This window comes from Coffea arabica, chromosome 7c (genome assembly GCF_036785885.1).
Source record: "Coffea arabica cultivar ET-39 chromosome 7c, Coffea Arabica ET-39 HiFi, whole genome shotgun sequence".
NCBI lineage: Eukaryota > Viridiplantae > Streptophyta > Magnoliopsida > Gentianales > Rubiaceae > Coffea > Coffea arabica.
Window position 1 is genome coordinate 15,216,430 of NC_092322.1, and position 144,179 is coordinate 15,360,608.

The window sequence follows — 144,179 nt, forward strand, 5'->3', positions numbered from 1 at the left end:
TGATCAGCAGAGAAAATTCTGAAATTTATATCAGAATATTTGAGTTTGCTATATGCTTTTTGTTAATCAAGAATCTATTCATTCTCAAAGAATCATATTAAAATCAAATAACATATGAAGTATTTGACAAACATTGGATCATTTTTTTTTTTTGGTTGTTTTGGGGGAACATTGGACTATTATTTGACGAATTTGTTGAGATAAATCAAGCGTAGAAGATGGAGTGATTTGGGACTACTAAATCATTTCAATAGAAATGAAGAGTTTTCAACTCTTTCTCAGAAACTCCCAGCCAAAGGATTTTGCTACAACCCAAGATACCAATTCTTGGTGCTCGAGTCTAGCAGCATTTTTTGTGAATAGCGGTTGACTAACCTCGGGGGGTGCAACACTCGCGTTTGCTGCAGCCGGAAAAACAGGGTGGATATGGAATTCGTTGAGGCATTGCTCTTTGAAATATTGATGCTGTATATCTATGTAGGTGAAAGGTTGAGGAACCTAGAGGCAAATATATATAGGCATGCATGCAGTAGCGGAGCCAAGATGCAGCTGTGAGGGAGCAAACATTTCAATAAAGAAGGCTAATATGGCAACTTTTAATTGTCTAAATATTTTTCAGATTTTCTTCCTCATTTGGAATTTTTTTTTAGATTTTCAATAGGATAAGTATAAAAATTTTATCTTTAACGAAGACATGAAGTAATAGATATACGCATGGATGGAAAGTGTTAAATTGTAGTCCAAGCATGGAAAGTGACGTTTGCAAATATTTAATGGTTTTAATAGTTTTGAGTGTATAGACAAGTAGGTGCATTTTTGACATGTATGCGTGCAAACAAACAGCAACATGATGCGTTCACACATACAACTGTAAACAAACCAAACTGTTAATGAATAGTTTTGGCTCTATTCGTTAAATGTTAGATTTGAATTCGATTTTGAACCAGCTTGAACTCGAATTCAAATCAATCTTAGGATTTGTTTAACATATCGAATCGAATATGGACTTGTAAACATCTGGCTCGGTAACGCTCGAATAAAATTTTTTATTTAATATATATAACTATTTTATATGTAATAATCCATTTATTATTAAAATAATAATAAATATAAAAATTAATAAAATCTCGAGCTCTCATATTTAATTCAAATCTACCGAATATTCGAATCAAACTCGAGCTTAAATTTTAAGCTTGTATAGGATTCGAGCCCAAAATTTTGAATCAAGCCTGACAATTTCAAAGTTTGATTTGATTCAATTCAATATATATGTGTGTGTGTATTTATATATGTTTATATTTATGTGTTTATCGTATATATGTATGTATATAGTGTTTTCCATTTTTTAACCTTATTTATTGAACCATTAGGGGTTGGCTCAATGGTCAAAGGAAGAGTTCTTAGAATCTTTCTTACAACCAAGTTCATAATTCAAATCTTGGACTTGAGATTTGGAAGTGTTCAACATAGCTTTGCTAGCAAAGCAGCTTTGGAGAATAATTGTACATCCAAACATGCTTGTTAGCAGAGTAGTTAGAGCAAAATATTTGAAAAGAGAACAAGATTGAGTGAGGGAAGCTCCTAAATCAGCTTCATACTTGTGGAAAAGTCTACTAAGTGCCAGATTCCTATTGGTTAATGGGATCACAAACAAGTTGGAGATGGGAGCACTATCATGGTTTGGCATAGGGGTGGGCAAAAAACCCGCCGATCTGAAAACCCAATGAACCTGATCCAATCCGATATGAGAAATAGGATATCCGATTTGATTTTTCTTAGCGGGGCGGATGAGGGTCAGGTGCTCGCAAAAAATGGATACGGATACGGATCAAAAAAATAAAACCGGCGGGTACCCAATTCGCAAGGTATATTATATAAATATCAAAAAATTAGGGTTATTTTACAATTTTATAATTTTTAATCCTAAGTGTAAGTGAAGTGGCTCATAGTCTCATATTTTAATTCCATTTGATCCGGCTCTCCTCATCTTGTCTGATGAAAGCGAATATTCTCGGTGAAGCCTAAACCAAATGAACAAAACGAAAAAAAAAATTGTGAAAACTCTATCATAAAAATTGTCCATCCCTTTTATTCTTTTTATTTTTATTCTACCTTCATCAATCTTTCCTGCAAATTTTTCATCAATTCAATCAAAGATTTGTGTTTGAGCTCCAATTTTCTGTTAGCTAGATAATTAAAATATTTGTGTCTTTCATTTATTTATTTATTTGATATATTTTATTGCAATTATATCTCTTAAATTTGTCGTTTTATTTTAGTGCAAAAATTTATTTTTTTTATCACCTTTAATGCCATAAGGTCTATTCCAAAGATGTAAGGAAGTTAGGGAAGATTTTTCAAGATTATTTTAGTTATACTTTCTCTAAAAATAATTAGCTCTGTTCAATTCTTTTTCGGATTTGATTCCACCGTCAACTCATTTGGAATGCAGTCTTGCACCATAACATCCTTAAGGAAGCTGGGAAAGTTGCCAAAAAGTTATTATTCTTATGTGTGTTGTTTTGTAGAGAGATAAAATGTGCGAGAACGGTGATGTATTCAAAATTATCAAGAAATTTCATTTTGTCTATTGGATATTATAATTCTAATATGTACAAAATTTATGAGATCTGTTTAACTGTTGGATGAAATGTGTGAGAATGGTGATGTATGGACTTTGATTACAATATTTCCATCAATATTAATTGAAAAGCAGGTTTTTTTATTGGAAAACATGTTGATATTAAGTGGAAAGCAATTTCTTTTATTGAAAAATAGTTTTTTTAGGGGCGGGTACCCTATGACCCACCCATTTTTTCGAGTACCCGCACATTACTCGGGTACTCAAAAATATTAGGAGTCGGTTAGGGTCGCAAAATTGCTGATCCGATATATTAGGGTCAGGTCAGTCAAATCATGTTAGGAGCGGGTATCTGACCCGTACCCATCCCTAGTTGGCATGATTGATGGATACCAAACTCAAGAAATGGGAAAGTGAAACCAAATAGAGCACCACAAGCTGAGGTCTAGTATGTCAAATATTTGATTAGACAAGGACAATGGAACAAAGAGCTACTAAACAGAATCTTTAGCAAAGAGGAGGCTCAGAAGATTGCAAACATTCCACTCAGCATACACCAGAAAAGGGATTGACTAGTTTGGAACAACTCCAAAACTGGAGTGTACATAGTGAAATCTGATTACGTATTAGCAAGGGAAATGGTGGCACAGGTTGCAAAAACAGTGCAGATCAAGGAGCAGATAAGTAGCCATAATAGAAAAAAGAGCTTGTAGAAAAAAGTGTGACTGTGTGGGGAACAAACGTCAAACACAAATTGAAACACTTTATACGAAAATGTTTGCAGAATTGTCTTCTAGTTAATGAAGTGGTGCACAGAAGGATAGGGAAAGGAAGCAATATATGTACAAGCTGTGGGGATGCAATTGACACTCTGGAACACCTCTTTTTTTATTGTGATTATGCCAAAAAGATTTGGAAACTCAGTCCACTCAACTAGGATGGGTTAATAGTCCTACAAGCAAATTTTTGGAGATGGCGGGAAGGACTGTTAGATGCAACGCAAAGAGTTAATGGCCAGGAGCACATATAGTTAACAATCAACATTCTTTGGCAAATCGAGAAAGCAAGGAACAAGGTTAGGTTCAACAATTCAAAAATGGAGGAAATCAACATTGTGAGAAAAGCTCAGCAAGAATGGATGGAATTCAAGGAAGCTAAGGAACAAGAAGGCAGAAAAGGCATTGCTGAAACAATTCCCAATCAGCAACTTAGAAGCTGGATACCACCAATGGAGGGTGTGTATAAGATAAACACAGATGGTGCAATTTCTTCACAAATGATTAGAACAGGAAAAGGAATTGTAGCTAGGAACTGGAAAGAAGAGACTTTAAAAGTTTGGAGGATAATGGAGGAAAAGATAGGAGACCCAAAACTAGAGGAGGCCCTGGCAATCAGAATGGCTATGCAATTGGGAAAAGAAGCAAGTTGGAGGTAGATCGAAATACAGTCTGACTGGAAAAGTGAGATAAACTGCATTACAACAGGCTCCTGCATTGACTGGAATTGTGCCATGGTACTGGAGGATATACAAGAGTTGAGGGAGTTTTTTGACCAATGCAATTTCTCCTTTATATATAGAGTAGGCACAAAGTTGTGTCATAAGCTAGTAAAATTTGCTTTGAAACTAGTTAATGATGTGTTAGGGAGAAACATCTCGAAAAAGTTCATCAAAAAACCCAATATGTAAGTTAGGAAATCAACTCTAACCCAAAAGTTTAAACTATTAGGTCTTAAGTTCTTACTGAAAAAGAAACTAAAAGAATTAGAAAATAAACAAATAGAATAGCTTAGTCCAATTCCATCATTCTTTCCTTAAACTAATCTCAGCATTGTGGTTATTTCCAATTCTATCATGAGTTTGAATTTCTATGAAAAATTCAATCGTAGTAAACACAATATCCAACCCCAACTTATGATTAGTCTTCAACTTTATTGATAGGGTGCATTTTAGTGGGGTGTTTTGGGCATTAATATATGATTATTTGACTAAATATTTTCATTAATTGGGTGAATTCTACTCATATATGATTTTGGTGCTAATTGCAGGAATGGATGCTGAAAAGTGCTTAAAATCGAAATTCAGAAGATTCGTCGTACGTGAGGCACTTCAAGCAGTGGGGACCGCTCAAGAAACTAAAGAAACTAAATTGTAATAGATATTATTTTATTTTATTTTTAGGGAGTCTTGTTTTAATTTTGAAAGATCAATTTCCGATTAGGGGAAATCCCCTCATTGAATTTCGGCTATCAAAAAACAGGAAGAGAGGAAGTAATTAGACTTCCGGGAGACAACTACCTTTTTTATTTTTTTTTTTGGGCTCTGTAAGGAATTAGAAGAAAAGGCCATTGCTGTTGACCTAGAGATTGGTTCTTCATTATTGTTGACCGAATGAAAGGAACAAGAAAAAGACATTCTCGTATGTTATCGTGAACAATTGAGAGGAAAAGCTACTGGATTGACTTTTCTTTTCTTTGGCAAAGAATTGAAGTCCAGCCGCAATTGTGGACTTGTGGAAATTTGTTTTTCCTGCGGCTGGGACCAAGTTGGTAGAAAGCATCAGGCTTCTATCGTACGTTTTGATCAGAAGCAATAGAGAGTGGCGATTCTCTTCGTTCTGTTTTCACTCTGTCGGCCGGAATCGAACGAGCAAATCTAACAATTTTTCCCAACTACCCACGCATGGCTTGCTCTCTAATCACAGGGAACTAAATTCCTAATTCTAGTCAAGGGGACAACTGATGAATTGATTCAGTAATTACTGCTAGATCTAAATCATTTTTAATTATTCTCTTCATTTATTGATATTTATATGTTCCCTGCTTTGAATTGCTACAGCCTCTTGTATGATTGGTTAGTGCGCAATAATTAATTGTTCATATAGGTTATTTTACTAAATAGGGTAATTGAATCCGTAATTATTCGTTATCTCTGTCTTAGTAGCAACTGGCGTAATTGGGTTTACGTCAGGAGAACATACGATCTAGTTTAAACAAACCCTCGTAGCGTGTTTGTTAGTTAGCATTGAGCCTTTCTAATTATTAATGCAAGTTAGAAATTAAATCCTACAATCGTACATAGGGTTGTTTTTGGGTTAGGGAAATAACTAACGGTCGTACCTTAGCTATCGGTAAATTAAGGAAGGGTTGGTTGTTTATCGCGTGCATGGCAACTATAACCAATCTATTAATAAATGTTGGAATTATTTTTGCATCAATGATCAGTGCATGAACCATTTCTGACGTGTACCCTTGGCTAGAGCTCTCCTTATTATTTCTTTTAATTAATTACTTTTCTGCAGTCAGAATTATTTAATTAGCATTTAATTCTAAAACCCCTTATTTGTTTTGACTTGAAAAGAAACAAATTTCTCGCTAGTCCCTGAGGAGACGACCCTGCTTGCCACTCTCTACTAGTTAGTGAAATCAGTTAAATAATTGATTCAGGTATATCGAATTAAGCAAATTCTTCGAGAACATGGTGAATCAAGTAATCCATTGCACACCTAGAGTCCCTGCTCCAATACTCAAATTGATTATTGATTGTTTCAAGTGGTAGTCAGATTTATTTATTATTATTGCACAGGTTCGGCACCTGTCATTTATCTTCACATGTGGCAATGGACAAAACTTGTATTTCTCGAACAATTTCTTTGCTTGGTCACTTTTGTCAAAAAAACTCAAACATGTTCATCCATTCTTAATTGTACACCCCATAATTTAATTCATCTACGTCACTTAGAAAACTTCCCAAGACTGGAAAATCATAATTTCCACCACCAAAGTTTTTAACATCACTATCTTTTTCCTTTAATTTTTTCACACAAACAACTGTGTCAACTTTAGTAGTACCACAATTTTCAATCACAATTTCAATTTCATCAGCAAATTCACTTTCTTCCTTCAACCACTCATGAAACTTCCTTTTGAGTCACAAATTCTTCATCTTCTTGTGCAGATATAATTTTTGCAATTTCTTCTTTATCTTCCTCATCAAACAATTCTTTTTCTTTTTCTTTTTTGCCATAAGTTTCTTCTTTATTGATAAAATGATCATCACAAATTGCACCAAACGATGTCTGCAACTGAAGATCATCAACCGATTCAAAATCTTCATAAATTTCTTCATCATCTACATACTTGTCTTCGTTAAAATCTACTTTTCAGGTATTATCAAAATTTGGAACATAACCATGATGAGGATCCATATCTACCATAAAGTCAAAAATATCTTGCCAAAAAATGTGAAGCAAATGAGAATGATGAATAAGCTTCTTAAAAAGCATCTCAAACATTGATTTTCTCATAATTTGAAAAAACAATATTGTCTTCTTTTTACTTTCTTCTTTTGTCATCGATTTTGCACAATATGCATAAACAATCTATCCTAAATTGCATTGCCAAAGATATGTTTTCATTGGTTGTCTCCAACGCAGATGACTAGATCAATATTTAATATAAGTAGTCATGATTCCAAAATTTTCACCATTAACAAAATCTCTATGCTATGGATAAATAGGATCAAAAATCAATTTACCCTTTGACAAGAATATTCATCAATCATCTGTCCCCTGGTTAACTTTTTGACTCGATAAACTGTAACCAATTCAAATTCATTAATGAACTTAATTTTGTCTGATTATTCTTGTCCACTCCAAGCACCAAATAAATAGCTATAGTAGAATTTCTTTCAAATATTTACCACAACTAGAACCAATTTTGTGTTTCGATTGTCAACAATAAATCTTCTAATTTTGTGCCCCAATTTCACGAACAAGTCTTAGGATCAAGGTTTAGGGTTTTGATACCACTTGTTTGCACACACAAAAAAAAGGGGCACGGCGGAAGTAGTTTTAACACATAAAAATACATAGAAAGAAGAGGAAAATAAATGCAGAAACAAATACTCAACAATTTTATTAATTCAAAACTCAATAATAACAATATCAAGTTGTAATCTTTTGCTTACAACAATTCACAATCTCAACTTAAAGGGTTTTCCTCAACTCATTCTTCAAGACTCGATTCGACTCAATTCTTCAAGTAATAATCTACCATACTACTAGTATTTATAGATTGCAAAACTTCCTAAAAAAGTACAATTGTAAACCGAAACTTATTTGGAAATTGACTTGAAATTCCTAAATTTATATGAAACTAAATAAACAGACACCAAAACAAGAAACTAAAGGCAGTAGAAAATACACAAATAGAATAGTTTAGTTTAATTCCATCATTTGTAGTTGGATTAAGAAAACATTCACACCTGTTCATACTTATTCATTGCATGCTTATTAATGGGCTACCTTAGCAAAGGGCCTCTCAATTAATTTTCTGACCAGCTTCTCATTTTATAAATCAGTAATAAATTTTTAAAGAACATACTGCAAAAGGAGTCCTCAGGTTTGCGCATTATGCTTTCTTTGTCCCTCGCATGCTAGACATATTATCCCAATATCAAATATACTTCTTTTAGTTTTTGTTCTAATTTCTCAATAAGATTTGCATGCACCCGCTTCTTTTTTTTTTTGTTGAAAAAATGAAAACCTACGTATTTTCACTTTTACTTCACAATTTTATAAAACATGATACATATGTGAACTTTTTCAAGCAAAAAGTGGATGATTTTGAAATTTTGAACCTAGTTGTTACAATTTTGAAAATGCTGGTGGATCACAAAAAATGCATTTTAAATATAGGAATATAATATATTGATTAAAAAGCATGGACTATGTTCATTATCAGTGACAGGTCGTCAGTCTGTGCAATAATAAATACCTACTTGAGAAAAATACAGATTTTATATATAGCGGTGAGTAGGGTCGAATCCACAGGGACTGGGGATAATTCGTTTCTTCTAGAGTCCAAAGTATGGGGGGTTTTTTGGATCAAATACTAACTAAATAAATTAACTGCAGAAAATAATTGATTAAGAGAAATAACTAAGAGAAACTCTAGCCAATGGTACACTTCAGAAATGGGTCAGGCACTGATCCTCGATTCACAGATAATTCCAACATTTATTAATAGATTAGTTATGGTTGTCATGCACGCGATAAACAACCAACCTTTCCTAAATTTTTCGATAGTTAAGGTACGACCGTTAACTATTTCTCTAACCCAAAAACAACCCTAGGTACGACCATATGATTTAATTTGTAGATTGCATTAATAATTAGAAAGGCCCAATCCTAACTAACAAACACGCTACGAGGGTTTGTTTAAGTTATATCGTATGTTCCCCTGACATAAACCCAATTACGCCAGTTGCTACTGAGATAGGGATAACGAACAATTACGGATTCAATTACCCCTAACTAGCAAAATAGCCTACGTGAATAATTAAATATTACGCATCTATTCAATCATACACGATAACTATAACAACAATTAAAAGCAGAAAACATACGAATACCAATAAATGGAGGAAGCAGTTAAAATAGTTTAGATCTCACAGTAATTGTTGAACCAAATCTTCAGTTTCCCTTGACCAGAAGTAGGAGGTTAGTCCTCCATTAATGGAGAACAACCATGCGAAAAAGCTATCTGAAGCTTACAAAATTGTTCCTGGCCAAGTTCTGTCCAAGGAAGAAAAGTAAAAGACGAAAATCAAAATCCAAGCAATTGTCCTCCCCAAGGTCGGCTAAAAAGGAAAAGTACAAAGACCTAAGTCCCAACCGAATTGTTCCTCCCGAATTTGTTGCTGCCTTCAACTCTCAATCACGTGGGATCCGGCCTTCTCCTTTTCCCAAAGAGTCACGGCTCTTTTTCTTGTTTTTTTGGCTGAAGCCCTAATCAAATGGGAATCTAGCTTCCCTTATTATTTTTTGTTTCCTAATTGAAGTCTACTAGCAAATAAAACTAATCTCCTAAATAGGAAAAGAAACCATAAAAGAAAATATCCCAAGTTTTCTAATCCAATATTAAAACTAATAATGAAGATTAAAATCTTCAAAATCTTCCTTCAGAAATTGCCTTGAATTCGACTCGGGTTTGGAAACCAACCACAAACGTGCCACCATCCAATGAATTGGAAAAATGCCACTTTTAATCACGTTTTGCTCCTTTTCCTACAATTGGCACTATTAATCAAATATAAGTAGAATCCGACAATTAAAATAATATTTGGCTAAAATAAAGGGGAAAAATAATTATAAATGTAGTAACAAATTATAACCTATCAATCAGCAATTAATTAAATATTCGGTAAGTATTAATAATTAAGATAAAGATGCCTAAAAAGTTTAAGTCTAGTGGTTGAAGTTAAATTCACAGGACTTAAAAGGTCTTGGCTTCCCACTTTTTCCTACCCATTTCTAATGATATTCATCCTTTTTTTTTTTCAGAAAATCAATAATTGAGTTCCCCAAAAAAATAATCTAATCATATCAAGTAAATTCAAAACTTTGCTATTGTAAATAGAGTGGTCAACGTCATCGTCTACGTCTTTTGTGCTTGCACAATTTAGCTGATGTAAAAGTGTTGTACTAGGCAGTTGATGTAAAAGTCTGAGACTCAGAGCTTCCTTTATCACATTTTGGTGGGGCCAATGTCTGTGGTAATGTTTTTTTTTTTTATGTCCACCTTTATATATGAATGATTAACTTGATACAGCACTCTCATAAGAACCTTGAAGAATTTTTTTCTGTACCTATCCAAAATGGCAAGCTCAAGAATCAACGCGGATTGGAGCAACCGATCTGCTGCCTACAGAGCAGTCTTAGAGGGAAAAAAACAGTCAGTGGAAACCTTTCGCAGTTTCTGGAGGGAAGAAGGTGTGAAACCACTTGATAAATGTGGTGATACTGTTCTCCATTTTCTGGCCATTTACGGAAATGTGGCTGCTTTCAGATTACTTCTCCAAGACGGTCTTGTGACCAGCGAAAATCTGAAGGCAAAGAATGTCAATGGCGACACTGCATTGCATGAAGCTGCAAGATTTGGCCACAAGGATGTTGCAGAGATCATGTTAAGGACAGAAAAGGATTTGGCGTCTGAGCGCAACAAACTGGGTGAAACCCCTCTTTTTGTGGCTGCTGCATGTGGGAAAAAGGAAGCTTTCTCACTTCTGGAAAAGCACATCGGTGATTGCATGATGAGGAGGAATGATGGATGCACAATCCTTCATGCTGCTGTAATTGGAGGATGTTACAGTAAGCTTCTGTATGAAGTAAAATTTTGATTGTCTCTGCAAAAACTGTCAAGTTTGTTGCTGAATTTGAACTCTATGTTTGTTCAGTTTATCAGATTATGACATCTTATCTTTTGTCGAGGTCTATGCTAGTGGAATATGATGTTGTTGCATTAAATGCTAGTCCTTGTCAAGTTTACTGCTTCCTACATGTTTCGCTCTATTGTATCAAACAGGTTTGGCAATTTGCATATTGGAGTCGTATCCTGATCTTGCTGGCAAACGTAATGAAAAAGGAAAAACTGCTTTACATCTTTTGGCTGAAAAACCAGAGTCCTTCAGGAGTGGTTCTGCCTACACGCTCAAAGATCTTGGGAGGAAGTCCCTCATTCCTCTGCATATACTCCGAACTATAATCTATTCTTGTAAGTGCTGTATCATTACCCACATGCAAGTTGTAACATAAGACTTTTCCCAGTCTTAGGAGACACTCGAATTTCTTTTAAGTACTTCAGTACCCTACCCGTAAAGTAAAGTTGATTAGGCAAATTGCCAATAATCATTAGGCTGAATGTGATGTGGTCTTGAAGTCAATGAAGATCTTATCCCTGACATTGGGAGACAAAGGTTTTTAACTAAGAGTTAGTGCAGTATGTTCTGGTGACATGATTTTGTACTTAGCCTGGAAACCTTGTTAAAAATCATCTAATTTAGTGTTTAATGGTTTTGGGATCTAATTTAGTGTTAAAAATCATCATACCATTTTGTCTGCCAGCTGGTTTTTTCGAGGAAGCAGGGTTTAAATGCCCTCAAAATTTTGAAAGAGTGATACCATCAGTTCGTTGTGTTGCTGGCAGGTATTGCGGTCTTGTACAAGGAATCGCAACCTGTCAATAGTGCAGAAGACCCAAGCAATTCAGCTTCCATTCATAAATTGAACAGATCTTCTTTTGCCAATTTTATCTTGGGTAAAGCATTCTCGTATCTACTTCAAATGCACTCAATGCTAGTGATGATAGAATAGGTTTGTTTTCCCAAATTCTTCTTTTGAGAGTTGAAGCATAGTCTTGTCTTCGCAGTTACAAGAACGTCTTATTTCCTTTGACTAAATTAATTAGTTTCTTTTTCATGCCTAAACAATGTAAGAATTTTGTTTTCAAGTGCTATATATGCAGCTTGGCCTGCAAGCTCTCTTTTAATTTCCTCTTACTTCACATATCTTTTATTCATCGGCATGTCATGTCGTAGAATGAACATAAATAAGCAATCGCAAGTCTAGAAATTCATTTCGGCCAATTGAACCTCCTCAAACTGTTTCTTTTTAAGAACCCAGAAGATTTGTGCCAAAAGAACAGTTGCTAAGAAGATCGAACAAAAAGCCTAGGACACGTAATGGATGTTGAAGTACTATTTCTGCATCTCCCTCCTTGACGAAATCCGCTACTCATTAATGGGTTATCCAATTTGATGTATTTGCCCTCTAGGTTTTCCTTGGCTTAAAGAAATTGATGATGCAAAGCAAAGCCATGCAGTTGCACTAATGCTTGCAGAAAGGTTAATCAGAGCAGAAGATTGGAGCCACTATGTGCATGCAGAGGACAAAGATCTTGAAGTCAGCCAGTTCGGGATGATATCATCAGAAAAGAAAAATAGGTTGCCAGATCCACTAATACAAGCAACGAGGCTGGGCATCATTGAGGTAGTTCAGGAAATCCTCAGTGTGCACCCTGAAGCTGCGTATACCTTCGATGGAAAAGGAAGGAATATACTGCAAATTGCAGTGGAGGAGAGAAAATGGTTCTTGTACGACTACTTGATGACTAGTGGTACTCACATGGACAGAATGCTAAGCGCTATTGATTACGAAGGAAATAGCATTATACATCTCGCAGCACGCCTGGAACCCCCTCCCAGTCCCAGCACACCCCCTGCAGTTGTTCCGCAAATGATGTGGGAAGTCCTGTGGTTTAAGGTACCAAATTAAATTAATACCAGCATTGCATTGCATTGCCTGTTGTCCTTGTATATTGTTTAATTCTCTTTTCCGGGCTATTTGCAACTTGTGATTGAGCTTTGGCTCTCCATAGCGGGTGCAATATGACGCTTTTCCATATCTTTGGCAACTACAAAATTCTGATGGGAAGACAGCAAAACAAGTATTCGAGACGAACCATGCAAGTCTGCGCGAAAATGCTGAGAGAACTGTGAGAGATTTGGCCAACACTGTGTTGATTGTGTCTGTCCTCATTGGTACCATAAACTTTGCTGCAATTTTTACTGTACCTGGAGGTTTCGATCAAACGACTGGAGAGCCCATTTTTCTGAAGAACCGGCGCTGGGAATTCGGCTTGTTGATGTTCTACTTAGCAGGAGGGCTGTTCTCCTCTCTGTTCACCATGGGGACTCTGCTTGTGATCATCTTTTTGCGATTTGAAACTGAGGATTTTTATGTTTCCCTCCCCTGCTACTATGTGATGGACATGATTGCCATCTTCTACTCCGCGGTCTTCACAATCGTAGCATGTTGCCAAGCATTAATAGTGCAGAAAGTTGTGATTACTGACTTCAGACCCTTTGTGGTGTTCTTCTTTATCTATGTTCTGGTGGCCCTTGTGCTCATGGAAACATCATATCGGATGTTCGACTATGTGTATTACCTGATTCGATATTCACTTTCTTACAGAGGGCAAGAATCTTAAGCACTGCCCTTGCTTGCTTGTTCATGTCAATTTCGTGCAGACTGAAAAAGTCATCTATTGATTTAGGTGAATTTCCTATAGGGAAAAAAACTGAGTGAAGAATGTAACAATAAACATGTTCATGAATAAAACCATAATGAATTTTGATAGTCATCTTGAAAGCCAATTAGCAATAAATTGGCTCACTAGTAACCTCCCGTGACTTTGAAGTGTTTGCACATTATTGCATGCCTCTCTAATATTTTAAAATATCCAAAGAATTTCCTGTGATTTTATTTAAAGTGGATATTTAATCATCACTATATAAAAAGCAATAGGGACTGTAAGTGTAAATATATTTCGATCTTAGTTTTTGTTACGCCTAAATTACCCTCATATCTTTTAATTAGAATTATTACATTTCAATCATGACACTAACAAGAAAAATGAAAAGTTTTAATAAATTACATCTCAAAAATGTTGGTAATTAAAATGAAAAACTACCCACTTACAACTATATTCACCAATCATTTTCTTCATCCCCAATTATTGTATGTGTTAAAATTATCTTCAATTATGATATTTTTATGCATGATAATTAAAGCTAACTATTTTATATGCATATTGGTTAAGAAGAAAATCACAATTAATCAGAAGACAAAAGGTTATAAACAATTAATGTGAAAACAAAAGGTTAAATTGGTGATTAAATTCACTATATTATGTCATATTGACTAAGAAAACTTCGAAAAAGTTATCGATAATTATAAAAAATATAACAAAAAAGGTTTACAACTACTGAAATTGATAAAAATTTGTTGTATCCAAATCATAATGTTTTAGTATGCATTTTGGTCAGGTTTGGTTGTATACACTGGTTTGATAGCACATAGAAAATTTCCTCTTCTTATTGTCACAATCCGAGTAAAATATACAACAACTTAGTTTAGATATAATAATCTTCCATCTTTAGAGTTCAATAAACTTTTAATTGTTTTGTGTAAAATAAACATTTTTTACAACTAGCAATTGCTTAATTTTGTTTATTATTTGGTTTCTTAGTCAATATTATACCAAGAACTTAGTTTAAATATGATAATCTTCCAACTTCAGAGTTTTTATAATGGTAAAATGCATAATAAACTGTTAATTGTTTTTGTATATAATAAACATTTTGTACAATTACCAATTGCTTAATTTTGTTCATTATATAGTATCTTAATTTATATTGTGCCAATAATCACAGTTTTACACAAAAATTTAATATATTAAAGGTTTTTTTTATCTTGGAAAAATATATTCACATGCATAAAGGAAAATACTACAAGTGCTTTGCACGTGAGTATGATAACCCAAATGCAATATTTTTGTAGCTACTAAAATTTGTTGTGAAGTTTTGATTATCTAACTCATAATATAATCACATAAGTGTAATAAACCAAATATAATATTTTTGTAGCTATTAAAATTTGTTGTGAAATTTTGATTATCTACCTCATAGTATAATTTATGCATGCTTTTCAATTTCTTTAACCAATTTTGGTTGCTAACATTATTCAAATTGAACTCTTTGACCTAAAGCTATTAGAACTTTTTTTGAGCTTTTACTGATTAAATTTGGATTGAACTTTATAACAATTGTTAATATTATCATGTTTTACCAAAGGTGTTGTGATTACCCTTAAATTATAAAATTGTACTTTTTTGTATAGTTGAAAATAAAGTTGTTAAGAAGAAAATATATGTGCACACATCAAGTACGCATATGAGAAGCAAATCTAATTTGCAAAAGCTACTAAAATTTTAAAAGGGGCATTAGAATGCAACATAAATTGAATTGTTAGATCTTTATCATTCCGATCATTGTACTATGCATCTACTTTCCTACCCCCCATGCTTTCGCAAGCTCATGCATCAGTTGGGGTTGAGATATGTCTTTTCCAAGTGACAATAAAATCTATGATAGATTTTCTAGTAAAATTATCAGATATAATTGAAAAACTAAGTTTTTTTTTTTTTTTTGGCTAACCCCATACACAGGGATGGTCGCCACACCATATTTTATTTAGGGAAAATCGTCCAAAACTTCCCTCACATTTTGTAAAATAACTTTTTTCGTCCCTCACATTTTATAAAATAACTTTTTTCGTCCCTCACTTTTAAAAGTGCAATTTTATATCCCTTGCATATTCACATCGGACAAATTTAGTCCCTAACTAGGTTTCCGATCATTTTTTGGCCGGAATCCATCATGTGCAAGGCACGTGATCATTTTTTAAAGATAAATTTGTCAAATTATATTTTACATAATTTGATCTATAGTCCTCCACATTTTATAAAATAAATTTTTCCGTCCTTCACATTTTATAAAATAATTTTTTTCATCCCTCATATTTCACAAAATGAATTTCTCTATCCCTCACATTTTAAAAAATGAATTTTTCATTTCATTTCAAAAATTTTTCAGGCTGGATAAAAGATCTAGCACAAAAGGATTATGAGAGCAGCTTGTCCTTTTTGTAAAGTATACTTGTATTATCAAGTTTAAATCAATACAAATGTTATCATTTGACCAAAAAAAAAACCTTGGACTTGACAGTTAAAGGTGGGAAGGATTTGGAGAGGGGTAGGAGCTCGAGAATTAATAAAGAAACTTCTTTTTGCTGTATGAAGATTATAAAAAAGCAAATTTTGGTAATTATAATTATTGTGTGCGCTATCATAACTATAGTGTTTCGCATAAAAAAAAAAAAAACATAAGAAGATTTCAGTTAAATCTGATTTTGTATGACGTCGTATCATGACGCGTTTGCGCCAGTTAACTTTGTACATGATGACTTCAACCGTTCAACGGAGGAAACAATTGCAACACAATATGATTGACAACCCGCAACGTAGATGGTTAATAAGTCCCAAAATTATATATATATATATATATATATATATATATATATATATATAAAATAAATTGATGTACGTGAGGTAAAAAAAGTAATTAAAAAATCTGTTCACAGAAAATAGAAATTTTTTTTAGGAAAAATGTTAGTGATTTGGTGGATCTTAAATTAAGCTATAAGAAGATCTTTATATATATATATATAAATTTACCCAGAGAAGTCTTTAGGCATCAAGAAATTAGAGAGTTTGAAGTCGAATCAGGAACCTCATAATTATTTGACTAACCTCATAATTATTTGGCTAAGTCATAATAAGAGTACTGAATTTGCTAACTAGAAGGAGAGCTACATGATATTAGAACTCTAGTTTAAACTACTTTAGCATCTTTTTGAGTTAGTATAAATTGGAATTGCTAAGCTTTTTTTCATCTGTCTTTTCCTACTAACTTCATGGTAAAACCTTTGTACAAAACTTTGCCACATTGTAGAAATGTATTGATGAAATTATGAAATAGGTCTTTTACCTACAGAATTTAGTCAGTGCTTATGGGAACCTAATCTGCTACCTAAGCTGTTTGTCCAAATATTGGTTTATTGATATATGTAATTATACTTTTTTGAATTAGCTATAGTAAAACTAGAATATCACATATAGTGTTTTTTTTTTTTATTTCTAGGTACTGAGTTTTAATCCCCTGCCCGCTCTTCCCTTCTTGAATTTCACCCTTCTCGTGCTAGAAAATTAAAAAAAAAAAAAACAAAGGGAAAAGAAGTTGCATCCTCTAACTATGGCAACTAGCATCATAAATCCGACTCTTTAGAACACTTAAATGCAGACCCTCCTTATACTCTAGAACCAAATCCACAAAATTTTCAACTTCTTTCAATAATTGAGAAAATAGACCGCTACTAAAAATCAACATTGACTTCATAGGAACACCTATAAATCAACAAAAAGAAAACACACAAAAAACTTCATCAAGATAACTGACGCAATGTTAATAACATCCCAAAAAAATATATGGTAGGTACATAATGTGATGCATACATGTACATACACACACATATATATATATTAGTAAATCTTATATATACTAACAGTATATACATTAATGACACACATGTAAAAAGTTGAATTTCAAATTCAAATTTTACATGAAAAGATTAATCCAACAGACAAATTAATGCAATATGTTACATTTTGGTACCAAAAACGATGACTGGTTAGAGTTTCCAATGTCAATTTTTAATGTTCAATAAAGAGACTAGCCGTTAACTTGGTCCTTAATGTGATGCAGGAATCTATGTTCTACAAAGTGTTAAATTTTGCAAATTATTTTGTTCACCGCATTCTCATTGTGTTTACCTTCGATGGACGGAACCTCCGTCCATATGATTAGAACTGCAAACAAATCGAATCGAGTCGAGCTTTGGTCTAATCGAGTCAAGTTTTAACTTAGTTTTATCGAACTCGAACTCAAGCTCGAGTTTGAGCTCAATGAGCTGACAATTTTGAAATTTGAGCTCGAGCTGACTGGAACTGGAACTCAAAAAAAAATAATTATTTTATTTTTTAAAAAATAAATAAAATAATATTTTTTTCTTAATAAATAATAAAATATTAAAGATATATATATATAATTTTACTATTAAAATAAAAAATAATATATATATATACACACACACACTTGAGCTCGCGAGCCGGCTTGCTAGCTAACGAGTTTAATATTTTGAGATCAAGTTCGAGCTCAAGTTCAACTCGACCAGGTCAAGCTCGATTCAAACTTGACTTGAGCTGCTCACGAGTGGATCGATTCGTTTGCACCTCTACATCCGATGCCCAAAATGGTAAGCTTAGAACTCCAAGCACAGTCCATGCTTGCATTGCAGCATCAAATTCATGAAAAATTGTATAGATTGAATCAGACCCTTGCATCAGTTTTACAATTTAGCAAGAATGTCATAATACTAAATATGATTTTACTCTTAAAAAATGAAGGTGATAATATATGACATAATAATGTTAATGTAAAACAACTACATGAAGAGTTTGTCACAGTCAAATCACAAATAAGGCTAGAATTGCTTGACTTTTAGCTCATTGAACACATTAAAGCTTCTAAAGACTAACAAAAGCTAGTAATGTAAAAGTAATATACAGCAGATTAAAACATGAAAAAGAAAAGCATATGAAAACTGATAATAAACCTTGAAATAAACACCTGCATTTAACACTTTCTTTTTGAAACCTTAGAAATCAATTCACCCGAATGTAGTTATTCTCAATGATATGCTATAATTACCAAATGCATGAACATATATATGGGATAATTTCAGAAACCTCCCTTGAGGTTTCTAACAATTGCACTCGACTCCCCTCAGGTTTAAGAAATTACACTTACCTTCCTTGACATAGTAAAATATCTATAATGCCCTCCACTAAGTAGACAATTTTAAATCTAAGGCAATAAATTTACAAAACTTAAAAAAAATCTATTTTTCTATCTCTTGTCTATTTTCTAGCTAATATAACCTCTTTTTATTATCTCCAGTTTTGTGGATATTAGTAAATTGAAATTAGAAAATTTACAAAAGAGGTAGATTATGTGTCAAACTAGAAGGAAATGAAAAGGCTCACAGCGATAGAGAAATAAATAATGAAATTGATGATTGAAATAAGAAGAAGAACCAAACATGTGGAATTTGACATATTTTGTTTATTATTAAGCAAAACTTTTATAAAATGTCAATAATTACATAATGATTTTTTTCATTGGATTAGAAATTTTTTATTATAATTTTATTGTGGAGGTAGAATTTATTCTCAACTTTTGAGATATTAATATTTTTAAAACCATAGGAGAATTGTAATGGTGGTTCTAGGTCAAATTAACTTATATTGAAAAGATATTTGAGCATTGATATTTAATTTGGGGGTATAAAATTGGTTGTCAATGTGGTTTTGTGTTTTTTTTATCGTGAAAAATATTGATATTGTATATACTATTTGGGATATTTTGGATGATTACTTGATTTTAGAACTTATGTTTCGATGGTTGTTAGAGATTTAGCTTGTTGATTTATATAAATGTGGAAGAAAATGATTGAGTATACTATTTTTCTTTCTTAGTTTTGTACAAAAGGGCAATTTAGGATTTTTGAGAGAAAATCTAAGTTCTTAGACCTACATTGTTACTAAACAATAAAATTAGGGGAGATATATGTAATTTTTAAAACCTGAAGGAAGCTCTTTGTAATTGTGAGAAACCTCAGGGGAGGTTTGTCAAATTATCCCCATATATATACACACTTCTTCTCCATTTTACGTTGTCACGCAACAAGATGAGATCCTCCACATTACTTTTCTCTCCATTTATCTCTTTAATTTTTTATATGAAAGTTGATCCAACAGCAAAATTTATTCAATTCAATTTCAATTTTTGTACATACTTTAAACGGGTGGAGAAATATAATGTAGATGGTTTTGATTTTCAAAATATTGTTATAATGGTGATTATTTAGGTATAATGCACAGAAAAGAAAATCCTCTCCAATTAATGGAGAGAACTTAACCTATCAACCCACTACTCATCTTTCATTCATAATTTTGTACCTCTCATTTTATTTTATTGTTTTTTATATACATTCACCTAATTATATATCTTGAATCTGCGGAATGGCTAATAGCTTTCTATAAAAGGTGGAAAGTAAAAGGTCGGAACTCTGTAACAAAAATACTGTTTATGAAGCCCAAATCCAAGGTGCTAAAGTAATTTAAGGTTAAAAAAACACCTAATTAACTCTTGAACTTTACTGATCTTGTACTCTTAGCCCTCTAATCAATGTTTTGAAAATCGGACCGGACCGGCTGATTCGACCTGTTGAACCGCGAACCAGCCATGGCACCGGTCCGGTTCAATGGTATAGTTGACTTTGCCAGAAAACCGGTCAAAAATCGGTTGAATCGTGAAAACCGTCGAATCGGATTGAACCGGTGGTGTCCGGTTTTTAACTTTCCCTCCTTTTTTTTAAAAAAAATTTTGCAAAATGCAACTATCAAGATTCGAACTCAAGACCTTTGTAATAAAAGACCAATACTGTTGTACCATCACATCTTATTAGTTTTTTTTTGATAACTTATTTATATAAAGTAAACACTCATATTTCTTTTTTTCATTTTTCTTACAAAATTTCATCCTCTCATGACTCTTTCTTTTTAATTTTCAACTCTCTCTCTCTCTCTCTCTCTATCCTCTTTTCTTTTGTCACTTCCTTTTTAATCAAACCTCTTTATTTTTAATTTATTGATGTTTTCTTCCATCTTATAATTTTGTTTTTGTCCATTAAATTGAAAAAAGTTAAAAAAGAATTATTTTTTTAACCCAAATTATTTAATGCCACAACCACTCATTTTTATCTCATTTTTTGTTTCTTATCAAGATTACATTTCTATTTTCGACTTTCTTGACTTCCTTCGAACTCCAAATTTTCTTTTTTAAATTGCAATATCTAAATCCCAAAACGTAAATTAAAATTTAAGTTCACAATATCTAAATTCTCATGGACGTGAATTTTGTATAATTTCAAAATATTGTGATATTTTTGGGTTGGATTTAGATATAATTGAAATTGAGATGAAATTTATTTGTTTTAACTTATAATTTAAAAAATTTATTTTTTAAAATCCAAGTTATTAAAAAATAGTAAACTTTTCATCATATAAAGTATTAAATTAGTCCATTACATGTCTTATTTTGTACATACATATATATATATATATATATATATATAAATTATTTTTTAAAAAATCATTGAATCGAGGTTGAACCGGTCCGACCGATTGAATCTCGACCCTTTCACTTCACCGGTTCAATTAACGGTCCGATTTTTAAAACGTTGCCTCTAATCAATAACTGTATCCTTTGAGTCGATCTCTTCAAAGTGCAGCATATTTTAATTTTCCTTTTCTTTTTCCAAGTCCAATGATCTTCACTATACTATCCTCGGGCTAATGGCCATTGACCGAGAGTTGGTCCTCATTTTGCCGTTGCTAAATTTTGGACGTAGAGAGTTTAAGACTGGTAGGTTTTGAAGAAAATAGAGCAATCATCCATTCATTGAAATCTTTAATTGCAGTTTTAACCAGAGACAGAGGGAAATCATCCCACCAATGCCGTTTTACCTTCTACTTCTAATCCAAGAGAGAGTTTTGCTAGAATATGAGTTGGTGGCCTATTTCTTGTCCTACTCAAATGGGAGATCTTACATCAATGAAAGTTATCACATTAGTATCTTCGAACCTTATCTATCAAGTTGCCCGATTCATTGCTATTTTAATTTTTGAACGATATTGGTAGAGTCACTTTCGAATTCCTACTTCTTTGACCTACTCTAAACCCTACCTTGATGACAGCAAGAATTTCAGTAAAAGCCTTCATCTTTTGGTCGTGCAACTCCATTATTTCTCAAGTCGATTAAGTTCCTTAAATTTAGATGATATTTGAGAAGCAGAGGACAAATCCAAAAAAATTCCTTAAAAATTTGCAATTGCAGAGCCTCAAACTCTGTTTTAAAAATTAAAAGGTATCGCATAGTAGGATTAGTTTGCAAATTCAAGAACAAAATTCAAGAATTTCTGTGCAACTCAAATATAGATAGATCAATAACACAGTAGTTAAACAAACAAAGGTCACAGCTTTCCTAACTTATGTCACAAATCAAAACAAAATAAAGAATAATACAAAAAGAATCCAGAAATCAGAGGAGAGCCTTCCAGCCCCTGAGAAACAGAACTGCTCTTAAAAAATTCTCAATTTGCTTTTCTGTTGAATTCCTTCACGTGTGCAAAGAGGGCAAACATTCTTCTCCATTAACCACCTTTTGATGCAGTCGGCATGGTACTCATGCCTGCATTCTAGAGTTCCAATTGTCTCCCCATTCTCGTACTCGCACTGGCAAACTACGCAAATTTCAGGTTCTTGATCAGCAAGCGTTTGATAATTTCTGATTTCCAGGTGCTCTGAGATGGTTGCTTCTGTCAAGCCACTATTTTCACTATTCACGCCTTCTGGGACCGATTGTAGTAGGAACTCAACGATTGGGTCATCAGCAGGAATCCTGACGCTGGCAAGACTTCCATCCTCATTGACGAACTCCACATCCAGTGCACGTGCGGGACTTTCATCTTCTGATGCAAAGCTCCCAAGAGGGTAGTTCTCCTCTGCGTCCAAATCAAGTATGACAGTCTCGTCTTCCGGTGAGAAGCTCAAACGGTAGAGGAAGTCCGGTGTCTGATCAGATTCTCGAAGATGGCTCTGGGGCCATTGGAGGTTCTGTTCTTGATTAAGATAGTAATTGTCGTTCTGATCATAGTACATCGCTTCAGCAGGATGACCGTAGTAGTATTGCAGAGGGCTAGGGAGAAAAAAATCTCGGGAATCATAACCTGGCTGAATGAATTGAGGATAAACTGGGAAGCCATAAGCTGATGGAACAGGGTAAAAAGGGGTCTGATCAGGCGGGGGGAAGAAAACACACTGTCCGTCGTAAATTCCCATGTTTTCCTGAATCCTTTGCGGGTAAATTCCCATGTTTTCCTGGTAGTGATGATAATGGTGATGAAGAGCAGGTGAATAGAACTGCTGCCGCTGCATCTTTCCTGGAGGGTTTTTTTTTGGAAGAATGATGCTCTAGTATGAATAATGTGAAGCTAACGTTATGACCTCTGATTCTTATATAGGAATTGTAGAATCCACATCTGGTTAGGACATGGGATTTTATCTGGAAGAGTTCGCTCAGGATTAGGAAAACAGGTTTTGGAAACTTTCCTTTCTTTTTTCTTCTGATTGCCGTCAAAGAAGAGGTAAAAACTGAACTCAAAACCTTGTGCCTCTAAATACATCATCCACCTCGAAATTTCAGCATATGCTGATTGGATAATATATTACTGACAGCAAGACTTCTAAACCTAAGGAAAAACTAGGAGCAAAGTATTGAAACAAAATTAATAAAAACTAGGAGCTTTTAATTGAAAGTAAGTACATGGTGGGCTCGCTGATGAGTTAATACAAATTGACGAATCGTTTTAAAGCAACCGATTATTTCACAAAAGCAAAACCAGTTCCGCAAATACCAAACAAATCCTCTTAAAAGTGAAAACATCAGCATGCACACGAAAGCTGAATCCAATCTTAAACAGAACACAGCAGGAGACCCACAACCGCGGTATCCCACTGCCTTCTGAAATCCTAGCACAGGCAGGTTCCACCAAGGGCTAAAGACAAGAGTAGACTCCCCCACCATAACTGACAAAGCGTCTTTAGTGCAAGTAGCGAATCTATAAGTCACCTCGGCCTTGACATGTATGGAGGAGCCATCATAAGCAGCTGATGCAGGATCAGCAGGTACGGACTCCAACAACTGTTGGAGTCTTGAGTAGTGTGGTGTTCTTTGCTGCGCTCCTGGGACCAATATAACAAACAACAGAAATGAGAACTTTACTGAAGAACATGCTACAGAACATCAGAGGCTGCAGCATGTACCTGCAGCACCCACGGACCATAAATAAGAGGTTTTTGCAACATCATCAGATGCTGCAATTGACATTGTAAAATGATGACAGAATCACCTAGGACAAAAGAAAAAAGAACAAGAGGTACAAGAAATAGGTTCTTTGTCACCTCTCTTTGACGATAATGTGGCCTACATTATCAGATGAGACCTAGAGGTACATAGTACCGTCAAGCATCATGCATCATGTAGAAACTCCAGTTTCACAAGATGCAAACTATCCACAGATGCCCAGTATCTCTAGCTGGGCTCTCTACATTGACTTGACTTCAGAACTATAAATAGATCTTGAAGCTTGTGCAACGACCAGAATTGTCATCAGAAATTATGAGATCTACCTCTTTCTTGATTTCCAGCAGCATTCCTGATATCCTCCAATGGTCTGTTAGTAGTAAAATCCAAATTGTATGCAGCATTCGTACTGTCATAGACGTTCCCCTGCAATTTCATGAATTTCAATAAGCAACACGTGAGATATTCATTAAAAACTGAAGGAAAAGCAGCAGGTTTCCAAGAAATTTTAACGTTGTCGGAGCCTTACCATTGGGAAAATACTAGTGGAGTTTCCTTGTATGTCAGATGCATCGGGCAACACTAAAAGATGATGCAAGTCTGTCGGATGTTGCGCGTAACCAGGAATATTGTCACCATTCCAGGTCTGGTTGCTAGTGTTGTATTCAGTGCATAAACTCCCAGCAAACACATGCTCAGATCCACTAGAATTGCTCGGTCTATATAAGCCACCAGTATGCATTTGTTCAGGTCCACAAGATTGAGCAGTGAAATTCAGTGGAGCATCAAGGTCATTAAGTTCTAAAAAGCCACTGTCCTCTTGTAGACGCATGTTGTTTGTAGTATAGCCAATTTGATAATTATCAAACAAATTAAGTCCACCTCCATTGAGCTCAGCCAAGTTACTGAGGTCTTCTAGACCACCAAATAGATCACCTCCATCTGAATGAGGGATAGCTTCCGCAGCTCTTCCTTGACCAAGATCACCAAGCTTCTCATAGAGAAATGTAATACCAATCAGCAATTATTAATTACCTATTATATATTATAAATTATATGCATCAAATTAATACAGCATCATCTCTATGTTAGAGCATTTTATATAAAAAATTTGCATTTTACCAATCACTATGCAATTTTGGAAAAAAATTTTACACTAGTAGGAACTTCAATGTTCCCTACAACAACATCCACAACCCAGAGAGACAGGGATGTCCTGTACACTTTAGTAAACACCAATGAAGTGCTTAAGCAGGAGATGCTCCGTAGTTTACAATGTAGCATTGAGATCATTTGAGAGTTGAATTGAAAAACAAATAAACCTAGAAGACTCTCTACCAATGTCATTACACCAACCACCTGGAATGCACAAAGGCAAGAGGCATAAAGCAAATCAGAAACATAGATGAGTGCTAATCATAGATGGCCACTAGGACTATATCAGCTATAATCTATCACTTGACATAGTCTATGACCCATTCAAAATAATGATTAGACTCGAGGATTAAGATAAAAATAGCAACAGACAATTGAAAGCAACATGGATTAAGATGGACTTTAATGTTTAGGTACAACAGTTATTCAATGGGCAGGATAAAATCTAGCTGTTGAAACCTAAACTTAGTAACTTATGTATTGGACCACCACAACCTTGAACCTCAGATTTGAGTTAAAAGCCAAATCCTAAGAAGCATGCATAGACTCCAGACCTCTACAACCCGGACGACAAAAGAAGTAATAATGAACATCAATGACCTAAAGGCAAAAAAAAAAAAAAAAAAAAAAAGTAATAATGGACAAGAAAAAAATCCTTAGAATACCAGAATCACAAACTATATCTATACGAGCAGCACAAACGGCTTTCTCAATAGTACAAGATCAGATCTCTTTACTGGATGTAGACTACAATATTACAGTTCTCACAATTATTCTACATAACATTTGTCATTTATCAGCACAAATTGTCTTGGAAAACTACACAAACCAAACTTGGAGGTGACCCTTCTTTCAGTGACACTTTCTCTGCATGATTTAAAATCTAAGCATTCAAACCATTACCGAGAACATTCAGTTACAAGAAAATAAGAATGAGAAAGATATTATGATCCAAATTTTAAACATCCAAAATACATAATTGTAGGCCTATTGTTCTACCCCGCCCCCATCATCGTACCTCATGCTTGCTAATAGTTTCTATCCTCCTGAATATTCTAATTTTCATTTATGATTACCCAACTAACATAGAGCCAAAACCTTGAAAACATGGAAAAATAGACAGTAAAAATGAAGAAACCTTTAAAATATATATGAATGGAAAAGGAAGATGTATATCCCCTACAGCTGAGAGTACATTCCCCTTGAAACATTTAAAACCACTTTGAGTTCCTTCTCAAACTTAGTAACACTAAACCATTCACCCACCTCAACAACTGATCTACTTTTATAGATGGCATCTCAATAAGACACTATAAAGCATATTCTTTCACCCAGTCCAGAATAAACAAACTCCAGAATTGATCAAACCAAAAATAAAAAAGGAGTTGTCAACATTTCAACTGTTATTTGCATTACATTTAATCAGGCGAAAGAAAGTGAGTCAAAAGTTATAACTAGCAATTCCACCTGCACCAACGCATCCGATCCGACAGAGAAAGAAATAAAGATAACAAAATAAGGAAAAACACACCTATACACAATGAATAATCATACAAATAGCCATAGCTACACATGTCACACCATATCACGCTACATAAACATCAAGAAATCAGAAGGTATTACATACCTCAATATTTCCATTAACAGTGGGGAGCAAAGGGCTATCTTCTGAGAAAGCTGCAAGCAAATGAAGAATATCATCATCTGGTGGGTCCATGTCCATGCCATTACCAGAATGGCTAGCTGAGGTTAGACCAGCTTCACTTAAAGACCATCCAGATGCACTCCCAGCGTCAACCACTCTTGTGACCATTGAACTATTCTGACCATTCGAGAGAACCGTATCTTTGGAAGGCTGAACAAAGGAAGGTCCAGGTTCATTTGGGCGCATTAGGGGTGCATTTCCAAGGTCAACCAAGCTAATGGCAGCAGAAGAGTTATCATTTTCAGGCTGCACAGGTTCTACAGTTGATGGGCCACCAGGTAACAAAGAGTCAACAGGAATCTCTTCATCATCATCCCAGTCCTCTTCTCTAAAAGGCGCTCCATACGATGCACCATTTTTAGGTCCTGGTCCACTCTTGTGGAAGAGTTTGCACAAAACATACGCATCCTGGAAGACATGGGAGTGAGACATCAACTTGAATCAGATGACAGATGTATACCCGCCAGCTAATAAGATTGATAATAAAAGACGACGAATATCTAATAACAAACATAAAAGGCAGTAAGCAAAAGAGTATATTTTTTAGTTGGGGGGATACTTTCTTAAAAGCTCCACTAGGACTCAGTCATAAACAAAATGAGGTTACATTAGTGATTCAAAATTCAGGTTCATTCAGTCAATTTGAAATATTTAAACAAACAAGAACCTTAAATTTGAACTTCATTGGCATGCAAAGATGCAAGTTGCAATGATCATTCCATCCCGTAGAAAAGGAAACAAAGAATAACAAAGAGATTAGAGTCAAAAATAATATTTAATATGGCCTCAATCAATATTAATAGAAGAATACAAGAAAGCAGGACAGCTATGTTTCTCAAATGAGCCAAAATTTAAAAATTAAGCTAACTTGAGTATAACCAGACCTGAGCATCCCCCATATCAGCCAAGTTCCTATCTTCAATCCTGTATTCATGTATCACCCAATCAGTTCTTTGCCCGCGTGGAGCACAGCCTTTGTGGAACACCAAGGTCTTAACCATTCCAACACTGTTCTTATTATAAGTAACAGGTCTATCCTTTCCTGTGGTCTTCCAGTATCCAGTTTCAGTTGAACGGTTCATTCTTGACCCGCTTGCATACTTCCTCTCTCTTGGGCAGAAGAAATACCATTCAAGATCCTTACTTTTCAAGCAAGATTTATCTGATAAAGAAATTCAAGTTACTGAGAAGTTTTTGTAGTTTATAGAAGTGACAAAGGATGGAAACAAAGAACAAATCTGAGCAGGTCCTGCTACTAACAAGACAGGTCACATGCAAGGATGATGCATATTGTGCTTCCAAAACGATAAATAAATATGATACCATCATTTCAGAAAAGTGGGAGGTGGGTGGGGAGGGAAGGGAAGCAACTAAACAAATTAAAGATTAGAGAAAAATAAGTACCAGGAAGATCCCATGGAGAGAATTTGTAAATGTTGAGCTCTGATATGGCTTCAAAAGGAATTTTCTTTCCCATTACCTTCCGTTTCAGATAGTACATAACCAGCTCAACATCAGTTGGATGAAAGCGAAATCCAGGAGGAAGGGACGTCCTCACCATCAAGAATGACCTCAGAACGTCCCCCAAGAGAATAACTTCTTAACAACAGTAACAATCTTCTCAAAGCTCTGTGTCTGACAAAAAGCAATACCAAACCGTTTCCAAGACAATATTGTACTTCGTCGGAGAAGCAAATAGTTAACCAGATGAAGAAAAAGGAAACTAAAAAGAAAAGCACTAGAAGAAGATATATGTACGCCACAAACCCCAACACAATACCCTCCTCCCTCCTAACTAAGTCAGCCAACGTCAAGTCCAATGCCGAAATAAGACCTTCCGATGGCACCACAGCCTTCCCTGGTTCATGAAACAGAAAGCGCCCCAGAAAAACAAATGATACTTCTTCAAGGAACCAAAAGACATCTGGCGTGCAGTACAAAACCTATATCATCCAAAGAATCAATTAGCTACTTACCAAAATAGTGCAACTAAAATAAAACACTCGAGATGTGTTTAACTCCATTTATTGCAAGCTAGATAACATACATCCAAAATCAAAACTCTTTAGGTGAAAATCGCCTCACATTAGAAAAAAAAATTTATTCAACATTCATCAAGATGGTGGAAGTTGAAGCCACAAAAAACTTGCACACGTTTGCTACGTATATTACCACAACACTGTAGAAATCCATAGCATTTTAGGCATTAAAAACAATAAAAAAAAGTTTCATTTTCATCCATCCAATCCATTCAAACACATAAACTGAATCCATTCTACGGAACTTTTTTCAAGCCCAAATAAAGTATAGCATGAAAGCACTCAACCCCTAACCACCAAAAACACTGGCAAGACCAGATTAGAATAAGTTACACTGTGCAGATACTAGTAAAAAAGCCACAAACAAGATAAACTCTCGCATCAAATAATAAAGCCTCCTAAAACCCATTGAATATGCCCAAAATACTGGAAGCCCAGATAAAAATAAACATCAAAAGCAATCCAGGACACTCCAAACTTCCGCCGCCAGCCACCCCCCCTCCTCCGGTTATCAAGTAATCAAAAAACAAATGAAATTACCAATAGTTTTATCCAACATGAAAAAAACATCCAACAGCAGCTCTCCTCAAATTATTCATCAAACAGATACTAAAAAGGCAGCGAAACCCTAGAAAACCCCCAATTGATGGCAAATTGAGCATTGAAAACATAAAATCTGAACGCCGACCGATGGTAAATTGAACCACGAAAACATAAACATCGATAAAATATGAGGGCTGCATTAAAAAGAAGGCTAGATTACTCACCCTAATGGGCGACGAACGGGAGAGGCGAGACGGAGAGAGAAAACGCGTGATGAGATAGTATGTGGGAAGAAGCAAATGCAAATGAAAGAGAGTGAAAGTGTTGGGAAATGAGGGGTTTATATAGAGACAGAGAAGAAGCTCAGGACTCACTCAGGGGGTTCAAGGAAAAGTGTGAAAGGAGGGAAGCTTCAGAAGTACACCTTGAGCTCTGATTGGTTTGGCTTATTTCATTAATCGGAGGGTTTTAACTTTTTTTTTAAGTAAATAAATGAGTGTTCACTGAGCAGAGGGGTTATCACTTTTATTACTCCTATTAGGAAAATGCTATCCTTGGGTATCGATCGTCTAATGATTTAAACTCTTCAGATAATTTGAAAATTAATTACCCTTATTCTATATTTAATAGTAAATTTAATTTCATCGATACGATACCTAGAGGGGATTATAGAATTCTCCAATTAATTATAAGGTAAATGAATATTCGCTAATCAAATGGTTTAAAAAATAAATAATTAATCCACGAGATTGAGAGCTATCTTAGCCATAGCTATTAAACTCAATCTGAGAGTGGGTTAACGGGTTATTGATTGCACTAAAAGGTCGACGATTGAAACTTTTAATTGATGTAATATATTTAAATATAATATTTCGCAATTCTTAACACAAGACGTATGGTAAAAAGAATAAGTAAATTTTGTTGCAATACAAAAATAAATAAAATATGCTATAACAAAATAAGAATAAGTAATATATTTTCACTTCTGTAGCTCCTTCACTTGCTTGAGGTGGTTTGGAGAAGGCAAACTTCACTTGTTCCTTCCATGATGGTCTTATGTCCTTCTAGTTCTTTCTTTCTCTTCTGCTAATGGTGATTTCTTGGAGGTTTTCTATTGGTACCATTCTTCTTGGTCTTAGGCATATTATGAGAACTTGTCTATTGGGGTCAAGAGGATGTAGACACTCCACCTTCTCATTTTGGCATAAAAATTTCATTTTTGCTGCATATGGTAGTCTTGCCTTCTTACTTGGTCTGTTCCTGGAAAGTTCTCCTAGTTGAGGCATTGTGATGGTCTTTGAGAGTGACTACATAGGAGTTCCTTTAGGCTGCTACTTGCATAATCTTCCAATCTCCTATAGCAACTAAATTACTCAATTCTATGCTAACAAGCGCTCTTAACTCAATATGAGCCATGTTCGTTTCTATGCTTTTTTGTAGTCACCATATTAATTTACTTTTACTATAAATGTTTAAATTAATTTTATATACACTGTCAATGTATATACTATCACCATTACATAATGACATATATGCAAAATTGAATTTGAAATCCAAATTATTTGAATTTTTTTAACTACAGGGTACAAAATTTGAAATCCCACCTACAGTCTAAAGAGGGGTTTTAAATCCTTTTTGGTGGCCAACTTACCTAAAACAAGATGGTTAAATTCTTAGTTTCCTTGATTACCATAACTTCAAAATAGCAACTAAGGTAACAATAATATACTATGTACATAAGAAATCAAAGATAAAGGAAAAAAATTCAACCATAATATAAATTGAAGAAATTTAGGGCACAATTTTGAATTCCTTGCATTGATAGTAAATAGAATGAAACAAAATCTAATCTTCACATTTAGCTTTATGCTTTGTCTTTATTATTAAAACATTTTATCTCTAATTATCATCCATTCATTTTCAGTATGCTTATTAATATAATATTATTTTGCAATTGTGCCTCACGTTGGTTCACCTCTGCCTCCTATTGGCGTAGTCACATTCAAGTGCGGGCAACCTTAAAGAATTTTTAAAATTGGCTTGAAAAATTATAAATTTTCAATCTTGTCCTATAATTGCACCCCCTAAAATTTCTAAAATTTCCTATGTTCCTTTACTTTGCCTCCCTAAGTTCTTGAATCTACAATTATCACTTAGTTTATAAATGATGACATATTTGAAATGAAGACAAGTACTAGTTGAAAATTTAGAAAAAAAAAAAAAAAAAGAGAATTTCAAAACTATAAGTACATAAAAATAAATGTAAAAAATTTTGTTGGTCTGCAGCACAAAGAAAAATATCATCTAGTTGTTATTGTTGAAAAACACTAAATAATTTTAACCAAATTCACACCATTATCATACTAACTATTAATCACACCATTATCATACTAACTATTAATCACACCATTATCATACTAACCAAGTTCCAAATTTGTTTGGAAAGGAAGATTTGCAAACAAAATTTCAAATTTTTTTCTACTTACATCATAAACACAATTTTCAATCACCTTTTTATCTCACATACATCCATCACAAAAAGTACCACAGTAATTATCTCAAATAAATATTTCAAATAGCCTCCTATCCAAACAAATCGAATGTTTTTAACAAAAAATTTTGTCTTAATCCTAATAATTGCCTCTCTAACCTTGAATCCTCACTCCATCACTGTTCCCTCCCAAACTTTAATCTTAGGTTCATCTTTGAACTTCATTGAGTTCGAGTTCGACATGTAAAATATGGCAGGACTTTGCCCTCAAATGGAAGTTTCAATGCTTACGTTAATATATTCTAAAGAAATAAGCTCTTAAAATAAAGAAAATACTTGAATAAAAATGGAATAAATGAAAAGAAAATGAAAATTTGTCCTTTCTTTTATGGATTAATCTTTCCTACACTGACAGTGTATACACTGTCAACATTGAATGAATGATAACTATGCAAAATTTGAATTTGAAATTCAACTTTTGCACACATATTATGTATCTAATGGTAATAGTGTATACACTGTCAGTACATATAAGATTTACTCTTCTTTTACAGAGAATCGCATATGACCTTCATGGCCTTTTAACTTGTAAGGCTGGACACTTTTTTGGAACTATTAACGCGGTTGGGCTAACTTGGTCCATTCGGCCTGAAAAAAGTTCACTAAGCCTAATTTTTAATTGAGTCGGGCAACTATTGAGCCTAAACATTAGGCTCAAACTAAATGTGAGTCGAGATTGGGCCATGTTAGGCTCAGGCCCGATTGAAACTCGGCTCATATATGAGTAATTTTTATATATAATGTGAGTGTATATACTATAACAGTTGGATGCATGACACACGAGCAAATTTTAAATTTGCACATGTGTCATATATTTAATAGTGATAGCATATACACTGACAGTACATATAAGATTAATCCTAATTATATATATAATAATATCTATCATTTATAACTACTAGTAGTTAAAGCACACCCAATGTGTGTGTTATTAACAAAAGATATTAAAAATGATTAGTATTATTTTTTGTTGGAAAATTGTAAATTAAAATAGTTAAGCTGTTGTAGTTAAAAAATATGGTAGTTTTTAATTAGGGAAGTGGTGGTTAATTCAACAAATATTGAGTGATTGTAGGGATGTGAGTAGTTAAAATAATATAATTCTCTCTAAAAGTAAGGGTATATAAGGTAATATATTGAATAGCACAACTTATTTACACTAAACCCCTCCTCCCACTTTATATATAGTAAGATATACATGATACGACGTAAAATGTTAATAATTTATATGTAAATTTGTATTAATTCATAATTATAAAATATATATAATATATAATTATGCATTTAATTATGAGCTTGGTCCAAATTCGATTTGAATCCCCAAGCTCGTATAATAATAGGGTTAATTACATTTACCTCCCCTGAGGTTTGACCATATTACCAATCAATCCTTGTAATTTGTTCAAATAACTGTCTCACCCTTTGAATGATCAAACATTTAACAAAAACCCCCATAATGTCGAAAATGCCCTTATTGAGGTCATGTTGCATTAAAAAAAGAACATATTTTTATTTATTAACCTTCAAGTAATCCAAAAAAATAGAAAAAAGTTTTTGCTTATTATTTTATAAAAATCATATCTTTGCTTCCATAAATAGTTTTAAATCAATAATTATTTTAAATCTTAAAAATGAATATTAAAAATTAGATAAATTGAAAGAAAAATAAAAAAGAAGCAATTATTTTAAATCCTCAAGTATGGTTTGAATTTGTGATTCAAGACATGTTGCGGAGAGTACAAGGCATGTTTTCCTCAATTTGAGTTTTTAACATGAACCTAAAGCCCCAAACCCCAAAATTTCACTTAATTTATGAGTCGAGATTGGACTTGTTGAAACCTGATTCAAAAAGCCCCATTGACACCCTTGGACCAAAATCTTTGGGTCAAAACTCCATCATCCCAGTCAGGGCTTTGGGCCTGTAGATATTTCTGCTCATTCTTGTCGCTCTTCTTCTCAAACCTCAGTCCTCATATCTTTGTTCTGCATCAAGAAAACGGATCATGGGACTCACAAATTCCATTTCAGTTCCAATTGAGTGTAAAATGGCCATTTTTTTAAATTTTTTTACCCTGTAATCCTAATTAATTTACATCATACCTAAATTTATTTACACCATATCTCCACTTAATTATACATTAGGGACACGTCGATCGTAAAAAATCTTCTGTCCCACTTTCTGTATCATTTCCTATCCTAACAACTATCAAACTATCATATATTCTTCAAGGATTTCCAATTTTAATTTTTTTGTCCCTTGTTCTTTTTAAGTTCTAACACTACTAAGAGGGTAGAATACAAGAAGATAATGTCATAATTTTTTTCTTCGACCAACTTGTCCCAACATCTCTCCGCAAATCGGTTTGAACTTGAACTTGTAAAACCCCCGATTCGAAGAATACAAAAGTGGAGGGAAAAAAAAAAAAGAAGAATCCCTTGCCATTGCATAAGTCTAAAAGAGCATTTCTGCATTCCTGGTGAACTCGATTAACATTTTAACAGAAACAAATTGATCTTTCATCACTTTTCTCCTTATGACGGCACAATAATTTTTTTGTCCAAAACAATACGTAAAATATTGAGGTAATATAAATTGTTTAATTCTTTTTACACTGACAATGTGTATACTGATATAATTGAATATATACCACATATGTAAATTAGGGGGCAAAATACCATCCGCTCTTTTGGGAAAGATGACATACCTTTTATATCTAAAATATTAGTAGTAATTTTTGTCATCTCAGTATTTGATTTTGAGCCCTCATATTAATTTCCCCAAAAAACAAAAGCCCTCATATTAATTGGACCATAAGCCCCTCGGGGTTGGCTCGGTTGGTATTGAGATTGCCTAGTTAAATCCTGACACCGTATGGTCGAGTCCGACTCTTTCTGTCGTCTTGTGTATTCTTAAAAACGAGGCGCACAAGTGTGTAAATTAAAAGGCACATAAGACAAAAAAGAAATAGAAATGTGTAAATAATATTTTTTTTTTAATAAAAGGTATATATATATATATATGCTTCGATTAAAATGTCAGGATTCTAACCAGAACAAGAAGAAAAAGATTCACATGTTGGCACTAGATTACAAGATTTTTTACAATGTATTGTGATAATGACTGATCAAGAAACTGTTTAACTGAAAGAACAAATCAAAAAGGTGCAGATTCAATATCCCTTAATTGGTTATGTGAGATCTCCAAGTCCTCATAATCATAGTCCCTCATGGTGGCCTCGTTCTCTCTCCCACAATTCACCACTGGTTCCAGCCCCTGCCATAATTAATCACCACCAATTAAGTCAGAATTTTCACAATAGGAGACGATACGTGGAAATATGCAATTCATAAAAAGAATCCATCCTTGTAAAATAAATCATGAAACAAAAGTATAACAAGCCATAGAAACAAGTGCCAGCACTTGTTGAGATGTATTTCAAGTGCTATATTTTTAAAAATATAAAATTAATTAAAAAAGTAAAATAAACACAAGAATGGATGAGCTGTTTTTAGAGATGTTTTTGAAAAATTTTGCTGTAACAGAGTTTTTAAAATATATTTTGAAATATTTTTAGAAAATATTTTGAAATATTTAAGAGTAGAATAATTTCTATAATATATTTTGAGATAGTATTTAAACAACTAATTTTTAAAAAACACTCCCATCCAAACAGCTTGGGGCCAAAAGCAGAAATCTGACTCCTAAATGAACACATGCATAATAATAGGACCATGACCTAACCTGAAATTGGAATAAGGTCACTTTACATATATCCTCCTAAATTTACTTTACAAAAAATAAAAAAAACATGCAATTTAGGAAATGGATTGTAGTTGTTGAACTTTTACAATACGGTCAAATTTTCTTGGGACCATGGAAAAATGATCCCAAAAAAAGGATTTTTCTAACCTTAAAGTTTTGTTGAACTTTTACAATACGGTCAAATTTTTCTTCGGACCATGGAAAAATGATCCCATAAAAACGATTTTTCTAACCTTAAAGTTTAAACACGAGTCTGTTGCTCTTTTTGCAGAATAACTCCAGCAGTTATTTCATGTGTCCTGCGGTTCTTGCACAAAGACTCTTAACTATCTCTTGATTTTGAATACTATATTTTTACTAGGGAAAAAAGAGAACAAGAAAAACTCAACCATCTCAACACTTTTTTCTTGGAGCAATTTTAGCACATGGTTTAAGAACTCAAAATAACCTATAATTTTGAATATGATAATACATATTACAAAAAAGAAAAAAAATCATCAACCAAGTGACAAAAAGAATCATCAAACAAGCAAGAATTATAAATCCAAAAAAACCAAGAAAGTAGAAAAGGAAAATGTTAAGTAACAAATTTCAAGAAATCGTTAGATATTATATTCATGAAGGCCATTACCTTTGTAAAAATTCCAAGGGCTTCTTCCATGCTCCTCGTACTCATCACGTAAAGTGCTGCCTCCTATACAAGTTATCAGAAGCAAAGATCCAAAGCCATCAAAATCTTCCAAAAAGAAGAAGAAGAAAGAACAATAAGATTTAAAGGAAAAAGAAAACAATATATGTGCATTTACCCTTGCAAGCTGGAATTGTTGTATATTTAGAGTCCGAGGTTCATTTTCAATAGATGATTTCCTGTCCAATGAAACCATTGTTGTTTCCTCCATTCTTGAACGCTTCTATCTATCAATCACTCAATCACCTGAACTGCAACGAGAGAGAAAGGAATCCAATGTGAAGTATGAAGCCTTGGTCTGGAGAAATGGTGGCATATATAATACGAGGAGATGGTGGGCTAGAGTTTTACGTAAACAAACGTGGCAGAACAACGCCTTAAACATGGCGGTTTGCGTGGAAGTAACTGAGTCGAAGATGGATTGATGTGGGACACGTGGCATTTGATTAAGGTTGTTTTCATTGTGTTTGACTGTTTGCGGAAACAGACCGTGGGAAATTTGGACGTGGGATATTTTCCTAAAAGGTCGAAGGTTAAATGGTTTGATATCTTCTTGAGCTCTTGCGTGGTTTGATGGGGCAAACCAGTGAAAGCCACGCGTACCGAACGGATCTGGCTCTTTGACGGATATGATCTTCTGGGAGGACATGTGGAGGAAGAATGGTGGTGGTAGATTATTCTATTCTTCAATTTATTTCATGGTGGTGTGCTGTGGATTTTTTTTGAGGGTACATTTAGAGATGGCAACGGGGAGGGGTTGGGGCTAGGGTTGCAAACGAGTCGAGCCGAGTCGAGTTTTGACCTAATCGAGCCGAACCTTAGCTAAATTTTATCAAGCTCGAGCTCGAGCTCGAGCTCGACGAGCTGGCAATTTTCGAGCTCGAGCTCGAAAAAAATAAAAAAAAATTTTTATTTTTAAAAAAAATAAATAAAATAATATTTTTTTCTGAATAAATAATAAAATATTAAGGATATATCCGTAATTTCACTATGAAAATAAAAAATAAAAATATATATATATAATATACGTAATTTTATTATTAAATAAAAATAAAAATAAAAATATATATATATATTCAAGCTCGCGAGCCGGCTCGCGAGCTAACGAGCTTAATATTCTGAGCTCGACTCGAGCCGCTCGCGAGCGGCTCGATTCGTTTGCAGCCCTAGTTGGGGCGGGGGATCCCTCCCCCGTCCCCCACTCCGTTGTCTATTAGTTCCTCCCGTCCCCCGCCTCCCGCTCCCCCCGCCCCACCCCGTCCCAGCCCCGCCTTGCCCCGCTTCCTCTGCGGGTGTCTCCACGGAGTTAATAAAATTTTATTATAATTAAATTTTAATAAATAATTAAGTACTAAAATATCAACACATCACCAAATTATTATTCATTGTAATTTTATAATTGAAACTCATAAAAACAATCAAACAGAAGTTATTTGAATACAATCCAATATGATGAAATAAATATAACTAAAATAGTCAAGTTTTCACTTTTAGTACAAATGCAATCACTAATTCATTATTGTGTTTGTACTTTTTTTTTGAGAAAAAAGTGTTATTCTATTAAGTGTAATTAGAAATTTAGTATAAATGTATTAGTAAATTTAGTATAACTAATTAATAAATTTTATTAGTAGACATGTATAATTATTCATGTAATTGATAATATCAATTATATTACATAAATTACTATACATTATATAATACATCTAACTAATAATATCATTATCATAAGTTTATAACTAATTAACTTACATATTATATATAATTATATATATATATATATATTTTTTGCGGGTGGCGGGGCGGGGGTATACTCCCCTGTCCCCCGCCCCATTTCTAAGCCCCGCCCCCGCCCCACCCCCCGCCCCGAGAGCCCCCCACCCGGGCACCCGCCCCCATTGCTATCCCTAAGTACATTGAATGGTTGGATGTAGGGGAGGCATTCGGATCAATATTGGATTGGTGGGTCAGGTCAAAACTCAGGTACAACGGGAGATTTGCTGACCCGAATACAATTCGTTAATCAATGACATGCTAATATACCTGACTTGAATAAGAAATTTTTAGGTTGGTGGGTCACACGAATGACTCGATATGACCCGAAACATAATTTTAATTTATTAATCTGCCGCTATAATTACTAACAGAACTAATTTCGCACAAGACTAATTATATAATCAAGTAATAAAAATCTCAATAAAAGAATTCCAAACCAAATCTGAAATAAATAAAAATACTGAAAAAGTGTTTTATCCCAAACCAAATCTGAAATAAACTAAGACACTTTAAAAGGTGAAAATAATATAATACATCATTTGTCCAAACATAACAATTCCAACTTCACACAAGTTAAATAAATTTATTTAGAATTAAGTGGTTAATGCCTTTGGAAAAAAAAAAAAGAATAACGTTGTTTAGTTAGATAAATTATTTTTTATATTTATTAAATTATTTTTAATTCATAAATAGGTTATTGGATCAATCCGTGAGTGATCTGAATTCGACCTGTTTTTCAGGTTTGATCCGAACCTGCTCAACCTTAACCTAAACCCATTAATTTTATATTAATTCGTATCGTATTTTAAGGTCAAGCCAGAAATTGCCACTCCTAATTGAAAGGTTAGGAACGAGGGAAGGAGAGAAGATCTGGGATAATCGAGAATACAGTGTTAGTTTCATGAAAGATTCACTCTCTTCATAAACAGTAAGAGACAGACTGAGTATTGGCGATCCTAGGTGAGATCGGAAGGGTGATGGATAAAATGTAGATCATCATAGCTACCTTTCATGTAGAATATTGTACAATAGCATCCTTAACCTTAGGAAAATTGCACTGATTTTCCTTATTGCAGGGGTTTGTGTAACACATCAACCCAAGAATTGGAAGACTATGCAATACTATTCAAATACGAATGAGCATAATAATTCAAGAATTGGAAAATTATGCAATACTAATAGAAAATGAAAGGGCATAGAATAGTTAATTGATGAAATAATTGTCCCTTTATTCATGACTACGCGGCTCGCCTTCCTAATGACCCCCAAGCCCTCCACTTGGCTAATCACATTCAGTGTTACTACTTCTGTGTCCTTCATAACCTGAGAATGCAGAGCAATTCTAGCCCATTGAAAATCTAAAAAGAAAGAGATGAGAGCATGAGATTAGTTTACAAAGTAAAGGAGATAAAGATTTAATTTATGACCACAGTAAGTGGGGAGAGGGGGCAAGGGGGGGCCATAAGGAGTGGGAAAGGTGGGGATGTTAGGTTTCTTCTATGCCTCTCTCTTTGAAACCTTTCATCATTATTTTAAGTATAAGGATTTCTGTTAAGGTTATTATGTATATTTTACTCTACAAAAGGGAGGTATGTGCAAATTTCAAAAGGTGTAGGGTACTGCCTAGAATCGTTAAATCCATTAAGGGAGGTTTCTGAAATTATCTTACAAAATAGTGTGTAAATTAGACTAGTGATATTTGTTAGGGATCGCAGCAAATCGAATATTCTAAAAAATCCCTCGTACCAAACTATAACCCACATATCCAAGTTTTTTTTTATTAAACCCTATCGAGTAACCCTATAGATTTTAATTTTCATTACCAAACTCTCTCACTTTTGGATTTAGATTATTCATCGGGTACCCTCTAATACATACATAATGTTAAATGTTGAACTTTGGTAGAGTTATACATGAGAGGAATTCAACATTTTATGAAGGGCAAATGCCTATGCTATATATATATATAGGGTTTGAGATTTTTAAGGCTCTCTTACCAAGCCCTATTGGATTATTCATCGATTACCCCTCATCAATACAATGTCCTAACGGATTATTTATCGGCCATCTAATTGGATTAACCATTGGATCGAGTACTTGCGGGTATCGGATCCTACCCATTACTATCCTTGATATTTGCATTCTAAAAATAATCATTGTACTCCACTTTGATATTCTATTACGTGAAGGAAGATAAGGTGCTAAAGGATTATTTTGGAGTTCAAACATCATTTGCCGTAAATCATATCGAGAAGAGCAAATTATCTGGATGGCCATCAAACTTTTGGAATCGTCAAATTTTAACTATTGAACTATTAAAAGTCTGGTTTTGACCACTGAAATATTTAAAGTTTAGATTTTGGGTCATTTTATTAGATTTTATTGTTAAGCATGACAGATTTGAGTGCTTGCACGATTTGACTAGACAAAATTTGACGGAATGATCCGAAATCTAAACTTTAAATAGTTCGGTGGCCAAAACTAGACTTTTAATAGTTTAGTAGTCAAAACTCGACGATTCTAAAAGTTTAGTGGCTATTCGGATAATTTGGTCCATCGAGAATTATGTTTTTGAAACAATTCTCATCCTTCTCTTTTTAGATTTAGCAGATTTTGTTTATTGCATTTCTTTTAAATGTTTGTCAGGAGGAAAGCTAATAGTATTAATAGCGTACTTTATTATGTTCTAATCAATAAATTATTTTAATTGAAGCATTAGCTTTCTTTTGTAGCTTTTGTTAATGGTTCAAATAATCTTCAACCAATTATGTAATCTCTGTTCAATGATTAAACACCATTTGTTATCGTCTCTCTTTTTTTTAGAAAAAAAAAAAAAAGCAGCTATGCCCCTTAAATTTAAAGGCCTCAAATGTGGTCAATGCCGCCATTATTAGGCAGAAAAGTGGTGTTAATTATGGGCCGTTTGTTCTCTTCTACAAAAACTATCAGCAATTAATCTTTCATTGTAGTTGGATGTTGGAACTAAAGTAGGTGACGGAGAACACACCTGGACAAATCAAATCCGCACATGTTAAAACTATACCGTACAACGAGTCCTATATAAAAATAAATTAAGCACTAGATATTTAATTGGAAGTGATTGATTGGACCTTCTCTTTGCAGCACAATTTTTTTTTTAATGAGTTGGAGAATTTTCTTGATCAAACTTAATGAGACTTTCTTGGGTTAATTCCATTTTGTCCCCCCAAACTTTGGGCGATTACCCACTTCAGTTCCTAAACTTCAAAATGGGATACTTAAGTCCCTAAACTTATAAATATCTCCTACTTGAATCCCTAAACTTATAAAATGAGACATTTAAATCCCTAAATCCTAATAAAATAGGACACTTCGACCACTAATGGCATTCAGGATTTGTTAACAATTGTCCTTAAGTGGGAGGTATTTATAAATTTAGGGACTTAAGTGTCCCATTTTAAAGTTTAGGGATTGAAATGGGTAATCGTCCAAAATTTGAGGGGACAAAGTGAAATTAACCCGACTTTCTTTGTCTTCCTCCAATGAAGACAACCTTTCCACCATATGAGTTGACCAACCTCTTCGGTATGGTCTCATCCTTATGACTTATTTATTGACTAAAAATCACACCATGAAGGATCGCAATATTGCATGCATCATAAAAGGATGACCGTTGAGACTTGAGTAGTGTTTTTAGACGTATTATAACAGTGCGTCTGCGTTTTTCTGGAACTTGGGGAATTTCGTCGCTACATGCCCGCGTGCAATATGAGTACATGCAAAATTAGAAGACATGTCGCTTTGATGTCTTGAATCAAAATAAGAGATTTAATATTTTACAGTAAAATTTTTATTATCTTCCACGAAAAATGACCAAGCAAATATTAGATTATTGAGGTGAGGTGATTCTTGAGGTTCAGTTGCATGATTGGAATGGCCGGACGGAGATAGAATATGAGATAATTTCTGAATCCTTCCGCATGGTTTGTAAAAACTAGTATAGATAACTTTTTTGATTAATTTTTTCTATATATTCACAGTGTATAACACTGGACGAATGACAACTATGTAAAATTTGAATTTAAAATTCAACTTTTGCACACATGTCATGAATCCAACGATGATAGTGTATACACTGTCAGTGTGTATAAGATTTACTCTAACTTTTTTATATACTTGTTAGTGTAAAGATTTTTTTTTACACAAGTAGGTTTAGATCAATGGCATATAAATTGAATTCAAATTTAAAATTCAAATCATTCAAAACTATTAATATAAAAAATCACTACACTATCAAGATATAAAAAGTTAATCCAAATTATATATGTTTGGTTCCCCGATAGAATTGGAGTTTAGAATTGGAATTGGGCCTCAAATTCCAAATATGTTGTTTGGATACTGCTTCACTCAAAAAATTAAAATTGAATCTGAATCCTATGAATTCTATGGTTTCAATTTCATGAGTTGAATTCAGTAACTAGATCAAAAGAATTCTAATTCCAATTTCACAGCTAAATCTTACTTAAGAAACGGGTTTACACGCGGATCTTGTGGGTAAAAAATAAAAAACGGGTCAACTATGTAAGCAGCCTCTCTCCCGATCTACCTAATCATTTTTCCTCAGCCGCAAGTGCTTCTGCTCTCCGCCTTCACCTCCACCCTAAGTGCTCCGAGTGCTCTCTACTTACCGTGCCTAATTTTCTCCAACTGGGTTCTTCAGTCCGGAAGGTAACAACTAAAAGTTCACTCTTTTTTTCCTTTGCCTTCGATTTTTAACTTTGTAGCATTGAATATTGAATTCTGAATTTCTTTTAGGGGCAAAATCTTTGTACAAGAGATTGATTTGATGTCTTTCTTCAAGAGAATTCTGAATTTCTTTGACTCTGTAATATCTCTCTCTCATTCGCTCACTTTCTCTCTCACACACAGCACGCACTGCTCTTCTCTGTGCTCCGCTCTGCTCCGCTCTGCTGTTGCCTTTTGGCCTTTGGGGGAACTTACAGCTTGCTAGTTGCCTCTGGTGGATTTCAATCTTTTTCTCCGCTTCTCCTTTCTAGTGGCTTCAAGGATAAGCGATTTGGATCTTGGGCTTCTGGTTTTCTCACAGTAAGTTCAAAGGCTGTGCCTTTTCTTCTGTTTCGATGTGATTCTGGGGTTTTTTTTTAGCGTTTTAGTGATTTTGCTGGCATTAATGTTTTATGGGTTGTTTCTAATTTAGCTACTTGCTGTAGGTTTTTGTAATTCTGGACTAAATTTATCTTTTACTTTTGAAAAATTGCACTTGTCTCTCTATCTGATACGAGTGTGTAGCATCAACCCAACAATTGAAAACTTGTTTAATAACAGGAAGGGAAGAGGATATAATAGTTAATTGATGAAACAATTGGAGCAGCAATCATTTCCATCATTTACCCAACCTTCATTTGGCTAACCATATCCATTATTACTGTCTCCTATGTCCATCACAATATAAAAATGCAAAGTAAATCAGCTCATTCAAAAACTAGATAAGAGGGAAATAGAACGAAGGAGAGGTGAACGAGTGACTATTTTACAATATCAAGGACAAAGGATTTAATGTAGGACCATTGTATGGTGCTTTGTCCAGTAAGGAGCAAGCAGGGAATTGAAGTTATAAGGAGTTGGAAGAGGTAGAGATTTTAGCTTTTTTGTTTTGATAAAAAGAGAACTTTATTAACAGATTGTTAGAAATTATCTAGCATGATTTGATTTACATAATTACCTTAATGACAATTTAAATATGCATTATAAATTATAAATTTTCAATTCAATATGCACAATGGATTTGAAAAATATAAGAAATTAAGGAATAGAGAGTTTAGGTTTGTCCTGCTTGCCTCTCCTTGGAACCTTGCTATATGTATGAGAATATATGGATTCTATCAAGGTTAATTACCACAAATGATTTGCTCTACAAAGGGAGGAATGCCTAAATTTTAAAAAGCATGGGGAACTGTTTGAAATTTTAAGAAACTTCAACAGAGGCCTATGAATTATTTCTCGCTTTAAATTTAGCACATTTTGTTTGTTATATTGCTTATTTATGCTTGTCAGAAGAAATGGTAATCATTTCAAATCACCTATTAATTTATTATGTTCTGAATTATGATTTTATTTGAACCATTAGCTTTCTTGTGTAGCTTTTAATTTGTTATTAGTTCAAAATGATATCAACCAATCAAGTTGTACCATGTAATGTCTATATTTTTTTTCATAAGAAAAAATCCACTCATCTGTGCTCCTTAAAGGCCTCAAATATGATCAAATGCTAACAATGTTGAATAAGAGCAAGTGGACAAATTAGGGCCACTTGCCCCCTCCTAGTGAGACAAATTATGCACGAGGCTTTATCTACCTATGTAGTAAAAGCATGAATGGGTTTGTTAAGATGAATGGTTGCTGTGCTGACGTGGTTGAATGGGATTGATTCAAGCATGGTCGTCTATCACGAGGATCTCACGTGCTGAAGCTGAAGAGAAGAATTGGCTTGTTATCTTCCTTCTCCCGTCTCTTCTCTTTTTCGGGCAAGTCTCCCGTCTCTTCTCTCTCTGGCTTCTCTGTTTCTTCTCCCCCTCTCTGTTCCTTTTTTATGCCTGACAATCACCGCAATTTCTTCCTTATTTTCACTGTAGATTTCTTCCTTTTATCAGTTATTTGTACTTGCGGACATGAAACCCACAAATTTTTCCATAGATTAGGTGTACACTTTTACCCTAGAATTCAGGGATTTTTTGCCCAAAAAATGGCCACTCGTCTGATTCACTAAGCCTGTACGTACCCTTATTTCTCAACCTTCAGATCTTTGTCAACAATTTCTGACTCTCAATTTTACTCTCTCGGCTTCGATTTGATGGCTGCTTAGTAAGAGGGAAGTAGAATCAACATTAAAAACCGGAGGAATAGAAAAGGGCACTTGAGGTTAGAGGCTTTATAGGATATACATCTTATTTCATTTTCTCATAGGTGAAAAGAAAAATAGAGAGGTTTCTTGCCTTTTGGTGTATTCCTCTATGGTAAAGAAAAATTTAAAACTTGTTTGCTTTTTTCCTCTTTGCATGGCAGACACACGAATGCTACACAATTAGTGTTTGGTTTTTTTTTTTTTTTTTGGTATTTTCAGCTTTGTTTGGAAAGTGGAAAATCTTCGCAAGTGGTTTGGTGCCTTTTGTTCCCTTGCATCCTGGTAAACACATTTCTTGCCATTCTTTTTTTTCTTTACTTTTTTTGCACCACGAACATATATACTGATCAGTATTTTTTTTTTGTAATTTTCTGCTTTGGTCCGAAAATAGAAAAGGTTTTGCAGTAAAATTTCCATTCATTCCAGGTTGGTTTACCTCTGATTTGTATCATTAATTTGGTGAAATTTTTGTTAATATTATATGGGCTGATATTTTAAATATTTTAATATTAGTGTTATGTGCCTCTATGTTTGGCTATTTACTCTTATGATAAGTTTTTGCTTATGCTTCTTAAGAAGATATAGCTGCGCTTTACTGGTTTTATGTGGTATATAAAGGCATCGAAATATTAATTAAGTATATTTTAAAAAACATTCTTATTGGCCAAAAAATTAGTGATTTTTCCCCCCAATTTATGCTTGCCCTTCCAATTTGCCTTCTATGTACACTATCTCATCTCCCAACCATGCAATTCTTTTTTTTCCCAGAAAAATGAGAGAATCAAAGAGGGGAAAGCACTATACAGCTCCCCTCCCCACCGCTATTTGCCTTTCTAGCCAAAAACACGAAGAAAAGCTCAGACTTTCACATCATTTTCAGCCATTTGATGAATTTATTGTTGAGTTTTTCTAGCCTTTTTTTTTTTCAAAATTGACGTCCTAGCAGAAATGTTTGCTTTTGTTATTATTGATTGTTTTGTAAGTTTGAAAGAACCAAGAAGAAGCACAGCAAAGTAAACATCCAGTGTTTAAGGTGTGCGATCATCTCTTACAATAGTAGCATGCTTTGTATTTGATGATTTGCTTCTAAAGGTAGCTTTACCACTACACTGGTTTAGTTTTCTGAAAATTTACATGTCCTATTGTTATGGAGGATTAGATGATTTGAGAGATGTTTTTTAGCTTACTCTTTGGTCCTAAACAAAAATGATTTTACTTTTGCCTTTGTGTGTGTATGCTGAATGATCCTTTAATGTCTTGCAATGGCTCGAACTATCTTTAAATTCCATTGGAAACAATACTTTGATAGACCTAGAAACATTACTTTCATCGATTGTTTTTGACTTTTACTGCATTGTCATGTTAGTGACTATCATAGTTAGGACCAAAGACCAGTTAAAGAGTATTTGCCCAGCTTCTACTGTCTTGGTTCTAATTTTCCACATGTTTTGGGGCTCAACAAGTAGAATCTGCACTCAAATCATGAGTTGTTTGATATAACTTGGTTTCTGCTTAAATTTTGCTTTGAGGACCTGGTCATGCACTGATTAAGCCCTGGCACAGATAAGCACTGCTGAATTTAATGCCTTGGTTCATTGAAAGGGTATTGTTCAATGGACGGATCCTAACTTGGGGGGACAAAGACTTTTAACATACCTCAGTCTTCAATTATTTTGCAGCTTCCTTGTTACATTAGTTTCTCTAGTTTTGCACATGGACATGGCCATTGCTTTAATTACCCTACTGCTATAATAATTTGCACATGGACATGGTTTCTCAACATGACGACAATTAAGATCTTCATGTTCTATTAATTTTAAAAATGAGAGTTATAGGGAATTTTCCAATATTTTTTACACATCAAATTGGGCCTGAAAATTTCTAGTTTTCACTGAGAAATACACAAATACACATCTTCTTCCAGATATCTCCAAATACTGAATGATCCAAAAACATGGCCATGGACTGGGTTGATTGTGTCAATCAGACATTGTCTCTGTGTTGATCTAGGTTAGACTAATTCATCCATATTATTTTCCTATAAAGACTTCCTTTTCTACATTTTTATCTTCTGAGTTTTTAACATTCTGAAACATTCATTCAGAATTTTGGAAATAATGTGAAAATGGCTCTTCCATTGAAATTTATTTGGGTAATTAGAAATGCTTCTGGTATTATTACTTTTTACATGCTTTTCCTTCTGAATAATTTAATTTTTCCTTTATAGATCTAGATTGGGTTAATATTTTTCTTAGTTCGGCTAGTTGTTCAGATCTCTTCTGATTTTGAAAGTATTTTTAATAATGTATTTTTCATGTATTTTTACTACTACAATTTACTGGATGTGTTCTCCTAAATCTGGTTTTTATGAGTTTCATAATTCTTCCTGTAGTTTTGATTTTGTGGTACTTACAAGATATGTTTTGAGATCTAAATCAATTTTATATTTTTCTTAGTTTGAACAGTTCTTTCAAGATCTTTGATACTTTTTCTGTAATGTATTCTCTTGTATTTGGTTCTTATGAGTTTCTTAATTCTCCCTGTATTTTTTGTTGATTGTGTAGTTTTTATGAGGTACCTTGTGAGATCTAGGTTGGGCTTTTATTTTTCTTATTTCGATTAGTACTTTAAGAAATGTTTTCAAATCTGTTGTAATTTTTATTTTTCCTTGAAATGTATTGCTAAGGTTTTTTCTGCTACCTCTGATCCAGCGATCTTGTACCTTTTCTGGTGGTTCTACTGCTACTACACTTTCTAACTATGAATTTTCTTTCATTGTATGTGTTGGGTTGCATATTTTCTGGTCTGGCTGACTTCTGATCAACCACCGTTTACCTCTTCTTCATCAGACCGGAATCCAGTTTAATGGTAGTTTATCTATAATACAAGACGGAGCCAAAAAAGGATTACAAGAGACGAATTTCTCAGCCCACGAGTGGATGGAAAAATGGTTTATCACTCCAACTTTGTTGTTGATGAAGGGATTGCCAAAGCTTGTGGATGCCCTCTTCTTCCTCTAAAAAGTCATATAAAGGGACCTGCTCCAGCATCAGATACCACTGACATTGTTGATGAAGCAATATCATTTTTCAGAGCTAATGTCTTCTTCAAGAACTTTGACATCAAAAGTTCAGCTGATAAGCTTCTTATCTATTTGACATTATACATAAATGTGGCTTTAAAGAAGCTAGAGGGCTGCAGAACTTTGGCTGAAGGAACGAAGGCAATTATTAACCTGGGTTTGGAAAAGGTTCCTGTGCCTGGAGAGTCTGGTTTTCCCTTTCCAGGGTTATTTACGCCACCACAATCTCAAAAAGAGGCAGAGCTGTTCAGAAATTATCTGAGGCAAATTCGCGAGGAAACAAGTGGAAGACTATTGAGTGTTGCATACAGGCACAACGGGACTCCTAACAAATGGTGGTTGGCATTTGCAAAGAGAAAGTTCATGAATATTAGTAATCCATGAGGAAGTGGCCCGCCCCAGTATTTTGATGTTCCCGAGTGCAGCTCAATTGTCTGCATCCCCTGCCTATGTCCTGTAAGCATTGGACAACAACTTTGCATAGAAAGACAATGCAGAATCTTTGTGTTTATGTTATCATTTTTCAATTTTGACATTTCTGTCAGCACAACTGTTGGATGAAGATATCACCAAAAAAAAAAGAAGTATGTGTTTTCTTCTAGCTAGCTCCTTTTTTCCCAGCTTGGCGATCTGTTTCAGTTTCAGCTTTTTTTTTTTTTTCTGTTGTTTATTAAATGTGGGATTCTTCTGTAACTAGATATGGTTAAAGAGTTTACGTACTGCAGAACAAGCTCATCAAAAATTTGCAAGTTTCTTGGCTTTGTACGACAATTAATTTGTAATTTGTGTAAAAAAAAATTGTAATTTATGTGCTTTGCTGTGTAATTAATGTGCTGTTGGGAGGAAATTTCCTGTATAATTACCAGCATTGCGGGTTTCCTTTCTACAAGGTCAATGAGCCTAAACAGCACTATGATTTATGAGAAGGCAATTGAGATGCAATACTCTCATCATATTCTCACGAGTGTGAGAACTACTTTACAGAGAGGGTTCATCAAACAAAACTGCAACAAACAACTCGTAATTAAAGGGATTGCCTCTTTTATGTCTTTCTTTAAATTTTGTTTTATTATTTTTTAAATGTTATTAGTTATTCTATAATATTTTATAATTTTATTTTATTAACTTGTGTTTTATATGAGTTTAATAGAATATCTATCATAAGTATGGATAAGGTTCTTAAATTTTCGTGGCTCCTTTCGGTTTTGCGCCCGCATTGATGGGAAACACTTTCACTTACTCTTAAGCATCAATTTACATATGATAGAATTATTACTAAAAATTGTTCTTTCTTGTTATTGGGACCTGTTTGGTTTAGTTAACCACAGTATACATGCTAAGGCGAATAGACAGCAGAAGTTATTTCTTTACAGAGTTACAGAGGAAAGGTATGGTAATAATTCTCCACTGTTATTATTCATCTCACGGTCCATCAAAGTCTTTTGGTTGCAAGCTTTTGCCTTTATCTTGTTTTACTATCCTATGCTCACGTGCAATTTTTTGGTTTTTGATAATTTCACTCGACTCTCTTGAGATTTACATAATTATGAGGACCTCTCTTGATATGATAAAAAGATAACAATGTCCTTCATTAATTGTCAATTCGTTGAATAAAACTCTATCAAAAATTAAAAAGTTTTCTCATCTATTGTCAACCAATAACTCAAATTACAATCTTTTCCAATTAACACTTTATTCTCTTCCTCCTACATCTATTTTACTTTCAAACTCATTTATTTATTTTTATCGACCAAATGTACACCGTCACCATTAGCAAAGCCACCATATATACCAATCATTAGTGGCTATCTATCTTGGTGTCTATTCCTAATTCTCTCTTTTTCATTACTATTAAATAGTTTTTTGTACCCATTTTTGTTTTCAATTTTTGATAGGCATTAGCAAAATGAAATTTTCAAATGATGAGTGATGACTTCGTTATCAAACTAGATGGGGACGAAAATAGTGGTAGTGGCAAAAAATAAAAAATGAAGACTATGAAGTGGAATAAGAACTAAAAAAAGATTATACTGTTATAGTTGTTATGAAAAAAAAGTGTTTCTTGTATATTTATAACTATATTGTGTTTTTATTTTTGATTTGCAGTTATTAATGATGTTATTCCTATAGAGAGAATTTGATTGATTTTGAATTTTGTGCGAATGGAGTATATTGGATGTTGATATTAGTAGTGGTGGCTTAACTACTAATTTAGGGATATTGATCAATATTATTGTTTATTAGGTAAAATCTAACATTGATATGAGATTGTAGGCAAGCTTTTGGGTATACGATACTGCGTTTGTAGTTGATACCATGGTCTGCATGAAAAATTTTTAGGTAAAAGTTGGACATTAGAACAAAGGCAAGTGTTTAATTAGTGGTGGTTTGAATATTGATGGATAGACAACAGTGATATCGAGTAAGGATGAATGAAATAGAAACAATGAACCATTTTTTCCTTTTTATTTTTGTTGTGAATTAAAACCTAAGGGCATTATAGGATTTCGATAAAAAGTCTAGCCTCAAATGTTAAGATTTTAATATTAAATAATTCGGTAGCTTAACAAATTCAGATTTTGGATTTCCATTTTATAATACACACCCTTAATGTTTTTTGGCTTAATCTTTTGCATCTGAAGAGATAAGATTTGCTTTCTTAGGTTGATTGCCAACTGTTTTTTTTGCTAATTTTGTCCACTTAGACACTAAGAGCGTACATTTTTCCTTTTGAAGATTATAGTTTTCAAATGTAAAGAAGCATTGCAAAGTTACTACTGCGTATGACATCAATTCCTATGATTTGCATGGTTGAAAGTATTAATTCGAGTGTTTAGACGCTGATTGGACTGTACAGCAGGTTAATTAATAGAGCAATTAAAGAGACGTATACTATTCGCCTTTTTTTGTTTGTGCGTTCTCTTTAATTGTCCTTTCTTCCACTCATTCCTTTGTAAATATTATGAAGGCCTCAGACATTTTATTATGCATACCAGTTTACACCACCGCCCACCGCCTCCCTCCTCCCCTATACCTCCATTGTTGCCCCTTCCCTCTTCTCTCCTCCCTCTTGGAATTTAAAAGATAATAGAGGTATCTTTCTTTTAAAGTAGTGATTAAATGATGGGAGGAAGAGTTACCTATTAATTGCTCAAAATTAACAAAAAGGTCAAGGAACCAATTTATTTAACAATTAATTATAAAAAAAATAATAAACTAACATTCCAAAAGAGAGAGAGGAAGTGCGCACCCATTATGTTGCATCCCTTTTTTCTTGGACACTTGTACCTATATATATGAGTTATCATTTTCTTTTCCTTAGAGTCTCACTTTTGATGTCCTATTTAGATTTAGATTTGCATCCATGTAAGAAATATTCAAATGTGATAAATTTAATGGTTAGATTAAGAAAATTTTGGCTAAATCTCGCAACTAGTACAAGGAAAACGATTTATAAAAGTGTGACAACACATATTCTTAAATTATGTACTAGGTGATATACAATATTCTTCATTATAAAACTTAGAATAAGACAAAGGAAATCAGGACAAGTTCAAACTATATGGTGCCAGTCATTTGTGAAAATGCCTATAAAAAATTTCCTATATAAATGAAGCATGCAATACTGAATTGGAATGATCCCCTTTGGAGTTGCGGTGCATTTACGAAAAAAAAAAAAAGCACTTTTAAGTACTAAAAGTACTTCTAGGGTGTTCAGTAACTAATTTTTCATAACTTAAAGGAGTTCAATTTTTAATAATTTAAAAGCACTTTTGTCAGAAGTGTTTCTCTATAAGTTACAGCAACTTTAAACAGGGCTTGATTAGAGTTTTTCTGCAATAACTTTCTTATTGAGGTTATGGAGATTAGAACCAATAGGCAAGAGCAGTAGCAATCCCTGTCCCTCAAGGTTGGCTTGGCTGGTGATAGGGTTGCCTCATTAGGTCTTGGCACCCTGTGGTTACGGTTCGATTCCTTCTATCATTTTCTGTATCTTGAGAGGCGGGTGCACAGGCGTAAGGAGATTAGTCCGAAAGAGATACTCCCTGGTGATGACAAAAAAAAAAAAACTTGGAATGTAATTGAAGGTATTAGTTTAGAGTTAATTTTATATAATGATGGTGTGTATATTATCATCGTTAAATACATAATTTTACATAGAAAATTTAAATTTAAATTATTTGTCATGTATCTGACGATGATGATGATGATATATAAACTGTTATAGTATATAAAAGATTAATTCTTAATTTTAAGGTTGAGCACAACTCTATAACGTGACAAATTTGTAGCTTAGCATTGAAGTAGACGAAAAGATTCCGGATTTAGCTTTTAGCTCTAGTTGTTATGCTACGTGTATATACTTAACGAAGATATCAATGAAAACCTAATACCATGGAATCTTTTTAAAGAATAAATTGCATAGACCTTTTCAAGAAGGATTTATCATAATTAGAATGGAGAATCCATCCAAGGTTTGTTTTGTAATTTAATGTGTTATGTATTTTGGATATATTATGGAAGCTTGTGTTGTGGATGTCTAGATGGGGAGCTCTTTGAACAAGAAACACTAGGGCCTTGTTTGGAACCCAAGTTTTTTGTCCAGTTTGTCTGCTACAAGTTTTTTAAAAATTTTAGCTACAGTAACCTCAAAAAATTTTTCAAAGTTTATAAACTGTACACTTCAAAATATTCAAAACTCTACACAGTTCAAAAAATTACCTTTTGCAACATAATTGAACTGTGTAGAGTTTTGAATATTACACAGTTCAAAACTTCTACAGTAAACTACAGTAAAATTTTAGATAAACTTCCAAAAAACTCACCTTTCAAACAGGGCTTAGATTAGCTAATAAAATGTTAATAATGTCAATGAAATTAGAATTTTAAAGTGTGTGTGTGTGTTTACATTTCAATCTTGTTTCACCCGTTATGAAATTGATTTTGAAGAGGGGAAAGCGTGATTTTAGGGAGCACTTTATTGATTCCCTTGCAAAAAAAAAAAAATAAAGGAAAAAAAGGAGGGAAAGAGAGAACAAAAAAGGATTTGCACTTGAAATGCTTATTATATTAGCACAAAATAGGTTTTGCATCATTTTAATGTACTCGTTTTTTGAGAGACATTATTAACTTTACTTCTCATACTTGCATTAGGGGTATACTTTAAGTGTGCAAGGAGTAATATAAAACATTAATTCGTGACTTTTATAAATACTTCTTCAGTCTATCAAGATGACTACTTTATTACTTTTTCTTAAACTTATACAATGATACCTATAAAGTTTCAAGGTACAAGTTAAAACCAAGAAAGCAAGAATAAAAATGAGAAAGGTGTTTCTTAATAATTTTGTCCTACTAAAAATGCTCTAGTTTTAATTTTATACTAATACGCTTAAACCCATCTTGTGAAGAATGAAAGAGAAGCGTTAAATGTGCACCATTTCGCAATAAATATGCCCAAAATTACACTTTTTTTGTTCTAGTTCAAAAGAATCGAAAGTCTTTAAGCGCGTGTTTTTTGCAACAAATAATTATGTTTGGATTGCAATTTTTTCTTTTGAAAAATTGTTACGTTTTCCGTAGACACATATTTCAGTCATCTTTTTATTTTACATATATCAAGTTACTATAGTAGCTTTTCTTCAAAAAGTCCAGAAAATGCAATCCAAACAAAGCTAGTTCAAAAGAATCAAAAGCTTTAAGATTCGAATCAGAATTCGTGTTTTTTTTTTTTTTTTAAATATACCTACAAATTGAGTTTGTTCTTCAAAATGAACCATACTCTCCTGCACGATAAAAACTTCTAACAATAAACGTACAATGACTTACCTAATAATACCAAAATTTTTAAAAAATAGAAAATATAATTAGTCTATAAAAAGAGAAAAGGAAATTCACAGATAAAGTGAAAAAGGCACAATCGATTGACTGATAGATTCTCACCTGCAACCTGCACCTCGCCCCCCTGCACTGAAATCCAGCTTGCAATCTAACTTAAAAAATGTAAACTCGAATCTCTTTTTCGTACCACTGGCCCAATGGCTGAGTGACCACAGGAAGTCTCTTTTTTTATCGCAGGTGAAGGTTCAAATTTTATCTGTAGTAAAAAAAAATTTAATGGTTGGATCTGTATATTCACTAATTTCTACCATCACTTGAGATCTTCGGTGACATGTTTTCTATGCCAATCCAATGTCACCTATAATATTGCGCCAAGTGTTCTGTTATTATTATTTATACTTTAATTTTTTAATAATTCAACTTAGTTTGGTTTAACACAAGTGTAAATAATAATAGGACACTTGGCGCAATACTATAGATGGCATTGGATTGACATAGAAAACATGTCATCGAGGATCCCAAGTGTTTCTACCACAGCCTTTTTAGACTCTCCCTCCCCTAGATTAGGATAGAGTAGGTTTGTAATACAAATGTATCTACCGTTGCTAAAAAAAAAAACAAAGGAATCTCTTTTTCGTGTCTTAAAATTCTTCCTCATATTCTTCACCCCATCCATCCATCCCAAATTACAAGTATGCCCCCACCGCTTTTTTAATTATTAAAACACACACAGTCACACACTCTCTCACGCACTGTTCCCCCTTCATTTCACACTCTGATCCGAATAAACGATCAAGAAAACACAAACAATGCACGACTCCACCTCCACCTCGCGCCACCGTCACCGCCGCGAACCACCGCAACCGACTCACCGCCGTCGTTCTTGGTGTTGCTCTTTCGCCGTTCCGCCGCAGAGCCCAGAGAACCACTACGACGGCGGCGGCAAAACCCGCTACTGTGTTTCTACTCGCTCCCAGTCGTCGAAGCATCTCAGAAATCCTCCGACGCCTAAAAAGACCGAAATGCACCCGAAGTCTTCTCATAATTCCTTCCCCAACTCGCCACAGTCGCAGGCTTCGACTACCTCCTCCTCCTCGAAACTTGGGCTCCGGAAGATTTTATCTCCGGGTCGGGTCTCCCCTATTGACGAACCCGCTCCGGTTCCGACGACTACGAAGGGGAGAACTGCCAGTTCTTTGACTGAGGTTCCGAAATCGCCCTTGGGAGATGATTGTAGCTGTGGTGGGGCGGAGGCGGACGAGGAGGGTAGTTTGGGGAATTTTGACGTGAGGTTGAATTTGAAGGCGAGAAATGGAGGGGGATCTTTGATTTTGGAGCTGAGCTCGGCGGTTCTGGCCGCGAATAGCTCCGTGTTCGCCGGACTAATTGCTGATTACCGGACGAATTCGAATGCCAAGGGTTTGTGTCGAATTGAGGTGCCAGATGTTGACAATTTGGGTGTTTTTCGAGAAACGATTGAGCTTATGTTCGATGAAGATATCCCGAAAAAACTCGTCAAGATTGGGCCTTTTCGCGCCATTGATATGCTGGAGGTATATTTCTTGGAATATTTGCGCCACTTCTTTTTAATTTGCACTTATTTTATTCGATGATTGTACCCTGTGCTTGTTGAGTTGTACCTTGCTTTGACAAGAACTAGTTGTCTTGTAATATCATCTGTTTTAGGAAAGTTATTGTGTAATGGGATATTAATATGTTTGGCTATTTGCATACTGTTAATTATATAAAGTAATGGAAGAATATTTTAGATACAATATCTTGAAAGCATTCTCGAATTTGGTGAATATTTCTCCTAGGCTGGTGATGGAGGATGCAACTGGGGCAGATTGGCTACTAATGGAAGAACCAGAATTGAAGTACAAATATGTTGTTGTTAGTTATAAGCAGGAATTCTTGACCATTTTGTCAGAGAAATGACTAGTGCATTAGGAACAAGCATCAAAATAATTTTCCTGCTGAGATAATTAGTCAAAAGAAGACTTGAATGTATTATTCCGTGTAGAATGTAGTCATTTTAAAGCACAGAAGAGTCATTATTTGCTTATGAGGGGGTTCCTACTTGTATCACTGTCAAAATTCTTGATGTTAGCTCTGAACAAGTAGTCTTCTGTACAATGGCAATAACTGACTAGAATGTGTTCATTTTAGTTGTGCTTATATGTGCATTTAAGGTGTTTCCGTACCCAAGTGCCATGACTAGAACTTTTTCCTATCTAGTAGCATTTTGGGTTTATGGGATAAATAAAAGATTAAACCATAAAGTACACTATGCACTTCATATACTTGGATTTCTCTCTTTAGTTAACTTCAGTGAAGTTTTAGTTCCTGAAAGATTACGAAAAGAATATGGTGAAGTAGCAATGGAGTCACATAAGACCAGCAACAATGATCGCTGATATATACAGTAAATCTGTATATGGGCTATTGAGTTTAAATTCCCTGGAGTTGCCTTGGTTTGAAACTAGAGTTGGATAAACAGTGGATGCTTACGGCAATTATCTGTGACTATATATAAGAGTTTAGTGTGCCCATAATATTGAAAATCACATACTCCCTTGTAAGTCACTTTCCTTCCACAAAAAGAATAACTAATGTAGGCAATGATGGCTAAAGTTAAAAAATTATGTTGCTGCAAGAAAAAAAATAGTCATCAAATTGCTTGTACTGGCTCTGCTTTCTTAAATTCATTGTTCTTTATCTCTACCATCACAGCAAGATTTGTCAAGTGCTCATTTGCTTATGTCTTTTCCTTTTCCTCTTTTTCTTCGTAGATATGCTTTAACAGGAAATCTCCATTTTGCATTTTCTTAGTATTAAGCCACTCGTAACCGTTTAGTAGGTATCTATGGCATTTGCCAAACTGGGTGTGTTTTTATAATATGGCATTAGCATGGTTGACCCTCTCTCTCTCTCTCTCTCTCTGTGCTTTCTCCCCCCTTTCTCTCACACAGTTTATGTAGGTTGCCTATTTGTTTATAACAAGCTTTTGGCTAGAGGCAAGAGTCAATTACTATGAAGTAGCTGAATTTGATAGAGATTTGGCATACTGATCTTGCTTTGTTTCAATATCAATGTTTCTTTGAGGTTTGGATGGGTGTGAAGATATTCACAGTAGCATGTGGTTTTTTCTCTTTTCTTTATTTTGTTGAATTATTTCTGCTTAAATATAGCCTGGATAGTTTAGTGTCAACTAGATGTTATAGCTGCATGTTGGCTGGGAACTACATTGGCCCAGCATCGCCATTTTTGTGCTTAAATCATCTGCTTTTGTTTATTTATTATTTTGAAGTGAATACTTTGACTCTTAAGCTTATTTCGGTATGAAACAAAGTACCTGTGCTGAATTTTTTATGGAACCAGATCCCCGAGTCCTTGGATGTTCTGATTGTGAAGTTTGTAAAAGCTTTGTAACATTGACACGTGAAATATATGCCTGTACCACCCTGTACGTGTTCACATGCTGGATAGAGAAGGAGAAGGCCACTGTTGTTTTTTTAGGCTTCTTTTTTCCCGTTCTCTTTGGATTGTTAGTAGATGTTTCTGGCTCAATCTGAGATGAAATGTTTGTCATGTTCTCACACCCCTTTACTTCTTAACTTCAGGTGGCTGCAGGTATCAAGTTTGTCAGGGGTGTTTCGTCATGCTTAAAGTTCCTTGAAGCAGTGCCCTGGACTGAGGAAGAAGAAGAGAAACTGAGGGTCCTCTTTACAAAATATAAGTTCGATGATGGAACAAGTAGAGACATATTGGCCAGGCTTTATGCACTTGAGTCGGTAGATTCTCAACAAACCATGGCTCGACAGCTACTTTGGTCAATTATTACCTGTGTTGATACCAATGCTGGAAACGAGATGAAATCCTTAGTCAAGGGGCTCCTGTCCAAAAGCTCAGTTTACGAGAAGGACTGCGATGATATTGAGAGGGATGACATTTTTGCTGTTTGCCAGTCTTGTTTGAGTTCTTTGATCAGTCTGTTTGAGGAGGCATCTGGCACTGCTCAATCTGAAAAATTAACGAAACAGGATAAAGGTAAGCCGATGATTGAACGCATCTCAAAGCAGGTTGACAACCTTAATTGGTTGTTTGAAATCCTGCTTGAGCACCAAATGGCAGAGCAGATGGTAGATATGTGGGCAGATCAAGCAGACTTAGTTAGAATGCACGAGAGCTCATCTCCTATGATTAGATACGAGCTTAGCCGGGTGTCAGCAATGTTGTTTATCGCACTGGGCACTCGGAAACTGCATTGTCCGTCAGATTCTAGGCTGCGCCTCCTTAGTGCATGGTTCAGACCTATGCTATTGGACTTTGGTTGGTTACAGAGGTGCAAAAAGGGGCTTGACATGAAGGCCTTGGAGGAAGCAATGGGTCAGGCACTCCTTACCCTTCCTCTAAAGGAGCAATACACGCTGTTTATGGATTGGTTCTGTTATTTCTCGAAGCATGGCACGGAATGCCCTAATCTCAGTAAAGCATTCCAGATCTGGTGGCGCAGATCGTTCTTGAGAGGGTCTGAAACTTATGCTATTGAGTCTAGGTAAAATGATACTTCTTTGCATGTTTCCGATGCAATCAAATATCTTGGCATCAGAGATTGGTCAATTCAAAACATGTGAAACCGGTAATGTAGATTATGTAGGATATCTAACTGTTGTAACAATGTCAACTAGATAGAGAGTGCTAGCTCCTGACCTCCATTCTTTTGTGCATCATATGGAGTTTGATTTCATTGGGTTGGATATAGACCCCTCCCAGAACCCTATTAGGAGCTTGCTTTACCAGAGTGGGATAGACATATTTCTCTCAAAAGTAGTCTTGCTGTTCTTCTTCTTTTAATGTATCCTGGTGAAGTGATTGCCATGGTGATGAAGTTGACTGCAGTTACATCTAGTTTGAGTTTTGGAGAATTAGAGATTGTCTGTTTGCTGAAGAGTAAAAATGCGTATATTGGCTGTAGCTAAAACAATGTACCTATCAATTTGGTGCATATGCTTTGTTTTGTTTGTTTGAAAGTTATTAATTTGAGTGAGGCGTGGCCAAAATTATGATCACCGCAGAATAATCCTGCACTTGAAAATAAATTAAAAAAAAAAAGACAAGGAGATATAATTATATTTTATGCTCAAATTTTAAAAGTATGTTGGTCTGGTGGTTGAGGTTGCTGAAGATGGAGCCTTAGGCCCCTAATTCGAACCTTGCTGCCAGAACAAGTTGTGGAGGGCTCCTAAAAAAAAAAAAAGGAAAAAAAATATTATATGCTCAAAATTGAGTAAGGTCCTTGAATCTGCAATTTCAAGCATCATTGGCTTGCAAGAATTTGACATTCGATAACTTTATAAGAAAGATATAAAAGGAGAAAAACCAAATAAAGCCTTTCAGCACGGTGGCCTTTGAGAGGTATCAACCTTAGCAAAGCTGCTGATACAACGAACTTTGCATGAGAGTTTCAAGAAATCAACCAAAACATGTTCAAACGTTGATTTTAAATAGAAATCAAAAGGGATACATGTGAATGGATCAACTTAAAACCATTAATAATAGGATAAAAATAAATAGATGAGTCTTCAGTCAGAAACTAACAAGAATTATTTATATTTTTTATAATACGTGGGAAAAAAATATCTTGAGTTTAGTGATAACCACTATGTTTTCTTTTCTTTTTTTTTTTTTATTAGGTTCGTATTTATATACTCAAAAACTGAATAGAAAAATAGTAGTCTTTCCCTCCTTAATGTGATCTTGTTTAAGCATCAACGTGTTGGGTAAAGAATACATGAAATTCATCATTATTATATCACTATTCATTTAAGATCCCTTTTATAAAGGTACAAAATATCTGTGCAAAAAAATAAAAAAAAGGGTAATTACACAATGATCCTTGTACAATTTGCTTGACAGATTAAAAGTATAACACATATTATATTAGTAAATTTTTCTCCAAGAGGCAGACGTAAACTCCGCACCTATGTCTTTATTTTGGAAGCCTTTTGGCTGGAAACAGTAATCCGCAATACTCCTTTGTTTTGTTTCGTTTTGTTTTTGTTTTTTTTTTTTTTATAAGTGGGAGGTCTTGTCAAGAGACCTCCTACTTTCAACGCTCGTACCTTACTACTCAATTTAACCTTTCACGTACAAAAATTTTTTAAATCATGTTCTCGTAGATAGGCAATTGGCTTACATTTTTTTAAAATTTCTTTCCAATAAAGGAACGGTGGAATTTAAGAAGTGAGGAGGGAGTACAGGGATTAGAACTTGCGACCTCTAATTCTTGGAGTCTCAACCTTAGATGATTAAATTACATATTAGTGTATTAGGTCACAACCAGAATTTTATAAGCTCTGAGTAAGATGGAACAGAATTTTCAGAATATCATTTTTGGGCCCTACAATGATAAATCTAAATGTGAAGCAAATCCAACTTTTCTCTTGGTTGCAGGATGTTTGGGAATGCCGAAACTCCTGGCAGTGACAAGATCCCTTGAAGATGGGTAATTCGTGAGAATTTCTGAAAGATTTTTTGAACCACAATAAGCTACTAACTTTATTTGACCTGAAAAATAAATTGAAACTGTCTTCTTTTCTCGAGAGTGGATAAATCAAGTCTTAAAACTACAAGAAGCACATAGAGTTGACCATCAAATTCAGCCAAACACGACGATCTAATCCCAATCAATCACTGATGTATTAACATTTCTAGAACCCTAATGATAAAAAAAAATTTAAAAGAAAGTTTTTAATCTTGTGATTGATTTCAAACGTACATTTGAAAGAATGCTTTCAAGAATTTGTATCTAAAGTATTTTGCCATTATTACAAGCAATCCAAATAGCCTCATGACGTACTAAAATCTTGTACTTATAAACTTTGTAACCTCCTATAATACGAATTATTGCTATATTTCACTAGTTCAGCTTCTTTTTTTTTTTTTTTCAAAATCATATTGTTTCTTCTTAACCTTTTTTTTTAAATTTTTTTACGTGCCTAATTTTCAATTTATCCCCTTTTTTTTCAAATGTCCACAGTCCCTAGTTAGAAACCTAATGCAATGCAGTCCTCCTACTCCCCTTTGTCATTTCCTTTGCCTATTCTTCACCGAAAGCAGGTGAAAGAAAGAAGATTGAATTAAATGCATGCACCCAAAAAAGCTTAAGATCTTTCGGAAAAAGAATAAGCTACTTCAGCTTTTTATCCAGAATGATTTTTCTTAAATTTTTTTTTGACATTTCACTTGTATTTTGCATTAGTTATTTCAAAAGCCCTTATGTATGGAATGGTTGGTAGTAGTATTTTATGAGATACGTAAATAGTTGGAGTTGGAAAGAATGAAGTAATTATAGTCATTGTTTAATATTTCATTGTTTAATTGGAAATTTTCCTTTTTTTTTCCTTAGATGTATATTGCTTGATTATGATGTTTCCTCTATGATATTCGTTGCATTCCTCTTATTTTGTTTTCAGTCGTGCGCATCAATTTTTCCCTTAATGGTTTCATTTTAATGTTTTCAAATGGCCACAGAAAGAGAAAGTGAGATTCTGTAGGGACTAGAAATAAGCACTGTTCAAGTGCCCACGAGTAAGCCCTGCACAAGAGCTCATTAAGGTGATCCAATGGAGGAGTCGTCAAAAATCATACTAATTTTGTTCTGCATTATGGCTACTTTGGGTTGTTCCATGCCTTAATCTTGAAATCATGAACCCTAGAAAGTATCAAAGGATTGCCAAAATTCTGTTGTGTAACATGCATGCAGGTTTCAAGTATGGTCCAAGGTTTGACAATGCCTTGCAAGTGAAGAAAGATGAATACATACCCTACGAACCACCATCACCAATTGCTGTTTCACCTGAAGCAGAATCCTACTTCATCAGTCGCAAGGATCATGAAGATCACAAAGACAAGCATCACAAACACAAACATAAAAAAGATTGTGGAGCATCAACAACTACGACCACTTCGAATTCTAATTGTTTGAAAGGCACCATGCTTGTGGTCGCATCTATTCTTGTTACTTTTCTATGGTTCCTTTGATTCTTGGAAGATGTGGAGGAAGAAATAGACTACAATATACATTAGGTTCTTGAGTTAGTTCCATTTTAATTGTTTAGTTGTTAGTCTAATTCTAGAAGATGGTGCGTCGTTGTTCTTGATGTATTTTGGATTCTCTTATAGTTAATAGTAGTTTTATATATTCATATGTTATTGAGAAACTTTTATAGCTACCCTTTTTTTTTTTTATGCCATTCTTACCTTCAACGACAACGCATAGAATTTGAATTCTAAATTTAACGAGGAAGGCTATAAGAATTGTTGACCACTGCGTTAACTCCAGTGGTTTTAAAAAACTACTTTAGTCATGGTTTTTTTGTCTTGGGATATATGAGTATAAAAAGTTTGAAGCATAATTCAGTAATAGATCAATTATGAGATGATTGAAAATTGGCTATCTTGTGCCTCGTCTTCTTCTATCTAAGTTGCCATTTCTTTTCGATCTGAGTTGCATTGATTGAAAATTGGCTATCTTTTTGTTTTTTTTTCAGTTTGTCGTGTTTTAACTTGTGCTAACAATGGTTCCAAGAGAAATCCCTTGTAAGATAGTTATTTGTAGAATTCATTCTGCTCAAATTTATTCTCTTCAAGAGGAAAAGAAGAAAACTCTCTCAACTTTCTTAGCTCCAATCTTGCTCAATCTTCAATTCCAACCGTTTAAACTTAGATTTCCTCCATAAAAACCTTTAGTTTAGTGTTTGTGTGGCTATTGTTGGAAGTGGTTTGGAAGGAATTGGTGCATAGTTGCTTCTTTTCTTGAGTTGCAAGGTGAGTGACTTAGGAACCTTTCTTGTGTTCTTGATAGTGTTAAATTTGTGGCTTGTATGAGTTCAAGAGATGGATTTAGGTGTTATTTCATGAGTTTAGTTGAGATTGATGACATTTTTCTATTTAATCATGATTTTTCTGCTTTCATATGTTTAATATTGTGTGGCCATGGATGATGACTTGGTATAGCTAGAATGAAGCTATTGTGTGTAAATTGTAGTTATTTGCGGAAATTTCCGCTTTGTACCAAAATTTCCAGATTAGAGTTTCATTTTCCCCAATTCTGCCCGGTACTGTTACACCTAGTTAGAGGCCGAATTAGCCTTAGGTTAAAACATAAAAGTTGTAGAGAATGATGTTTTATAGTTGCATGTAAAATTTCAGCCCAATCTGAGCTTGGTAGCTTGTGAAAAGTCGGAAATACCCACACTGGCCTAGGTAGGAGTTCAGCGAGCAAGGTTGTCATTTCACCCAATCTAACCGTGACTTTTCACCCTGATCCTTACCGAATTAGATTTTTTCCAAAACATGAAAGTTGTAGCCAATGGTATAAAATAGTTGCCTGCAAAATTTCAGCTCGATCCTAGTACTGTATCTTGTGAAATGACCGAAATACCCTTGACTGTCCATGAATCCTGTTTCGCGCCCAGATTTCTATTTTCGTAGAGTTTTCCATTTTTGACCATGAAAATGCATGATTTGGCCTTGGAGGTCTTCATAAGAAATGTAGGTATATGTCTTATCTTTCCAACGCCCCTAGAATCACCTCGTTTCGACTTCGGTAGTCTGAGTTATTGTCGTTTACGCATAAAGCGGTTAACCAGCCCGAATGTGAGATTCTGGTTCTGTGAATGGCAATTTTGACTTAGATACACTACAAATTGGACTAAGTGTTCTTCATCAAAGTTTTAGCTCTTTGTCTTAGCTTCGAAACGGTATAACTTGCACCCCAATCCGATAAGTGTAGCTCTAATTGCGACCTTTCCGCTAAATAACATCAAAACTGTCTTTTGTTTTTGAACGTAAACTTCATTTCCACATATGTCCCTCGCTTGGCTATACACTTATACGTTCTATCGGGCCTTATTTTGGTGGTGTGTGTGTGATTTTGGGATTGATTAAGGAAAACAATGAAGCCATAAATAGCTGGAAAATAGGTAAATACAGAGGGCATGTTGCCCAAAATTTTAGGGCTACGCGATTCTTTCAAGTTGAGTTAGTCTTGGGAAAAATGATGGATTTTGGGAGTTGTTTGTACGGAGGTCTATTTTTCACGGAAACCTGGTACTGGATTGGTGTAGGAGCTCTTTTTGCATTTTCTCTGCTGTTCAATGTTCTTTTTATTGGAGCATTGACATTTTTAAAGCGTAAGCCCAACATACAACATTGTTATCATGCTATTTTGGTTTCTAATATACTATGTAGTAGGAAGTCTATGTCTTAATTCCGTGGTGTCAACCTAATGTCAGCTCTAGGAGATAATAAAACTGTTATTCTTGAGGATGATGAGCAAAACAAGGATAGACGGCAAGTAGCATCAAATCCTGGAGGTTTGTGGTCTATTCAACTCTAGCTTTTTGCATATGCAACTCAAAGATAAATACTTCTGCGTCCCTTGATAAAAATGAGTTTTGACAAGGTTTGAAACGTGATATATGCATTTTTTCGAAAATCCAATGTAATGTTTAATAGAACTTAGTCTGAAGATAACTGCCAATTCTCTCTGCAATATCCTATTGGGATAATTTCAAAAACCTCCCCTGAGGTTTCTGATATTTACACTTACCTCCCTTGTGGTTTGAACAATTACACTGACCTCCCCTGAGGTTACTAATCCTTTACAAATTCAGTCCAAATGATTCAAATATTATTTTAGAGAGTGAAATTAGAATTTTGTACCTGATTTATCCTTTGTTCCACATGTCCAATGAATGGCAAAGTATTCCAAATTAATTAACAATTAATAAACTTTAACGAGCGTGGTTTATAGGCAAATACGTATTGCCTATTTAAAGTACCAGCTCTTTACATGAATTTTATTTTTAAACATTTACTTTATCACAAATATTTATTCTCAAATACAGATTTGTATTTACTCTCAAATATTTAATTTTTGTTAAATACAAAACCTACCAGTTTTTCTTCCGTAGAAATATTAATATAACATTTTTCAATTTCAATTACAAATATTTATGTATTTAACATAAATTAAATGATTCAGAATAAAATACTCATAAAGAGCTAATACTTTACCCATGTAATGGATGAAAGCCATAAAAAATTAACATTTTATAGGCCATTTCTTTTTTAAAATTTTAATTTATATTAAATAGATAACCTATCGATTTTCTTTTTACAAAAATATTATTGTAACACCTTTTAATTTTTAATTACAAATATTGATATATTTATTGTAAATTAAATATTTAAAAATAAAATACCTGTAAAGAGCCGGTACTTTAAATAAGTTATGCGTATTTGCCTATAAACTACACTCCTTACTTAAATCAATAAACTACACTCCTTAACTTAAATCAATAAACTATACTCCTTACTTTAAATAGTGTAGTTTATAGGTAAATATGCATATTCTATTTAAAGTATCGGCTCTTTACAGATATTTTATTTTCAAATATTTAATTTATAATAAATATATTAACATTTGTAATTAAAAATTAAAAAGTGTTAAAGTAATATTCTTGCAAAAAAAATCAGTAGGTTATCTATTTAATATAAATTAAATATTTTTTAAAAAATAAATGGCCTCATAAACTATTAATTTTTTATGACTTTCATCCATTACATGAGTAAAGTATTGGCTCTTTATGGATATTTTATCCTGAATCATTTAATTTATGTTAAATACATAAATATTTATAACTAAAATTGAAAAAGTGTTATATTAATATTTCTACGGAAGAAAAACTGATAGGTTTTGTGTTTAACAAAAATTAAATATTTGAGAGTAAATACAAATCTGTATTTGAGAATAAATATTTGTGATAAAGTAAATGTTTGAAAGGAAAATACATGTAAAGAGCTGGTACTTTAAATAGGCAATACGTATTTTCCTATAAACTATACTCGTTAAAGTTTATTAATTGTTAATTAATTTGTAATACTTTGCCATTCATTGGACATGTGGCACAAAGGACAAATCAGGTACAAAATTCTAATTTCACTCTCTAAAATAATATTTTAATCATTTGGACTGAATTTGTAAAGGATTAGTAACCTCAGGGGAGGTCAGTGTAATTGTTCAAACTACAGGGGAGGTAAGTGTAAATGTCAGAAACCTCAGGGGAGGTTTCTGAAATTATCCCTATCCTATTAGTACATTTAAAAAAAAAAAAAAAAGGTAATAGCAATTCTGGGATTTAGTGGTAAGTGTATAATAATATTGGCATGAGTTACCTGATTTGAAGTTCAACAAGCAATTAGTCTTAGGAGACTTTCTTTTGTCCGCAACATTAGTTGACATCTTATTTTTAAAGGCTTTCATCTGCTCTACACACTTTAAGACAGAAAAGCTTTTGTTATATGCTGTCATTACTACAGGTGTTCAACTGGCAGTAAGAAGTGCTCAGGAAAATGGAAACTCAATCGTTAGTGAAACAAGCAACCAAACAGCTAGAGGAATGGTTTTGCCTTTCCAGCCGCTTTCCCTTGCATTCAATCATGTGAATTACTATGTGGACATGCCTGCAGTGAGTTCTATTCATCCTCGACTTGAACTTTGAAGAGACAATGCAAAATCTCGTTTCTAGACTCTTGTGCATTCTCTGAACTTGCATTTTTATTTGGACATTTGGCTGATATCAGGAAATGAAGACCCAAGGGGTTGATGAAGAACGATTGCAGCTACTGAGAGATATTAGTGGTGCTTTCAGGCCTAGCATTCTGACTGCATTGGTTGGTGTCAGTGGTGCTGGAAAGACCACATTAATGGATGTCTTAGCAGGTAGAAAGACTGGGGGGGTATATTGAAGGAAGCATAAGCATTTCAGGCTACCCCAAAAACCAAGAAACTTTTGCCCGAGTTAGCGGTTATTGTGAACAGATTGATATCCATTCGCCTTATGTAACTGTTTATGAATCGCTTCTTTACTCAGCCTGGTTACGGCTTGCTTCTGATGTGAATACAGAAACCCGAAAGGCAAGATCCTGAGCCTGATCAATGCAATCATGACCTTCAATCATTTGATACATTTTATGCATTACTCTTTCTGCCTAGAAATCAATCACGCTTTTACGTTATAATTTTCATTTGCCTTTATTACTGCAGATGTTTGTAGAAGAAGTCATGGACTTGGTTGAGCTCAATCCTTTGAGGAATGCTCTTGTTGGACTTCCAGGAGTTGACGGTCTTTCAACTGAGCAGAGAAAGAGACTTACTATTGCTGTTGAATTAGTTGCTAATCCTTCCATCATCTTTATGGATGAGCCCACTTCAGGACTTGATGCCAGAGCTGCTGCAGTTGTAATGCGTACAGTTAGAAACACTGTGAATACAGGTCGAACTGTGGTGTGCACAATTCACCAGCCAAGCATAGATATTTTTGAAGCTTTTGATGAGGTTTGCTCAATTTTCATACTCATCACACTTGATCCTTATATAATGCACTCCAACTTGTACTAAAACCTTTCTTTTATCTTCAGCTGGTGTTGATGAAGCGAGGAGGACAAGTGATATATGCAGGACCGCTTGGTCCCCATTCTCACGAACTTATCAAATATTTCGAGGTGAGGTTTCTCCTTTAATCATATTATTGCTTGCTTGGTGCCTTCACTCTTCTCCAGCAGTTGTTAAATTTCATCCTGACACCATAATTACTACCTAGAGTGCAACATCTCTGGAATAGAAACTGTGTAGTAGACAATCTCAGACTTGTTTCTGCTTATTCAGATATCAGCATGTTGGGCATACAGTCCCCATTCAAAATGTCTCATAATGTGGCTCTTAAAGCCTGAGCCCTGAGGAGAGGATAAGAATACAATGTTCTCCTAAATTTAAATCTTATCAACTTGCAGGCTATACCAGGCGTTCCCAAGATAAAAGAGGGCTATAATCTGGCTACCTGGATGTTGGATGTCAGCACCTCTGCAATGGAGGCCCAACTTGAGGTTGATTTTGCAGTAATATATGCCAACTCTGAACTTTACAGGTAAAAGAACAAAAAAGTCAGAGTTTTCTGCACAAATTCCTCAAGAAAGTAGCATCTGTCTCTCCATATATTCTCTAAGATTCTTGAGTTCTTTCTTGATTCACGTTTCCAGGAGAAATCAGGAGCTAATAAAGGAACTAAGCACCCCTGTACCAGGTTCCAAGGACCTACATTTTCCTACTGGGTACTCTCAGTCCTTTTTAGTTCAAATGCAAGGCTTGTTTTTGGAAACACAACTGGTCATACTGGAGGAATTCACAGTATAATGCCATCAGATTCTTCATGACAGTTGTCTTCGGACTTATATTTGGTGTTATCTTTTGGGGCAAAGGAAATGTAATGTAAGTACAACTTCTCCTTATTTCATCAGCATAGCAAACTTTCAAATCCCTAACCTGTTGCATGATGATAAAGTCCAGTCAATTCAGTTGCATTCTGCTAATATCAGGTTCAAGTATTTTATTTATCTGTTAACAGATTTAAGCAGCAAGACTTAATTAATTTACTGGGAGCTATTTATGCTGCTGTTCTTTACCTCGGAGCTACCAATGCTTCTGCAGTGCAATCTGTTGTAGCAATTGAAAGAACAGTTTTTTACCGTGAAAGAGCAGCAGGAATGTATTCAGAGTTGCCTTACGCGTTTGCTCAGGTGAGACAAGCTTATGACATTCATGTTTTGCTAAGCAGATATCATCTAGAATTTTTTAGTTCTAACTTATATACTTGTGTATCTCATCATTGCAGGTTGCAATGGAAACTATTTATGTTGCAATTCAGACTCTAGTATATACACTTCTTTTATACTCCATGATTGGATTCCAGTGGACTGGCCAGCAGTTCTTCTATTTCTACTATTTCATCTTCATGTGTTACACCTACTTCTCAATGTACGGGATGATGGTTATCGCGCTAACTCCTGGCCAACAAATTGCTGCAATTGTCATGTCATTCTTCTTGAATTTCTGGAATCTGTTCTCTGGTTTCCTCATCCCACATCCCGTACGTATACAGGCCTTGTTTTCAATTGATTATTTCGGTTGATTAAAAATTCTGATTTTGGAAAATCGATAATTTCTCTTCTTGAGTTTTTCGATCGATCATTTCACCAAATTCACTCCACTCATGGGTAGAATTTTTTAACTTAGCAAGTATGCCACCATTAATTTTGAAGTTGAATGTTTTGCAGCTTATCCCAGTTTGGTGGAGCTGGTACTATTGGTGCTCTCCAGTTGCATGGTCAATTTATGGTATTTTTGCATCACAACTTGGTGACAGGACCAAAGACATTGAACTCTCTGATAAAAGCACAATGCCAATCAACAAATTCCTCAAGGATAACTTGGGCTATGACCATGATTTCCTCATTCCAGTGGTTTTTGCCCACCTTGGTTGGGTCCTCCTATTCTTCTTGGTCTTTGCCTATGGCATCAAGTTTCTCAATTTCCAAAGGAGATGAGAAACCCTCCAGTAGTTTTTGGCTAAGCAGATAGGAGTAGCTATCTTTCACGTCATCTTTTCGTTATATTTATTGGTTTTCTGTTACTTTTAGGGCACAGGTTAAAAGCATACGAATCAGAGGGGTGAGTCCATCATAAAATTCGAACTGTAATCTAAGATGCACTTCAACTGACCTAGTCGTTTTGGTTTTCTTTTAACCTAAGAAGACGATTGGTATGATAATGATGAAAGTTAAGAGAATAAAAATTTGGGAGTAGGATCTGTAATAGAACCTAAGACATTATTGTCCCTCAGAAAATGACCACTTATTAGTTATGTGCATGCAACTTTTAGTAGCAAGCTAACAAGTTGGCTCAGTTAGCAAGAACAAAATACTTTCTTACAAAAAATCGTGTGTTTGAATCCCGTTGTCGATGTGAAGGTTGTATTAGCGGGTGATCTGTAAAAACTTCTACAAGGGACTTGTGGTTTTGGAGACATGCCTTGACTCGTGATGATGATTAGAGTGCAACTCATCCAAACTTTTTATTACCAAAAAAGAAAAAACTTTTAGTGGTAAGTCTTTTTTCATAAATAATATGAGTAGTAGGTTTATCAATCTCCTTGTGCTGTTTCACCCTTTAGCAATTCTTTTCCTTCTTAGAAAAATAAGTATCAAGTTTATTTCGTTGCAGTACTCATTTATAAGAAAAAATTCAGGCATTCAATTTCCCTGCAAAGCATGCATTTCCAATCTGACGCTGTTTTCTTCTTTAAAAAAAAAAAACAAACACGTAAACAATAAGCAATTTAACAATTTTGTGAAATTCTTTTTCTGGAATAGCTGGACTGCTCGTGTAAAATTCACCTTACATTGTGGTCCATCTGGTTAAAGCCTAGATGAAGCCCATAAAGTGGTAACAAATGTAGTCAACCTAGAAAAGAGGTTCAGGAGAGGTAAAAAAACTGGTAAGGATAGATTCAGGAGAGTCGTCTGTGTGTTCCCTTTCCCTTCCCCTCTAGTTCCCACATCGGTAGGATGTGGTTTGCATCTTCAGTATTTAGGGTCCTCAGTGGTAGTCAAAAGTTGGTACCTTTTGACTATTGCTGTGGAGTTACTTTAGGTGTTGTGTGTGTGAGTTGTGTTCTTCCGTTGAAAAAAAAAAGAAAAAAGAAAACAAGCTTAAGCTCATTGGCCAAATCATAAAATTAAGGGCAAATCCCACTTTACCTCCTGTGGTTTAGTGTTTTTTTACATAACTCCTCTATAGTTTCAAAAACTATACATAATGCACTCATGATTTGGATTAAAGTGTTAAAGTTATGGGAATAGTCATTCTTAATGGAATTTTTAAAAATATCGAAATTACCTTTATAAATATATGATACACTAACCCTGTATGATTTTTATATTTTATCATATAACCCCCTTATGATTTTCAAAATATACATATAACCCCCCTTAGTTAATAAATAATTTTCAACTTTATATAAGAGTATTTTTGACATTTTAGATAACTCCGTTACGAATAATCATTTCCGTCACTTTTACACTTTAATTCAAATCATGAGTAGGTTATGTATAACTTTTAAAATTATAGGGGGGTTATGAAAAAAATTAAACCACAGGGGGGTAAAGTGGAATTTGCCCTAAAATTAAATATTACCAATTGGAAACAATTGTTAATTGATTTTCTACTCAATTTTAGGACAATTATTTTATCAATCCCTTCAAAATCTTGGTTTAAAATACATGGAGATCATATTTTCTGTCTAGAATCTATCTTAATATATTAGTTGAATCTCATTTAATCTTTTTTTTTTATTTTTCAACATTACCTTTAGTTCAATGTTCAATTACAAAAAATTAGGCCTGCATTGCTAAACATACTTATTTAACTTATTTAAATGTTCATTTCTAGTCCTATGAATGGGATATGAAACTACTACAAAATATGTTTCACCTTCATTTTCTGGAAAATAATAATGAAAATATTTTTCAAATGTGTATCTACAAAACGCATAATAATTGACTTACCATGAAAGCAAAAAAAGCATCTAATTGAATCCTTGGCTTCATATGTTTGTGTGTGTGTGTATATGCTAACCTCTCTTATTGATCATCCCAAAAAAAAAAAGAAAAAAAAAGGGTTCTCAATGGACTCTTTAGGGTGCGGTTGATAAAATTGAAATTTGAAAATTAAAAGTTAAAATCTGAAATCTAAGTCCAAATCCATTAAATTACTAAATTTTTAAGTACTAGATTTGATATATTTAAGTATATATCACATAAAGTGATAAGTGAATAGCTTATTACTTATTTTTGGAGCAAGTTTTATTTAAAAACTTCGGTGATAATTAATTAATTCAGATGTTCTACTTTTGGTTATCAAACATATTTGAACATGTTAAGATCTGACCATTAAATTTAGGTGCTAAATTGAGTTATCAAATAGAATCTTAATCTCTTCCTCACAAAGTGTGCATTTTATGGCACATACTTTTGCTCTCTTTTCTTGTTTTCATCCTCTTCAACTCCATGGTGACAAGCAGACAAGAGTTGAGTTTTGAGCCATATACTCTGGCCCCGAATAAGGTGTATTCCAGGCTTTCAAGGGGTGCCCATCCCTCCATCGGGTCATACAAAGGAGCCTCTACCGCCTCTAAGGGCCACCTGCTTGACTCCGAGGTAGGGCATTCCCTGGACTTCCAAAAAGGGTACCTATCCCTCCATCAGGCGTTGCAAAGGATCTGCCGCCACCAGCACCACTACTAGGGCCACCCGTGGAACAAAATCCCTAAATAATGAGTATCCCACATCCTGAAATATTGATATAATACTAATAACTAGCTGTTACCAAGGTCTAGATTGCATAACTAGGTGCTCCTCTTTTTTCTGTTAACCCAATTACATCAGCTCCTAATAGCTCCCTGAGTCCTGTTGGTGGTTGTTCTATCAATCCATTTGACAGCTGTAGCTGGATTGCTTCCTTTGCTAGCTAGTCTGCGCATCTATTTCCTTCCCTCCAGATGTGTTGCAGTTTGCATGACTATTCTCTGTTCTCCATGGTTCTTATCTGCCTGACCAAGTTATGGTAAGGCGATGTGGCCACTGCTTCTACTATCAGCTCCAATCCCACTTTTGAGTCCGACTCTATGATTATATCTCTATATCATTTCTCCCATGCTAGTTGCATTCCTAGGTGCTCGTTCAATCCCAATATTGAACTAGGTGCTCGTTCAATGTAACTATCTAAATAAATTTTTTTTGCTTGTATATCCGTGGGTCTGTTTGGAAGGCAAGTTTTTTGCCTAATTTTTCTTCTACAAAATTTTTAAACAATTTTAACTACATTAATTTCAAAAAACTTTCCAAAATTTTTTAAATACATTCCTCAAATACTCAAAAACACACAAAAAATTTTTTTGTCTCTTCTTACTCCTTCCTCTCTACACCTTAGTCTACCACGGCCTCCATCATTGGCCGCCGCTGGCACCAGCGACTCTTCTTTTTTTCCTCCCTCTCTCTCTCCTCCTCCTCCTCTTTCCTCCCTCCCTTCCCCCTTTCTCTAGCTACCCGCTTTCCCCTCCTTCTCGTAGTAGGGGAGGGAGATTCGTGGGAGAGGGGAGGGAGCAAGGGAGGAGAAGGGGGAAGAGAGGGGAAAAAAAACTTTGTCTACCAAATGTTCTTCAAATTTTAATCAACTTTTATTCTTTTTTTTTTCTAAAAACTAATATTGGAGATAGAATCTATGCAAAAAATAGAGTGAAGAGTTAAATTTTAGTGAATTTTGGTCAATGAAGAAGGCGGGGGCTGTTGATGGCACCTCCACCAGAAACTCCATAGGTTGCTATGTGAGCAAAGGAAGAGAAGAAGAAGAGAAGAAAGGGAGGGGGAGAAAAAGAAAAAAAGAAGGAAAAGGGAAAAAATTTAAAAAAAGAAAGTTTTTAAATTTTTCCCAAACCCTTAAAAACACAAAAGTTTTTTCTACTCCTTCTATAAAGCTACAGTAAAGTTTATACAAACACCCAAAAAATACACCTTCCCAAAAACACCCAATATATATCTTCCAATCGGACCCTTGTTAGCATTTCTATTTACTAGTTGTTGTTTATTAACTCTTCCTTCTAGTATTGTTCTAGCTTCCAATTTTCCCCAAAGGCATGTATTTCGGTTCTTGGTTCATATCAAGCCCTCCCTTCTTCTCTCACCTTATAAAGTTTGCATTCACCCTTAACCAAACTAAAAAAAAAAAAAGTGGAAAAAAAAAGCAAGGCCTTTTAGACTTGGAATTGTAATACGTTATCGAAGAAAGATTAAAAAAAAAATTGCACTCTTGGAATTTCAATTTTGTGACCTTTGGTAGGAAAAGAAGTTGTAAACATTTGTAAATTAATGCTTCATTTACTGATACTTGGATAACTTATTTATACGTCTCATTCTGTGAAATGTACTTTGTAATTATCATGAAAAATTGTCATCATGTAGTTACATCAGATGCGTTGCATCCGTTACAAAAGCAAATACGGAAACTCGTCTAACAATCTTAAATTCATGTGTCATCCTCCACAAATTTAATTATTATCAAGAGTAAAGTAAATCTTATATATAATATCATCATTGAATTCATGATATATGTGTAAAAATTGAATTTAAATTTCAAATTTTGCATAATTATCATTCGTCCAACGTTAACACAATGTAGTGCAGGCAAGATTAATCATATTACTAATGCCAAAAATGGCAAGAAGCCAAGATTTGAAGTCTAATTAACCCCAGAATCCAACTAATAGCTATGAAGACCGAAAATTCCACCAAAACTCAGCAAGTTGTTTCTACAGCAAAACAAAAAAATACATCCGAAGAGATTACATTTAATAGGTTGTACACATAAACACATTATGGGAGAGTTTGATAAAACTGAAATCTGAAATTTGAATCCATTAAATTAGTGAATTATTAAGTGTTAAATCATACATGTATATCATATTAAGTAATAAGTAAATAGTTTATTAGTTATTTTTTAAAGCAAGTTTTGTTTAGAAAATTTAGTGCCACGTAATGAATTCAGATGTTCAATTTTTAGTTATCAAATGCATCGAAACATGTAAAAATCTGAATTCATTAAATTTAAATGTTGAATTGAATTATCAAACAAGACCTTGAAAATAGTCTCAAAACTAGTTGCGCTTGCATTGATGATTTTTAACTTGTCTTTGTCCTTTTTTTTCTTTTCTTTTTTCAACTAGAGTACGTAGAAACTTATAAACATACACATATATGTACACTATCTGAGCACTGTAATATTTCTGATGCTGACGTCATTTTGATACTTTTTCTCTTGCAACATGAACCATTGTACTCTGTCCAAGAAAACAAATTATTGTACCAAATATTATGCTTTAATTAATTTCAATGGGGTTTACAAAATGTTTTGTATAGGCCACAGTATATAAACCCTAAACCTAAACAGCACGGAACATTTTTGTACTATGTTTCAAAAACGAAATGCTACAGTGCTGTTTTTTAAAAACAACCCTAAAAATAGCTAATCAAACGGCGCCAACAAGTTTCTTTCATGTGAATGAGTTTAACTCTATATGCAAAAGAGTAAGTAATTGATAGAAACCTAATGCCAAATATTCCAATTTTAACATTTCTAGTATACCCGTACTGAAGGGATTATTAACGATGTTAATCCAATTTTAAAAAATTTCTTTACTCTCAATTACAAAAAAAAAAAAAAAAAAAAAAAAGTAGCCTTCAATGGAGTAATATGTCAAGAGGTAGTCTATTAGTTTCTGGACTAGTGAACTTCGTAGTGAAGACATATCATATAGGTTTCAGTACGAATCAATCTTTGTGACAAAATTATTGACATTTTTGGATGGGATAATTCTTGGTGTTTCTTATCATAAATTAATAAATCTAGTACATCTATCTGCGACACTATTGGCTCTATAGTTTTGGCAAAGTCTTCTGGCATGATATTTTTGAATAGCAAAAACCAAGTAACTCCGAGTTTGCAATAAGTTTTTCCAGGATGATTTCAACGGAATAAAATTCTGGTTCGATAGAAGGATTGAATTAGGTTATAGGTTGAGCTTGTGGACTAGGATGGATGGTCTATTCTTGTGTCAAACAGACTTCATAATCCCAACATCTTTTCTTTTTTTTTTTTTGGCTTCAAAACCAAGTTTTGAAGCTATGATAATACAAAAGATACATCTCTAACTCTAGTAGACAGTTATTTTTGGTAATTCTTTGGTTATTCCTTTATTTTATGGAGTTTCATATATATATATATATATATATATATACACACACACACACACACATACCCTTCATCAGAAAATAAAAATTTTTGGATATTATTACTCTAAACAAGTAATTCTTTTGGGAAGAACACATTATTTTATTTCGATCATTCTATCTTTGGAAAGGCAACAAAGGAACATATATTCCAATCAAATTTCTCAGAAATTCAATCTCTCTCTAGTAATTCAAATAGTGTTTCTCCTCACACTTTACCCTCCAATACCGAAGCGTTTAAGTTAGAGTCTATTTGTAATTATATTTTTTTTTTCTCAAAATTTCATTTGTAATTATATACTGTATTAAACATAAAACGGCATTACATATTACTTATCTTCTTTCAAATGAATGTATTCACCACTTATAACTAACATTAATCATTGCTGTATTTAATGAATCTGCATTATATTCTGAATTTAATTCAGTAGATACGTATTTTTACTTCAACACACCTAAATATAATGTATATGGTATGCAATCCCAATTTGAAACAACTACTGTTCACTTAGCCTTATCAATAAAGAAGAGTAAAACTAAACTATTACACTTTAGCTCCCAAAAAAAAAAAAAAAGAACTATTACACTTTCAAAGAATAATAGACTGAGGCAGGCAAAAGAATTTAATCACATACACACAAAAAATGGATACATGCCCGGTGGAGAAAACAATTTGCACTCAAACAAAAAATAAAACGCTGGAAAACAAGACAAAAGGAAAAATGCTTGACTTTTATATATCTATTGTGTTCCGGAATTTGTTCTCTAGAAAAATCTTATATACACTGACGGTGTATACATTATATATCACGGTTGGATATACGACACATATGCAAAATTTGAATTTGGATTATGTGTCATGCATCTAATAGTGAAAATGTATACAGTGTATAGAAAATTAATCATATACATATATATATATATATATATATATATATATATATATATATATATATATTTTTGTGTGTGTGTGTGTGTGTAGATGGATAACATGAAACAAATGAGCTCAAGTGGGTGTGAAGTTTAATTTTTCATCTATATTTTTTGGATTATAATTAGAATCATTAGAAAAAAAAGGGGTGAGGGGAACAAAAGAAAGTACCCCAAACTTTGAGGGGTATAGTGAAAACAACCATAAAAATTGTTGTCATGTAGTTACAACGGGTGCATTGCATCCGTTACAAAAGCATATATGGAATCTTAAAGAAAATCTAAAATTCATGCGTCATCTTCCACAAATTTAATCATTACCAATACCAAAATGGAAACAAGCAAAGATTTGGATTCTAATTAATGTCAGAATCCAACGAACAGCTATGAAGATTGAAGACTGAAGACTCCACCAGAACTCATTAAGTTGTTCTTTAAACAAAACCAAGAAATCATATCTCCAACTCGGGTTTAGCAGCAGGTATGTACGCATAAACGCATTGAGATGCAAGTGGTGGAAGACCAGCTCAAAACTAGTTGTGTTTGCATTGATGATTTTTAACTTGTCTTTGGCTTTTAAGATGATAGTAATTTATGGACTGTAGCTAGTGATCTTCTCCTTTTTCTTTTTTCCAGTTCAGAGAAGATTGGTTTTAGAAGTTATATCCGGAATTTAGAAGTTCCTAATGTTTTTTTCAACTACATTGGTTTTAGAATCTGAAGTGAAAATGGCAGTCCTGAATTTGGTTGAATTGCCGGTTAAAAAATTCTGTTCGTCTCCACAAAAACTGGAGAACTGAAATGGGATATCTAATTTGGTTTGATTTGTGGTGAATCTTGGATTACACTGCATATCTGATGCATTGGCATATTTAACACATAAATCTACCTATGCAGTTATAGAGATCATCATTTCCTCTTCATCTGCAACAGTTATTCAATGTGCGTGATATCCATGTTTGCTGTTTCAGCTTTTTCCAAAGGGAAGAAGAATCTGATTAAAGAATCTCTCAATCAGCCAGCTAGTCCAGTTTACTGTTGATAATCATGAAGCAACAGGAGATGGGACAACATTCAGGCCAACCACAAGAGAAATCAAAGTCGGTTCATGATTCAGCAACGGGAACAACGATCAACAAATTGGTTCATCAAACAGCATCTGATCAAAATGCTTCCCAACAGATGTCACATCCCTTGGGAAAAACCAGCAGTCAGATGGTTGAAGCTCAGAATCATTTCCAACAAGTATTATACCCTACCAGAAATTCGACTTCTGTTGGACAGGAGCAAGCAAATGCAGGATGTACAAGCATTTTTGACTTAGTTGAGCAAGAAGATGATCGACTACACAAGAAGCAGCGATACCTCCCAATGTCCTTTCAGCCATCTCATACCTCAGTTTTGAAGGAGCAAGAAGTTCTAACCGGCAAAGCGCCTGTTAAAAAAGATTCAGGAACGTTAGTCTCTAAACCAGGGATGTGTGCTCTACGATTGGCAAACTACACAAGGCAGATGCAGCTAAGGCCTCAGGTATATATAATTGAAGCCAAAATGAATTATTTCCATTTATTATTCTACAAAGCTTAAGAGTTTGATCAAACATAATTAAACAGGACAACAACATTGAGTTTTGGAGAAGCTTTGTAGCTGAGTTCTTTCTCCCTGATGTCAAGAAGAGATTGTGTGTTTCTTCATATGGCAGAAAACCTGATCGCGTTGTTGATAAGGTCTGTTTGCCATACCTTTTCTTGTGGGTGAGGTATCAGAGATTCTGGGTAGTGGAAGATGCTCTTATATAGAAATGAGATTTAAGCTTAACGATTTCCCTATGCAATCAATATTTAATATTCTGAGATTACATTTAATATTCTGAGACTATATTTAATATTTAATATTGCTGATAAAACATCATCCTTACATGCCATTATTTCATTTATTGCAGGGGGAGTGGATTTGCAACTTATGCAAAGTAACGCCTGGTCATGGTTTTGGTAGGTTACTGGTCATTGTGCTTCACATTTATCTCCCGTTGTGCTTCCTTTTTTGCCTTGCTTCAAACTTTTAGAACCACCCCCGTACAGTCTATATCTTTCAGGTTATCTGCTTCCTTGTCCAATGTGAAATTTGGTAATGGACAAGAATGAAACCACATAAATGATTTGCAAATATGCGAATAACATTTTATTGTTAGAGTTTTTCTCTTCTACATTCCTCTAAAGAGATTGAAAATGCTTAAAATTTGGTACTAATAATGGTGAATGAACAAGAAAAAGGAATCAATTAAAATTGTAGACAGAAACATGAGATTTCAGTGCAATATAGACCATGGTTCAAAGTCTTGGCCAAGACTGGGATGACTCGACTGAGTCATCATCGGAACGGGCCTCTCCGTTCTGATACCAGGATGAGATGATTTCGAGATACATAGATCACCGAGAAATTGGTCAAGTCACTAAGAACTCAGCCGAGAAATCTCCAATACAGATAGTCTCGGCCAAGTCGGTCCGAGTCATCTCAAGTCAACTCGTAAATTTACATTTTACAGATTTTCTTTTGCTAATTTTTTTATTATTTTTGTTTAGCATATTTTTGAATATTATTCACAATTTTTAGAATATTAAATGGTTTAAAATTAATTTGCGTCTTGCCGAGATCGTGACCGATATACCGAGGCTGATGTAGAATGATCCGAGCCACGACCGCGACTGCTACTTTGAACCATGATATAGACATAATTGATCACCTGTAAAAGCTGCTAAAACAACCTTTTTGTATGCCACTAATATAGGAGCAGCTTCTACAGTGAATAGACAAAGAAGAGAAGAGAGCAATATGGGCTTATGCAAATTTCAATTTAGGAATTTTAAGTGAATGCCAGTTATAATTTTCACAATTTTTTTAACTCTTCAATTCCCATTTATCATGTAACAGATATTACTACTGAAATACTACCAAGGCTGTTCAAAGTCAAGTACGAGAATGGTGCCATAAAAGAGCATTATCATCTGGAGATGCCTATCGAGCACAAATATTCAAGCAATCAAACTGTCCTGCAATGCGAAAAAGTAACACATGAGACTGTGTTTGAGCAACTACATGTGTATCATGTAGGCCGGCTTAGAGTTGCATTTTCTCCAGACTTAAAGGTTAAAGAAGATTTTGTTCTTGTTCCTTTATACAGAAGAATCTCAACTTCTAGGGAATAAAATGTAACTCCATGTTCAAGAGTCTTGTTTCCACATCTTCAAATGCCAACATCCATTGTGGTTTTCCCCATTCCACTGAAGAATCATTATGTATTTTTAGAAAAAAAAAAATATAGCATATTAACTTATTACCTGATTATTAGTCACTGAAATCTCTTACTTTTCCTAATGTGGTAGATTTGCTCATGGGATTTCTGTGTTCAACATCACGATGAGCTTATACCAAGAAAAGAACTTCTCCCCCTGGTAATAATTATTTCCTTTTCTAGTGTTGCAATATCATGTTATAAATCCATTTTGTTCAAACTGTATGGGAAGGTGGAGTGATACTTGTAGAAAAGTTCTAGCTTTTTTTCTTTTTTTGGTGGTAATAGATAGACTCCTGAAATGGACAAATTATGAGGAGCTAATTGAGTGGATGCTTGAAAGAAATTATCAAACCAGTTAAGCAAAGTGCTTTCACCTGAGTTAATAGTTTACCTGGAATACCTTGATCTATCAGTCTAAAATTAAAAACGAACAAAAAGATTGAAAATGCCTGAACAGAAAGTTTACACGAATCCATACAATGCTTTAAGCAAGTTGAATATGTATCTATTGGGCTTGTCTCTTTTATTGAAAGCAAAAGCGAAAGGAGAAAGAAAAAGAACTCCATATTTTTTGTGCAAAATGTAGAGCATCACATTCATGCAAAAAACCAGTTATTGAAGCCAATTTCCTCCAGGTAAATGAACTTGGACTGATATCAAAGAAATACCAAGATGCTAAGAAGAATTCAGCGTTGCCTGCTCAAGAAATAGAAGCTAGCAGCAGTGAAAAGTAAGTTGCTTCTTGAATTCTGGATCCTTGTTAAGATGATTATAGTAGCGAAAAACTCTAAGTTATTCGCATGGGCAATGTTGATACCACACTTTCAAAATAATGATTAAAAAATGATAAACATCCACAAAGGTTTATCAGTTTAATCCATTATCATTTCTTTTGGGCAGTTTAGTAATCTTAGCTGGCAGGACCATGTTTCTCATGAGTGTCTCCAATCTTTCCATGTGAATCTGACAAATGCACAGTAAAAATTGTTTAGTTTCCTAAAGTGGCATGATCAATGAGTCCTGTTTTTGTTCTTGCCTCTATTTCTGGAAATTTGATTTTATCATCTTTTGGTTGCTTGCGCAATTTTTACTTTTCGAGTAGAACTATCAGATATTGTTTGATTGGTTTCTTTATCTACATCTTTTTCTTTGGTTGAGAGGAAGTGGGTGAAATGGAAGAGGGACTATTCTAACCCTAACTGTGAGACTATCTGACAAACACTTTAAATCTTGTAGGTTCTCAAACTCAGTTAACCAGTTAACAAAGGCTTTGCAGCCTATTGTGAATGAACTGGGATATGAAAAGCGATATATGCGACATCTTCAGGTATCACGTTTAATGTCCTTCACTCCAAGCCTTGTATGGCTGTGTTTTTAACAACTTTTGCATCTGGCAAGTGACAAGTACAGTATTCCTTTTTTTTTTTTTTGTTTTTTTTCCAAATTGCTCGTTCTAGTGGAATAGGCGCAGACTCCAGTAATTGTGATTTGAGGATGTAGTGATTTCAAGGGCTTAATTGACATGACATTGCCTCTGGCTTGTTGGTATACGAGTTAAAAGTTGATTTACGAAATGCTGAATCCAAGATTCTTGCTTTTTGGGAAACTGTCTTTCAAATACTTTTGAACATGTTTTCAGATAGTCTAGTTTTCATGGCATCATACTCAACGGCCATGGTACAAGAACCAGGACATAATTATGTGCATATATCTGAACCCAAAATTTCTTGATGCAAAAAAATGACTCTCTTTAGCCGACATTTTAAGGGATGGCAATTGGAGCTGGTGCACACGGGAGGTTAATGGGACAGGGGGAATTTTTCACCCGGGGAGTGGTAGTGTATAATTTGCAGGAAACTGAATGGAACCCCGCCCCATCCCACGCCCCGCCACCCGCAAATATATATATGTATATATATAATATTTAATTTAATTGGTTACGAACTTATAATAATGATATTATTAATTATAAGTATTATATAATATATATTAATATTTTTAATATAATTTATATTATCAATTATATATGTATACTAATAGAAATTAATAATTAGTTATACTAAATTTACTAATATATTTATACTAAATTCCTAATTACACTGAACATATTAACACTTTTTCTAAAAAAAAATACAATAATGATTTAGTGATTGTATTTATTACAAAAGTGAAAACTTGACTACTTTAGTTGTATTTTTTTTATTATGTTGGATTGTATTCAAATAGTTTTTGTTTGATTGTTTTTATGGATTTCAATTGTGAAATTATAATGAATAATGACTTGATGATATGTTGATATTTTAGTACTTAATTATTTGCTAAAATTTGACTACAATAAAATTATATAATAAATTTTTATTAACCTCACGAAGAAATCGGGGGCGGGGCGGGGGAAGTAGTGGGCAACGGGGCGGGGGAGGGATCCCTGCCCCAAACCCGCCCCGTTGCCATTACTACTTGGCTACTTGCATCATGAAATTCTTTTTGCACCTTCTTCAGAGAAAGGCTAACCAACTCTGAGCCTCTTGCTCATCACATATTTTCCTTTGTTTATTTTCTATTGTTTCTTCTTGGCTTCTAACAAGCAACCATTGCCAGTTCAGGCTTTCACACAATGTTACCTCAGCTCATTACCTAACTGCCATGCAAGAGTTGGCACATCCTCAATCAACATCCACCATCATCTTATGTTTTCCACTTCCATGATCTCATCTAACATTGTACCATCCATCGTCAATTTGACAATCATCATCTCATGTTGAAAAACAGCAAAGCTAATCATCTTCAATTAACCATAGTGGAACAAAAATTCTCGTCTTCACATCAATTACCACTATCACCATAACAGCATATAATAACTTGTGTAGTCAATCTTCTGCTTCATTAACCTTGTTTCCAAAGCACTTCAGAAGCGTTTGATCAGCATGAACAACTTAGGAGATTCTTGTCCTACCATGTTGTTTGATCAGTTTGGTATTTATAAAACTTGACTTATATGGTTCAGTTTGACTATACTCATATTAAGCGATTGGCTGATATTGTTAGGTAGGTTAATTTTAATTGACATATGATTAGGGGTGGGCAAAATTACCCGTTAATCCGAAAACCCGCCATATCCAATCAGATTCGATCTGAAAATTAGGATACTCGATCCGTATTATTTGATCAGGTCAAAAGAGGGTCGGTACTCCCTTAGACGCGGGTCAGATTATGGTCACATAAATAAAAACCCGCGGGTACCCAACCCATCCTGCATATACATATTTTATTTTTTTATTTTTATGCACATACTATAAAATAATATTTTTATCACTAAATAAGCGATTCTGTTGAACAAATTGTATTACAAATATAAGAGACTATAATTTATTTACAAGAATTATTTGTAGAGGTCATGATCTTATGTTTTATAGAAAAGAGTTTAATTAATGTGGAACATATATTTAAACAAATGTGCTACTTAATTCAAACTTCTATTGATTTTGAATTCTTTTAATTTTTAACTTTTTTCTGTATTCTCTTCACATGCTTGTTTCTTGGTAGGAGACTTTTTTGAAAAAAAATCTTTATTAAATCTTAGATGAATAAAAATACAAAATTAAATTAGTATAAATGGTTTTCTTGAAAGAATTAAATGATAAATGGGGTAAGGCAGAACCCCGTTGACCCGATTTTTTCTCAACGGGTACCCTACAATTGGATACCTATTGATATGCAGAACGGGTAAGGATTCGAAAATGACTGACCCACAAGGTACCGGTTGGATCAGCCAAATGGTGCACGGGATAGGTATCCGATCCATGCCCACACTAGATATGGTTGCTTCTAGCAAAAAGTTTAATTTCATATTTATGGTAAAGCTTTTCCGTTCATCTTTTTTCAGCATAAATAAGGTAAGCCCTTGGTGGCTTTTATTTTCGGACAAACTACATTTTACCCCCTATAGTTTAGTGTTTTTGGACATAACCCTTCTATGGTTTTAAAAACTATTACATAACCCCCCATGATTTGGATTAAAGTATCAAAGTGATGAAAATGATCATTCGTAACGGAACTTTTAAAAATGTCAAAATTACCCTTATTTAAAAATTAAAATAATTGAAGTGACCAAAATATATAAACGTAATATATATGACGCATTAACTCCCTATGGTTTTATATTTTACTATATAACCCTCTTATTGTTTAGTAATTTATCATATAACCCCCTTATGATTTTTAAAATATACACATAACCCCCCCTGTGTGCTTAATAAATAATTTTCAACTTTACATAGGGATTTTTTTATATTTTAGGTAACTCTATTATGGATTGCAAATTTCGTTATTTTGACACTTTAATCTAAATCATAAGAGAGTTATGTATAGCTTTTGAAACCATAGAGGGGGATTATGTATAAAAAATACTAAACCATAGGGGGGTAAAGTGTAATTTACCCTTTATTGTCTTACAAACTGTCATTATTCATCTTTTGTAAGGAACTTAACATGGATTCAAAATTAAACAGATATGTTTTTAGATATTCTTAGTTGTTTATGAGAATCAATTTCTGTCTATTTTCGTAAAATGGTTTCTTTTTACATGCTTATGGCCCTTTTATATTATGGAATGGAGTAGAGAATGAGATAGCTATTGCCTCTTCATGTTTAACCTTGATGTATCTATGTTTTGTGGTTTGTAGACATCAGAAATCTTCAGCTCTATGAAAGATATAATGGATTATAGCAGCAAATTTGGCACTGGACCTATAGGTAAGCTTGATCAAGCTAGTAATACTTTTTCCATGTCCCATACGAGAAGCACTGCTCTTTTGATCCTTAAATCAAGATATAAAAAAAATTAGGGAATCCATTCCATACTCAATGATTAGTATGTCCAAATGAGCAAATAAGATAAATGCAACTTTGTTATAGTAGAAACAAGTGAAATTGGAGTTTCATCTTCAAATAAAGAAAACAAAACTATGACCCAAATTGAAAAGTACGTACCCTAGACACTTGTAACTCAAGAAAATAAACTTATGGATTACTTAGTAGTAGAACTATTATCTTTCCAGTCATCATTGCTTCCATGTAACAGTTACATTTTTGCTGTATGCAATTTACATTTAAGCATAAAACCCCATATTCATGTAAAGTGTTGAAAATGTGTACACACAACCTCAACTCTTCTGTGTGAGTGTGTGTAATTTTTTCTTTTTTGGCATAGTAATGCATGCATTTAAAATTAATGCTATGTGTCTAGAGAAGATGTTGTGTCCTTTCCTATGAAGCCTGAAAATTATTATGCTATATATAAAAGCCAAAATAAACACGACAGAAGGATGGATTGTTGCTTAATATGCAGTCTAAAGGACCCTACTAATTAAACTGTAATAAAAAATGATTTAAAAAATTTTTAAAAATTGAATTCAAGATTATTCTTTTAACACTAATTAAGCCCACAAAAATACAAACGTGTATAGAGAAAAACTAGAGCTCCTTAATCTTGTCCTTTTTTGTTTAATCTTTTAGAGAGCATGGCCAAGTTTACTCATTCATTCAACACTCGGAACCATTATTCAGCTCAACAGCCTCTTGCAAATGGCCAAAGTTCCGCACCAGCAGCTTCTCTTCATCTTTCAGCTCTGAGCAAAGATCATGCCAAAAATCCCACAAATCAGCTTCTTTCTGCTGGTACATCAACTATCAAAGCGGCTCAAACAAGCCCTTTCTTCTCTATGGCAAAAGTTCCCCATCATACGGATACCAGCAGCCTGGGAGGTGAATCATCTTTAGCAATTCTTCAAGACTACTTGAGGAAAAATCCAAATCTTGGTAAAGATGCAAGTTTTAAAGGAGCTGGCGATGCAGAAAATATGGGTTTCAGTTCTCCTTCTGCTAGCGGAGTTGGTTCTTCCAGAAGCAACGTTCAGCAAGAGGATGATTTTGAACAGCGATTGATGTCCTTTTTTGATGGCAAATTCGCCTCCTCGAAAGGTTTCCAGTCCAATTGAATATTGTTCTCCCAACATTTCCAACTGGTGCTGTTTTCTATCTAGAACTTGTTGTTTACTAGATTTTTAACTCTTGCAGTAAATGGGATTTGGAGTTTGTAATGTCCTTTAAATTCCTTATGATTTTTTTTTTTTTGGGGAGATTTGTTTCATGTTTTCCTTCTTCTTTTCCCATTCTTGCTTTCTCCTCATGCACGTCTGGATGTTCCAGTTTTAATTAGCCACCTGCAGTTTTGCTTCTTTTTTTTTTTTTTTTGAGAGTGCTAGAATTCTATATCACGTTGGAAATGAGGAAAGCTAATGAGCAAAGCGAAGAGCGATCAAAGAGCAGATATATTGAATATAACACATATATTTGGCTATGATGTTGACAGGAAATGAGAATATACATGATTGATTGATCCCTGTGCCTTCAAAAATCTCTGCTAATTAAATGAAGCTTCGCCTTCAGGGCCGGTGTCATATCCGGCTGGCAAAGGTCCTACAAAATCGGAAGTAGTATGATCATATTAAAGTCTTTTGCTCATTTGTGCTTCTTTCCACCAGCAAGAATACGCTGAATTTGAAGCCCTCTGCTGAAGGCTTGATTGAAGAGCAGTCTGGTTTGGAATTCTGAGACAAACGGGAACCAGGCTAGAACGGCAATCGGTGTAAAGATCACCAGCCCCATGAGGTATTCATACCCTCTTGCTAGAGCTTTGACTGAACCCCACATCCCTAAGCCCTTCACAATAGGCCTGCACGCTTGTGCTATCTGCACCCGAAAATCAAATTACTTTAGTCTTTCAAATTTAAGTTGTCTCTATGAAATATAACACCAGTCATATTGATTCCACAGAGAGAGAGAGAGAGTGTGTGTGTGTGCGCGCGCGCGCGCAAATAAATGGACCTAAGAAGCGATATGCACCTGAAGTAGAGCCCATCCTGTTGGTAAGAAAGCCAATAAGCTGGAAAAAATGTCTCCAACCGTAAGACTGAGGAAAGTGAACATTATGCCAATGGTCACCAGAAACGCAATAAACAGGAACATCTTCAGAAGTCTAAACATCAACTGGAAATCTGCACTGAACTTCTTCCTTCCCATTGACACTATCTGTAAAAAATTATATATATAGAATTTCATCGACCATGGAAAGACAATCAATCTTTGGAGAAAAATGAATTGTTTCAATGAAGAGGAGGATCTTAGAGTGCACTAATTAACCTTCAGAATAATCATCACCGCAACAATGACCAGCCAAGACAGTCCATAAACCTGTAATGCAGCGGGGAAAAAAATAAAGAAAAGAAAATAGACATTTAGTGCATGTTAGATCGCAAGTCAAAAGCTAAGATGTATCTTTGGAAGAAGAAAGAAACCACACAGTCCAATGGCTCGTTCTCACACTTACCATGATACTTTTCTCATTATTTGCCACATGTAGATGATAAACAATACCATACTGGTAGAGGAAGAAGCGCAAGGAAAGGAAAATTTCCCAGAATCTCCCTAAGAAACCTGTATGTTGCAGGTGCTCTTGCTCCTCGTCCCACCAGGACTCCCAACTTTTGTTTGCTGGAACACCAATACCTCCACGGTTACCTATCCACTTCATCCAATCATCCCAGTCTTCCACTATCTTCTGCCACTCAAATCCCGATGGATTGAAAAGGAAAGGAGCAAACAACCACGAGACCACAAGAAACCACATTGAAAATGTTAGAAAAAGGAAAGCAGCAGATCCCGTAGCCGCTGATCCATAGATTTCATAAACTATGAGCAAAACCATAATCTCCAGTGCTTTCGTGAAATGGCTTCTCGAGTACATCCGGTAATTTTCTGCAAACTTCTCATGTCTTACGACAAAGCCTCGACCAGTAGCTCTGTATTTAGCCCCTCCATGTATAATGGTACGCCCAAAATAATGCACCTTCGTCCCAAGAGAAAAAGTAAAGAAAACAGGTGCAAGCTGGAGCTGCATGATTATTACGTCACCAGCTGCAGTTCTAAACCCTCTCTCTAGACCGATCTCCATGACCATCGGCAACATCGTCAAAAACCCAATCTGAACAATAGATTGTGAAGCCATTGCAGTCCTCAAAGCATTATCTCTCCTGGATCTTGAAAATTTAATTATGGACTGCTCCAATCCACTGAGCGAAAGATAGAGCTTTCCATACAAGAAAGCATAAACAGCAAGGACCACCAGCTGTGCAGTTTTGAAGAAAAAGCCCATGTCAGCCGGTAAAGGACAACCAATAAGATATCTCAAACCAGATTTTTCAATTACTCTACAAATTTATCACAGAGATACAGTACTCTAAGAATTGTTTGTCTTCCAGCACGTACACTAAACAAAATTTAAGGTTATCTTGCGTGGACAATCAGAACTTTGTAAAGTGCTTCAATTCACAAGACTGAAAAATGCAAGTCAGAAAATAGTACTTGGTTCTGAAATTTCACTTTACATGATTTAGACATATCCCAATGTAGAAAATCATGTCTCAGAGATAATTCACCGGATCATCGTATTGCATTTTGTCTAGAAGACAGAAAAAGTATAGACCTTTCCCTTTCTCCAAACTTCTAATCTCACAAATATATTCAGTGCACAATGCCGTTATCAGCCATTATCAGTGCACAATGCCAAGTGGTAAAATATAAAAGTCACTGCTTTCGTTAATCAACATGAAAACAGAAATTGTTTAGAAGAGAAGATACTTGACCCACACACAATTATTCAGAATAATTGGCCACCATGTACGGTAGGAAAAGTGTTTCGTTCCTCCTCCTAAACCTTTCCTGCCCTCTTAAGTTGAGGCCAACATTATTTGATCAAATTCACATAAATAGTACCTCTAGAATTTATTAAGCAGGAAAGACACTTCCGCAGAAAAAGATGTTCATCCCTCTGATATTTCTAGACAAGTTAGATAAATTTTCTAATTAATAAACGTTCACAGCGAAACAATTTTACTAATTTTGATCAACATTTTCATTATGAATTCCTAAAAGACAATACTATCATGTGTCAATGCAGGTTTATATCTACCAGTATCCTGAACTTACCATGGAGCCGGCATAGAATCCAGTGGTTGTGTAAAAGCACGACAGCATACGGAAAAAGTCGAAACGATGCCCCAGTCTGTATATGTCCCTGCTGAGCGACTGCTCCCCGTTACCACATGCCACCTTTGCCTCAAAAAGCGAGATCTGGTTGAGACCAACATCTCGACCCTTCCCAACTTGGATATACTCATGGTGAGTGATGTTCCCGCGTCGTAACGTAGAATTGAAACCTATACAACAAATATCATGGAAATATCATTCTCTGTCAACCTTCTTTCTTTAAATGTACCATTAATGTCACTTTCCACTGGAAAACAATTGTGAATCTAGATAACGAAGTCAGAAAATTTGGGAAACTCACCGGCAAATATGTCCTCACTGAGATTGATGCCCGTTGAAGCTTTACTGATACCACCACGGGTAATGTGAAAAATTCTATCAAACACATCAGGATGTCCATAATGGAATCGAACCCTAGTCCAACCCATTTCAAGAGAAGAAATTAAGGTTTATCTAACAAGTTGCAAACAAAGAAGAAACAAAAATCGGGGAAACAGCTCAATAAAAATTTATATATACATTCATCAAAGTATATCCATACACATGTACGTTCGTTCTTGTCCTCTAAAGAAAATGGCATCAGAAAAATATATAACAGTCTACAAGAAAAGCATCTGAAAAGATGTGAGAAATTGTCTTGGAAAATGGTATGAGGACCTTCCAAGAAGAGGGAAAACATTTCATCTCCAAGCATGGGATTATTACACTTGCAATTTAAGTGGATATCTATCTACCCCCATCCAAAAATTTCATTTGGCAAGACTCAAAGGTAATAAAATTTCACTTGACCGTCTATCCCACATTAGATAATAGATACGCAAACTACTACTCCTTTGATGGCAAATGACCACAATTACAGTAAGGAAGACGTTTAGATAATAGATACAAAAGAACTTGCACTTTGATGTGAGAAAGAACATACTTCAAGGGCCTCGCAAGAACTCTTTGACCAATAGTGACAAAGCTTGTTTCTTGATTTGACATAAACCAAGCCAAGGACGAAACACTGTTCATGTTAAGATTGTGTTAGATAAGAAAAATTTGGGATGAAACAAGTTGAACTAAGCTACGTAACATGATATTCTTACCTTCCAGTGAAGATATGCTCACGAACACCAAGAATTGTCGGTGGCCGCACCCCATGATCCTCATTAAATTCCTCAAGTAAGTTGCGCATTTTAAAAGCTTCTTCCAAATAGTTGTCCTATAGAAGGAAGTTTATTATGTTTTCTGACTCAATCTAAATTATTACGGGTTCAAAATTCTGAGGTTTTACCTGGTTCATATCTATTGTCTGCAGAGCTTCCCCTCTAGTAAAAATGATAGCATGGTTCTGATTTTCAGGCTTTCCTTCTCCCAACTTTACTGCACCAGGTAGTTTTATGCGATAGATTTCCTTCATCATGAACCAAAATATAGTCAGACTCGAAGCAACAAGAGAATCAGCACGGTGATATTTTGTGGATAAAATATGGTTATACCTGATCAAGATTATCAACGGCTTTTACCAATACAGAGTAATAAACTTTCTGCACTTTTCCACCTTCCCTTTCTTCAACTTCATCAATGTATGCAACACGAAGAGATGGATTGCTAAATGAGAAAACCAAAAAAAAAGACATTATTAACATATAAACACATGGATTAAGAAATCAAGGGACCGAATCACAATATCCAATGTCCAGAAAGAAAAAACTTACTTGACCATCAAATTCAAAATATCAGTCGCACGACGATCTCCACTTCTCTTTTGGTTTCCATAGTTCTGACAGGTTGCAACATATGTAAATTTCATGTCAGCTATAGCCTCTATTTGGGTATACATAGATCTTTGGCTTTTCTTATCTTCTTCTGAGGGCATTGTAACTGCTCTATACCCTTTGAGTATCTCTGCAGAGTTGAGAGTCAATCAGAAACACAGAAAATGTAATTACTACTTTAATAAGGTACTTGGTTATATGAAATATGCTTTTATTTTGATAAACAAATTGGGTGCAGTTCAATTAATTCGTTTTTTTGATGGTTTAAATTAATTGCAGAGCGTCATGCTGTATGATGTTGGGTAAAAGTTGCACAGTCATCATTTATGAAACTAGAAATCTACTAACTGGGTCAAAAAACAAATTCTTAAGATGTTGAGACATATATTCCAGAAGTATTGATATAAATTTCGTCTTACCACTTTCTGAAGCCATGTCAAGATATGCCTGAAGCTTCAGTGCCCTTCTATAGTACATCATTCCTCTAACTGCAGAATGAATGATTTTGTAACAAATATAGAAGTATTGAACAAAAAATGTAAATAAAACAAGTGCAATAAGTAATGTGTCTATAACAAACCCGTTCTGCTTAAAGTCTGTCCCCTTAACGAGGCCCAGTAACGCAGCTGCAGTATGTTCTCCTCATTTTCCCAAACTTCATACTCATTACAGTTGAGACGTTCCAGAAAATTATTCCATTCATCTGACAAGGACATAGGGAGATGTTGGATAAATAACACAATAATTTAAACAACGCAAAACCAAAACAATGATCAATAGAACAAGGGGTAATCAGGATGGACCTGGATAAATCTTTTGGAGATAGTAAATGATTGAAACACCATCTTCATTTTCCATTTCTAGGTCAGTCTTTGAGAAGATAGTCTCCTCACTGTAGTAGGGAGTCATGACACTGCAATTCCAGTGGATATGGGGTAACTACATTTTCAAATTTAAAAACTGTTCTAATGCTTAATTACCAATTTGGATCGGCAATGACTGATGCATCTTGAATAAGAAAAGAAAAAATTTGTATTATTCTTCTGGTTGAAATAGAAGTCTACACTTCCATATGATGAACAACTATATTTATGATTTTTCATTAATTGATCAAGTACTCAAAAGATTCTTGCATAGATGTGGATATGCATCTCTCTGTAGTACAAATTGGATTAGCAGAAGCATCAAGTAACAAGATCAGAAAGCTTATGTCATTGTCATTATAGCTCAAATATGCCATTTAATTTATCAAACAGCAGCTTACCTGAATGAGAGCATTTTACGAACTCGAGGTGCCCGTGGCATGTCCATGAACAATGAATTTGCAAAAAATGAAATCCTTCTACGCGCTTCAAGGTTAGTTGGCACATCAATAGCAGATTCTTTCACAGTAAGGAGGAGATAAAGACGACTAATCTGCAAATGGAACACAATCCAATGTGTTATAGGTAAAAAATCATTTGCTCTGCATATATAGGTAGACACATCTGTCCTGATCATTTTGATGACAATGCTGCAATTGTTATTGATCAAGGACCTTTTATAAGTCATTAATTGAATGGTACAAGTACAAGGAAAGGAGGCATGGTATATTAACGAATGAAATCCTACATTTGAAAATATGTGCATACCTGTTCTTCCCATTGTGCTGTAACTACAGGAGGGTAGGCTATAGCTGACTTTTCAAATAGCTGTCTTCCAGAATCTTTGCTAGTGTGACCAAGTTCTACCAGCTCACTGAAATAAAATGAGCAAGCAAATGAATTCAGTGTAGCTATACCAGAGAAGAGCCAAAAATCTGTTTGTGCCACCAGAAATGAAAAAGATATCGAATTGATAGCTATCAACCTATCTACTTACCGGACTTCATTCACCATCATGTCCCGCGTTACCACTTCTAACATGTCCTGTAGTTTAAAGACCACAGAACCTCCCTGAGATGGATCGGCATCTTTCTGCAGCAAATGTTTTGAACAAGAATTAAACTACTTTTAAGACTTGTTGTGGAAAAATGTCTGGCATCCTATAAATAATTCTTGCTATTAACTCACCAATATCTCCACAAGCTCCACAAATTTGTTAACAAGTTGAGGAAGGGAACCTGCTCTGAAGTTTGAGAGGAATGTGCCTTTTGAAATACTACTTTCAACTTCTTTGATGATGATTCCAATTACCCTATAACATACTAAACAGAATTACCATCCGAATAATGATATGATCTAATATTCAAGAATACCCTTGACAACAGTAGTAAAATTCCAATAACGGCTGAGATGGCTAAGTATAAAATGGGACACAGTAAAATTAAGAAGGCTAGAGTTTTGCCATGAACCTTTCCTGCAAGTCAAAAAGCTAAACAACATGCAGATATTGGGGCAACCAGGGGGGAAGAGAGATAGAGGGAGCCACAGAAAAAGAGAGGGAAAGATAGATCGATAGGGGAACAGAGACTCAATAGGGGGAGATCGCAAGAAAAAGGGAAAAGAAAAAAGCGAGAAACTATAACAACCAAAAATTTGCAAAGTTCAACAAATAATCAAAGCCGTGAGCAAGAACCAACTAAAGGTAATTTAGCATCATGAGAACCATATTGAAGAAACTAACTTTTGCTGAAGTATCTCTTGACTGCAGAGGTAGATAACATGTAGAAGACAGGACAAGAAGCCAAAAGCTATAGAGAAGTGGAATAGACAACCTTTTCTCAGTTTCCCCAACAACCAGGGCATTCAAAACAAGTTTGAAAGATTCATAGCACTCTATAACAGCACATTTCATGTATTCATCAGCACAGATACGTTTCCAAAGGTCAGCATCCTTTGATCGAAATTGGGCTGCCATATCAAGTGCAATAGGGATCTGCAGAACAAAAAAAAATTAACAGGACAAAAAGTAAAGGATTAAGAAAGACTTCAGGAGATGAATGCTACCTTGCTTGCAAGCAAAAAGGGTGGCCACTGAATTATCTTCAAACTAGGATCTGAGGAATAAGGAACTAATAACAGATCCATCTCCCTGAAATAATAAAAATACTCAATTAGGCTCCAACTCCAAAAGGATAAAAAAATGATCAGGCAGAGAAGAAGTAAGTTATCAGAGGCTTTCCTGTCACTTATGAGATCTTCTTCGCGAAAACTACAAATTACTTCATTCCATAACTGAGCAAATTTTGCAGCTTCACTTCTCCTGCTTGCAGTAACCTGCAAATGCATATAAATTTTACCCCATTTTCTTTGGTGGATACTTAACACCATTGGTACCTATCACAATTGCTGCTCAAATGAACATTAACCTCATCAAAATGTTTTGACAGAGAAAAGCCTCTTTTCTTGGTTCCTTTAGAAGGCACTAAGTATGTGTTGAAGGCAGCAGGCAAAGACTGGAACCTTGACCTGAGCATGCCTAGGGTGCGGATCTGTGAAGAAAAAAATGTGGATGTGACTTTGATCACAGCAGAAATTATAGGATGACATTTGAAGAAAAACCAGGAAACAATGAATGATTATGATCTAGGGTGAAAGAAAATGCATGAAAAGTGGCTACTCATAGGGCTGCTAAGTAATTTTACATCCATAGAAGTAACCAAAATGTACAAAATGATATAAGCAAACTGCTTAAAATTTACGTAAACAGAAAATTTGCTAATGTGCAAACCAAAAGAAAGAACAGTTTTACACCTACGAAGCTACAAAGATGTGTTGAAAATAGGGAATACATTATAGTCTTTTCTGTGATGATGAGAAAATAAAGTCCCTTTCTTTCATTCTACTAGTTGTCATTCAAGAAATAATTCTGATTCGAACTTGAAATTTCTCAGTTTTGGAATATAAGTTTTGGTTTTCATACATGATTAAGCCTTTAAGGACCATTGCAGAGGATCATTGCAGATGGTTTTTATACATGAATATAAGTTTTGTACCTCTCCCAGACGATCAAATGCCCCAATAACACCACCACACAGGGTCGAGAAAATTGCATACCAAATCTGAGTGTCCAAAAAATAAACCTGCATAATAACTTTTAATCATATCAGATACTTATTCTGGACAAGGAAGCTTATTCACTTCTTTCTAAGACCGAGAAGAGGATAGACAAGAAAGACACACCAATAGCACTGGTGCCCAAAGTGCAGCTACAGCTCCATAGTTGTGCTTCGCTGCATCATGTATAATTTCTTTAGTGTCAAGGAAGTAGGATAAAGGAGAAGTATAAGAAACGACATGCTACAATAAAACATCTACCATAGGGAAAAAATTCATGCCAAGCATACTGCACTCTGCGTATATTCATGACATCCTTTGTCGGCTTTATCAGAGGCTTTATCTGGAGTTTAAAATAAACATCACATTCAAAGAGCTAGTAAATAACAAAAAAGAATCTTTCCTCTTCTTAATAGTGGAAACAAAAAAAAAACAAAAACAAAAACTAGAGATGAGGCAAATACCTCGATCAAGTAGCTAACTGCGAATTTGAAACATAGAAGTATGACCCAAAAAAGAGTGTATCTGGTTTCAGTGGAATATGAACGGTTCAGAACATGTTAAATGCTAGTACTTAAAAGGACATTAGTGCAAAGATGGTCCTAGTTCAACATACTTTATTAGTGCAAATTGACTTTCATGCATTCCCCTTCCCACGTAGATCCTTGGCTGCAAAAACAAGTGCCAAGTCATTGAGAGACGTAATTGTCTTAGCAGACATTCATGGGAACAACCGTTAGAAAATGCATCTTTATTGTTTCTGAGTACCAAGGAATCAGACCAATTAAAAAAGAACTGTGTTGAAAAGCCCAAAACTATGTTCAGATACCTTGGGTACCTAAGAACTTTTTGCGATCTATGCATTACAAATATATCTGCTATGCAGTTATAGATCTGTCATGTAATACAATAAGCATAATTCTGCTGAACGCATGAAATTTTATCAGAAACCAAAGCCTATTTTGTAAAGCCAGTTTAGGTGATTCAAAAAAATTTTAACACTTAATTCTGAATAAATAAGTAATAGTGCAATTATTAACTAGCCAGCAATTTCACTGGCATGTCAGCGAAGAAACAATTAGAATTATGAACTGTTAAAAAGCAAAAACTGCACCAAAAGCTTAAACATTGAGACTACAAAGTAAGAACTAACCAAATATGGAGAAGAGTAAAGGTCATCATCTTTTGCTACTGATACACTTTTGCATGTAAAGATAAAGACGTACATCATTTTCAGCTTTGCATGCAAAGATAAAGACGTACATCATTTTCAGCATTATTATTTGTCAAAAATTATGTGTGCATTCAGAACCTAAAAATGTCACTTGTACTGCATGTATATTCAAGTAAAATTTTTACCGTTAACAATATGCTATTTGAAGAATTCTCCTCCCGACCTATAACTAAATCACTGAATTAAAGATCTAGTTAACTTGTTTAACCTAGAGACAGATAATTATATAGATGAAATTTAATAAAGATCTAAGTATTGCTATCTTCTACACCTCGGTGTACAGTAAAGATTGAAGCTTACCATATTTGCACTTATATCAGGATTTCCACTTCATATTTATAGAAGGTAATTTTTTCACGTAATCCACCACTTCTATAACTCTTCATATACCATCAAGTGAACCAGTTTGACTTCATGTCAAAACCCCAACCATGTTCAAATCAAAATACAAGAAACAAAAAAGAAGAAAAAGAAAAAGTAAAGAACCATACCTGTGACCACCACAGAAGAAACCTTATAATAAGCCAATCTGAGTTCTCAATCCAGCGCCGGAGCATTGGAAAGATAAACAAAACTGCTGCCAGCAAATTAGGCAGAAGGTATATAGCCACAGCCATGAGATATAATGGAGGAATACCCTTCATTTCATTAAGGACGGATAAAACATCTTTCATATTTCCCAAAGGTAAAAAAGAGTCATTATTTTGGTGGAGGTAACACAGGGGAAGGACAATGGACCATGCAAGGCTGATAACTATCTTGAGAATGTTCCTCGCTACATCTGTGAATTTCCATCGATGGTACCCGGGAAAGTTCAAAATAAGGTCCAAAATACCTAGTAAAGAATACAAGAAGGATATTAATCTCTAAACAGAGCAGTCCCAAAACCAGAGACCTAACATTCCAAAATACAGTATAACAGAAAATTAAATCCCTGTCTAGTGAGGAAGTATTTGGTGCAAACTATTAAAGCAGCATTTCGGTTCCCAGATGGTGCAAAACACATATCAAAGAGGCTGTGAAACAAAGATGTCAGTTAAAAGGGCTGCAAGAAGACAATCATTCTCTTTCCAAATGCCCAATGTTATATCCAACATCACGTGAACTGAGAGCAATATAGCAGTAAATTTCATTTATACATTTTCTGAGGAGACAAAATCCCAGGTTATCACACCCTATACCAAATCATTAGCAGTGAATTAATTAAAAAACAAAACTGAGAGCCCACTCTAGTCTAGTTCTTCCTCTATCCATATTTGAACAACAACAGTTTGATGCTATATTAAATTAGAATGCCTACTTAAACAAAATCATCTGAATCTAGCTTGCTGTAGGATTTAGGATATCACACTAAAACAGTCCAAATCGCAGTATCTCGAGAATAACAAAAGTGAAAGGCTTCATACCATGATATTTCTACAACCATCTGAAGGTCACAAACCATTTTTGACAAAATCAGATACTACCAGTTACCTAATATAAATAAATTGGCTAGGAAACTTGAACTAAAGCACTAGGAGTGATAGAGCAGCATAATACATGACAAGGGTGGCAGGAAACTATTGTATGTCAGAAACTAATATGAATTCTAAGTCCTTTCATTATCTTCCAATATTAGCATTTCATCAACTCTTACAAACACATGTTATCGTTTTGACAAAAAAAAAAAATCAACTCTTACAAACAAAATATTATTAGAAAAAAATCATAAAAATGAAAAACTATTTGGCATTGCAGAAGCATGATAGCATTTGATAAGGTTTGAGAACAACTACTAAAGGCATCAAAGTTATTGCTGCAGAAACCAAACAAGAATTACATACTCTGAAGGAAGCGCAAAAAGGCTGCTGTCATGAAAATGCTGGACAGCTTGTATAAGATATCCCTTTGGAAAATGTTAATTAAGGAAACATCACTCCAAGCTATTATAACCATGGCCTGCGACAAAACAATTCCAGTCAATTGCTGAATCAACCACCAAAATTAGGATAAAGGAAAAATTTGTTTTATGAATTTTTTATTGGATTAAGTCAATTACCTGAAGAGCAAGTATATGGAATGTCCAGAGACGGTCAAAACTTCGGAATATATGCCAAAATGTTCTGGTCTCAACAAAATAGGATTTGCCTGTTTTTCCTGGCTTCTTTCTAGACGCATGTTTTCCCTAAAATAGGAGTTGTATGAAGAAAAAATGCAGGAGGCTAACAAATAATGAAAGGAAACTGGATTGGAATAAATACAGACCTGACCCACAGTGCGTATTGATTTAAAGAAATCACCATCATCTCTCATAGGCCAACCCAAAGAGAAGCAATCAGTAGACCTGGAGGATGTTGACCATGTAATGCTTCTAAAGAAAATGAACAAGCATTTCATGTTTAGTCATCAAATAAACCATTTAAGCGTATGCATACCAGAAGTACTCGTTGAGGTCATCATAATTGCACCAATCTGAATGCGGGGCTTTTCCATTTTTGCTCTTTTTGGCTTCCTGGTGGAAAATAAGCACCAAAAAGCTAACCTCTAGAGAGACACTCTCAATGTCAAAAAAAATTATGTGCAATGTATGCATGAAAGTACCTTTTCAATTACTCGGTAAATAGGTGTTATGACCTTCCGCAGAAAAGATTCGTCATCTCCACCATAAGAAGGCCTGATGTTTTCTCCTGTGACGATGCTGACATTTCCAGCCAAAAGACCTTGGAGTTCATAAGCCATCTGAAATATGCATAAACATTACCACGTGATATACTTTCATGTTTATTTCTAATAAAATCAATAGTGCGATCATTGTAAGGAAAATTGAAGCACTGACATTATGAAATATGTAGCATAGGCACTCTGGCATGAACCGGACATTAGCAGCTTCACCCCATATAAGCAGATAGAGACCCATGTATAGTAGTTTCCTTTGTTGCACTTCCTCTTGTCCTTGAGGGAGACTAGAAGCAAGAACAGTCTTAATTCAGATCAGAAGTTCAAGATCATTTAAGGTAAGACATGAAAATAAGTAAATAGAAGGAAGATGAAAATTATCTGACCGTAAGCTGTGTTTTCTTCCCAAGTATTTGCACCATGTTTTATAGTTTTTGAAAATCTTGTTCATGAGTGCATCAACAGCACGATCGTCAAGCTGCCAATCAGCTGCACGTTTAGTACTTACTCTTTTGACAAGCACAGGCAAAGAATTTTACTTAAAAAGCAATAGAAAGGGCAATTAGATGGTTCAACAACAATTGCTAGAGTGAGCAAAATGTAGATGCAGGAATATGATACAGGCTTCCTTGTTTGTTTTACCAGTTCAAAATCAACTCATAAGTCAGTCAAAATGCAATTTCATATCATTCATTAAACGTGGGTGGTAACACAAATGATACAAGAAGCTAAAAATCGATTCTGTTATTGCAACAAATTCAGATTCTCACATCATACAGCGTTCCATACCTTATTCAGTGGCTCAGGCTTCGGAACTAGCCTTGCGTGAATATCAGCAAGCAATAGAATTAGATGTTCCCTCTGGTTCCTGACATTGTCCCTCTGTAGACGTCAAACCCATGACAAATGATCACCTTGACAAACACATGATCTTTAAGTGATAAATATAATTAAGTATCTCTTAAGTACCTGAAACCCGAACATGGCACGCAGCCAATCAAGAAGGTCCAACTCCCCAATTTTCTGTCTTTGCTGCTCGAATGTGGCCGGCCAATTCAAATTTCGTGTGTTCCGGAGAGCAGAAACAGCAGCTTTAACCTGGTATGAAGCAAATAGTAGGAGTCTATCATCTTAGCCACATATATTTCTATATGGCATAAAACAGTCCAGTTTTTTATCAAGATCAAGGCAAATGTGCAACCTCATCAAGCTGCATGATGGACTGAGATGCCCCAGCAGAATCCAGAGGAAGAATATTATAAGGAGCGTAGATTTCCTTCTTGGCTTGGACATCATTTGCTGCGGCCATAATCTGTTCACATCATCAAATATAGAGGCTCTTATCCCAAAATCAGAAAGTACATGGTAGATAGTTTTGGAATCAACAATGAATTGATATTCTACAAAGACTGACCTCAGCAGAAACTTCCTCAACTTTTTCAGTCTTGTTAACTGCACAAAGCACTTCAAAAAGAACTCCAGCAGTCTGGTAAGCTTTGCCAAGCTGAGCCCTGCGGAAGGAAAGTTTGGTACCAGTACAGCAATTGACAATGAGAGCAAACACAACACCTTTTAGCTATGAAAATAGCCCTGGATAGATTATATTACCTATCAGCTTGCTCCCCCTTGTTGAGTGCCAAAACATAATGCTCGTAGTATTGTTTGTAAAAGCTCTCAATTTCTCTCGCATCTGTCTTTTTGACTCGGGAAGCAAGACTCGATGCATTGTCCTGAATAACAGTTTATTCCATTAGTCTTCAAAACCATGCACCCCAGCAAGTCAAAATGCCCTAATCTTCCAAAAGAATTGATCAATATAAAACACATTTCTTAAATATGATATTCAAACACGAAGAGATTTCTGGAAATCTGGAAATTGGACGTTACAAATATGCAAAAGGAGCAGTGAAACATCAGCTAAATACTCAAACCATTTAAGACTCTTTCGATTCACTTACCTATAGAAATTTATTGCATAATAAAACTATTAGTTCAGAGCTCCTCTCTCTCTCTCTCTCTCTCTCTCTCTTTCTCACCATATCCCTTTGTTGTACATCAAAATTGCTTATCAAATAAATGCGCACACAAATAAATCATCATTTTTGTCTAACTCAAAACCTTCTCACAAATGTGAGAAGTACAATTGAAGTCAATAGAATCCCTGAAATGCCCACTTACTATAAAAATTTCGTACATTATTCTACTAATCATCATCTCCCCATTAAAATGTGAATTAATTCGTTGGGTAGAAAAACAAATATCATTCAATTACCAAATTCTCCCTTTCTTTCCCAACACGTCATACATACTTTATCCCCCAATTTCAATCCTCTACTCTTCTCTCACATCACTAAAATGTAAATGCACCGAAACAACATTAACTCCCTTTTAAAAAAAGAAGAAGAGGAATAAAGCGAGAAATAATTATCACAATTAAAAATCAAAATAGGGAATAATTACCCGCTCCAACCGCTGAAGAAGACGTGTCTTGAACTGCCGTACACCACGTCCACTCGACGTCTGGTCCAATCTATGGGCCTTCTCAAACGCATAGAACCGACCTATACATACACGAAAATCATATAACCAAATATACGAAAAAATTTCTCCAAAACCAAAAAAAAATAATAAAATCAATGTGGAGAAAAGTTTTTGCTACGTACAGAGATAGGCGACGCGAGGGCGTTCTTGTTCGATTTCTGTGGCGACTCGGAGAATGGGAGCTATGGACTGAAGCGACGAAGGAACGACCTCAGTGTCGAAGACTTCCATGGAGAACGTTGTCATGGCGGCGCTCCGGGACGGCCGCCTCGTCAAGGCGCCTGCCGTCGGCGTCGCCGATTCCTGTCCAGTCGTCGACGCCATTTTTTCCGTCTACTCTTCCGCTTCGCTAGCTAGCTAGCCCTATCAAGCTAGCCAACCATCCAGTACCAAGCTTCCAAACTAACTCACCACCTTTTCTCTCTCCTCTCTCTATCTCCCCTTCGCTTTTATGCCTGCAATTCTCCTATCTCTGATCCAAACAAACAATATATCAACGTTTAATTCTCTGGAAATCTACACATTATCACACACACAATTACTCATGTATATCTAATCCTTCCTAAATCTACACCATAATTACTCGTAAATTGGTGCAGAAAATCGATAAAGAGAAAGAAACAATCCAAAAAAATCAAATTACGTAAACAAAACAAAACTGTATTATTTGCATCCTTCTTCCTAATTTCTTTCGATAATAATTACACACACAGAGAGATATATATGCACAAATTAATGAATTGATTCTTAACTAACTTTAAAATGCACCTACCTAACAATGTTTTCTTCTTAATTTCTTCCAATAAGTTAATCATTCAAAAAAAACCGGAGATCATTAAATATACACAAATACATACATTCAAATCTCAAAAAAAAAATCTAAAATTGATTACTCAAAAATTGTTGCAGAGATTAATAAGTCGAAGGAGATACTGGAACAACCAAATTAACTAGCAAAAAATGTACCTGTTTACTAATATTTTCCTAAATGCTTGACTAATATTAACAATGTAAAACCGAAAACAGAACAGAAGATTGCTTACGATCAAGAAGGAGAGAAAGAAGACAGCTAGCCTTCGCCTGCAATTATTATGATTGATGAAAACACGAAAAAGAAAAAAAGTGAGAATAAATTGTTCAACGAATTTGAGAGAGAAGAAATTGAGAGAGAGGAGAGAAGCGGAAGTTAGAAATGAGAATAATGCAGATTGGAGAGAGGATTATAGGTCCGTACCGATGAGCGGAGGCAGCTGAAGGGAAGGGGCGTTGGATGGTAGAGATGGAGGGAAGGAAGGGGGAAATTTAAATGGAGAGAGAGAGAGAGGAAGAAGAGGGAAAATTGGTGGGACCCATGCGTTGATACGGAGACAAAAGGGACAGTTAGAGCTGGGAACGGATTACGTGGTTGGAGCTGAGAGGTCACCGGGTTTTGACAGTTGAATTGGTCTCAAATTATTTCTTCTCTTTTCTCTTTCTTTCTTTTTTTGTCTTTTTTTTTTGTGCTCTTTTGTCAAACAAGTTTTTTCTTGGAATATTGGTTAAATTGGTTCTTTCATTACCTTTTTCTCTTTTTTTTTTTGGTTATCATGACAACTCACAATTTACCTTCAAAAAGTTTTACAAATGTTCTTATGAGTGCATTTCGGTTGTAGCTTATTTTTTTGAATATAATTTTAGAGAATATAGTGTAGTAATTTTTTTGTAATGTAATATATGTGAATTGCTAAATATATTTACGCAAAGTTTTACGAAATAATTTGTGAACCCAAATGCATTATTAGGAAAATTATAAATAATGCGATTAAAATAAGGATGTAAGTAAATATACATGCGGTATTAGATGCTTGACTCGAGAAATGCTCGCCCTACTTTATTCTTTTCTGAATTTAAGCTCGGTTCGAGTTAAGCCACGTAGAGCACTCACTCCGTACAATTGCAAGTCGAAAAAAACTAAACTCGACCAAATGAGGATGATAATTATAGTTATCTTTTTATTATTATGCTACAAGTAATGAATATTTAACCCATTTGGTTATGTAAAAAATATATGGTTAATCACATTTTATCCCCTTAAAGAATATCCTATTTCTCAGTTTACCCCCTAACCTTTAATTTTGCTCACTTAACCCCCTTTAGGACAAAATTGCCCTTGCATTATTTTGACTTTTCATTTACTTTGTTTTCCTTTCTTTTATTTCTTTTTCTCTTTCTTCTTTATTTAATTCTTCCTCTTTCCCACAAAAATTTTCACCTTAATGATTGAAATTAAAAAAGAGGAATTGCAGAGATCTATCTTCTCTTTAAATGATTAAAAAAAATAGTCAAATCACTTTTCTAAAATACAATTTTTTTAGCCTTTCAATTCTTTTAATTTTGGGTTTTCCTCTTTCATTTCTAGTTTCTCATTTTATTCCCAAGAAAATATCTTAAGATGAAATTGTGACCTAATTAATAACCATCAATTGAAATTTGTGACACGTTGCATCATACAAAAAATCAAAATTAGTTTTTGATACCTTTTAAACCTTCACCCAGAAATATGTAATTACAAACTCAAAATAAAAATTTTCGTTGAAATGGAATTTCTATTGGGAAGGATGAAAAAGAGAAGAAAGAGAAAAATAAATAAAAGAAAGAGAAGCAATTTCATCTTATGATATTTTCTTGAGAATAAAATGAGAAACTAGAAAGGAAAGAGGAAAATCCAAAATTAAAAGAATTGAAAGGCTAAAAAAAATTATAATTTAGGGAAGTGATTTGAATATTTTTTTAATCATTGAAGAAGAAGATAGATCTCTGCAATTTCTCTTTTTTAATTTCAATCATTAAGGTAAAGATTTTCGTGGGAAAGAGGAAAAATTAAATAAAGAAGAAAGAGAAAAAGAAATAAAAGAAAGGATAACAAGGTAAATGAAAAGTCAAAATAATGCAAGGGTAATTTTGTCCTAAAGGGGGTTAAGTGAGTAAAATTAAAGGTTAGGGGGTAAACTGAGAAATGAAGTATTCTTTAAGGGGATAAAATGTGATTAACCCAAAAATATATGGTATACAGTAAATTACTCACCAATATTGTCTCATTTTGTCCCCATTAGTTTCCAATTTTGTTTCATTTACCATCACATTAATCCCATTTAAGGGGTAAATGAACCAAGTAGTCCTATAACATTTTTATTGAATCACTTCTAAGTTGTTCAACTTTAGTTTGGGACAATGTCATCCTTTCACTTATATAATTCATACAATTTCATCCTTCAACTATAATTTGAGATGATATCGTCACTTAACTTTATAATTGGGCCAATTTGGTTTTCTGCTTTTTACTAACCCACTTTAGGAGGAACAAAATCGTCAATGCATATTCTTTGACCATGGAAAACAAAAATACCAAAAACTTATGAAATACAAATCAGGGAAGGGAAAATTGCTTACAAAAAAAAAAAAAAAAAATTGCGCAACTCAAGTGCTTACCATAAAACTCAATTGACTATTGTAAATTCGCAAAGCACAGTTGGACATTCCCTAATAAAATTTATGACAAAAAAAAAAAAGTTGAGCTGGGTTATTACTCTTTTGCTTTAAGCATTTTCCACTGTTTCTAGACCTATTCTGTTTTAAGCTTTTAGGCTTTTTTATTTTTTTTTTTGATGTTAAGACTTGATTTAGCGATCAAAAATAGAAATTAATAACTTTACTTTTTTTACAAGTTGGTCAATAAAAAGTTGGACTACCCAGTTGGCCCAATGATAATAATAAAAGTTAAAGGATGACATTATCGGAAGTTAATATGGAAGGACCAAATTGGCCAATAATAAAAGTTCAACGACGACATTATTTCAAATTAAAGTCAAGGGATAATTTCAGAAACCTCCCCTGAGGTTTCTGACAATCTCACTCTCCTCCCCTGTAGTTTCAAAAATATCACAAACCTCTCCTGAGGTTTAGGATTTTGTAACAAAATCAGCCCATGATGTCAAAAGTGAACATAAAAAAGTGTTTTCAGAAAAGAGAGAAAATTTTTTGTTTCCATAAATGCCCCCTGAGGTAAGTGTACAAGTTATATTAGTGAAATAATGAAAACTAATAAAAACAAAAAATAAATTAGAAAAAAAAGGGAAAGCTTTTACTAGATGGTTATTTGTTCCAATTGCATATTAAATCAACCATTAGTGCTTATGAGAGTGCATTAAATATTTAGTAGAGAAATAGTTTATTTCAATAAGTAACATGTATATAAATACTTAGTGAATGTACAATCTGATTGAAATAATGTACACTATGTTATCGACCAAGTACGATGCATAGAAATTGTTGAACATGCAGTTATTTGTTCACATGCATATTGCAATTAGTCATCGCAGCAATATACATAGTGCAATGGTATGTATACATTTGGAATGGTTATTGGTGCTTTGACCCACTTGTGCATCTCCTTACAAGCTGCAATGGGTATGTAAATTTATTTATATGACTAATATTAATTTGCCTATAAACATCTTACACGGGATGATCTATGAGGTACAATCAATTTACAAATATATACATTATGTTATATGTTAATTACTTGACTGCGTATATCTATAAAAGGTAGTGTAATAGTACGCATAAATTTGGAATGTTAGGTGTTAAAAAAATGTACATCATATTAGGTGTTAGTTATTTGACTATGTATATATATAAAAGGGAGATTAGATATAGTGTAGAAAAAAATAATTACGTGAGTTGGAATGTATTTGTCCTGATAATTACGAAATATTAACTGACTTGTGAGGGTATTTAAGTCTTTTTGCCATGATGATGTAAGAAATGAGACCTAAATTCTGACAGGGGAGGTTTGTGATATTTTTGAAACCATAAGGGAGGAGAGTGAAACTGTCAGAAACCTCAGGGGAGGTATCTGAAAGTATCCCTAAAGTCAAAGATCAAAAGTGGTTCACTAAAAGAGGTTGGATAACTATTTGGATCATTTTCCCTTTAAAACCTTGAGGAAAAAAAATGTCCTTTATTTTCTTTTTATCTATTCCTTCTTCTTTTACTTTTTCCTTTCTTTTTGTTTAGTTTTCTCCTTCCTTTCTCTTAAAATAAGAATATTCTAGTCCCTAAATCCTATTTTGAAGGGAAAATTTTTTTTTAAAAAAAAAACAAGTAACATGTATTTAAGTTAACAAGCACTAGTCAAAAATCAGACATGATTTACCATCTTTTGTCTGTCACTAATGAATGTCCAATTTCTTTGATAATGAATGGATAGGTCGTATTTCAAAAATTCGATGAATCACTTTCAAAACCTCTTATTTTTAGCTTATACTTCTACATAAGCAATGTGATAAAGGTAGTCATTTGGATCCGTCCTTATAGCTGTTAACAGCATCCTGGATGTGGACCTCTTAAATAGCAGCCATCTACTCTAATCACATGCCTACATTCATACTTAAATCCTTTCTTTAGTGTCTCAAAGCAGATATACAGCGTATGAAACCTCTCTTTCCCTGTGTCTTTATCTAATTCTATATCCATATATACCATGAATCTTGAGTTACGCTTCAGAAACTCGTTACAATAATCTCATAGTCTTTTGTATTGATCTTTGTAGTTACTGTGGATTAAGGTCCCTGTACACGTAGGCTATAGTGATATATACATTCAATTCCAAAATGGACCCACTCTTTTGTTCACCCTTAAAAAAAAAAACTACGTATTTTCTAACTAGGAAGCCTAAAGTAGCTCTTTTGTGGTAAAAGGTTTTGAACACGTGTATTGTGATTCCATAGTCTTGATTACAAGGGAATCATCACCTAGGTCAACTTTAGAAGCAAACAGCATCTGATAACGGTTTTCATCCTTGCATTTTACTCTCATTCGTGCAGCATCTTGGTTTACCCATCTAATATCCCATTTGACTGCATAGTCGTCCACCACTAACTTGAACAAGTGTTTATCATCAAAGAGCTAACCAACATGGAATTTTGTATCTTCCATGTCAACTTCAGGTTTGAACCTCACAAGACTAGGCTTCTTCTGCCTACTATCTTCATCCAAGGAAGAGTGTACACTTTTCATTTCATCCGAGTAAGTGAATCAAATTTTTCGTGGATTGGAATTTGGTCTCCTTCATCCAAGTGCATGTATTTCAAACCAGCAGGCTTGGCTCCACAATTTTTCTTCTTAGCATTGTAGGTGGTGGTAGTTTCTGGTTTTTTAGATTGTTCGCCCTTGCTTTGTCTTCCACTGCCAACTTGAATCTTCCCAATCCAAGCACCTAACTCTTGCTTAGGAGCAACATTACAACTGTGGAATATCACATCTTCATCATCCTTGCTAAAATCGTAATCATTGTCATGAAAGCTTTCACCTTAAGATGAATCCGAAAGGGCAGCATCATTGGTATCATTATCACCATTTCCTTCAAGATCAGCAGCTTCTATTTTCCTTTTTTTCTTCACATGCTCCATGATTTTGTCCATATAAACTAGTATGTCTTCAAGGTCAGCTAGATCAATATCATCAAAGGTTATATCGACAAACAAGTCAACTTCTTCTGATTGAATCTCCTCAGGAGTTGTTGCAGTTGAACTCCCTATATTACTATTAACATATTTTATATGGATGTCATCGACAACATATTTTATATGGATGTATGTTAGCTTCTTCATTCTTTTTGTCAACGCAAGCCACATGAATTGCATAATCATCACCACCTATTTGCTATAACTTGAGCAGATTAGCTTAACAGGGGATTCATAACCCCAGTAAATGCCACAAGAATGCAAAAATCATGTATGATTGATTTACTCACTGTCATTGGAATAACTCCTTCAAAGGTTTCCACAGTATCCCCCAAATATGTCTCTTGTGGATCTTTAATATATACCACCATCATGCACTTTCAGATTAAAAAAGTACCCATCTTGGCCTTTTTTTTCCCCCCAGAAAATACAAAAATTGTTTTATTATTTACATAAAGAATTTTGGCACCTAATATGTCTAACCTTTTAGGAACAATAAAATTAATTTAAAGGCAAAGAGACCATATTATAGATTATAAACAAATAAAATTAATTTAAAAATACCAAATTTCACCATCACAAATCACCAAACAAAGTAAATTTAAAGGGATAATTTCAGAACCTCTCCTGAGGTTTTTAACTATTTCACTGGGCTCTCTCTAAATTTTAAAAATTACACTAATCTCCCTTGAGCTTTATTATCTTGTAACATTCAAAGTCCAACCAACAATTAAGAAGTAATATTAAGAGAGAGAAAATAATATGATTCCACCATCAACCCTGTTCTATTAAATTGTTTAATTAAACTAATACCCATCCAAACATTAAAGAAAACATTAGAATTTACTGTTTATAATCATGAATTAAATCACATATAGCATAAAAAATAGTATATCATGATATATATTTAACTTAATGTAAGATCCAAATTACTTTTTTTAGTTATAAATTCATTGTCCAATATGATCAACAACAAATAATAAAAAAATCTATAACTAAAATATTACAAAGATCTAATTATAATACCATAAAATCTCAGCAACTAACCTTAATATATTGACAAAAATATTTATGGTGTTAAAGTTTGTTCTCTATAATATTTTGGTTGCAAATTTTTTTATTATTTGTTGTTAATCATGTTTGACAATGAATATGTAACTAAAAAGAGTAATTTGATCTTGTATTAAGTGAAAAATATATAATGGTATACTATTTTTTGATACTACATATGATTTGATACTACATATGATTTTTTAATGTGTGGATTGGTATTAAATTAATTAAATAATGTAGTAGATGAGAGACAATGGTAGAATTATATTATTTTCTCTCCTAATATCACTTTTTAATTATTGATTGAGTCTAAATGTTACAAGATAATTAATCTCAAGGGAGGTTGGTGTAATTTTCAAAACCTGGAGGAAGGCCGGTGAAATAATCAGAAACATCAGGGAGGTTTATGAAATTATCCCAAATTTAAAACACACCAAATTTCAGCATTTGCAAATCTATTCATGCCTCACCACAAATTTATAATACTGGAAAATCAGTCCTCCTTTCTCAAATCCTACTATTATTGTTAATTTAACCATCCCAACACACTCTGAGACTGAAATTAACTAGTTAACAAAAAAATTAAATACTTCAAGATCTCATTAAGGTTTTCTGTGATCTTGTTAACGAGTCAGTTTAATCATTATTATCCTTGTCACTATCGGCTTTCTCCATTATCAGAGTTCCTAATATTCCCATTTCATTTAGGATTAATCTTATATACTGTCAGTGTATATACTATTACTAAATGGGAAATTTGCCAAATTGGTCCCTAACATTTGCCAAAAACACTTTTTTAGTCCCTAACATATAAAATCAGCCAAAATGATCCTTCACATTTAAATTATGAGCCAATGTGGTCCTATTGCTCGTTTTTGCTCATTTCTCCGGCTAAAAATAGCACGCCCCCCTCACGTGGTCATTTTTTTAGGGGCAAAACCGGAAAACACATTTCATTACCGGTTGAAAGAAGCCATCTTTCCTTCATCTAATCACCTCACTAACCCTTACAAATTGAAGAGGGAAAATACAGTAGCAAGAAATTGGGAAGAAGAAGCTGACCTTTGAAGAGTAAAATGGATCCAAACGAGCGATGTCTTTGTGGAAAGGAACCCATCATTGTGACTTCTTGGAAGCCTGCAAATCCGGGGAGAAGATTCTATGGTTGTCCAAATTATGGAGTAAGTTTTCTTGAAATTTCAAGTCAGTTTGGGTTTGGGATGTGGGGTTAAAATTTGGTCTTGATATCTGATGTTCTTCGTGCATTTTAGGTAACTCGGGCTTGTGGCTACTTCAAGTGGTGTGACCCGCCAATGTGTAGTAGATCTGTGTCAATAATACCTGGTCTATTAAGATCAATCAACCGACTACAAGCTGATCAAGAACAGAGAATCCGCAGAGAGAAATTGCTTTGGGCTGCTTTGGTTGCCTCTTGGACGTGCACTTTGCTGTTGTTAATAAGCTGGAATTAAACAAAAATTGGAAGATAGTTATTGGTGGGTCTAACATGTTGTTTTAATTCTGTCTGGGTTTATCGGAGGATGTGAATCTGAGAGCATGTAGCAGCATCCAAAATATGAGGAGGCTTTGTTGTACCTACTGCACTTTTGTTAATGGTTGTGTAATAGTAACAGCAGCACTTTTGGTAATTATTGTGTAATAGGAAAGGCTCATGTTTGTACCATTAACAATTATGAATGCAAAGCTGCTTTTTGGTCAATTGATTGTCGGAAAGGGAAATTTGCTAATGTAAAAGTGAAGATGATGAATGGTCATGTCTCTTAACATTGAATTTGAAGACAATAAGCTGCAGATACACTCAAATTTAAACATCAACAATTGATAAGAATGGATGTAAAAAAACTGAAAATTTGTCGTCAAGACTGAGAATCAATCCCTTAGATAATTAAGGTGCCTTTTGCTCCATTTTCTACTGCGCATTGCAAATGTAATTCTGTGTATAACTCTGTTCAGAGATTTCTTTAGTAACTTGTTGCTCATGACTAACAATTTCACAGGAACAAATATAAAATTCCAGAAACTGAAAATTCAAAACCTACAAGATATTGTTAATGAAAATTTACTTGCTTTAGACTAGCCAAGAACAGAATTATACCTGTCCAAAATACTTAATAGAGGGAAAAGAAACTTGGCCAAACTCAGTTCCACAAAAGATGAGAAGCCAAGATGTTTTTACAGAAGTGCCAAAAACTAACAGCAAAATATTTATAGCAAAAACTAACAGCCAAGATGCTCTTTACAGCAGTGCTAAAGTCTCAGCTCAAGTCGTAATACATGAACTATAATATCCCAAAAGCAAAATACAACATAAAAGTTGTAACTAAAGCCACCAAAAGATGCTTAAACAAGCCACCAGCACTTCAATTTTTCTTTTGCTTTTCACTAATCTTTGAAGATTCATGTGCCTGCCCTCGACAAAGCTCTGCAACAGTGGAAGTGCACCTGCCTTTGGTGTGACCATATTGGTGGCAGATAGAGCACTTGTACTTCCCAATATTCTCCATCTTGACAATTTTAACGAAGGCTTGTTAGATAACATAAAAGTAAAATATGAGTATTTGACAAGCAAAAGATGTTTATGATACTCACTGGAGTATTTGCAGCATTAGAATGGTTTGATGTAGATTGTTGACTTCCCAATGGTGCATCTGCCATGAGATCCTCAGACATCTGAGTATTTGACTTAGGAACTGGAGGTGTAGGTGTAACAAATCCATGTGAATCAGTCTCAGTAGAGGCATTTTGTGTCTGGCTTGGACACTTCCTACTATTGTGGCCAGTCTTGTTACATTTTCGACACTTATACACCATCTGCCCAGTTCTAGACAGCTTTTGCTGCTGCTTATTTTGCTTTTTACCTGATGCTGGTTCATCTGGCTCCCTTCGTCTAGCCTTTCGTGGTCTACCAGGAAGTTTTATGTTCTCAGGAGGTAGCACGGGCGGCATGTCAGAATTTTTCCACATGTGCTCAGCATTCATTGGACTTATCATGGGTTCATATGCCCTCATGTAAGCTTCTTTGGAGTAGCAATTATGTACAAACTTCTCGGGTTCCTCTCCAGTGTCACAAATTGCAGCAATGGCATGTGCACAAGAAATGCCATTAAGATCCCACTTTCTACAACTACAACATCTACTAATAAGGTCCACAGTATACCTATCACCATACATGCACCTAACTTCAAATTTCCAGTCCTTGGAGTGGCTAGGAATGCAGTCATTTGCAGCAAGCTTATTTTTCTTCAACTTTTTCAGAATTTTAGGACATATCTCCCCAGTGTATTTCTTTATCCATTCCCTCTTTTTTTCTATCCTAACCATTAAGTAAAATCTAATGGTCTCCAACATGTCAAGAATTGGTTTCTGCCTAACATCAAGGATTGTGGAGTTAAAACTTTCACACAGATTATTCAACAAAATATCACATTTTACACTTGTTCTAAAATGTGATCTTGTCCACTCCTTTGGATAAGTATGACTTACCAACCAATTGTAAGCACCTTCATCAACCTCTTTGAGTGACTCCATCAATCCAGCAAATCTGTCCCTATAAGAAGCTCGTGCTGCAACCCATATCATTTCCTTGAGAGCTAGGCCTAGATGTTGTTTTTTGAAATTATTATACATGTGCCGTACACACATGCGATGCTCAGCCCCTGGCAGTACCTCTTGAATAGCTTGAATTAGCCCCTGTATAAATGAAATAAAAAATCAAACCTATATTACTGTCACTAAGTATTATCATAACAACAATTGAAGATAAAATTAGTTATATATTACCTTTTGCTTGTCGGTTATAAATGTCCAAATGTTTTCATCAATAATTTCAAGGTCACCCTTTAGCTCTTCTACAAACCATTTCCAAGAGTTCTTATTTTCAGTCTCAACTACAGCATATACTATCGGAAATAGTTGATCATTTGGATCAATACCAACGGCTGTGAGAAGAACTCCCTTGTGACAGCCTCTTAAGTGACATCCATCAAGACCTACAACATATCTACAACCCTGCAAGAACCCTCTTTTACAACCATCTAGACACACATAGAATCTCTGAAACTCATCATCACCTTCATTATTCTCAGTTGTAGTCATGAACACATTAGAGTCAGGATTTGCCTTTTGAAGTTCTTCACAATAGCTCCAAAGTTTGCTGTATTGGGACATGACATCACCATGTATCATCCCTTTAGCTTTTGCCCTTACCTTATACCCCACATTAGGTGTGATACTAACTCCCAAGTCCTTGTGGACCTTTATCATAAAATCACCTACATTAAAATTTGGGTTCAGCCTAATGTCCTCCAAATACTTGTTGGCCAAATATGTCACACTTGCCAGGCCATGATAGGTTATCCTACCACAAGCGTGAGTCAGCAGCATGCTTTTGATTTGGAATGTCACTTTATCACTCCTAACTGAGCAATATATGTTCCACATGCATCTCTTGCCTCTACATATAGCTTTGCATCTGTTTGAATCATTTTTCTTAAACCTGATTTTACTTCCATACTTCACTCCATGTGATTTTGCAGCATTGATAAAGTCAGTCTTACACTTAAATAACAACCCAAGTTCAAACTTTGGGTCATCCATCTCTGTTGCAGGATTGAATACTCTAAACTTCTTTTTGTCCACATCATTACTCCCTCCTTCATCTTCAGAACTCTCATTGCTGTGCAGCCCATCATGTGATGAATTATCTGACTCCTCCATGCTGCATTCATTATCTTCTTCATTAACAGCAGTTTCTTGTACCTTTTCTTTACCTTTCTTTGCTGTCTTGAACTGTTTAGCAACATTAGCCCAATCTGGAGGTATTTCACTAATAGATTTCATTAGCTCTTCCTCATCACTTATAGCATATTCGCTATCATACAAACTCTCGGGATCACTTGAGACAATATCCTCTATGATCTGCTCATTATTTTTTTTGAATGACTTTTTACCTTCAGCCTTTCTATTTGATGTCTTCCTTGACTTAGTTCGTGCTCTTCTTCCTTGTCTACTACTGCCATGTCTTTCATTTTCATTACCATCAATTTCTGTAGCTCCATCAGTTGCATGTTCACCTACATCAGTTTCTACAGCCTCAGCAGTCTCATATTCAGCAGCATCAGGAGTTTCATCATCAACAGCATGACTTTTTGTAGTTCCTCCACTCTCATGTTCAGCAGCATGAGATGCACTTTGGTATGATCCACTCCTGCCACTAACACCACTCTGAGCAGTAACATCTTGATGGCCAACATCCTTTCTCCTCTGCCGCATTTTCAATCTTTTTGCAGGTGAAGTTCTCTTCTTCGCAATCTGTTTCATCCTCTTACCAGTACGTGAAGGAGTTCCTCCATCCATGTTAGAGTCTTGAAAACCACCATCAGTAGCTGGTGTTGGTGTGGCCACATGTACAGATTCTTCTTGAACATTCTCTGGTGTGGCCACATGTACAGATTCTTCATTATTTCTGTTACTATCATGCCTTCTTCCTTCTTCATCAACAGCAAAATGAGGCAAATTATATGTTCTTCGATGAATGAAGAACACATCAACTAACCCATACATACTCCCTAATTTAGCCAATTCAGCAGCATCATCCTCTTGCAACATATACACTAATCCATCTGCCATATTCCTACCAGGAATCAGGTAGTAGTAACCCACTGTATAAGGCTCAAATCCAAGTTTATTAGCTACTTCGTCCAACTTACACAGAGACCATTTTTCTGGATTACAACCATCGACTATGTCAACCGAACCCCCTACATAGTCTCTATTTCCTGTATCTCTAAGTTCACCTCCAAAGTGTATACGAATAGAAAAATGCATCTCATTGGCCCCTGTCAGCCATTAAAACGACAGTTACTTTGGACCATGACAGAAAGGTGGAGCCTTTCATAATAAAAATAGGGACCACAGCAAAACTAAATAAAAATTGGGGACCACAGCAAAACTAAGTAAAATAATGAACAATCTTCAATTAATTAACATAAAATAGAGTTCTAAGCAAGATTCGTCAACAATTGCTAACCACATTGGTAAAAAAAAAAATTTACCGTAACCCTTTGTGAAGTCCCATTTTCCCGATTCATTCTGCATCTTTTCGAAGATTTTCTTCACGATTTTCTCGCCAAACCTTCAATCTTTTCTCAATCACACCTTACAGGTTTGTCGTCGTCATCATCGGCAGTACATTTCCATGTTATGCTTGTTAATTTGGGGATGCAGTTAGGGTTTCTTCGAACTGTAATTTGAGAGTTTGCAGGTGAAATGTGTATTTTCCTAGTGGTCCCTTATTCTTTTACCTTCAACCAGTAATGAAATGTGTTTTCCGGTTTTGCCCCTAAAAAAATGACTACGTGAGGGGGGCGTGCTATTTTTAGCCGGAGAAATGAGCAAAAACGAGCAATAGGACCACATTGGCTCATAATTTAAATGTGAAGGATCATTTTGGCTGATTTTATATGTTAGGGACTAAAAAAGTGTTTTTGGCAAATGTTAGGGACCAATTTGGCAAATTTCCCTTACTAAATATATGACACATGTGCAAAATTTAAATTGAAATTCAAAATTTACTCATGTATTATCCATCCAATCGTGATAGTGTATATATTGATAGTGTATATAAAATATACTCTTTTATTTATGGCTGTCGTTGCTGATTTCTATGAAACCCTAGTTCTTCTCCCAATTTTCTCCAATTCTTTTCTATTTTTAGGAGTTAATCACATAGATGGGTTGTTTGAATCTATTAATGGCTAAAGTTTAGCCCTTTAATGATGATTATACGACTATCGAACCATGCAGAATGTGTAAAATATGACGACGCCATAGCATAAGTTTGAATTGTTTTTGTTTGAACAATAACGCAAAGGTCCTAATTAGGAGTGTAAAACTTATTCGAGAACAAGTAGTTAAATTTTCTGCGAAAATGTTTAAATACTAAAATGGCGAAATTCCCCTCTTCTTTCCTAACCAATCCTTCCTTTTCTTTTCTATTCGGTTATTATCACTTTACTCCCTTAATCTTTGGTACCACTATCAATTTCCCCCTTAACGTTATCTTTTAGTCACTTTACCTCCAAAACTAACGGAGTTTGTTAATTAAAGTAAAAAGACAAGTTTAACCCTTAAAGTTATTATCATTTTATCCCCATAAACTATAGTTTCATTATCAATTTACCCCATAGAGTTATTTTTTAGGCAATTTATCCCACCATTAAACCAACTTAACAAGTTAAAAAATTTTAGAAGAAAGTACCCTCCTCTTTATATAATAAAAACAATAAAAAATTTAGAATGGCTCTTCTCCTCTTTAGTATCAAGAAAAAAGTCAAATTATTCTTTTTTCTTGGCAATCTTATTAATATTAAAAAATAAAAAGATTGGGAGGGAAGGGAGAGGGGGAGAGAGAGATAGAGATAGAGAGAGAGAGAGAGCTCAATTCTTTTTTTAGAAAATACAAATAAGAAAGAATTAAATACTTTTATTATTTTAGAATTATTTCACTTTACTGTTTACCACCAGATTTCGATCTTGAGCCCAACAACCTTAAATTAATATGATAATGTTAGACTTTTTTTTTCTTTGCAAAATCTAATTTTCTGTTTCATTCTTTCCTATCTCTTTTTCTTTTCATAGTATTAATAAGTGTGAAAAATGAAATTTGAGAAAATTCAGTTATTTTTATATTTTTGAATCTCTTAAAATGAAAAAAATGAAGAATAATCATTCTAAATTTTTTATTTTTAATTATATATATAAGGGTAAACATATTTAAAATTTTTTTACCATAGGAGTTAGATTAACGATGAAATAAAATGCCAATAAAATAATATTAAGAATTAAATCGATTATATCACTATAATTTAAAGGAATAAAGTAATAATAACAGTATAGTAATGCTATAGAATAAAAGGGTATTTTTGTCCAAAATTTCTTAATATGTTGAGTTGAATTACTTACCGGGGTGAAGTGATTAAAAAATAACGGGAGTAAATTGATAGTTGTGGTATAGTTTAAGGGGGTAAAGTGATAATAACCCTTTCTATTCTAAACTCCCAATCTAGTCATTAAGGTGATATATTTGTCTCCGACGTCGTATAGGGTATAAAATCTTTCTACTACTAAAACCTTTCTACTCCTAAAACCCTAAAACCGGCCACTCTCCCCACGCCGCCGAACCATTCTCCGGCAGCATCAATGGCTGTGCTAGCTAGCTCGAAAAGCGAGCTGAAACGGAAGCAAAAGCAAGAGAAGAAATCGAAATCCGGAGGTTTCGAATCTCTGAAGCTCAGCCCAAATGTTTATCGAGGAATTAAGAGGAAAGGTTATCAAGTCCCCACGCCAATTCAGCGCAAGTCCATGCCCCTAATACTCGCCGGAAACGACGTCGTCGCCATGGCTCGTACTGGCTCCGGTAAGACGGCAGCTTTTTTGATCCCCATGCTCGAGAAACTCCAGCAACATGTACCCCAAGCCGGCGTCCGGGCCCTGATTCTTTCTTGCTCTCGTGAATTGGCTATTCAGACCCTCAAATTCGCCAAAGAACTTGGCCGCTTCACAGGTTATTCATTTTATTTTCTTAACTTTTTTAGTTTTTTATAGTTGAAGAATAATTGATTTTGGAGATAAATATTGAAAGGTAGTCTTTCTTTGTTATTGTGTAGATCTTCGCATTAGTTTACTAGTTGGTGGTGATAGTATGGAAAGCCAGTTTGAGGAATTGGCACAGAATCCTGATATCATAATTGCAACTCCTGGCAGGCTAATGCACCATTTGTCTGAGATTGATGATATGTCATTGCGCACTGTGGAATATGTTGTGTTTGATGAAGCTGATCAGCTCTTTGAGAAGGGATTTGCAGAGCAGTTGTATAAGATTCTTTCCCAACTAAATGAAAACCGCCAAACATTACTCTTTAGTGCAACATTACCCGGTGCCCTTGCTGAATTTGCCAAGGCTGGTCTGCGGGACCCTCAGCTTGTGCGTCTAGATTTAGAAATGAAAATTAGTCCAGACTTGAAACTGACATTTTTAACCTTAAGGCAGGAAGAGAAGTATGCTGCATTGTTGTATCTGATACGGGAACACATCAGCTCTGATCAGCAGACTCTGGTTTTTGTTTCCACAAAATATCATGTCGAGTTCTTGAGTATTTTGTGTAGGGAAGAGGGCATTGAGCCCTCTGTGTGTTATGGTGATATGGATCAGGATGCTCGCAAGATTCACGTTTCAAGATTTAGAGCAAGAAAAACTATGCTGTTGATAGTGACAGATGTTGCCGCTAGGGGAATTGACATCCCATTGCTTGACAATGTCATAAACTTGGATTTCCCTGCCAAACCTAAACTTTTTGTCCATCGAGTAGGACGAGCTGCCCGGGCTGGTCGCACTGGTGCTGCATTCTCTTTAGTAACGTCTGAAGATGTGCCTTACCTGTTAGATCTTCATCTATTTCTCTCGAAGCCAATCAGAGCTGCTCCAACAGAAGAAGAGGTTTTACAGGATATGGATGGTGCAATGTCCACCGTAGATCAAGCAGTTGCAAATGGAGAAACTGTCTATGGTCGTTTTCCCCAAACAGTTATAGATCTCTTGTCAGACAGAGTTCGGGAAATTATTGACTCGTCTGCTGAGCTCTCTGCTTTACAGAGACCTTGTACAAAAGCATTCAAACTGTATGCAAAAACAAAAGCTAAACCCTCTAGGGAGTCCATTAAAAGATTAAAAGACCTATCCCGTGAAGGGTTGCACCCAGTATTTTGGAATCTCCTGGGTGGCAATGAGTTAACAGCACTAGCATTTTCTGAACGCTTGAAAGCATTCAGGTAAAGGTTGGCAATTGTCTACTTGATGCATGTAAATGTTGATTATGTAGTTTTAACTGTTATATTGATGTCTTTTGTTAGACCAAAGCAAACAATTTTGGAGGCTGAAGGTGAAGCTGCTAAATCGAAACATCAAGTAACTTTCTGCTCTCGCATGCTTGTCTATTGTTACGTTTGGTTCTAATGATAGCTAGTTGCATGGATAATTTTCACCACTGCAGTGTACTTGTACTTTTCATGCACATGCTCCTGCCTTTTCCTCTCTAGAGTCTAATTGCTGATAGTTCCAGGTACATTTGATAATCTGCATTTTTGCAATCCAGCTTGCTAAATGGAAACATGAAATTCCAAGTTGAAATGGTTATTGCAAATTTCTATGAGTTCTTAGACTTAAGATGTGGGACCAGATTTATCCTTTCTCGTACATATGAATAACCAGGTCTATCAACTGAATTGTCATCATATATGAACTTCATTGAAGAGTCTAACTGGTATTTACGGTCATTAATCTCTAATAAGAATTATTTAGCGTTACAGCAGGTTTTGTATATGATTATATCTTGATTGAGAATTATTATATGAAATCGTACTTCTGGTCTTAAAAAATCATGATCTTTTCCTTCCCATGATTCCCTTGAATTGGGCAGAGGTTGATCAAATATCAAATGATTAGATGGATGCTTAAAATTTAGTTCAGATTTTAATCTCAAATGAATTGGTAAAATGAGCTAGCTCTTATTTATCAAATTCATCTGATTTTCAGAAGTCTGATCAATGGGTTGATGTCATGAGGAAGAAAAGAGCTATCCATGAGGAGGTTATAAATAAAGTCCATCAGCAACGTTCTACTGAGAATGTCAGAAAGGTATATCCTTTAATAAAATCTTTTCAACTAGGACATGTTAGATTATGGGTACATTTTGCCAATTTTAGATTCTAGGAACCTTGCAGTAAGCAATAGGTTATTGAATAATGGTTGGAACATGATACCGTCTGCTTATTAGGCTTTTGATTTTGTTGTACAGTGCTGCATGCTATGCAAGTGCTAGATTTTGTTATCTTATTTTGGCGCTGAGATCATATCCATCTCTCATTTACAGATCTTGTATAAAATCTTGCTTATATTAAATATCAAAACTTAGATTCCTGATCTTTTCTTTTTCTGAAGTTCTTTGTTCATATATATTATGTCCTATGACACTAACTATGAAAGAAAAGAAAGCACCTAATTAAAACATTTTTTAGTTTCTTTAATCAGATTTAATGAGAAGTTACATATAGCATGTGGGAAGATGGAGTGCCCTGATAACAGAAATATTTCTTGGAAGAGACATTGGATTAATGGTTCTTGAGCTTGTTTGATTTCTTCTCTGTGTTTCAGGAAGTTCTGACTGAAAACAATTCTTCAATGGGCGAGGAGATGCAAGGTTTGTTTTGGTTGCTTGCTAGTTTCTTCTTTGTCCATTTGGATATACATTTTTGAATGCTAGTATTATTCAATTGATAGTATGAATTAAAATGATAAAAAATATTGAGATTATGGTTGGCATCCATGTCATTACGAGTCAGTAATGCAAGGTGTAATTTATTCTAGGAGTCATGACTAAATTGCAAGTAACCATAATTGGAAGTTAGGATCAGCGTCAGAATCAAATATTATTGGCTGGAGGCAGGGCTTGTTGGCCTGTTTTGCATGTTGAGTTTTGGAGAAAAGAAGAGAAGAAGGAGGTTGAGTTTTTCCCTTCTTTCTTAGATATAAGTTGGAAGATAAGAAAAGAAATGGGAAAAACAAAGAGATGGATCGGTTTAAGAGTTTTCTCTCTAATTGGGGAGGAGAGATTGAGAGAAAACCAACTTAAAGCTTAAAAGTGCTTCAAAATGCCAAGTTTATCCACAAATTTTTAGACAACAAAATCAATATTCAATTGGCCCAAAATTGATCCTTTTCTTTCCTAAATCCAGAGCAGTATTTAAGCTAATTAATTTTCTCTTCTCTTCTTTTCTTGTATCTGACATCTTTTCTGTTGTTTATAATTTTCCTCTAAAAACTCTCAACTTAGGCATCTCTAATTTGAAAAGAATTCTAGACTTGCCAGTTCTCATTGTAGTGGATATATCAGTGCGCATGGACACTGGCTAATCTACTGAATCCAGTTTGATTTGGTGCATTTGAGTGATCCAAAAGCTGAAGTTGCTTGATTTTCTGCATTTTAGCTTGAAACACTAGCCTAAGCCAGGTTTAGCAGTTCAAAAATATGTCTGAATGCATCCTATATGTGAATCCCCGAAAAGTTGAATGTATCCTATATGTGAATCCTCAAAGAGTTGTGATCTTTCTTACTTTACTCTTCAAAATATCGAATCATTAACTACGTTAGTGTGGTTTCATCTTTCAAGAACAGGAATGCTGTTATCTCTTTCTTTCCTCTGGCTTCTGGGACATAAGATATTAGTTGTCATTATACACTGGCAAAATAACTATGTTTCTCATGGTGATAATTTTTTAACTTTTGTTTTTGAAATGTCTCTTGGACATTCTGGCTGCCGCATTGAGAGATTCCTGGCAATATGGTGAACTGTGTAGACTACATTTGGCTGCTTAATTAGAAGCAATACTGGTCTTCCTGTTTGATATGATTATTAAAGAAAAAAATTGCTCCAATTTTATGAAGATTTGAGATTTTTAAGAAGTTTATGCAAGTTTTATACAATGACCTTTTCATATTTTGGTGAGACTTTTTAAATTTTAAAAAATAGCATGTTGACTCTGCAGTTTGGAAATTGCTAATGCACTGCTTTTGTGGTTTATTTAATGTCTTAGAGTTACACTAATTTCATATCATTCTGTCATTATAAGATTAATTATAGTCAAACAGGTTATGTAATTTTGCTTTAAACAGTTAAGCTAAAATCGTGCCAATCATGCTAGTGTATTAAACCAATAGGACCATGTTTGACATGAAACTATGCTAGTAAACTTAGGCCCCGTTTGGGGTTGCGGTGTTTTTGGTAAAAAAGTACTTTTAGTTTCTAAATGTACTTTTAAAGTGTTTGGTGATCATCCCATAAAATTAGGAGTAGAGTTTCTGGTGTTAAAAGTACTTTTAGCAAAAGCTCAAATTTGGTGCTTTTAGAGTAGCTTTTGTGATTTAAAAAGTAAAATGTCAAATTCAATCATTTTACCATATATTATGAACCAAACAAAGAGATAAACACTTTTAAAAATTTTCAAATTACACATTATCCAATAAAATAAGTACTTATTGAATTATGTCTCCAAACAATATATTTAAAAGCACTTAATCAGTTAATGAGTACTTATATTAAAAGCTGTACTAGGAAAGTACTTTTCTATAAGCTAGCAGGCCCTTAGGGTTGATAATGTTGACACAATGAACAGGTCCAATGAGAACAGGTACATGATATGATACAACAGCTGTCATACAACTTTAACAGTTCATGAACAGTTTGAAACATGAGCTTTGTTGTATTTGGTAACCAAATCCCTAAATGATGTCATTGACTTTTTGAAATTGAATTTCGTGATGAAATGTTTAATTGTTTAGTCTTCTGTGACATTTCATTACAAGCTTTGGATACATAGTTATAAACGTTCTGCAATGTTATGGCAGTTTCTGGCTCAAAAAGGAAGAAGCCAAAGAGCTTCAAAGATGAGGAGTACTTTATAAGTTCAGTTCCCACAAATCAGGTTAGTAAAAAAGTTCCTCCTTTCATATGAAGTTGTGTAGCTATTGAGAGATAGAATTCTTCCTTTTTATCATGAATTTAAGCTGCAGTTCAATATTCTAATTCCTTGATCTCTCTCCTCTCTCTCTCTCTCCCAACTATTTGGTGTGTTTCTTGGTAGTCTCAAACATTCCTGTACTGTTATAACTTATTTCTTTCTATCAACTTCAGCATTTTGAGGCAGGACTTTCTGTCAGAGCTAATCAGGGGCTGGAATCAAACAGGTATTGAATTAAACTGCATGTTAATGTCACTTAATTTTAGCTCATGTGATCTATTAAACTGTCAAGAGTAAATGTGTTATTTTTTCTTAATTGTTTGTTAAAAAAATGTCATTTGAAGAGTGAAAAGCTCAAAATTTGCAATTCAAATAATTTTTGTCTGATATGCAAAGAATAGCGAGTCATAAGCTCAATTGCATTTGCAGAAGGATACTTTCTGAAAGTAAATCCTAATAGTGCTTCTTAGTTTATATACTTTTGCTTTGGCAGTAGGACATACAACTCATGCTATCAGAACCTACCTTTCACCCCTGTTTCATTTTGGATAAAGGGGGTAAGACCAACTTCAAGCGTTAAAAACAATGGTCTCATCAGAATGGTACTAGGCCCTTATATACCCTTGTACAAAAATGGTTAATTTCTTTTTGACTTCTTAATTTGAATTGGCTTAGTTATGATGAAACTTTAACAATTTGTTGTTAAGCCAAAAGTTTTAAGGAATAATAATAGGTTTGAAATTTTAATGTTAAGATTTACTAACCACATGGAGCTATTTTGTACTTTAACCTTTTCTAGAATTGGGGATTAATGACTGTTGGAACAATGATAAAAGCTACAGAAAGAAGAAAACATCTCTCCGTTTCTTATGTGCACAGGCACATGCTAGGAGTAGAGGGCAAAAATGTGAATGTGCAACTTTTAATGGGTCATCCCCATTATGGAATTTTATGATTTAAACATTAAAATCTTGATGGAACTGAAAAACACTTAATCAGGTTGGAAGCTGCTGTTCTGGATTTAGTTGCAGATGATAGTGGGGGGTTGGTAAAGCAAAAATCTGCCTATCATTGGGATAAGGTGCGTTGGACTATTAAAGTGCTTATCCATCTGTTTATTCTTGATGCTTTTTCCTGTTGACAATCGTATTCTGATGTGTTTGATGGCAGAGGAGCAAGAAATATATCAAATTGAATAATGGGGAACGTGTGACAGCTAGCGGAAAGGTGCTCCTTTTTATCTACTTCTGTTTGTTCATATTGTGCTGCTTATATTTGATAGGCATTATGGTTTTTTTTGGGCTGATATTTATGGGCAAATAAATTTTGAGAACATAAAGTTTTTGCTTAGCTGCTCCCAAGGAGAAATACCAAATATTGTATTTCAAGTACAGTGATGCCTACATTAGGTGGAAAAGTTGATAATCTGCTCACTGAACATTACCTGCATGTCACTACAGTGGCTGGTGTTTAGATAATGGCACAACCTAATGTTTCAAATCACTATTTTGCTAGTCTCTTCTGCTATAATCTTTCATATACAGCCTTTCTCTTTCCAATAAGCCAAGAGGGTCATATTTTATATCAAAATATTCACCTATGATGCACAAGATATGTGTTGGTTCCTTTTCCTTTATTTTTTCTTTTGATTGTGTGAATCTAATATCTATAGATTTCAAGAACTGTAAGGACTCATTCCAACCCTTTGTGATCATTTTGGAGTAGACTTATATTGGTCCTGGTGATTTTAAGTTTGAAATCCTGGTGACCTTTGTTGTAATTCTAATATGCAACATACTGCAAGTTGTGCACGGAGCCAGGAACTTGTGGAGAGTTGGTCCTTTCTTTGAAGTTCTTCCTTTCACTTCCTTTGGCAATAGGTTTCCTTTATTGCAAATTGTAAAATGGTTATTGACGAATACGAGGGTATCCTCCTCTACTTATCCTGTATCTGATGTTTCCTGATGATATTTCTTCAGTTTTATCTTGTGTGGTTCAATTGGTCTTCAAGCCTTTTGAAGCTCAAGTCTTTCTTCTGCGTCTGTAGGTAAAGACAGAAGGTGGTGCAAAAGTGAAAGCTAAGAAAACCGGGATATACAAGAAGTGGAAAGAACGATCACACAGTAAAGTGTCTCTAAAGGGAGATGCTAATGATGGAAATGGTGAAGATTCTAGAAGTTTTGCAGGTAATCATAGCTAGGTGATTTCATTTACTTGCCTACTAAGACATCACTAAATATGGTCAGTCTAGAGTTTTCTATGATTATCAAACAGTAATATTTCTGCAAGAAGCCTCTTTTCTTGCCTACGTATTTCAATTTGGGGAAGGTGGGGAACGGGTTCTGAACTGGAAGTGATAAAAAACAGTAACAAGTTCAAAATTTGATCATGCGTCTATTTTTCAACAGGGGCGCCTGGAGTCCAAGGAAATAACAGACGGTTTAGAGGGGGACAAAAGCGTCACTCAATCGCCAATGCTAACGTACGTTCAGAAATTAAAGATATTGAACAAGTTCGGAAGGAAAGGCAGAAGAAAGCTAACAGAATTTCTCACATGAAGAGCAAATCTATGAAGGGTAAGAAATTCAACAAAAATGGTAAGAGAGGGAGGACAAAGTGATAAATATAAGTGGATTCGGAGAGTTTAGTCCGTCTGCTGGAAGCAGGGAGTCTGTCAAAGTGGCCGTTATGTAACTCCTTACGAAGGATTCAGGAATTGCTTCGGACCTTTCACTCTACAGTCACTCACATTTTCAAGGAAGCAAATAGTGCGGCTGACAAGTTAGCAACTATGGAGGCTCAGGATGATTTTCTCAGTACTGCATTTCAACAACTTCCTGGGGGCGTCAAAGCGACTATACTTTTGGATGGCAGGGAAATTCCTTTTGTCCGAACACAAGTTGTAAGGGCGTAGTTTTACTTATCTCTGCTTTTTCACTACACCATTGTAACTTGGTTTTATTAATAATACTGAAGTATATTTCTGCTAAAAAAATGGCGCCATTACAAAATGTTGTACTCTAGTCTTTCAATCGTTGTGCATGAAACTCAATTTTGTAGCAATGTTTAGGCTTGTGGTGAAGTTGGTTTCATCCATTTGTGTATCAATATCAAAGTTCAATATTGCTCACATTCTTTTGGGCTATGTGATAAATTGCTGATTTTTGGACTAGTCAAAACAGAAGTGACCTGCATAATACCAAAACTTGGTACTCCACAAAATGATAAGTCTTTCAAAAAAGGACAAGAAACTGAACCGTAGCATAATTCATTCCCACTCAGCCACAGATGGATTGTTGGGCTACAATCCGTACAATTCTAGCTTCTTTTAGGAACGAAGAATGTTAGGACTTCACTAAGAACCAATTTTCAGTTGTTACTGCGATTGTCCTCTATTGTCTGCTTCTTCCATATTTTCCCCTTTTTCATGTGAACCCATTTCAAACATTTAGGAACGAATCCCCTACTGATGATAAGACACGAAGTTAAAAATTGACATGATTTGGAATTCTCATTTCAGGCCATTCTTGCTACAACCATTTAATCATTAGTTTTCATCCATTAATATCACCCAAGTTTAAGGTTACGTTTAATAAAACTGAATCTGAAATTTGAATACTGAAACAATTAATTTGCTGAATTTTAAGCACTGAAAATAAATAATGAATGTCTGAATTTTAATGCTAAACCTATTTGTACTGTTTGATAAATATTTATAACTGAATGCTTAATAAGTTTAATTTGAAAATTTTGCCCTTATATCTTTTCATTCAAAAAAGAAATAGAATCTATGATTTAATTAGTTTAAAATTGTTAGGTATGAAAATGACAATATTTATTTTTAAATCAAATTAATATAAAAATGAAATATTTTATATGAGGAGTATGGAGAAGATGTGCAAGTCATTAAAAAGGGAGAACAGAGAAATTGAAAACCGTTAGATAGAGAATATCATGTTGTTTAATTAGATAAGAATTTTGAACATAATTAACAAACAACACTAGATTTGGTAGATAAGATAAAGTAGTTGAAGTAATTCTATTGATTCTTATCAGAATTAAGCATTCAGTTATGATTCTTATGTTGAAAAAAATACACACAAGTGCAGTACTGCTTAACAAGTTCAGTAGATAGATTTTCATTTATCAAACAGTCAAAACATCTGAATGTCTGAAAAGGTTTAGTTTCAGCACTTTTTTATATTATCAAACCGATCCTAAGCATTTCTTTACTTTGTTGTACTACTGAATTGTCATTTTTGTAGTTCATTAAGTGTATCTTTTAGTCTAAACTTTCTACTACAATTTTTTTTGTCATTGCATTTGGATGTTAATGTTCCAACAAAACTGTCATTTGATTTGATAGACCAAACTGAGCTAATAAAAAACATCCAATGTGGCACAACATAATGGTTCCGGCAACATATTTTTCTCTAGTTGCTGATAGACCAAGACACCATTTGCCGGCTGGGAGAAAAGACAAAATATTTCTGTCTCTATCATGTTAGTGATGATTTTGATGCCCAATTTTTTTTTTTTTTGTTAATGAAAGATTAGAAACTAATCCATCTTCTAATTTTCAGAAAATTCGCATCTTTCTTGTCGTTATTGGAATGATAATTAAGCTGTTTTTTGCTGATAAATTAGTTGAATTTTTTATGGTCACAATACCAGCTGAAGTTTCTCTTGTCAAAGTGCTCAAAGAAAACCATGGTTATAATATGCAGGCTGTTTTATGCTGATAGATTTAGTTGTGCATTTCTGTGGTTCCAATACCATATCTACATGATTAAAATCAGCCTCTGTTTATCTGAACCTGTTTTTAAGAAACAATTTTTTTGAAAATTTTGAAACACATTTTTCAAATACTGTTTTATTTTTTAGACGCATCTATCGAATATTACACAGAAATGCTTTAAAAACACCTCCAACAAAAAAAAAAAAAAAACAATCCGAACGGAATTGGTGTATAAAATAATTCTATTTTTTCAACTAGAAATCATTTAGGAATCTCTAATTTAAACTTACAGTTAATATTACCCTAGTCTTACAGCGAACTTCTTGAATGTACTTCAAAAGAAGATGAAACCCACAAACTACCCATGAAAATAGAAAAAAAAAAAAAACTTCTAAATATTCAAAATAAGAATGTGATTTTTTGTGTAAAGATTGAAGAACCATATAATTAAAATTTCTATGCTGCTTAATCCAGAGTAGCTTCAGTGCTTGAAAAACCAATTGATTTCACAAAAAATTTAGGAAAATACCTCAGTAATGGCATGTAAAATACAAGAACTCCAGTTCATATATCAGTAAAGAACTCCAATTTCTGAATTAAGAACATAGCTATTACAACTTTACTTAAAGAGTGAAGTTCCTGCTACCAAAAAAAAAAAAAAACAAGAACCAACAATTTTGTTTTAGCATTTTAGTTTAGACTATTGCAGTCGACACTGTTTTAATACCAGTCAAATATTACATGCAAATTGGTCAGCAAAACATTCTCATCACAAAGAAATAATGAAAAGCGTATTTTTCCTTTTTGTTTATATAGAATTGTTGCAGCTGCTGTTGGTTCTTTCCTGCTACTTCTTATTGCCTGAGATGGAAAGGTGGCTAAGAATTTGTCTAGTGAATAAATGAAAAGGATCTGAAGTGTTCATAGTAGGGAAATCCAGATCAAGACTTATTCTACTCGGGGATGGTGGGGTGGGTTGTGGCCGAAGTAGCGTAGTATATCTGCTGTGAAATAAGAGACAATAATTAACATGAAAGATCAGTTTACTTAGTAACATACACAAAAAAAATGATGGTGCTAAGACATGGCGGTGAATACACACACACAAACACGTGTGTGTATGTATATATTTATTTATGTGTTTGTGTGTGTGTGTTTATGTATGTATTTTTTTTGGTTGAAAGTAATAATTCAATAGATAGGTTATTCTTTTTCAAGATAAAAGCAAAATTAAAGTAATTCTTATAGATTATCTACTAACTACAAACTAAAAGCGGTATGAATTGAAACTTAACTTCACATCTCAACCTAGTTAATATTTCACAAATAAAAAGGCTTTCAACCCTAAAAGGAATGGCTTTATTTGATAACGATAAATGAAAATATATCTGAATAATTAAATATCATAGTTATTAAACCCAACCCGATAAGGAACCCGACAGAGGGATTGGATCATTAGTTGAACCGGTAAGTATTAATTTAATATTTGTAAATATAAAATAATAATTTTAATATACATAAAATATATAATAAAGTGCTTTTAGATACTAAGTATTATACTTAGAAAGATATATAATAAATATACAGATATTAATAGAAGATTTAATTTCATTTATCATACTTTTAAATAAATAAATTATATAGTCAAGTATAAAACAAAATTTATATCGCTTGTTTTAAAAAATATAGCATTATTTTTCATTATTTTATTTTTATTTAAAAATAAAGTAATTTTCTAACTAATCAAATATTGTCGGTTTAAAAGTTAAAAGGATTAATTGTATAATAAAAAATAAACAAGTTTATTAAAAAATATTTAGTTATCAAATAAAAACTAAACAACTAATAAAGTCTATATATATTTAAATGAAGATCCAATGTACAAACCTTATCAAAAGTATATATATATATATATATTTTGCTTCAAAAACAAAGACCCACAATTAAAAAAAAAAGGTAAATTGGGTCAATTGAAAAATCGGGTCGATTTCCAGTTGAACCACCGGATCAACCAAGTTTGATCGGGTCAATTTCTTGTCCGGTCAAACTAAAGACCATTTAATAAATATTGAACAAGCCATTATCATATGCCCATAAACATAATTACCAGTTTTATGGTGAAATAGAACTATTTTGGGACGGGTAGACCAAATGATCTGTGCGACAACAACACACTCTTGAGCCTATGCGCAACAATGCACTTAAGTTGCAAAAACTGCCTAATTAAACATACATTTGAATTAGTCAAATCTACAAAATACTTACTTACCTAATCAAATCCCAAACTTTAGTATACATGGAGATTGACCTAATTGTACCTTTTTTTTTTGGGGTCTTTTTCTCCATTAGAATCAGAGAGACATGGATTTATATACTGGTCTCACCATGAGAAAAGGGGCAGTCAAAAAGTATAGTTTCAAAGTATTGAAAAAGTTGATCTCAAGTTAAATTCAGCTGCATTATTTCGTCTTGGTAAGAGATGACTTTTGGATAATTCCAAAACAAGAACTGGTTGTACCGTTGGACTTCTTCTACTTCTACAGGTATTAGTATTATTGATTGTCAGACAAAGTGTAATTATAATTAGCACCCTGTTTAGGGTTTAGTCCACTTTCACTAATTGTGTCCTAGTGTCAGCATATTCAATTTCTTCTAATTTGGTGTCCTCTACTTTAAATTATTTAATTATTTACCTGAATATTTTTGGTTATTATGTTTGAAATTACTCATTTCAAAACATCTCAATGACTGAAAACTTCAATTTTAACACCCTCAGATTTCTATATAATCGGGTAACTTAAAATGAAAAACATCTTAATGTGGAATATGTTGAGAGATCAATCTTTCCTACACTACTAGTATAAAAGTTTTTGCACAAGAGATAGTTTGAATGCATTGCACATTGCGTATGAAATAAAAGACTTTAAATTCTTTGACTTTATATTGCATGTGCATCTAATCCACATTCACATTAAAAACTTAAACAAGAATTGGTAAAAGAATTAAAGCCAAAAGTAATATTATAGAAACAAGAGAAATTATTGAACCAAATCCACTAGAGTGTCCTCAAAATTATTGAAAGAAATGTATTATATCTATTGTTGAAGAAGTCTAGGTCAAGTTGATAGTCAAAGAGCAAGTCCTTGTTGATAAATTCTCCAAGAAATTTTGTATGCTAAGACCTCTGAACTAGTCTTTAAGGCCAAGAAAGCAAAGAAATGGGCACTTCATGAACTTGATGTAGCAAAACCAGCAGTTTGTTCTGGACCCAAGTCTAACATTATATGGTCAAAATCACTATGGGCTGACCTAACAATTGAGGTGATTTTATTTTTTAAATAACTCCAATTAAATGCACTTCTTTTTAGTTTTTCCAAAGCTCATCCAAAAATGTTAGAGATATTCATTGTTTATTTTATTTTATTTTTGTCTAATGTCAACAATCTATTCTACTCCTACGCTATGGAGGGATAGGAAAGTTCAATTGGGCTTGTCTAGGTTTGCAGAAGAATCTCCAGATTAGACAAGTGCAATACTAAACTTTTTAGAATTTCATTTGTTTATAAAAAACAAGTTTTGTAATCAGGCAAGGAAAAAACGCTAAAGGCAATATCTTTAGGAGTTTTTTTGTTTATGAAATCTTGCCTTTCATGAGGAGTCTTTATCATATGATTTTCAATTTAATTAATTTAATTACACAAACATTTGTCTTCTAAGATGAATGATTTCCTTTGAGAACGCAAAGTTTAGTGATCAACAGGGTATCGTCTATTTATAGACAAAATTATGTGATAGTAGAATTGAGAAAATTTAAAATCACCGAAAAATTTAGGTTCAGCGGACAAATTCAGATATATCTAAACCTATATACATAATACAAATTGATTTCAAATTTTTGCGGGCCAAAAGTTTAAAACTTTCAGAGAACGTTTTAATAATTTTAAATTTTTTATAGAAGCAAAGTCCCTTAAAGCTACGGCATTGATGTTGTTTTTGTCATCAATTTTTAGTGCAAAGACAACACAAAATATGTCAACAGATTGTGGAGACATGAAAAGTCAATGGAAATGGGCACTATTGACAATCCTGATTGACTTGAATCGGGCTGCAAGAGATACAATATAAAAAACAAAAACATTTACTAGTGTATTTACTCCGAGTGGAGTGGTTGATTCACTTTCTCGTACTCAAAGAAAATAAAAAATAGAAAATATTTTTTTCTTTTAAAAATCCTACTCAATTACAAGGAAAGGTTTGGGGAAGGGAATAATGAAACGGACAGAAACCGCCTCTTGCTGCTGTTGCTGCTGCTGCTGTGACGTGCCTGCCTGTGCTTGCTGCTTCTTGGCGGAAATGAAATTGGTGAGGGTTCGAGGAACTTTACATATGATGAAAATGAAAGTTGACCCTTAGGTAAATGCTCTTTTTTTTTTTTTTGAAGTACTCTTCCTACTACTCTTGGAATTGGGAGTTTCCCCAGTCTGGACCTTACATGATAGAAGATGGCAAAGTTGTACGAGCAAATAGTCATTCTCTTTTTCCCATGTATGATTTCTCTTTCAGTAGTTTTCAAGTTTAGAGGAATTCTAATTGGAGGACCCACAGCTTATAATATTTTCTCAATAGCCCCAGAACTTAAGTTATCATTTGTCTTTATATCCAAACATCACCTATTTGGATCCACTAATTGGTCGATATGTATTATTTATGACTTCTTTTTAAATGGTCCAAATGTCTATCAATGAGGTCGGTAGTTGAGTAGTTAGTTATCTGCCTTATAAAACTTCCTTATAGAATTCCTTAGATGTTGTGTCTATATATCTTTCTTGTAATTTTTTCTTTTCTAAATTCTTTTGGGAGTTTTGGTCTTTTAGCAATCTCCAATGGAGGTTTCTATTTGCAAGAATCAACCAAGAATAATCTTTTTTTTTTTAACTTGATTAAAACTTATGCACTTGGCCTTTTGGTGAAGCTAGAATGACAAGAAAAGCATGAAAAAAAAAGGAATGTAAATTAAGAAAGAGGCCACTCTTCCATTGCAAATTTACATTCTATGTTTTAGGGTGCATTTGATAAAACTGAAATCTAAAGTTTGAATCCATTAAGTTATTGAATTATTAAGTATCAAATTTAATACATTTGAGTGCATATCACATTCAGTGATAAGTGAATAGTTTATCACTTAATTTTGGGAGCAAGTTTTGTCTAGGAAATTCAATGCCACTTAATTAATTCAAATGTTCAATTTTTTGTTATCAAATGGTTTGTTAAGATCTGAATTTATTAAATTTCAGTGTTGAACTGAATTATCAAACAGGGCCTTAGTCTTAATATTAGTATTACGAGCCATTAATGCACGAAAATGAGAGAATTTTGAATAAAAGGGTATTAATTTATCCATGGAACAATACCTTTAATTGGCTCTCCTAATAGCAATTGTGAAAGTACTTATAAACAAAAATAAATCAGAATTCAATCGCCCCAGTTCTTATAATATATTAGGAGCAAAAAGCTTAAGCGTCATTAATTAATAAAAAATTAAAAAAAACCCTTAACCATCATGAAGTCATGAACCATGCTGAAGAAGACATGAAAGTTTTACAAAAACCAGCAGGCATTGCATATTTTTAGTATCATTTTTCGTTGAACAATCAAGAATATTAATGTATTGAGGGTACCAAAAGTTACCAATCCTATACAAACACCTTCTTTCTTTGGTGGTGTCACATTACACTTTGCAAGGTTTTATTATAAGTATAATAAAGTATTTATTACTTTAAGCAACAACAGAAAAATAGCAGAGTTTTGTAATGTATATTTAGGGTGCGTTTGACAAAATTGAAGCCTGAAAACTGAAATTTGAATCCATTAAGTTACTAAATTATCAAGTACTAAATTTGATACATTTGATTGCATATGACATTAAGTGATAAGTGAATAATTTACACCTATTTTTAGGAGCAAATTTTGTTTAGAAAATTCAGTATCATTTAATTAATTCAATGTTTAATTTTAGTTATCAAATGTGAATATGAATATATTAAATTTAAATGTTAAATAGGGTTATCCAACGTAGCCTTATTATTATTATTTTTTTACAACATATGTTGCGTTATAATATGCTTCATTTTTGGAGCAAATAAATAAGACAAGAAGACTAGACAAATTGTGCATGGTACAAAAGGCTTATGGTCCTACGTCATCTTGGTGACGGAATCGCTTACGTGAGACTGACGGTGAAAGCATAACTCTTTTTTTTTTTTTTTTTTTTTGTCGCAATGATAGATGTCCTATAACCTAATCTAGCCTAGTCTAAGGGGAAGAGAAGGGGATTCGATGTGAGTACAGACTCCATCGATGAAGGTCAATTAAGACCGCCACAAATTGTGGCAAATTTGTGGGAGGCAGGGATTGAACCCTGACCTCCAGCATCACCCTTTATGATAATGACCACCGGACCAAATGCCCAGTGGCATAACTCTTTAACTCCAAAATGAAAGTTCTGGAGTAATTTCTTCCTCACCTGCAAGAAAAAGAAGATTATTGTGGAAACCGGCCAAAAAGTTCATTGCCATTCAACTGTTCTCAATATATGAAAACACGTTTATTTATTGTTAATTTGTAAAATTTTAAGCATAAAAATAATGATGCATTTTTAGAATGCTAAATATAAATACCTATTATATAGGTACGTAAAATTATTTTCATTTTTATTTTTATTTTATTTTGTATTATGCATTTTGATTTGGGTTTTAGAATGTGAATATAAGTAGTACTTGTTAATTCATTACATGAGGCTAATCCAACTCCAAATTTATAGTAAACATGTCTGGTTTTCCCTCTTTACGTAGGAGTAGAAATTATTCCTTATTTCTGTAAATGATTCTCTAGCTAATTCATTACATGAACTTTTGAACTCAACAATTTTGCAAAAATATACAGTACGTGGTTTTGGTTTAATAATAATGTAATAGCATTTTGAAATAAATGTTTATGATCCAATAGACTTTCTTTAAAATTCTCTATTTTTAACTTAAACATTTCTTTAGAATAATATATAGTATGATCCAACCCTGTAAACCTTCATTTGATACTTCGAAGAATAATATACTATTTTTTGAATTTATGATGTTTGAGAAATTTAGAAACATGAAATGTTTATAATATAGTAGAATAACGTTTTCTTGCAATTAACTCACTCAAATAGAGAGGTCCCGCGTTATAATACATCTATTTTTGTACATATCTCCTATAGAAAAATGTGTTGGTATCCACATCGTTATCCTCCGAAAAAGAAAGTAACAATAAATAAATCAAAAAGCGGGTCGAGTGCATCGAGCCAAAAACTAATTTGACTTGCAATTAACTGAATTAATAAATAAATCTAATTCTTGTTCCATTTCGTGCAAAGGATTACCTAATCAACCATATTACAATTAGCCACGGTATCCTGAGCCTAGATGCACTATCTAGAAATTTGACAAACAAAACTATTACTCATTAAGCAACAAATTAGCATATTATAGCCATATGAATACGTTGATAAAATTGGAGTACAAAACTAAAGTTTATAGCACTATTCATTTGGACCCGAGGAGAGGACAGATGCAATGTTGGTTTACAACGTGTGCTTTCTTGCAAAGAATGTTACAATTCTAGCTTCTTTTACCAACATGTGATACCCTAAATTTTCAGTTGCTACTATAAATTGTTCTTTTCCTTATTTTTCTTAAATATCTGACCCTACAGCTTTACAAACAAATCCTTTATTTTTTTTTCTATTATTTGAAAATATTATTCTAGAAGAGGAAGCGTAGGATTTGGAAGCGAGAAAGGGGTAGAAGGATTAGAACCTAGAACTTCTAACTTTTAAAATTTCAATTTGAACTACTAGACGAAGTCTTCTCAATCAAAAAACTCCTTTACTGTTCATTGAAAACGAAGCTGAGGTGCTCACTCATTTTGAGCAATTCTTGGTATAACTTTAAGACAGTAATCTTCATTCATTTTAATTGAATGTGTTGAATGTGTCTCATTGTTTGCAGACACATCTTTGACGGTTGCTTGATATAAAGTTAAACCCTATTAGAACATTTTTTCGACTTTGTTATATAATTTTTTTTTGTTCTTAAAAATGTTCATCTTTTAGTCTAAACTTTGCTTAATTTTTTTTGCAAACGTTGGATGTTAATGTCCCAACAAAACTTTTATTTAATTAGACAGAGCAGACATTAGGTTCTTGAAACTCAATTTGAGCTAATGAAAAACATCCAATGTGACACAACACAATGGTTCCATCAACATATTAATTTTTCTCTTGTTGTTGATTAACCAAGATATCATGTGCCGGCTTGAAGTGAAGGCAAAAGATTTCTTTGTCTCTTTGATGCCCATTTTTTTCTTGATGAAAGATCAACAACTAATCCATATTCTCATTTTTCATAATCTACACGTTTCCCTTGTCATTATTGGGATGATGTTAAACTCTTTTCTGCTGATAATTGAATGTTTATGGTCCCAATACCGCGGCTGAAATGTCTCCTGTCAACTGTCAAGTGCTTAGAGAAAACCATGGGATATAAGTAAGCTTATTTGTGCTGATGGATTAGTTGTCCATTTTTGTGGTCCCAATATCGCGTCTACTTGATTCAGATTAGGCTGGTTAATTTGTTTGGACCTGTTTTTTATGAACGTCTTTTTGGAAATTCTAAGCATATTTTTCAACCACATATTTATTTTGAAGACAAATTTAGAGATATAGATGATACAGTTAAGATCTTTCTAAAAGCACCACCACAAAAACAACCATCCAAAATAGAGCTGGTATTGATATTAATTCTGTGGGCTAAATTTTACTTTGCACCCTTGAACTTGTGCACCATTTTCACTTTGAACTCTAAACTCTAATTTTGGACGCTTTGCATCTTAACTTCTCATATCTATCCTATTTAAGTCTAATTGATAATGTCATTATTTTGTCCAAAATTTTAGTTTTCATTAATATGGGCAAATGAGTAAAAAGTTTTGTTTTGTTAATAGTTTGGGCAAATCAGCCCAAAATTATGGTATATCATTTATATGGACAAATTAGTCCAAAACTTAACATTATTGGTAGGGGCAAATTAGTCCAAAATTTTATTATGGTATTAATAGGGGTATATTAGTCCAAAATTGAAATAATATTATAGTGAGAAGGTAAGTTTACAAAGTTATTAGAATAAAGCATTATTCTATTAATAAGAGCAAATAAGTCCAAATTGTTATCATCCCACCTTTTATTCATCTTGGGATAACTCATTGCACCTCTCTCGTGGAATTATCATATAGGAGGATTAATTGGTTAGGTGGGACGTATCATCCCTTGTATAAAATACAACCAAATATGGAATGACATAAAATTAGTAACCTAATCCCATATCATCCCATGAACCAATTTGTCATTAGGGTTTCCTAGTGAGATTTTTCTCCCTAAGAATTTTCTAGTGAGGGTTTGATCTCTTTTAGTTTTTTTCTTTCTTAGAATTTCTTTGTGAGAGTTTCTTTATTGTTTCTCATTTTTTTTTTTTGTGAAATTTGGGAGATTTCGTAGATCTAGAATTGCTCGTGCCTAATATGTCAATATAAATTTCTCTTTGGATTTTAAACAGTTATATATCATATTTGATCGTTAGAAAACATGTACAATTCTATTGGATTATAGTTATTCAACAGATACTTCTCTTGAAGTTTTAATGTTTATTGTTTATCAAATCAATTGTATAGAGTGATTTTTAGATTTATATGTTTCTGTGTCATGTTTGATTAATTTTTTTTTTTCTAATAGTACGTATATTGTAATGAATTATCCTTTCTATCCCAACAAAAGAAAAAAAGGTTAATATGATGGAATGAAAACATTCTGGAATAGGAAGACCAACTTATCCCATGCGACTACAACAAACTGCACTTAATTAAGTTAGGCATACTCTTGAACTAGTCAAATTCCAACATACTTATGTACCTTATCAAATCCCAAACTTCAATGTAAGCGGAAATTGACCTAGTTGTACGTTTTTTCTGTTTTCATTTCCTAAGTACTTGGACTTAGGGTAAAATATTTTGATACTAGTCTCACCACAAGAAAAGGGCCAGTCAAAAAATACAGTTTAAATTTAAAACAACTGAAAGTTTCGACCTCAAGTTAAAGTCAGCGGCTCAAAAATGAATCGGTTGTGTTGGACTTGTTCTACAGGTCTTGTTCTTATGGAATGTTGGACCAAGTATAATTTTGATTAGCACCTATTTAATTCCTTAATTGTTTTACTTAATTGTTTTTCGGTCCTCTGTGTTTCAAGCTACTCAGTTCTAAACAATTCAAGGATTTAAAGTTTCAATTTCAACACCTTCAGTGTCCTATAAAAATAGCTAGATTACTTAAAACGACAAAAAATTACAAAGGTTGGGGAAGGTTGGATTATGTAGTAAGGCAGGAGAAATTATAAATAGGAGATCCTGAATTTAAAACCTCTCACTTACCAAAAAAGACTAAAAAAATAAAAAAGTTAACATGAATTATATTGAGGAATTAGTTTTTCCTACACTATTACTATAAAAATTTTGTGCAACAAAGGCTTTCGATGCATACTGCATGTGTAAAGATCACGTAGGATGCGTCTGAATCTACTCACGTAAAAAACTTAATAACAATGATGGAGTTAAAAAAATATATAGTAACCCATATTTGAGATTAAAAACTTAGCCAAAGAATAGGTAAAAGAATTGAAGCCAAAAGTTATGAAATAAAACCAAGACAGATCAAATAAAACTGCTCATGAAATTAAAGAACCAAAACTACGAGAATGTCCTAAAAATTATTTGGATAGAGAGAATTTGGTTTGCAAAATTTATTCTCACAAATCCCAATCACCTTTTTATCTTCTCAATCATCTTTTTATCTCACATACACCACATCACAAAAAATGCTACAGTAAATATCTGAAATAAATCATCCAAATAAACTCTTATCCAAACAAACTCATTGAAACAATTGGATCATATCCATTGTTGAAAGAGCCTAGGTAAAATTGTCAGTCAAATAGTGAAGTCCTTTTTGATAAATTCTACCACAGTGCCTGTTTGGGACTTTAGTCTCTGAACCAGTCTTTAAGGACAAAATAAGCATGATACCATTGAGAGAAGAGACCAAAGTGCAAATTCATTGTTCCATCTCCACTTTGACACAACGGTAATGAAGTTGCTAGTCAACTGATGTGATATGACCTACATGAATTTTGGCCACTTCTTGAATTCTATCCAACAATTGAACCAAGTGTAACATTATATGGTCAAATCAACTGAGGACTTGCCTAACAATAGGGGTGATGTGATATATACATATAGATATATATATATATATATATGTATATATCCACATAAAACTGATGTGACATGAGCTACATGAATTTTGGGCACTTCTTGAATTCTATCCAACAATTGAACCAAGTGTAACATTATATGGTCAAATCAAACTGAGGGCTTGCCTAACAATAGGGGTGATGTGATATGTACATATATATATATATATATATATATATCCACACACACACACACAAACATATACATACATACATATGTGTGTGTGGATATATATATATATATATATATTCAAATAGTACCAGTAAAATGCACTTTATCAAGTCTTTCCAAAGCTCAAGCCAAAACGGTAAAGCATTCATACTTTTTTAGTTAAAAAAAAAGTCTTAATATTTAAAAAGAGAACAGCCCCAAAAAGAAAAAGATAAAGAAAAAGAAAACAAAGGCTAAAGGCAAGTACTATCTTTAAGAGGTTTTTACGAAATCATTAATGTCTTTGATGAGGAGTCTTTATCATTAACTTTGGTTAAACAAATATTTTTGTACTCAGATGAATGATTTGCTTTCACAATAAATTTTTTAGTTTATGGACAAGCTATTATCTATTTATACAATAACAAATGTGATATCACAATTCAGACAGTTTTAGAATCATACCAATAAGAAAGAACCTAGTAAAATCAAGTGACCGGTTCGAAAGCACAAGATTTTTTTTGTATTTATCCTTTTCCAGTTATTATCTAATTTACCTTATTGAGCTGATGGAAATGCAAGATCCCATCTTCCCTTGTATCTATTTACTTTTCATAATTAATTTTATATTTTCAAAATATAACACCTACAAAACCTATTCTACAATCACATAGAAATGGTTACATATAAGCTTGCCTGCTGGATCTTTTATGATGCTAATTGTACTAAACAATATTATTACTTCCCCTAATCTGTAGAAACTTACACATAACGAGATCTCGAAAACAAAGACCCCAAATTATGAATAACATAACAAAAAATAAAAAAAAAAGAATTTATTTTATGTACACTGGCGGTATGTATATTGTTACAGTTGATTGCTCAATTAAATAAAATTTTAATTTTAATTTAATATTCAAGTTAGTTGTCAAGCATCTAAGGTGATAGTATATACTCTATCTATATGTATAAGATTAATCAAAAAAAAATTCCATAAATAAGAAGAAAATAAACCAATTCTTATAGATACATTCTAAAATGTCCTTTGTTTGATTCCTTTTGCAATGATGAATGGTACTCAACTTCTCTGTCTCAATTAAAGTTTGCTATAATGCATTATGAAAATTAAATAGGAAAAATAGCAAAGAAAAGGAATGAGAATAATCAATAAGCAGACAAATGTGAATTATCCCTAAGAAAATAGAAAGATTAAAATAAAATAAAATAAAAAGTTGACACCCAAAAAGATGAATGGACGTACTCTGCCCACCGTTCGTTTGCTAACCAGCGTTGTTTGGTGTCATATGATAATGACTTCAATTGAAGGTTGACACCCAAAAAGATGCTTAGATATATACTTTTAATAAAAAGAAAAAAAAAAGAAAGAAAAAAGGAGCTTGGTTGTCGTTGGTAATGGAATGAAACGTGGGGAATAAGGGCAAAGAAGGTTGTCAATGGATAACGATTCATAAGTTGGCCACCAAAAAAAAATTGAAAAAAAATTGAGTCTAGAGTGCAAAATACACCATACAATCCCAACAAAATTGACATGTATCGACAGACATGAATAATAACTGCGTATTATACTCTTATTATGAAGTTGTACAAGTAATTTGTATGATGAATTATAACTGATTGTAAAAATGTATACTGTTTGCGTATACAAGTAATTTGCATGATGAATTACAACTGATTGTAAAGATATACATTGTTTCAAAGCAGTTGGCGATCCTTCCTGCCCTTCTCCTGAACAATATGCTTTTCAAAAAAGATTCAATTATGTGAAAATTAAGTGTGAAAACAATAAGTCATAGTCACTGATATTGAATGTGTTATACAAGCTTATAAAATCACCCTAAAATTTTGGTAGCCAGACAAATGTATATATAAAAGTTTCAAATTTGAGTTTCACAATTATGCAAAGGGTTTTTATCAGTTTACCCCCTTAAACTATATCCCAACTATCAGTTTAGTCCCTAACGTTAACTTTTAGTCGCTTAAGTCCTTGGACTAACGGTCAAACAGTTAGTCCAAGGACTTAAGTGACTAAAAATTAACGTTAGGAACTAAACTGATAGTTGGGGTATAGTTTAAGGGGGTAAACTGATAAAAATCCTATTTTATAATTCACTTAAAGAGATATGTTTAGATCCAACTTAATTATAAATTGACAAATATACCCATAAATTGCCCTGCTAACTAACTAAAGTTTGGTGAAAAAATTTATGACAAAAATACCCTCTCCTTGTGCTTTAAGTATAAAACAAGGATTAGAAAGCTTTTCTCTCCTCTATTTTCTTAAATTGTTTACAAAATTTTTTATTTTGCACAATACATTGTCAAGACATTGCAAATATGATGATATCGAAGTGTGGGATTTCATAACCTGTTTGCACGTCATCAAGCAAAGACAATCTTAGAAGGAAAATTTTATAGTTCTTCCATTATAAGGTTTATTTTTTCTCAAGTGATATGTTACTAAAAAAATTTTCCCTAGTGGTCCTTTTCTTTTCATAATTTTCCAAATTATAAGAACATGCCAGTTTTTCCAGATTGAAGCAATTCTCACATATTAGCAGGGCAATTTATGGATATATTTGTCCATTTATAATTAAGTTGGATCTAAACATGTCTTTTTACGTGAATTATAAAATGTCTTCTCATTTGACCGTTAGTCCAAGGACTTAAGTGACTAAAAGTTAACGTTAGGGACTAAACTGATAGTTGGGATATAGTTTAAGGGGGTAAACTAATAAAAACCCTTATGCAAACGTAGCATAATTTATTAGTTCATATCTCATTAAATATAAAACTGTCATCATTACCCACAAAGTATTATAACTTCAAGGTTAAGCAAAAACTTAGGGTGCGTAAATTGATCCTCAATGATGGATTAGTTCAAAAGATAAAAGTTACTGCTGACACGGAGAGAGACAAAGATTTTTCAAAAAAAAATTCTCATCTTCAATTTCCACTTTAAATTAGTTCATATGCCAGCAAACAGTTACTTTGTCATTGCTATCTTTAAAATGTGAAGCAAATAGTAACGTTCTTTAAACAATTGATGAAGTTCTGATTTGCAATTCTAGAACAGATTACAGAGATTTTATCCATAAAAGTCCAAGCTCAATTACTTAATTAGACATTGTCATGCTCATTGGTATATGATTCTTAACTAGATAAGGCATCAGTTGGATCTCATCCGTTTCATAAATTTAGAAGGGACTTAATGAGTAATCATGTCTTATCTCATGTTTGGTTCATTTTCAGGTGTACAAATTGGAGAATCATCTTTCACAATCTAAACTAAATTTCAGATTTTGTAGTATGACATGCATTCATATCCATTTGTATATTCATTCTGGTGTATATGAAAATTTAATTTTTGCAAAATCAATTATTTATGATGAAAAGGTTATCCGACCGGTCTTTTCTGCTCACATTCTATGGGAACAGAGCATGAGCTAGAGAGGCCTTTAGCTATAGGATAAACAAAAACCCTATAAAACTATTAGATTAATAATTGGGGATGACAAGTTCATAGAATAAAAGATTTCAAGTTTTCTTTATCCTTCTTTTAATCTAGAATGGTAATTCAAAGAATTGCCCTTATACTTGATATATTTGGATATGTTGCAAGCTAACAATTTTAGTTTTTGCTAGTTTGTCCAGGTTTGAATCTAACAAAATTGATTGTATGGATTTTATTCATAACGCCCTTGACATATTTGAACTAATGAACAGCCAAATCAATTTTTTTATAAGTATCCAGAAAGATGGAGGGAAATGGCTCTTTTGAGAGAACCTAAAATGAAAATCATTTTCTGAAAATGAAATCATATGCCTATATGAATATCTAACTGAAAGGCCTCCTTCATATTAAGATTAAAGATCCTGCGTTTCAAGTTGAAGGATTCCATGTCAAGAATCAAGGTGCAAAAATTTCAAACAGATGCCAATCAAGGTGGAAAGAAATAATGGGATGATTAGTTTCAATACTTGATTATCAATTTCATGCTAATATGACGACATGGGATTATTGGAGATAATTTTTTGAAGAACAAATGTAACATTTTTTGTGATATAATGCATGTGAGATAAAAAGATAGTTAAAAAAAATGTTTATGATATAATCAAATAGTTTTTTGGATAAATAATAAAGGGTCTGTCTAAGGAATGTTCATTTGATTTATTTCAAGTGTCATATTTTTGGAAATGTAAAATTAAGTAAAAAAATAGATAAATACAAGGGAGGATAGGTAAGATTAAATAGAAAAAGTATATAAATAAAATACAAGGTAATAATTATTAACATGTGCATATACATAGTAAGTTACATGAATTCTAGAAAAAAACCCAATAATAAATTATCCAAACAAATCCCTGTAATTAGTCAAAAAATGGAAAAGAGATCCAGTGTATTTATTGCGTGGGGCGAAGCTTCTATGATATAGTTGTATATTTCCAGTCCAAGCAATATTAAGATTTTTTTTTTTACTTTTTTTTCGGACAGAGGAGTATCCGGGTCACCGGGTAAACCGAACTTGACTAATCCGCCCGACCCGAGAGGAGAGGCCCCGTCCCCTCGAGCATGTTAACCCCGAGACTCAATCTCTGCTGGGGGAGATGGACAACGGTCGCTAAGAAGTTTCCGTGACCAAACGAGCTACCCAGGAGGGGCTCAAGCAATATTAAGATGACACTACTGTTTTCGACTCTTATTTACTGTAATTAGAGAATTATGGGACAAGTCAATTGTACATATCTAAAAGCCAAATTTGTTAAATTAATTTTGAATTTTGCTTGAGGTACAAATAATTTAATTTTTGATAGATGTAAAAGGTTTGTAAACATTAAAATTATGAACTAGATATGACCATTTCATCTAATAACATTGAAAGAAGATTTTAATGAAATTACGATGTTTTATCAAAAAAAAGTCACATGTAGATGAAATAGTAAAACATTGTCATATACATGAAAATCATTTCTTGGTATGCTAATTAACTCATCAAGAACAAAATTAAGCTGATACTCATGCAGCAATGTTAAAACATCCACCAGATTTGTTTTGCAAGTAAATAAACTAGAACATAAAGATTATCCAAATCCACAATTTATTACCACAGGTTTAACTGTATTATATACTGTAAAATAACATAAGTATAATCTTAGTTTAATGGTGTGTTTGATAAAAAACTAAAATATGAAAAATGAATTCATTACATTACAGAATTTTTACTGAATCTAATATATTTGAATATATACCACATTAAGTGATAAATGAATAACTTATCACTTATTGTTTGGAGCAAATTTTACTTAAAAAATTCAGTGTCATTTAATTAATTTAGATGTTATATTTTTTGTTATCAAATGCATCTGAACATATTAAGATTCGATTCCATTAAGTTTAAGTGATGAATTAGGTAATCAAACAGACCCTAAATATTTATTACTCTTCTCCATGTCCCATTCTCCTTCCTTTTGGTCCCTTTCCCTTTAAAACAATTTGAATTTAGAAAATATTTCTTTGTTTGGTTTAGCTATTTTCGGAGTATTTTTAAAATATTTTACTGTAACAATATATATAA

At 34.0% G+C, this 144,179-nt stretch overlaps 7 protein-coding genes and 1 pseudogene across 22 annotated transcripts; 5 read left to right on the forward strand and 3 right to left on the reverse strand.

Annotated features, from left to right (window-relative positions):
• Positions 1 to 10,174: 10,174 nt before the first annotated feature.
• LOC113698488 (uncharacterized) lies at positions 10,175 to 13,438 on the forward strand. Of its 3 annotated transcripts, none has more exons than XM_027218320.2 (5): positions 10,175 to 10,731; positions 10,946 to 11,134; positions 11,567 to 11,677; positions 12,194 to 12,681; positions 12,854 to 13,438. In XM_027218320.2, the coding sequence occupies exons 1-5, from the start codon at positions 10,239 to 10,241 to the stop codon at positions 13,406 to 13,408; spliced, it is 1,836 nt and encodes a 611-aa protein (XP_027074121.1). In that variant the 5' UTR covers positions 10,175 to 10,238; the 3' UTR covers positions 13,409 to 13,438. The 3 variants fall into 3 exon arrangements, with proteins under 3 accessions (XP_027074121.1, XP_027074120.1, XP_027074122.1); XM_027218319.2 differs by having other exon boundaries at positions 10,176 to 10,731; positions 12,797 to 13,438; XM_027218321.2 differs by lacking the exon at positions 11,567 to 11,677 and having other exon boundaries at positions 10,176 to 10,731; positions 12,797 to 13,438.
• An 8,478-nt stretch (positions 13,439 to 21,916) lies between these two features.
• Positions 21,917 to 23,182, reverse strand: LOC113699638 (uncharacterized). The gene has a single exon (XM_027220005.2). The coding sequence runs from the start codon at positions 22,935 to 22,937 to the stop codon at positions 22,083 to 22,085; it is 855 nt and encodes a 284-aa protein (XP_027075806.2). The 5' UTR covers positions 22,938 to 23,182; the 3' UTR covers positions 21,917 to 22,082.
• Positions 23,183 to 23,287: 105 nt separating this feature from the next.
• Positions 23,288 to 29,719, reverse strand: LOC113698855 (NAC domain-containing protein 82-like). Its single transcript, XM_027218805.2, has 7 exons — positions 29,532 to 29,719; positions 28,130 to 28,668; positions 27,610 to 27,887; positions 26,648 to 27,133; positions 24,395 to 24,856; positions 24,192 to 24,291; positions 23,288 to 23,744 (listed from the first exon to the last, which is right to left on the reverse strand). Exons 2-7 carry the CDS (start codon positions 28,284 to 28,286, stop codon positions 23,308 to 23,310), a joined length of 1,920 nt encoding a protein of 639 aa, XP_027074606.2. The 5' UTR covers positions 28,287 to 28,668; positions 29,532 to 29,719; the 3' UTR covers positions 23,288 to 23,307.
• A 12,929-nt stretch (positions 29,720 to 42,648) lies between these two features.
• LOC113699018 (actin-related protein 2/3 complex subunit 3-like) lies at positions 42,649 to 48,673 on the forward strand. Of its 14 annotated transcripts, none has more exons than XM_027219047.2 (6): positions 42,649 to 42,792; positions 42,994 to 43,170; positions 44,449 to 44,609; positions 45,206 to 45,268; positions 45,378 to 45,412; positions 47,836 to 48,673. In XM_027219047.2, the coding sequence occupies exon 6, from the start codon at positions 47,934 to 47,936 to the stop codon at positions 48,450 to 48,452; it is 519 nt and encodes a 172-aa protein (XP_027074848.1). In that variant the 5' UTR covers positions 42,649 to 42,792; positions 42,994 to 43,170; positions 44,449 to 44,609; positions 45,206 to 45,268; positions 45,378 to 45,412; positions 47,836 to 47,933; the 3' UTR covers positions 48,453 to 48,673. The 14 variants fall into 14 exon arrangements, with proteins under 14 accessions (XP_027074848.1, XP_071914267.1, XP_027074847.1 ...); XM_072058166.1 differs by having other exon boundaries at positions 45,383 to 45,412; XM_027219046.2 differs by having other exon boundaries at positions 44,519 to 44,609.
• A 5,974-nt stretch (positions 48,674 to 54,647) lies between these two features.
• Positions 54,648 to 58,917, forward strand: LOC113697880 (BTB/POZ domain-containing protein At2g13690). The gene is made up of 2 exons (XM_027217481.2): positions 54,648 to 55,462; positions 57,533 to 58,917. The coding sequence occupies exons 1-2, from the start codon at positions 54,719 to 54,721 to the stop codon at positions 58,469 to 58,471; spliced, it is 1,683 nt and encodes a 560-aa protein (XP_027073282.1). The 5' UTR covers positions 54,648 to 54,718; the 3' UTR covers positions 58,472 to 58,917.
• Positions 58,918 to 63,972: 5,055 nt separating this feature from the next.
• On the forward strand, positions 63,973 to 69,362 carry LOC113699639 (pleiotropic drug resistance protein 2-like; annotated as a pseudogene).
• Positions 69,363 to 86,211: 16,849 nt separating this feature from the next.
• Positions 86,212 to 102,248, reverse strand: LOC113700001 (callose synthase 5). Its single transcript, XM_072058244.1, has 42 exons — positions 102,197 to 102,248; positions 101,276 to 101,625; positions 101,073 to 101,173; positions 100,221 to 100,342; positions 100,027 to 100,123; positions 99,814 to 99,924; positions 99,582 to 99,710; positions 99,402 to 99,494; positions 98,999 to 99,090; positions 98,773 to 98,899; positions 98,538 to 98,675; positions 98,372 to 98,448; positions 98,202 to 98,280; positions 97,996 to 98,121; positions 97,781 to 97,895; positions 96,449 to 96,792; positions 95,340 to 95,392; positions 95,188 to 95,248; positions 94,985 to 95,066; positions 94,850 to 94,899; positions 94,663 to 94,749; positions 94,036 to 94,158; positions 93,674 to 93,943; positions 93,442 to 93,602; positions 92,798 to 92,921; positions 92,607 to 92,701; positions 92,378 to 92,483; positions 92,011 to 92,162; positions 91,550 to 91,659; positions 91,327 to 91,449; positions 91,166 to 91,234; positions 90,687 to 90,876; positions 90,468 to 90,579; positions 90,263 to 90,382; positions 90,075 to 90,190; positions 89,909 to 89,992; positions 89,288 to 89,400; positions 88,927 to 89,156; positions 87,269 to 88,066; positions 87,082 to 87,132; positions 86,785 to 86,970; positions 86,212 to 86,631 (listed from the first exon to the last, which is right to left on the reverse strand). The coding sequence occupies exons 2-42, from the start codon at positions 101,475 to 101,477 to the stop codon at positions 86,401 to 86,403; spliced, it is 5,850 nt and encodes a 1,949-aa protein (XP_071914345.1). The 5' UTR covers positions 101,478 to 101,625; positions 102,197 to 102,248; the 3' UTR covers positions 86,212 to 86,400.
• Positions 102,249 to 116,829: 14,581 nt separating this feature from the next.
• On the forward strand, positions 116,830 to 125,435 carry LOC113700176 (putative DEAD-box ATP-dependent RNA helicase 29). Its single transcript, XM_027220686.2, has 11 exons — positions 116,830 to 117,293; positions 117,397 to 118,558; positions 118,640 to 118,694; positions 119,322 to 119,423; positions 119,940 to 119,985; positions 122,191 to 122,267; positions 122,477 to 122,529; positions 123,303 to 123,384; positions 123,474 to 123,530; positions 124,351 to 124,489; positions 124,712 to 125,435. Exons 1-11 carry the CDS (start codon positions 116,930 to 116,932, stop codon positions 124,921 to 124,923), a joined length of 2,349 nt encoding a protein of 782 aa, XP_027076487.1. The 5' UTR covers positions 116,830 to 116,929; the 3' UTR covers positions 124,924 to 125,435.
• Positions 125,436 to 144,179: the final 18,744 nt, after the last annotated feature.

Coding starts and splice junctions, on each gene's coding strand:
- LOC113699018 (XM_027219047.2), top strand. CDS start 47,934: ATGGTTTATCACTCCAACTTTGTTGTTGATGAAGGGATTGCCAAAGCT.
- LOC113700176 (XM_027220686.2), top strand. CDS start 116,930: ATGGCTGTGCTAGCTAGCTCGAAAAGCGAGCTGAAACGGAAGCAAAAG. Junction 122,268..122,476: donor GTTCAGTTCCCACAAATCAG/GTTAGTAAAAAA, acceptor TATCAACTTCAG/CATTTTGAGGCAGGACTTTC. Junction 122,530..123,302: donor CAGGGGCTGGAATCAAACAG/GTATTGAATTAA, acceptor ACACTTAATCAG/GTTGGAAGCTGCTGTTCTGG.
- LOC113697880 (XM_027217481.2), top strand. CDS start 54,719: ATGCACGACTCCACCTCCACCTCGCGCCACCGTCACCGCCGCGAACCA. Junction 55,463..57,532: donor GCGCCATTGATATGCTGGAG/GTATATTTCTTG, acceptor TCTTAACTTCAG/GTGGCTGCAGGTATCAAGTT.
- LOC113698855 (XM_027218805.2), bottom strand. CDS start 28,286: ATGGTGAGGACGTCCCTTCCTCCTGGATTTCGCTTTCATCCAACTGAT. Junction 27,134..27,609: donor CTGATATGGGGGATGCTCAG/GTCTGGTTATAC, acceptor CATGTCTTCCAG/GATGCGTATGTTTTGTGCAA. Junction 23,745..24,191: donor TGCTGGAAATCAAGAAAGAG/GTAGATCTCATA, acceptor TATTGGTCCCAG/GAGCGCAGCAAAGAACACCA.
- LOC113699638 (XM_027220005.2), bottom strand. CDS start 22,937: ATGCAGCGGCAGCAGTTCTATTCACCTGCTCTTCATCACCATTATCAT.
- LOC113698488 (XM_027218319.2), top strand. CDS start 10,239: ATGGCAAGCTCAAGAATCAACGCGGATTGGAGCAACCGATCTGCTGCC. Junction 10,732..10,945: donor TGTAATTGGAGGATGTTACA/GTAAGCTTCTGT, acceptor TGTATCAAACAG/GTTTGGCAATTTGCATATTG. Junction 12,682..12,796: donor GGGAAGTCCTGTGGTTTAAG/GTACCAAATTAA, acceptor GGCTCTCCATAG/CGGGTGCAATATGACGCTTT.
- LOC113700001 (XM_072058244.1), bottom strand. CDS start 101,477: ATGGCGTCGACGACTGGACAGGAATCGGCGACGCCGACGGCAGGCGCC. Junction 94,159..94,662: donor CATTTGATCGTCTGGGAGAG/GTACAAAACTTA, acceptor TTTTCTTCACAG/ATCCGCACCCTAGGCATGCT. Junction 92,922..93,441: donor GTTGGGGAAACTGAGAAAAG/GTTGTCTATTCC, acceptor AGTATGTTATAG/GGTAATTGGAATCATCATCA.